Source organism: Saccopteryx bilineata, chromosome 9 (assembly GCF_036850765.1).
Source record: "Saccopteryx bilineata isolate mSacBil1 chromosome 9, mSacBil1_pri_phased_curated, whole genome shotgun sequence".
Classification (NCBI taxonomy): Eukaryota; Metazoa; Chordata; class Mammalia; order Chiroptera; family Emballonuridae; genus Saccopteryx; species Saccopteryx bilineata.
This window is the reverse complement of record NC_089498.1, coordinates 42,547,843-42,658,086: the sequence shown is the minus strand read 5'-3', so window position 1 is coordinate 42,658,086 and position 110,244 is coordinate 42,547,843. Positions and strand designations below refer to the sequence as shown.

General features: G+C 49.3%; 8 protein-coding genes and 1 pseudogene across 21 annotated transcripts; 2 read left to right on the top strand and 7 right to left on the bottom strand.

The window, feature by feature from the left end:
- Window positions 1-3,547: 3,547 nt before the first annotated feature.
- On the bottom strand, window positions 3,548-10,964 carry PROSER3 (proline and serine rich 3). 6 transcript variants are annotated; one of them, XM_066243585.1, is made up of 11 exons: window positions 10,825-10,964; window positions 10,415-10,617; window positions 9,459-9,586; window positions 9,248-9,357; window positions 8,537-8,619; window positions 8,300-8,439; window positions 5,065-5,240; window positions 4,318-4,957; window positions 4,060-4,209; window positions 3,892-3,973; window positions 3,548-3,735 (listed from the first exon to the last, which is right to left on the bottom strand). In XM_066243585.1, the coding sequence occupies exons 1-11, from the start codon at window positions 10,825-10,827 to the stop codon at window positions 3,594-3,596; spliced, it is 1,857 nt and encodes a 618-aa protein (XP_066099682.1). In that variant the 5' UTR covers window positions 10,828-10,964; the 3' UTR covers window positions 3,548-3,593. The 6 variants fall into 6 exon arrangements, with proteins under 6 accessions (XP_066099682.1, XP_066099679.1, XP_066099680.1 ...); XM_066243582.1 differs by having other exon boundaries at window positions 4,060-4,957; XM_066243583.1 differs by having other exon boundaries at window positions 4,060-4,957; window positions 9,248-9,354.
- Window positions 10,965-14,018: 3,054 nt separating this feature from the next.
- On the top strand, window positions 14,019-17,007 carry HSPB6 (heat shock protein family B (small) member 6). Its single transcript, XM_066243590.1, has 3 exons — window positions 14,019-14,300; window positions 15,264-15,386; window positions 15,523-17,007. The coding sequence occupies exons 1-3, from the start codon at window positions 14,103-14,105 to the stop codon at window positions 15,688-15,690; spliced, it is 489 nt and encodes a 162-aa protein (XP_066099687.1). The 5' UTR covers window positions 14,019-14,102; the 3' UTR covers window positions 15,691-17,007.
- Window positions 17,008-17,056: 49 nt separating this feature from the next.
- Window positions 17,057-24,858, bottom strand: LIN37 (lin-37 DREAM MuvB core complex component). Its single transcript, XM_066243589.1, has 9 exons — window positions 24,784-24,858; window positions 19,433-19,508; window positions 19,189-19,239; window positions 18,842-18,871; window positions 18,678-18,763; window positions 18,426-18,592; window positions 17,439-17,579; window positions 17,275-17,348; window positions 17,057-17,190 (listed from the first exon to the last, which is right to left on the bottom strand). The coding sequence occupies exons 1-9, from the start codon at window positions 24,815-24,817 to the stop codon at window positions 17,109-17,111; spliced, it is 741 nt and encodes a 246-aa protein (XP_066099686.1). The 5' UTR covers window positions 24,818-24,858; the 3' UTR covers window positions 17,057-17,108.
- A 1,582-nt stretch (window positions 24,859-26,440) lies between these two features.
- On the bottom strand, window positions 26,441-27,916 carry PSENEN (presenilin enhancer, gamma-secretase subunit). Of its 2 annotated transcripts, none has more exons than XM_066242549.1 (4): window positions 27,761-27,916; window positions 27,475-27,626; window positions 26,904-27,008; window positions 26,441-26,715 (listed from the first exon to the last, which is right to left on the bottom strand). In XM_066242549.1, exons 1-4 carry the CDS (start codon window positions 27,880-27,882, stop codon window positions 26,576-26,578), a joined length of 519 nt encoding a protein of 172 aa, XP_066098646.1. In that variant the 5' UTR covers window positions 27,883-27,916; the 3' UTR covers window positions 26,441-26,575. The 2 variants fall into 2 exon arrangements, with proteins under 2 accessions (XP_066098646.1, XP_066098647.1); XM_066242550.1 differs by having other exon boundaries at window positions 27,475-27,566; window positions 27,761-27,870.
- Window positions 27,910-33,046, top strand: IGFLR1 (IGF like family receptor 1). 5 transcript variants are annotated; one of them, XM_066242545.1, is made up of 9 exons: window positions 27,910-28,046; window positions 28,226-28,353; window positions 28,664-28,732; window positions 28,814-28,860; window positions 28,931-29,028; window positions 29,446-29,540; window positions 31,127-31,338; window positions 31,795-31,967; window positions 32,241-33,046. In XM_066242545.1, exons 6-9 carry the CDS (start codon window positions 29,449-29,451, stop codon window positions 32,997-32,999), a joined length of 1,236 nt encoding a protein of 411 aa, XP_066098642.1. In that variant the 5' UTR covers window positions 27,910-28,046; window positions 28,226-28,353; window positions 28,664-28,732; window positions 28,814-28,860; window positions 28,931-29,028; window positions 29,446-29,448; the 3' UTR covers window positions 33,000-33,046. The 5 variants fall into 5 exon arrangements, with proteins under 5 accessions (XP_066098642.1, XP_066098644.1, XP_066098640.1 ...); XM_066242547.1 differs by having other exon boundaries at window positions 28,226-28,732; window positions 32,241-32,535; window positions 32,653-33,046; XM_066242543.1 differs by having other exon boundaries at window positions 28,226-28,732.
- Window positions 33,047-33,191: 145 nt separating this feature from the next.
- KMT2B (lysine methyltransferase 2B) lies at window positions 33,192-54,009 on the bottom strand. 2 transcript variants are annotated; one of them, XM_066242538.1, is made up of 37 exons: window positions 53,620-54,009; window positions 52,473-52,545; window positions 50,254-52,229; window positions 49,934-50,047; window positions 49,690-49,840; window positions 48,734-49,013; window positions 48,517-48,572; window positions 47,993-48,271; window positions 47,584-47,678; window positions 47,210-47,308; window positions 46,957-47,070; window positions 46,668-46,814; window positions 46,473-46,568; window positions 45,954-46,071; window positions 45,297-45,410; window positions 44,948-45,132; window positions 44,783-44,872; window positions 44,589-44,693; window positions 44,382-44,455; window positions 43,682-43,797; window positions 43,493-43,584; window positions 43,276-43,413; window positions 41,983-42,141; window positions 41,635-41,755; window positions 41,480-41,558; window positions 41,220-41,380; window positions 39,935-40,162; window positions 38,559-39,852; window positions 38,385-38,474; window positions 38,198-38,307; window positions 35,427-35,564; window positions 35,267-35,341; window positions 34,987-35,164; window positions 34,563-34,670; window positions 34,364-34,447; window positions 34,118-34,247; window positions 33,192-34,026 (listed from the first exon to the last, which is right to left on the bottom strand). In XM_066242538.1, the coding sequence occupies exons 1-37, from the start codon at window positions 53,977-53,979 to the stop codon at window positions 33,751-33,753; spliced, it is 8,103 nt and encodes a 2,700-aa protein (XP_066098635.1). In that variant the 5' UTR covers window positions 53,980-54,009; the 3' UTR covers window positions 33,192-33,750. The 2 variants fall into 2 exon arrangements, with proteins under 2 accessions (XP_066098635.1, XP_066098636.1); XM_066242539.1 differs by having other exon boundaries at window positions 39,935-40,132.
- Window positions 54,010-54,381: 372 nt separating this feature from the next.
- On the bottom strand, window positions 54,382-59,320 carry ZBTB32 (zinc finger and BTB domain containing 32). Of its 3 annotated transcripts, none has more exons than XM_066242542.1 (5): window positions 56,469-59,320; window positions 56,143-56,279; window positions 55,966-56,034; window positions 55,681-55,845; window positions 54,382-55,527 (listed from the first exon to the last, which is right to left on the bottom strand). In XM_066242542.1, the coding sequence occupies exons 1-5, from the start codon at window positions 57,350-57,352 to the stop codon at window positions 55,274-55,276; spliced, it is 1,509 nt and encodes a 502-aa protein (XP_066098639.1). In that variant the 5' UTR covers window positions 57,353-59,320; the 3' UTR covers window positions 54,382-55,273. The 3 variants fall into 3 exon arrangements, with proteins under 3 accessions (XP_066098639.1, XP_066098638.1, XP_066098637.1); XM_066242541.1 differs by having other exon boundaries at window positions 55,966-56,279; window positions 56,469-57,451; window positions 58,507-58,533; XM_066242540.1 differs by having other exon boundaries at window positions 55,966-56,279.
- A 29,455-nt stretch (window positions 59,321-88,775) lies between these two features.
- On the bottom strand, window positions 88,776-90,145 carry LOC136313497 (proteasome assembly chaperone 4-like; annotated as a pseudogene).
- A 5,898-nt stretch (window positions 90,146-96,043) lies between these two features.
- On the bottom strand, window positions 96,044-104,678 carry UPK1A (uroplakin 1A). Its single transcript, XM_066242899.1, has 8 exons — window positions 104,541-104,678; window positions 104,155-104,243; window positions 102,460-102,660; window positions 98,943-99,017; window positions 98,702-98,809; window positions 97,534-97,713; window positions 96,593-96,676; window positions 96,044-96,509 (listed from the first exon to the last, which is right to left on the bottom strand). The coding sequence occupies exons 2-8, from the start codon at window positions 104,233-104,235 to the stop codon at window positions 96,465-96,467; spliced, it is 774 nt and encodes a 257-aa protein (XP_066098996.1). The 5' UTR covers window positions 104,236-104,243; window positions 104,541-104,678; the 3' UTR covers window positions 96,044-96,464.
- Window positions 104,679-110,244: the final 5,566 nt, after the last annotated feature.

Here is a 110,244-nt window from a genome sequence, read left to right as displayed (position 1 = left end):
TCAGACAGACTCCCGCATGCGCCCGACCGGATCCACCTGGCACGCCCACCAGGGGCGACGCTCTGCCCACCACGGGGCGATGCTCTGCCCCTCCGGGGCGTTGCTCTGTCGCGACCAGAGCCACTCTAGCGCCTGGGGCAGAGGCCGAGGAGCCATCCCCAGCGCCCGGGCCAACTTTGCTCCAATGGAGCCCTGGCTGCAGGAGGGCAAGAGAGAGACAGAGAGGAAGGAGAGGGGGAGGGGTGGAGAAGCAGATGGGCGCTTCTCCTGTGTGTCCTGGCCGGGAATCGAACCCAGGACTTCTGCATGCCAGGCTGACGCTCTACCACTGAGCCAACCGGCCAGGGCTTTCCTTGCTTTCTCTACTGCTTATTACAGGGCGGCTACAGCCTTGATTCCCCTTTTCCTAAAAATAAGTTTAGGCCACAATGCCAGAACATGGCCACACCTCCCATAAAGCCAATCCAAAACGTTCCTGACGCCTACTGAGCCAGAAAACACTAACAACGCCCTTTTCAGGAGGACTGTTACATTGGTTGTCCTCAACAAGACTCTCATCCCAGAAGGTATATCTTTGATGCACCCACTCATTTATTCACAAACCTGATCATTTAATTTGTGGACATATCAGTATCCAAAAGGGGAAAATATACCCTGCCCACATGGAACTCAAAAGCTAGTAGGAGGCCTGACCCATGGTGGCACAGTGGATAAAGCGTCAACCTGGAAACACTGAGATTGCCGGTTCAAAACCCTGGCTTGCCTGGTCAAGGCACATATGGGAGTTGCTTCCTGCTCCTTCCCCTTCTCTCTCTCTCTCTCTCTCTCTCTCTCTCCCCCCTCCTCTCTAAAATAAATAAATAAATAAAATTAAAAAAAAAAGAAAAAGCTAGTGGGAGAGCCCGACCAGTGGGGGAGCAGTGGATAGAGCGTGGACACCCGGAATGTGAACGCCCAGGTCCCTGCTCTGAAACCCCCAGGTCGTTGGCTTAAGTGCGGGATCATTGACATGATCCCAAGGTCTCTCTGGTTTGAGCCTAAAGGTCGCTGGCTGGAGCAAAGAGTCACTGGCTTGGCTTGCTCTTATGAGAAGCAATCAATTCAATTAACAACTAAAGTGAAGCAACCAGGACTTGATACTTTTCATCTCTCCCCTCCCCCTCTCTCTCCCTTCCGGTCTTCCTCTCCCTCAAAACAAAACAAAAACCAAAAAAAAAACCCAGTTGGGCCCGGCCTGTGGTGGCTCAGTTGATAAAGCGTTGACCTGGAACGCTGAAGTCACCAGTTCGAAACCCTAGGCTTGCCTGGTCAGGACACAGATGGGAGTTGATGCTTCCTGCTCCTCTCCCTTTCTCTCTGTCTCTCTCTCTCTAAAACTAAATAAATAAAAGAAATTGAAAAATAAGAGAAAAACTAGTGGGATAAAATAGTGAACAATATAAATATCTAAAAATATAGAATATGAGGTGATAAGGTGTTTTTTTTAGATTTATGTATTCATTTTAGAGTTACTTGTGTCAGCTTAAATGTAATTTCCTCAGGAATCCTTGTAAACCTCACTCAGCCTCCAACTAGATCAGGTTCTGCTGCTATAAACATCTTTTATTTCTTCTTATATCTAAACTTCTACTTCCACCCTGGCTGGGTAGATCAGTTGATTAGAGCACCATTTTGATATGTCAAGGTTGTGGGTTCAACCTCTGGTGAGGGCACCCATGAGAAATCAATTTAAACTCTTATTTCCTTCTTGTTGGTTTAATTTAAATGTGCAGTTTGTTCAAAAAGGCTGGAAATATACTTCCCATATCTGTGACATACAGAAGCGCCTTTTTATAGAAATCTATTCCATCTTTCCTTTTTAAATATCAAAATAATCCTGATTATATACTTTTCAACATTATGAAAATTTCTAACATACAGCTGAGTTGGACAATTCACAATGAACACCCATATATCCACCACTTCGATCTTACCATTAACATTTTACTATATTTGCTTTATCTCACATCCACTTGTAACTCTCTTCATCCATTAATCTAATTTTTGGATCTATCTCAAAATAAACCGCAAACTTGGTATGCTGTCCTCTAAATAATTCAGCATGCATTTTATTTATTTATTTATTTATTTATTTATTTATTCATTTTAGAGAAGAGAGGGAGAGACAGAAAGAGAGAGAGAGGGAGAGAGAAAGAGGAGAGACAGAGAGAGAGAAGGGGGGGGAGGAGCTGGAAGCATCAACTCCCATATGTGCCTTGACCAGGCAAGCCCAGGGTTTCGAACTGGCAACCTCAGCATTTCCAGGTCGACGCTTTATCCACTGCGCCACCACAGGTCAGGCCTCAGCATGCATTTTAACTAGAGTTCAATATTTATTCTTTTTTAGGTAAACTTTATATACAACAAAATTCACAAATTAACTGAATTTTGACAAATGTACACATCAGTCTAACACAAATCTCTACCCAGTGTGACTAGACTTTTTATATGGCAGCCTAGAGAGAGGAGATGGAGAACCGAATGGAGATTGTATCATCTTTTCTCATTTAAAGCAGTTATCACTTCCTCCATTTTATATGGAGGCAGTCACAAAGTTTTACCTAGCTTCACGAAGAAACCTAGATTCCACTTTATGATAGGAAATGTTTCAAAGAACTTCCCGACAAAACAATAGGTTTTTAAATGTCCAGAGAGGTGGTGATGGCCTAGACTGGGGTGAGGGTCGTGGAAGGGGGAGGAGGGGTTAAATTCTGGATCGATTTTAAAGGTAGAGATGACACCACTTGCTGGTCAACTGACTGTGAGTGTGAGGAAAAGAGAAGAGTCAGGGATGACTATGGGGCTTTTGGACCAAGAATGAAGGATGAAGCAGAGGAAAGCTTGGGAGGAGCAGGTTTAGAGGGAAGATTGGAAGCTCAGTCTAAGGCCTGTGCAGTTTGAGACATCTTTGGCCTCTGAGTGAGGTTGGTGAGCAGGTAGGTAGCAGGATATAGGAGTCTGAGGTTTAGCGGACAGGTCTAAGCCAAAGATAGAAATTTGGGGACTATCAGAATAGAGATAGGATTTACAGCCATGAGGCTACAACAGCACCTGAGAGTGAGTATAGATATAGAGAAGTCACGCCATAGCCCTGGGACACACCAAAGTGACAGGTTGGTGATGCAAAATGCAGGGGAAGGAAATGCTTCAAGGAGCTAGAGATCAATGCACCAAATGCTGGGGCTGCCTCAAGCAGGATGTGGTCTGAGAACTAATCACTGTCTAACAGTGTGATACCCGACCACACTAGCTTCATGCCAAGGGCAGTCCCTTCTGTCTCATCTGAGACAGAAGCATCCACTCCTGAGTTAGGAAGAGTCCCAGTCTTGCCTATAACACCTTCCCTGCCTTGACTTCAAAGAGGATGAACCCAGAAGAGATTCCGTATCGCAGGTCAGGAACTGGGGGTAGGGTAGGAAAGGCCGGAGGGGGAAGTGAAGGGGAGCCATTTCCCTAAATTAGCATGACTCTTGGCCTTTCCAGAACTCTTTTTCTCAGAGACAACCAGTAACCCGAGAAAAACATTTTATTGGGAAAAACAGGATTTGTACAATTCAAAGTCTTCTGGTCTCAGGTGAGGCTCCTTCCCTCCTCAGCCATATCCTTGGGGACCTGGGGGACGACCTGGCTGGTGGAGACCAAGATCCCGGATCTTCAGTGTGGCCCAGCAGAAGGGATAATTGGGCATCCACTTTCCTGGAAAAAAAACAGGTGGTAGAGGCTGAGGTATATGCTCAGGATTGGGGTCTGGGGAAGTAGATGCCTCTAGGAAAGGGATTCAAGAAGGTGGGCACTCGTGGGGGTCTCAGAAGATTCACAGGCCCGGTGTTATAAATGCTGGAGATAAGTCACCTTTTCTGCCGTAGCAGCTCTGCTCTCTGAGCCCTTAGCACCTTCAGTACAGGGTCCTCTTGGAACTCACTACTGTCAGAGTCTGAGGGAAAAGGAGCACATTCCAGGGGGCTGGACTCGGCGTGCTGGACCACCATCTGGATCCCAGCAGCCACTGCATCAGCTCACCTTCAGCATCCTGTAGGAGTCCAGCAGCCTGGGAGAGCAAGTCCTCTGGGGGGGCCTGGTCAGCAGCGGGAGAGGACCTGACCACGGCCTCTAGAGACCCCTCCGTGAACAGAGTGGGCCGGACCTTGATGCTCGCGGAAGCCTCCTCAGCTGGAGGGGGCAGGGCACTGGGTTGAGGATGCCTGACTTCCTTACAAAACTCCGACCCAGCTGCAGGGGGCGTAACCTTGGCATTCAGATACTTAGCCTTAGACTGACCTGGTGGGGTCTCGGCCTGTGGAAACCGTGAATCGGATGAAGAGGGCATGACTTCTGAGCAAGGGGGCGAAACCTTGGTGTGGGGGTATTTGGACTTTATTTTTGTAGATTCAGCCATGGGAGGTGGCAGGCTCTTGAGGCAGGGGGGCGTGTTCTCCAAGCTGTCCGGGAAGAGCCGAGCATTCACTACCTGGCCCAGAGGACCTCGGAGCTGCGGGCCAGGCCCCTGGTCAGCCACAGAGACTCGCCCAGCAGGCTCTGGGCGTGGGGCTCTACCGCTCTGAAGTTTCCGGTCCTGCTTCTTGGGCTGGGGGGGGCTGCATAGTGTAGGGGTGGGCGGGCCCTGGGGCGGGTTAGGAGGCGCAGAAGTAGAGGCCCAGGGTTGCGAGGGCCTTTCCCCGACAGGCACCCAGGGACCAGCACCTGTTTGTGGGGTCCAGAAAAACCCATGGGGGCTGGGGCCCCAAAAGATGTGTGGAGAGAACACTGGAGGATTAGGAGGCCTCTCCACAAAGAAAGCTTCCCGGGGACCAGGCCCAGCCACATTGCCCCAAATTGAAATACAATTAGGCTGTGTTCTCAGGGAACCACGGGTCTCTGCAGGGGCAGGCGAGGTCTGCAGACAGTCGGGTACAGGGACCTAAGACGGAGATAAAGGGTAGTGTCCTCAGCCCCACTCAGGCTTCCCCTTCCTCCAACTTCCCTAAGGATCCCCCTCGGCCCCTCAGGCGCCTCCTCCCATCTCACCGGAGTGGTGAGGGCAGAGTTCTCCGGCATCACCCAGGTTCCGTCACCCTGACCTCCTTGAGCCTGTTCAAGTTTCCGCCGCTGCCGCCACTGGTACAGAATGTCATCCTCTGGCCGTAGGGGTGTCTGGGAGGAGACCAGGGCTGGAGCAGGGATGGGGGGTGGTGCTGGAATTGCTGTGGAGTAGGGGGAAGAAGGTTAAGACAGGAGAGGCTGGGGGGATGAGCAACCAACCCTACAGCCTGTGCACAACCTGACTATACAGAAGATTATTCAGGCAGGTTCTCCACATAATGTCCCAACTCCTCTCCGGAAGGGGGGAAGTGGGGGCGGGAAGGGGCAGAGTCAGAGAAAAGGACTCATGGATTTCTCAACCTGTCATCATTCAATTCTTCCTTCATTAACAAATGTTTATTGAGCACTTACTATGAGCCCAGCACTGTTCTGGCTCAATATAACAGTGACTCAGGGCAGGGCCATGGTGTCCTCAGTCCATGGTGGCAAAAGGACATCATTCCCACCACCCAGAGCATTATTTCAACAGTGCTGATCAGTAGGGCTACCACTATCTCTCAGAAGCCCTTCCATCTGATGCTGCACAGAAGGGGGTGGGTATCATCTCAGATCACTTTCTCCTCCCCTTCCCTCTATATCTTCCAAACAGATATGTGGAGAGAATCCTGTGACGCTACTTCCAAACCCGGCCACTTCCCTCCACTCTGCTCAGGAGGCTCACCCAAGCCACACTACCAACATCTCTCACTGGGTATCAATTACAGACAGGGGAGTTTGTTAACACGCAAAGATCATGTACCCTCCCTGCTTAGAACACTCCCATGGCTCCCCAGTACTAAGATAATGAACAAATGCCTCCCCAAATCTACATGGCCCAATGTAATCTGAACCCTGCCGATCTCTCCCTCCTCCCACTACTCTCAGCTCTGGCTCTTGCCTTTCTAGTTTATTGTCTGTACCATGCTCCCTTCCACCTCAAGTCCTCTGTACATGCAAGAAGACTCTTGTTCCCACCTTCATCATTCAGGTCTCCACTGAGATAGCATCTCTTCTGGGAAGGCCTTCTCTGATTTCCCAGCATCCCAATCCTCTCCTGCATTGCCCTCATTTCTGCTTACATTTCACATGTTTGTAGGGTTATGTAGCTACTCTCTGAGCTATACTCACTATGCTGTGAGGACCTCAAGATGGAGACTATGTAGGCCCTGGCCGGTTGGCTCAGTGGTAGAGTGTTAGCCCCACATGTGGATGTCCCAGGTTCGATTCCTGGTCAGGGCACACAGGAGAAGCATCTATTTGCTTTTCTTATTTATTTATTTAAATTTTTTTTTTTTGGTATTTTTCGGAAGTTGGAAACGGGGAGGTAGTCAGACAGACTCCTGCATGCGCCCGACCGGGATCCACCTGGCATGCCCACCAGGGGTTGATGTTCCGCCCATCTGGGGCGTTGCTCTGTTGCGACCAGAGCCATTCTAGCACCCGAGGCAGAAGCCACAGAGCCATCCTCAGCGCCCGGGTCATCCTTGCTCCAATGGAGCCTTGGCTGCGGGAGGGGAAGAGAGAGACAGAGAGGAAGGAGAGGGGGAGGGATGGAGAAGCAGATGGGCGCTTCTCCTGTGTGCCCTGGCCGGGAATCGAACCCAGGATTCCTGCACGCCAGGCCGACGCTCCACCACTGAGCCAACCAGCCAGGGCTGTCCATTTGCTTTTCCACCCTTCCCCCTCTTCTCCTTTCTCTCTCTCTCTCTCTCTCTCTCTCTCTCTCTCTTCCCGTCCCACAGCCAAGGCTCCATTGGAGCAAAGTTGGCCCGGGTGCTGAGGATGGCTCCATGGCCTCCACCTCAGGCGCTGGAATGGCTCTGGTTGCTACAGAACATCGCCCCCTAGTGGGCTTTCCGGGTGGATCCCGGTCAGGTGCATGCAGGAGTTTGTCTCTGCCTCCCTGCTTCTCACTTCAGAAAAATAAAAAAAATAAAAAAAAAGACTATGTATGGCTGGTTCGCTGTGGAATCTCTAATCCTGCTTACAGGGCTTCATACACAGTAGTAATTTAATGTTTGTTAGATGAATGAATAAATGTAATCTGCAAAAAAAACTCATGAAGTAAGTACTAGTTTTATCCTCATTTTACAGATAAGAAAATAAGGCTCAGAAAGGAAAAGTGAATAAAAGGTGAAGCTTAGACAGAGGGAAGAATCAGGCAGGTGCGTGCTTGAGCAGGATCACACAACATGCACAAATACCTCTCTGTTTACTTGTGGTTGCTTGTCCCCACCCATGGGAGTATCATTAGATATACAGAGCACCTGTCCTATGCTCCACATCCCAGGACCTGGGCACAGAATGAAAGTAACAGCAATGACGGCAGTAATAGTAACTCAGGTCCTTAATCTCATCTTTGAAATCTTCAGGACAGAAAGTTGAGAGTTCAACAGTTTGCATGTTTTAGCAAAGTTGAATGGCGTGTCCAGTGTAGACAGGGGTCTGGTGCAGTACACCAGACTTAAACACATTGGGATTTGGTTGAATAATATCCAGTTGCCAAAGGCAAAAATTTCATATGATTCAATGTAATATATCCATGGCAAAGAGTATGGAATCACCCTAAATGAGAGAGATACTATAAATATCTTCCATATTGTTGAGGCCAGACTTCCCTGTCAAATCAGATATGGTGCCAAATTTGCAAAAAGTCCTCTGATTCTGGAACTTTGTGGTCAGCGAGGCAGATAGGATACAGAGAGAGAACCTGTCATACTACTGATAGCTATTACACCGCTCACAAAAATTAGGGGATCAGGGAACGTGCAGATACTCCAGTACTTTCAGCCTTTTGTACAGTGCATTTTCACCAATAAAATAAAAGTTGGTTTTGATCTCATTTGCATAATCGAACAACTTTCTTTGACTTGTCGTTTGCTTTTCTGATGTTCTTATTTAATAAAAAAATCAAATGCTTCTTTTTTTATTGCTTCATATTCATTTTGAACTACCCCCTAATTTTTGTGAGCAGTATATTAACAGAGAGATGCTAAGTACTCTATATATTCACCAACTCACTTAATCTTCACAACACCCATAGCAGAGGAGTAAAATTATTATCTGTGTTTTAAAGTTGGGGAAAAAAGGAAGGCCCAGAGAGGCCCAAGGTCACATAGCTTGTTAGTGGCAGAGCTGGGATTCTCACCGACTGCCTTTAATCTTTGCTCTCAGAACTCACCATTTGCCTTGGGGTCCGAGCCCTTGCTAGAGTCAGGGGTAAGGGTCGTGGAGGAGGGAGGAAGGCCATCAGAGCTGATGGGGAATGAGGAATCGCTGGCATCGCTGGGGTGGTGGGAGGAGGAGGAGATGGAGGCCTTGCTGTCAGAAGAAGACAGAAGTGAGGCAACAGGGGTCTCAGAGGCAGTGAGCCAGACCTGGAGCTGGACTGGGGACGGTGATGAAATGGGGGAAGTACCTGTGTCTCAACAGCCTGGCAGCTCTGCTTTGCAGGCTCAGCACCTCCAGATCCAGCAGGGATGAGTTCCAGGTATTGAAGCTCTGTGAGGTGAAATGGTCAGAGGCCAGCCCCCACCCCAAATGCTGCTCACAAAAGGACCCCAGATAGAGGGCCTGGAGTACACATTTGTACTCCACCTGATACTCTCACATGCTGGCTTAGAATCTGCTCCTCCTCCTCCTCCTCCTCAGGGAAGAGTGACTTAGTTTTCCTTTGTGGGTCCACACTCAATGCAGCCAGTGTTGGAGAAGGGTTGACCCTACCTTTCTGACCAGTTCTGGCTAATCACTACATTCTGTCCCCTCGTTCCTAGTGATTGTGAAGGAATAAGCCCTGGGGCTTTGGATGAAGCTATTAGAAAAACCTCTTCTTTCCTGTGGATTAACTAAGTTAGAAGTCTAGCTTCTAGCTGGAGCCATCCTACCTGCTTTGAGGTGAAAGCTTGCCTGAGACTGAGTCCCAAAAGACAGTCAAGTTCTTCCCAATAGTGTTCAAACACCTGGATCCAGCTCTGCCTAAAAGTATCAACTTTTGTTGGATATTTTTAATTGCATTAGCAAACAAATGCTCCTTTTTTTTTAAGCTTCCCTGAATTGAGGATTGGCTCTAATTCTAGCCCAGGACTCGTGCTGTCAGTACAGGTACATAAGAGAAGGATGGGGATGTCACCTGCTTTATTTCCTGAAGGGGGGCCACAGCCTTAGCCCGTGATGCACTGGCCACCTTGGTTAGAGTTGGGACTGCTGTGTTGAGTCTTCCTTCTGGTTTACTGGCTCCTGCTGAGAAGGCCCAATTGATTTTGGAGGGCCAGGAGTGGCTGCTGAGAGCATTGAACAATGAAGGTTTGGGGCCAGGAGTGGAAGGGACTAAAAGCAGGTACCTGTTTCAGGCTGACTGCTAGGGTCTGCAGAGTCACGCTGCAGCCACCAGAAGTCAACTGGGGATGGGCCCGAGAGCTGGCGTTCCTCTCTGCTTGTAGGCTGAGCCTGGCGGAATCGGTTTATGAACCTGTGGGCATCAGGGAAAAGGAGGTAGATGAGGTAAGGAGAGCCAAATAATAACAACAATAATAATCACAATAACCAATGTTTATTGAGCACCACGGCAGCACCTGGTTGTTGTCCCTCAATATCCATTCTCTTTTCCTATAGAGTAATGCAATATTATGTAAGACTAGTGTGAGGCTCATAGCCACTCTTCTATAGATACATTTACGGTGCCCTTGTAACTCTATGGCCATGTAACTAGGTTCTTGACTAACAGGGTATAAAGAGATGTGCTTCTGAAAAATGGATGTTGTTGGGAGCCATTATGGTCCATGAAAAAAAAGGGCAACAGCCGAGGGATAGGAGGACAACAAGATAGAAGGAAACTGTCTCTGACACCTCAACTAGGGGTTGCCACATCAACCCTGGTTGCTTCTGCCTGGACTGTTAGATGAGAGAGAAATAAATGTTATCTTGTTTAAGCCACAATTAATTTGGGACTCTTTGTTACAGCATTTGAACTTGCGTCCTATAAATCCAAGTGCTCACTATGTGACAGGCATATTTACAAAAGCTTTACGGGCAGTAAGTAACTCACCGAAAACTTAAATAGCCCTAGGGGATATGCTATTCATACCCCCAATTTACAGACAAAGAAACGGAGGCCAAGATCATACAGAGTAAGTGACATACCTGGGATTTGAACCCAGGCAACCTAGCTCCAGAGTTCTTAACACACATGAAGTGTGGTCCTGAAAGTGCTCCATAAACAGCATTGGCCATGGTAATTAATATGGGGTGCCTGCCCCAACCCCCAATCTTTCTTGCCCTTAGAACTGATGGTACTTACTTGGCCACCACTGATTCACCACTGTCAGTCAGGGTGGGTGATGGGGAGGCATCCAACTGTTCCTCAGTGGTGCTGGGTGGGGAAAGGGTCCCTGAGCTAGATGGCCAAGACTTCTCAAACAGCTCAGGGGAATTGAGACCCATGGTCAGAGCCTTGGGAGTTTCTGGGATCCTGGATCTCTGGGACCTGGATGGGCTCAGGGTCTAAGATAATGGAGATGGGGGAAAAAAAGTGAGGCCTGGGAACATCCCTGTAGAATAACAAAGACACACAAGGAGCCTTAGTTTAGAGGGGAGGAAAACATCTCACAATACTAATAACTCAGAATAAATGAAGTTGTGATGGTGGTAAAGGCAGGGCATGGAGAGCGGAGAGGGACCATCTCTTAATCTCTCACCCGCATCTCTTACCATAGGTCTTCCTTCCCTCTAGTCGTCACTCCCTTGCTCATTCTCAGTTGGGGTATCCTCACCCTGGGTGCCAGGTCTGGCTTCAGGATGGCCAGTAGTAGCTTTGACCCAGAGGGGCATCCTCAAAGACGCTGCCTTGGGTGGAGAAACCTGGCATGCTGCAAAGGGAGAGAGGTTGGTAAGCAGAGCATGGCCACTGCAGCCTGGAGCATGACAGTGGGTGCATGATGGTGGGAGAACAGAAGAGGAGGGCATAACAGACTACAATACTCATGGATTCCTGTTAGAGATAGACTATAATTCCCATGAAGTCCCACTGTATATTCCAGATAATGATAGTGGAGGCACAATTTCCACCAGCCCTTGCAGCTCTCTCAAAAGAGAAGAACCAGGGGCCCTGGCCGGGTAGCTAAGTTGGTTAGAGCATCATCCTGATAAGCCAGAATGGCAGGTTTATTGTTGTTGTTGTTGTTTTTCAAAAAATTTTAAAGACTTTATGTATTCATTTTTTTAGAGGAGGAGAGGGAGGGGGGGGGAGGAGCAGGAAGCATCAACTCCCATATACGCCTTGACCAGGCAAGTCTGGGGTTTGGAACCAGCAACCTCAGTGTTCCAGGTGGACATTTTATCCACTGTGCCGCCACAGGTCAAGTCAGAATGACAGGTTTGATCCCTAGCAGCACACACATTTCAAAATCAACCAATGAATCCATAAATAGGTGGACCAACAAATTGATGACTGTCTCTCTCCTTTCCTTTCTCTCTAAAATCAATCAATCAATCAATAAATAAATAAAATTATTTTTGGCCCTGGCTGGTTGGCTCAGTGGATAAAGTGTCTGCCTACTGTGCAGACATCCCGGGTTAAATCCCTGGTCAGAGCACACATGATAGGCGACCATCTGCTTCTCTCTCCCTCCCTCTCCACCTTTTCTCTCTCTTTCTCTCTCTCAGCCAGTGGCTTGCTTGGTTGGTCGCAGTGTCAGCCTCCTGCGCTGAGGATAGCTCGGTTCATTCGAGCATCGGCCCTAGACGATGTTGCCGGGTGCATCCCAGTTGGAGAGGCATGCGGGAGTCTATCGTCCCTCCTCTCACTTTAAAAAGAAAAAGGAAAAATAAAAAAGAGAAGAACCCAGGAACTGCTAAATGTTGGTTTTAACACTGGATCAAGCCTAGGTAGTCTCTTTAAAAAGTACGCATGCGTGGTCCTCACCATAGGCCAAAAGAATTATAATTATCTAGAACAGGGAGCTAGGCATCTGTATCCTTTTTGCAGAGTCCCAGGGGATTTTGAAATGGAGCTCCGGTTAAGAACCACGGTTAAAATCCAATCACCGTACATTTCCCATAAGTCCGTGGGACATTAAGGAGAAAAGGGTAGATGGACTACAACCCCCATCAGTCACTGGGGTATGCTAAGGCAAAAAGATAAAAAAAACACCACCATTAGAAGTCTGGAGGCAATTTCAAAATTATGAACTTAATTCTCAAGATGTCTCTGCACACTTTTAGAATAAAAAGAAGAAGAAGAAGCCCTTGAGGCCACTCTTCTGTTAAGACGCTATGGGACCTCCGAGATGGTGAAGTCCAAAGCTGGAGCAGCCAAAGGCTGTGGAACAGCTTGGGAGTTGTAGTTCCTTGCGGTTGAGACGGAGTCACATATGACCCCAGCAACCCAGACCCTAGGCCGCTTTGCTCTCGCCGTTGGCCTTTCCCAGGCCTCCCGTAATCCTCGGAAGAGGGATCGGCCTCACCTGTGGTTCATCCCGCAGCTACCTCAGCTTTTCTGCCTGCTCCTCTTCTTCACGGATAGAGACGGCGCTCCACTCTGCCACAGTGCTCGCGAGGTAAGATAAGATAGCAGGCTCCAAGGCAACCAATGATAGGAAAATTAAACTGATTTGAAAGTGACCGAAGGGGGACGGGGGGGGGGGGGGGTTGTCTCTCACAACTGGCTGTAACGTCGGCCTGAGAGAGCGTGTTTGATTGGAGAACCATAGCGTGCAGTAGTAATTGGCAAGTCTGTTCACCAATGGAAAGAATGTAAATTCTCCCTCCCGGGAGCTCGTCGTCACCTTTCCCTTCCCTCTTCCCTCTCTTCTCCGCCCCACAGGCCTGTAGCTCCTAAACTCGAAAGTTCATCTGGAGACTTGCAACCAGAGGAACAGTGGGCAGCGGTATCTCTTTCCGAGCTAACCCCCTGAATCTGTCTCTAAGGCAGGTTCTCTGACTTCCCAGTGAACCAAAGTAGCCCCTGCCTAGGCTATTCTGTTGCTTCTCTGTTCTAGGCCCTAACGTGTTTCACTGTCCCCAGCTTTAATAAACTAAACTGAAAAAAAAGAAAAGAAAGTAAAACTGGGCCTGACGTTAGGAAGGGGTTCTATAGTACATTCTCTTCCCTGCAGACTTGTCTTCCAGTCACGCCCCCTCTTGCTGCGGAAATGTAGTCCAGACTCCATTCCAACAACCGTTTTTCCAGTTGGAGGGGCAATCAGGGAAACTATCCCCTCTCTAACGGACGTCCCTTCATCAGTGGACCTCCAGGCCGGTCCTGTTTCTGTCTGGTCTCCTAACTACTTCCGTCCCGTTGCAGGAGCAGCTGGTTGTGCCAAGTGCCAGGCCTGGGCTCCGGGCCAGGTGGCAGGATCAAAACGAGCTATTTCGGGCCAGGCCCGGGGCCCCCAGTGGCCCACCCTGGACTGTTTCTCCCACTTACCCTGGCCGCTGCACAGCTGGCAGACCCCACTACCCTGCGCATCCAAGGCTGAGTCAGAGGAACAGAATTAGTCCCGGCTTGCGAAGGGGCTGGGCTGAGATGGGAATAGGGTCTGGTCTGTGTCCTCCTGACAGTTTGGCTGGTCCACTGCATTCCCTGTACCAAGGATTCTGCTCTTAAGCCTACCATCTGCGTCATCTCCAGAGCTGCTTGCGGGGCGGGAATGGAATAAAAAATGACTGAGAACTCTTCGCTTCTCAAGGCCTGGGTTCCAAATGCCGCGCGATACTTCCCACTCTCTCAAGGCTCCGCCTCTTCAGTCTTAGTTTCCCCTTCGGGAAACTGGAGAATCTTGATACCTCTCTGGCATCCAGCAAGAGCTTAATAAATGGCCAAGTCATTGTTGGCTTTCTAAATAAGGCTCTGTTAGTGGCCGGGTCTGGCCGCGGTCCGAGTGTCCCCGGGCGGCCTGCCGAGGGGCGGACACAGGGCGTACTATAAAGCAGCTGAGGTGCACGCAGGGGCACTGCGGAGCCTAGGACCGCGGCAGAGGAGGAGCAGAATGGAGATCCCGGTGCCTGTACAGCCGTCTTGGCTGCGCCGCGCCTCGGCCCCTTTGCCTGGGCTTTCGGCGCCCGGGCGTCTCTTCGACCAGCGATTCGGCGAGGGGTTGCTGGAGGCCGAGCTCGCTACGCTCTGCCCCGCTGCGCTAGCGCCCTACTATCTGCGTGCACCCAGCGTGGCGCTGCCTACTGCCCAGGTGCCAGGCCTGGGGAGGGGTTGTAACCCGACCACTTCCAAGGCTCGGGGTTCCATTCACCCTGAGGAGGGTGAGGGAATGTCCTCTTGACTTTGAGCGGGGTTAAGAGCCCGTCCACTTAGAGGGGCTTCTGGAGTTCCCCGAGTATGGAATCTCAGAGGTTGGATTACTGAACAGGTCAGAGGTCCCCATTGATCTGAGGGTCTCAGTTCTAAGGGAACTAATAGGGTGAGGTGGTCATTTTGAGGTGGGGTGGGGATCTTGGTAACTTTGAAGGAGGCTGGTTGACCCAGGGAATCTGGGGGTAAAAATAGAAGCCCAAGACATTCTGAAGGACATGGGGGCTCCCAGTGACCCCTACAGGGAAGGGATGTCTTGTTATTCTTGGGGAAGGGAGTATGAAGACTGTATGGGGTGACCCTGTGTATTATGGAGAGGCAGAGAGGAGGGAGGATTCTTGACTTGAGAAAAGGGGAGCCTGGCCACTCTGAAAAGTGGGGGAGGAATACTAGTAACTGCCGAGGGGGCAAGTGGTCCCATGACTCCAGTGGGAGGTCAGAACCAGGGCTCTGTGGAGACAGGAGAAGAGGCATCTTGCTGACCGAAGGTGTGGGAGCTGTGTGTGGTAGTAAGGGCCTTGGGGCTCTACAAGGAAAGAAGCTGGGCACTAAGTGTCCAGGAAGACACATTGACTTTGGGGGTCGTTGACACTGGGGGAGGGGGAGGGCCTCACTCTGTGAGGGCAGAGATCCCTGACTTGGCAGGGGAAGGGGACCTCATCACTCTGGGTGAGAGGATACAACTAGTTATTTGGTATGAAGATGTCATCAGTGGCTATAAGTAGGAAGGAGGACTCCCAGTTTCAGAGGCCAGGGACAGCTGCCACAATAGAACCAATGGGGGAGAGAGGCCTTGCTGGGTCCTGGGAGCATCGACCCAAGATAACAGTCGGGTTGTGCGTAGGTGCGGACTGACCCTGGGCATTTCTCGGTGCTGCTGGATGTGAAGCACTTCTCGCCTGAGGAAATTGCCGTCAAGGTGGTTGGTGAACATGTGGAAGTGCACGCTCGCCATGAGGAGCGCCCAGTGAGCTCTCTGGTGGAGAAAGGAGGGGAGGGAAGACGTTGGGAGCAGAGCCAGAACCCGGGGCAGGATCCTCTGGCCTAAGGGAGGGGGGCAGCGATAGGGAAGGGTGGGGCTGCTCAAGTCTCTCTCCTTCCAGGATGACCACGGATTCGTGGCTCGTGAGTTCCACCGCCGCTACCGTCTGCCGCCTGGGGTGGACCCTGCCGCCGTGACGTCAGCTTTGTCCCCTGAGGGCGTCCTGTCGATTCAGGCTGCACCCGTACAGGTGCAGGCCCTACAGTCGCCTGCAGCTGCTGCCAAGTAGGGGTCTGAGCACGCCTGAATGCTGAAATTCGCCTCAGGCCCCCTATTTTAAAGCCGACCTGACTCCACACCCAGCCAGATAGCCCAAGCGCTCTAGGACCGCCCGCACCGGCCCCCACCCAATCTAGGATCCAGTCCAGACCCTTCCAACCTAGACCTTCCATTGACACTCCTGCTCTCACACCCCATCCAGTTTTCAAACCCTCAACAGCTCCCTAGCTTCCAGACCCTACAAGCACAACCTCTTAGCCTATGATCTCCATCCCCACTAATCCTACTTGGCAATATAAACCTACTCAAAACTCCCTATTTCCTTCTGACTCTTCTATTAAAACATCTCCACTCTGACTCCAGATTATGGTACAGACAGCCCTGTCCCCATCATAGGCCGGTCAAGAATACCTCCCCCAACCCCCGTTGTCCCAGACTCTGCACAGACTTCTCAAATCAGGCCATCCAGGCCTGGTCTTCCCCTCATTCCACCTGGACACTCACTCCCCACCACCAACCGCCTCCACAACCCATCTATCTTCTGACCTGAAACCTCAGCCACCCACCTTCACTCTTGAACCCCTTTTCTGGAACCTCACCTTCAGACACCTGTTCTAGGCCAACCAGGACCCTCAACCTTGAAATGTCCAGATACCCTACTCATCTCCCAGCCTCTGCACAATGTCCTAACCCCTATTTTCTTTTTTTTTCCTTTTTTTTTTTTTTTTTTTTTGTATTTTTATGAAGTTGGAAAAGGGGAGGCAGTCAGACAGACTCCCGCATGCGCCCGACCGGGATCCACCCGGCACGCCCACCAGGGGGCAATGCTCTGCCCATCTGCGGCGTCGCTCTGCTGCAAACAGGGCCACTCTAGCGCCTGAGGCAGAGGCCACGGAGCCATCCTCAGCGCCCGGGCCAACTTTGCTCCAATGGAGCCTTGGCTGCAGGAGGGGAAGAGAGAGACAGAGAGGAAGGAGAGGGGGAAGGGTGGAGAAGCTGATGGGCGCTTCTCCTGAGTGCCCTGGCTGGGAATCAAACCCGGGACTCCTGCATGCCAGGCCGATGCTCTACCACTGAGCCAACCGGCCAGGGTGCCTAACCCCTATTTTCAACTTTACCCAAGACTGCCCAGTCACTTTGTCTTGACCTCCCAATTTCTAATCACAAGCAATCTGTCTTCCAGATCCCCCCCTTTATCCTCCAAGACCCAACACAGTAGCCACTTTCTTTGATTCCCCACAATCTCTCTCCGTCCTTGAATTCCCTGCTGCCTCATCCCCTCACTCCTACCTAGGCCCACTCCCCCAATAAATGTGCTAGAGCTGTGCCAACTGCTTTATGTCTGGGCTGAGGAAGGATGGGCTGGAGCAATCAGAGACCAGTGTGAAGAGGGGAATGTTTATTGGGGCGAGTGAGGGCAGGGGAACATCACTGTCGCTCATACATCTCCCGTAGGATCTTCATGCTTTCTGAGTAACGGAGCTGGTTCCGATGAGATGCCTCCTTCCACCTGCAGTGGGGGTGGGGCAACAGAGGGAGGACTCAGCAGTTGGGGCAGAGGCCACAGAAGGGCAAGCAGGTTGGGAATGCTCACCTCTGGCGGATGCGTTTCCAGCGCTGCATGTTGCGGTAGATGAGTGTGGAGGGTAAAGGCTCAGGCTCAGAGGGCTGTGGACAGAGGCCAGGCTGAGTGGCCGTGCCCAAGCCCCACAACATGTGCATATGTCCCATAGCCCCAAGCTAGCCGTGCAGACCCACCTCATCAGCAGTGGTACCCTGAGTCTCAGGCTGCAGTGGGGATGGAATTCGGGGTCTGCAGGCATCTCCAGGTGGCCCAGGGGCTGTGGGAGGAGGCAGCTTATACACATCACGACTCTTGCTGTTGGTGACTTCTGAACCCTGAGGACACAAGAGCCATACCAAGAGAGTCGGAGAAGAGGGCCAGGGGTACACATTTTACTCCCCCTGCCTTTCCCAGTGACAATAAACATGATGGTCTCACCAGGGACCTGTACTTAGGAGTTGTGTCTAAAGGATGGGGACCTTACCCAGTTTGGGGTTTAGGTCTGTCTGTTCTGGGGATCTCTGTCTTTTCTTTTTCTTTTTTTTTAAATTATTTATTTATTTATTTTATTTATTCATTTTAGAGAGAAGAGAGGGAGGGGGAGAGAGAGAGGAGAGAGAGACAGGGGGGAGGAGCTGGAAGCATCAACTCCCATATGTGCCTTGACCAGGCAAGCCCAGGGTTTTGAACCGGCGACCTCAGCATTTCCAGGTCGACGCTTTATCCACTGCGCCACCACAGGTCAGGCGATCTCTGTCTTTTCTTGTCCATCCCAGGGACCCACATCCACCCCTGCCCAAAAAGTCCAGAATGTCCCATCTATGCCTACCTAGCCCAGGGGGTCCCCATCTGCTTCCTTAGATTCGGTGGCTATATCTGTTTACATTAAGGACCCTTCTTCAGCCCCCCAACTCTGATCCTGATCTTGGAGGACACAAATATCTGCCCAGGGGAACCCTGTCTCCCCTTTCTCCCAAACCAGGCAGCCATGTCTGTCTTCTTTAGAGAGCTCAATGCCCCAAGCCTAAGGGCTGATATCTGTGTGCCTCACTGGATCAGGAGACATTTAAGGGACACAGAAACTCTGCTTGTCTATCCCACTAGCTTGGGGGGAGGGTACTTTGTGACCACCTACCCACTCCCACCCTGGCTGTGGGGCAGGGGCCCACCCCTCATCCTACCTCCTCATCCTCAGGCAGTGGGCGCAGTGGTGAGCTGGGTGAGCACTCGCGCTCCCGCACGGTAGGACTGTTGCGCATCCAGGCCCGGCAGATTGGGTACAGCGGTGTGTTCTCATTGAATTGAGCCAAGTCCACACTCCGGTCAAATAGCTTAATCACATATGTGTCTAGGGTGGTGGGAGCAGGAGATATGTGAACATGCTCACGTGGCTCCCTAACGGTGACCGTCCTCTAGGGCCAACACCTACTCACTGGATCGTTGTGGTCCTCCTTCGGCCAGCCCATCATCCATCTCCCTCCTCTTTTTCCTCCGCTGGTGGGGAAAACGGGCGGATGGCCTGTGTGAGTTGGAAGAACATCAGGACAGGGCTGGGGACCTACCTCTCAACACCTGGCTGGGATCCCTGCCACCTTACCGTTTGCCATTGGCCGCAATGGAGCAATCCCTGTGGGGAGAGACAGGGAGTAAGCAGGTAGACCCTTGAACAAATGCCTGCTCAAACCTCTCCAGAGAACACTAGGGATACTGAAATCAAGCCTGAGATGCTCACATGGACCCCACTAACCCCTTAGGCCTTGGGTACCACCCACACCCCAGGGGCTCTGGTTGCCAACTATGAGGAGACCTCAGCTTCTGCTGCCCCAGGGTCTTTGTACACATACAATGGTTAGGACAGTGGTGGAGTAAGCATGGGGCAGGGCTTGGATAGGTGAAATCCTTCACCACAAACCCTCAGACACTGATCCTATCAACAAAACTTACTTGCTGTGGGTGTCTGAGGGGGTCTTCCTGGCTTCTTCATCCAGATGCTCCCTGGTAGCAGAAGAGAACTGTGGGCTCAGGGACCCAAGGGCCCGGAGGGGGAAGGCAATGAATGGCTTCTTCATTGCTCCCCTTCCTCCCTAAGCCAGGTTCTGGGGTCCCACCCAGATCCACCCAGGACCAGAGAGCCCAACCTTCCAGGGTCCCCAACACCCTCTGACCCTATGCTGGCCCAGGTCCCAACCTGTCCATGTGACTCTTCTCCAGCAGACACTGCAGAACAGCATCCAGCTGGTTCCGGGCCTTGGCCATCTCCAGCTCTGGGGACGAGAGTACCAAGCAGGAGTCAGCTCCCACGCCCAAAGCAAGTGGACAGCCCACCGGGTGGGGGAAGGGCAGGCATAACCAACCCTCAGCCAGGCCCGGCTGTGCTGAGAGGGTGGCAGTGGGCATACTACTGAAGCAATGAGCAAGAGCTCTGGGTTCCAGGGCTGTCCCATTTAAGGCAAATCACCTTACCTCTGAGCCCACTTCCTCATTTTGAAAATGAGTCTCTAAATGACACCTGTCTGCTAGGACTGTTCTGAGGTTTAAATAAACCTATGTTATATATAAATCTCTTAGCAGAATGCAAACGTAACATGTAGAGAGTGCTTATTGTGTGCCAAGCATTGTTCCAAGCATATCATACAAATTAACCCATTGAATTTTATTCCCATTTTACAGATCATGAAACTAAGGCAAGATGTTAGGTAGTTGCCCAAAGTCACACAGCTAAAAAATTGCAGGGCTAAGGATTTGCTGCAGGCCATCTAGCTCCACAGCTGAAGTTATAAGGCAGGGACTCAAACTGGGTGCAGAATCTAGTCCCCAGATATGCTTTGTTTGGCAGAGACAGTGGTGTTATTTTAAATCTGAACCAGCTGACAATATTTAGTTGGGAGATTTCATCCAATACACATTTTGGCCCTGGCTGGTTGGCTAAGTGGATAGAGTGTCTGCCTGGCATAAGGACGTCGTGGCTTCCATTCCCAGTCAGAGCACATAGGAGAAGCAACCCTCTGCTTCTCTCCACCTTCCTCTCCCCCTTCTCTCCATCTTCCCCTTCCGCAGCCAGTGGCTTGATTGGTTTGAGCATTAGCCCTGAGCCCAAGGTTGGCTCGTTGGTCCCAGTGGCAGCCTCAGGCATTAAAAATAGCTGTTGATTCGAGCATCAGCCCTAAACAGCGGTTGCCGGGTGGATCACAGTTGGGTTGCATGCAGGAGTCTGTCTCACTGTCTCTTCCTCTCACTTTTATTTTATTTTATATATATATATATATTTTTTTTTTTTGTATTTTTTTTTTCTGAAGCTGGAAACGGGGAGAGACAGACAGACTCCCACCTGCGCCTGACCGGGATCCACCCAGCACGCCCACCAGGGGTGATGCTCTGCCCACCAGGGGGCGACGCTCTGCCCCTCCGGGGCGTTGCTCTGCTGCGACCAGAGCCACTCTAGCGCCTGGGGCAGAGGCCAAGGAGCCATCCCCAGCGCCGGGGCCATCTTTGCTCCAATGGAGCCTTGGCTGCAGGAGGGGAAGAGAGAGACAGAGAGGAAGGAGGAGGGGGGTGGAGAAGCAAATGGGCGCTTCTCCTATGTGCCCTGGCCGGGAATCGAACCCGGGTCCCCCCCATGCCAGGCCGACGCTCTACTGCTGAGCCAACCAGCCAGGGCCTTTATTTTATATTTTTGAGAGAGGTAGGGAGAGAGAGACAGGAACATCGATCTGCTCCTGTGTGTACCCTGACTGGGGAATTGAACTGGCAACCTCTGTGCTCCAGGAGGACACTCCAACCAACCGAGCTATCCGGCCAGGGCTCTTCCTCTCACTTTTAAAAAATAAGAAAGTCTCCCACCAATCCTTCACAGGAAATGAGATCTGGGTCCACCTTCCTGCATGTCACAGGCCCTGCCTGACCCTGTCAGCCTCTGTTTGCTTCCCTTCATCACCGAATTTAAGGAAGTAATGCTGTTACAAATATTCTCCTCTCACCCTGTGAGGTGTTTGTTCTCCTCTTCCAACCTGAAGGTGGTCTGGCCCAGTGCTCAGAGTTTGGAAGGACACTAGGGGATATGCTTTGGCCAGCCCTGGGATTTCCTGAGGAGACCAGGTGATGCAGGGATTCCTGACATCACTCAGGAGAGGTGGTAGGGGTGTGGTCGAGGGCTGCTGAGATTCTAGCAATAAGCCTTGGACAGGAGCCAAGGTATGGGTCATGCCCACATCTCTTTCCCTAACCCCCTCCTCTCCTGAATCTCAGATCTTGGGATTCCACAGACTCTAGGATACCTCCTCCTTAAAGTCGCCCAGGCTCCTTCTGCCTACTGGCCTCAATGTTTCTCTAAACTTAGCCTCTTTTCTGGGCCCCCATCTCAAGGGTAGTCCTGCTGTCCCCTAGTCCCTCCCTGAGCCTCAACGTGGACACCTCTTTCCTTCCTCCGTCATAACCGACCAACCCCTGTCTACTTGGCCTCCTGAGTTTCTCTCTCTCCAATCCCAACCCTATCTTGCCCTCTCTGGTTCTTTTCCTTCCTTCCCCTGGGCTCCCAAACTCAGTCTCCCCTTTTAATCCACACTCCACAAGGTTGCCAGGGAAATCTTTCTTTTTTGTGTGTGTGACAGAGACAGAGAGAGAGGGATAGACAGGGACAAACAGACAGGAACGGAGAGAGATGAGAAGCATCAATTCTTCGTTGCATCACCTTAGTTGTTCATTGATTGCTTTCTCACATGTACCCTGACCAGAAGGCCACAGCAGACTGAGTGACCCCTTACTCAAGCCAGTGACCTTGGGCTTAAGGCAGCGACCTCAGGGTTTTGAACCTGGGTCCTCCACATCCCAGTCTGACACTCTATCTTAGGGGTCCCCAAACTTTTTACGCAGAAGGCCATTTCACTGTCCGTAAGACCGTTGGAGGGCCAGACTATAAAAAAACACTATAAACAAATCCCTATGCACACTGCATATATCTTATTTTAAAGTAAAAAAAACAAAATGGGAACAAATACAATATTTAAAATAAAGAACAGCCTGACCTGTGGTGGCGCAGTAGATAAAGCGTCAACCTGGAAACGCTGAGGTCGCTGGTTCAAAACCCTGGGCTTGCCTGGTCAAGGCGCATATGAGAGTTGATGCTTCCAGCTCCTCCCCCCTTCTCTCTCTCTCTCTCTCTCCCCTCTCTATAATGAATAAATAAAATCTTAAAAAAATAAATAAACAAAGAACAAGTAAATTTAAATCAACAAACTGACCAGTATTTCAATGGGAACTATGGGCCTGCTTTTGGGTAATGAGATGGTCAGTGTGCTCCTCTCACTGACCACCAATGAAAGAGGTGCCCCTTCTGGAAGTGCGGCGGGGCCAGATAAATGGCCTCAGGGGGCCGTATGCGGCCTGCGGGCCGTAGTTTGGGGACCCCTGCTCTATCTACTGAACCACCGCCTGGTCAGGCACCAGGAAAATCTCTAAAACCAACCCTGACCCTTATCTTTCCTTAGAACTCTCCATGACTCTGAAATGTCCCCAGGACAGAGCCTGAGCTCTTTAGCTTGGTGTTCACAGGCCTCCATGATCATATGTACTCCTTCTTGCTCCATCACTGTGGTTAGGCCCTTAACACTTTTTCCACTCACAATTTTTTTCCCCAGCATTTGAGGGGCATCTTTATTAACTCACTCCTCAGTTCAAAACCCTCCCTTGGCTCCCCATTTTCCTCATAGCAAAAGCCAAAGTTCTAACCTGGGCCCACAAAATCTGTTCCTTTCTCCTTCCTTCTTTGTCCCTATCTCTTCAAACTCTCTACCTCACTCACTCTGTTCCAGCCACATTGGATTCTGTGCTGGTCTTTGAACAGGCAAACAGGACTTCCACCTCAAGGCTTTTTCTTTTCTTTTTTTTTTTTTTTTTTCATTTTTCCGAAGCTGGAAACAGGGAGGCAGTCAGACAGACTCCCGCATGCGCCCGACCGGGATCCACCCAGCACGCCCACCAGGGGGCGATGCTCTGCCCATCCAAGGCGTCGCTCTGTTGTGACCAGAGCCATTCTAGCGCCTGAGGCAGAGGCCACAGAGCCATCCCCAGCGCCCGGGCCATCTCTGCTCCAATGGAGCCTCGCTGCGGGAGGGGAAGAGAGAAACATAGAGGAAGGAGAGGGGGAGGGGTGGAGAAGCAAATGGGCACCTCTCCTGTGTGCCCTGGCCGGGAATCGAACCTACGACTCCTGCACGCCAGGCCGACGCTCTACCGCTGAGCCAACCGGCCAGGGCCTCAGGGCTTTTTCAAAACTATTTTTGTCTGATTCACTGTTCCCTCATATATTCTCATGGCTTTCTCCCTCACCTTACTTCACCTGACCAGGGTGGATAGAGCACCAGACTGGGACGCGGAGGATCCAGGTTTAAAGCCCCGAGGTTGCTGGCTTGAGCATGCTCTCATCTGGCTTGAGTGCCGATTCACCAGCTTTAGCGTGGGGTGGCTGGCTAGAGCGTGGAATCCTGGACATGACCCCAAGGTCACTGGTTTGAGCCCAAAGGTCCCTGGCTTGAAGCCTACAGTTGCTGGCTTGGGGCCAAGGTCACTGGCTTGAGCAAGGGTTCACTTCTATGCTGGAGCCCCCAGGTCAAAGCACATATGAGAAAGCAATCAATGAACATGCAATCAACAGACAACTAAGATGCCACAATGAAGAATTGATGCTTCTCATCTCTCTCCCTTCCAGTCTATTTGTCCCTCTCTCTGTCTGTCAAAACAAAAACAAAAACAAAAAGAAACTTGGCCCTAGCTGGTTAGCTCAGCGGTAGAGCATTGGCCCAGGGCGTGAAAATCCTGGGTTGGATTTCCTATGGGGGCCCACAGGAGAAGCAACCATCTGCTTCTCCACCTCTCCCTCTTCCCCTTCTCTTTCTCTCTCTCTCTCTCTTTCTTCCCCCCTCCCCCTCCTGCAACCATGGCTCAAACTGTTGGAGCAAATAGGCCCCCAGGCGCTGAGGATGGCTCTATGGCCTCGCCTCAGGCACTAAAATAGCTCCTGCAAGCAATGGAGTAATGCCCCAGAGGGGCAGAGCATCGCTCCATAGAGGGCTTGCGGCGTGGATCCCGATCGGGGTGGATCCCGATCGGGGTGCATGCAGAAGTCTGTCTCTCTGCCTCCCCACCTCCCATATATATAAATAGATAAATACATACATATATAAGTAGGTAGATAGATAAATACAAACTTTCCTGTACTTCAGGCACTCAGGACAATGCTTGATTCATGACCACTGCTGGAAATGGAAAAACTGCGACACAGCCAAGAAAAAAAGTCTTTTTCAGAGTTACACGCTACACGCTCGGGTTCCCTACGTCTTAACCGCATCATACTGCCTGAGACACCACCATTCAATCTCAGTGTATGTAGGTGGCAGGAATCGCACCATGCCTGATATACCGATAGTCAGAAGGGCTGCAGGGAGAAGTCGCGCGGTCTGTCTTTTCGTGTAATATTGCCTATCGAGATTTCCATACCCTGATCAGTGCCCTGCTCCCAGACAGGCCCGACCTCGGAGTCCTCACCTGATTTCTCCACTTTCACCTTCACCGGGAACATGGCTTGGTTCTGGGGTCTGGCAAACTGGTCAGAAGACCCAAAAGAGCCTAGGGTCACAAGATAAGGCTGTAGGCAGACGGGAAGTAGTCAAAGATAAGTTTCATTAAGTGAGAGTACTTCCGTCCTGAACAGCCTCGGGCCGCGATCGCTGCGGCAGCAACCACTAGCTCTCCTTTGGTGGCCACCCCGGCAGTCCCTTATTTCCATTAGTCAATGCAACAGTCGATTTCGTACCTTGACCAATTGACAGCTACCGCCCTCGGCTCCCAGTCCCAAATCCCACCTTTTTGGGGGACCCGTTTCCGGAAACAAACCAACGACATCCCGGAACGCTTTCTGGGAAATGTAGTTCTAGTTCCCGAAACTCAGCCGGAGTAACAGCGCTTGCGCGTGAGGCACGGTGGGAGATATAACATCAAGTCATCGCAAGGCTTTTTGGAACTTTTAGTGTTAGTAGCTTTACCATCTACTGTATTTTGGAATTAACAGGACTTATTTAACCGTGGGAAGCCCTCCTGCCCTTAATTGGAAGATAAGTCTGTTGGTAAGCTTCGTTCCCTCTGAGCACTCTCTAGGTGCCAGCTACCCATTAATCTCTTTTTAAGCACAACCTCATTCACTTAGCAATTATTCATTAGTGTGCGAGTCACTCTTCTAGGCACTGGGGACAAGCAGTGTAGAAAACAATAAAAATCTTTGCCTTAATAGAGTTTACATTTCAGAGAGGATGGGAGATAAACAAGTAAAACATTTAAAATGAATTGTAGTAGGGGAAAGAATATAGTCTGAATACCAGGATGGGGGGATTGAAATTTTAAATAGGACGGTAAAGGAAGCTTTTTCTTTTACAGCAGGCATCTCCTTTAGAAAGTGGGATAATTGCCTGACCAGGTGGTGGCACAGTGGATAGAGCGTCGGACTGGGATGCAGAGGACCCAGGTTCGAGACTCCGTGGTCACCAGCTTGAGCGCGGGCTCATCTGGTTTGAGCAAAAGCTCACCAGCTTGAACCCAAGGTCACTGGCTCCAGCAAGGGGTTGCTCAGTCTGCTGAAGGCCCGCGGTCAAGGCACATATGAGAAAGCAATCAATGAACAACTAAGGTGTTGCAATGCACAATGAAAAACTAATGATTGATGCTTCTCATCTCTCTCCGTTCATATCTGTCCCTGTCTGACTCACTCTCTGTCTCTGTAAAAAAAAAAAAGAAAATGGGATAATTCCATTTACCACACATACTTTGATCCAGATAAATTCTAGGAAGTAGCATTGTGGTCTACAATTCAGATGAGAATATTGAGGCCAAATGGGAAAGGAATGTTTTTTTCCTTCTTTGATCCTGTCCCCTCGAAAAGTAATGTTTTCAAACTCATATACTACTACTAGTACAAGATAGCATCCCCTAGTAATTGAAGCATTATTCCTTTCTTGGTTTCACATCTGTAAAATAGGTTTCTAGAACAGGACAGTTCCTATTTCAGAGGGTTATGAATAGTATTCAGTGAAAAAACACACATAGTGTGAGAAGTACTAAGCCTAGACAAAGGAAGCATTCAGTGAATGTTTCTAAATATTAATAATCCTTTTATGTTTCAATGTCCAAAAGATCCCAGGAAGTCAACATAGAGAATTAGGAACATTTATTGGGCGGTGTCAACAGAGAATACAGGAGATGGGAACAAGTATTAGGGGCCTGAGAGTGGGCTCAGAGTAGAGGAGCCCATCCAGAATGATCAGGTCTCAGGACTGTGCAAAAGTTCTCAGGGGGTACCCAGGGGTATGGTGAAGGAGAGGTAGTCCCCAAGGGCGCCCCAACGGGGCCGGTAGATCTGGAAGATGGTGATCCAAGTGGTGAGTATAATCACCCAAAAGAGGAAGCCCACAGCTGAGCGCCACACATCTGTAAAAGGGAACAGGAGTGGGGAAGGTTGGTTTCCATCTGCTGTCTGGCCACCACTAGATCAGCTCTCTCTTCTCTTCCAGAGAGCCCTAGAATACCGGAACTTCCATCCTTCCCTCCCACCAAAGCTCTGCGTTTCCTCTTCCCCCAATCCCCATAGCCTTCTTTCAACTGTGCCCTGGACTCACAGCCTTTGATTTGGCTCTGCTCTGTGAATGCCGGGGCAAGGAAGGCCTCTCTGAAGAACCAAAAGATGTTAACCAACCAGAGAAAAGGCAGGAAAGCAAAACCACCTAAAGAAAAAAACAAAAACCAAACTAGTACATATGACAATGAGCATCCTTTCGAAAACCCACCTAAAGAAATTATTTGGAAGGTCCTATCCCACACCCAAGTTCAAACTGAGATGTCTATTATTAGATTCAGTTATCGGGGATCCTGGGATCCAGGAATCTGATTCCTCAGCCATCTCTTTCTCAGGGCTCTATTATTAGATTCAGTTATCGGGGATCCTGGGATCCAGGAATCTGATTCCTCAGCCATCTCTTTCTCAGGGCTCAGGAGTCCAGCGCCCAACTCCTCTCTCTCGGGACCAAGAAGTTGAGGCCAGCCTCCTCCTTTCTCAGGACACAGGCCCTTCCCTGAGACCCAGGAGTCTGCACTCCAAGCCACTTCATCCCTTAGATTCAAAAATCCAGGCCCCCAGACCCTATTCCCGTCCCCTCTCTTTTCCTAGGATCCTAGGAAACGGGCCCTTACCCAGGTAGTACTTCCGGCACAGGTTCAACTTCTCCTCGTTGGACACCCGCTCCAAGTTCATAGTTGCGCTAGGGCCGGGTCGTCCCGAGGGTCTGAAGGGCAAGACCCAAGCCTTAACACTGTGAGCTACAGGATCGCGAAAATCCACGCCCCTTTCACGACAAAACAGAGACAAATTGAAGGGTGGAATTGCTGAAAGAAGGGCACCCCCGACCCCACCAGCAAGCTGAAGGGGTTGAGACACTCTTTAGGTTTTCTGGAAGGCGTAAAACAACCCCCATCTCACCAGTGGAGTTTACTTCCTCGGGTTTGGACGCGTTCGCCACTTTGAGCTACTGACGTTTGCGTGTGCTGCCGCAAGCATCTCTGGAATATGTAGTCTTCTTTGGTAGGCAGGGTTGAACGCATGCGCTTTGAGGGAACTGTCGGTTTTGTGGGGAGAACGTAGGGCTCCAAAAAGCAAGCGCAGTAGGGAGATTCTGCGCCCGTGCTAAGCATCCGAAGGCAGCGAAGAACTACACTTCCCATGCTCTTAAGTAACGGAAGTGACTTAAGCGCAGACAGAGTTGGAGGTAAAAATGGTTGCATATTTAGCTTCGATATTTGGGACTGAGGACAAGTGAGAACGGAGGCAGGCAATGGTCTAACAGGGGGCCGGGAATGTTCCCTGGGTTGCTGGGCTGGGACGGTGTTTCCGGGTAATCTGGCCTCCCCAACCCTTGATTCACCTATGTCTTTGCATCTCTTCCAGGGTTAACTGCTCTTTATACTTTAACATCTGAGCCTGTCGGCATGGGGACTGGCACTCTGGCTTCACAACAAGCCGACTTTCAGCCACGGGAGATGTGGGAAGGAGCCTAGAGAGTTTAACATCACGAGGTCCCGCCTTTTCCGGATTTCTTAGGCCCACCCTGCCGCCCTGCTATTTTCCTGTCAGACCTCTTCAAGTTCCTCCCCCAACCTTCAGGCCCTCCTCCTAGGGACTTGGCCGCGCCCCTGTACATACAGATTACACCCCTGGGTTCTCTCTCACTTCTCTGTTCTCCTTCTTCTGGTCTTTTTAGAGACATTTATTGCGGACGTACTCAAGATGCTTAGGCTTCTTCTCTGCTCCAGGGTCCCACCCCAATCTCTTTGCATGTAGCAGTGCCCTCTGTGCTCACGTCCTGCCCCTCTTAATTCTATCCAGACCGTAGTATACTGCTCAACAGATACTAGAATCCACAGAACAGCGCCCAAACCGCAGACGGATCGCACTGTGAGTGAGGCGCTGGTCTTGGGGCAGGGCGGACAGCCCTCCACAGGCCATACCCCGATTTCACACTGCCCCCTCCTCCAGGTCACGTGAGTGACGTGGCGATGCAAGAACACTATAACTTATTGGAGGTAAGCATTGGCAGGGGTGGGTCGAGTTTCTTGTGGGCCAGGAGCTCAGCTGAACATCTGGTCTCCGCAGGAGGTGTTTACAGAACTGCAGGAGAAGTATGTGGAAATTGAAGAGAGGAGTGGTGCGACAACTTGGGGGACCACCTCCTGGGCAACGTCTATGTCAAGGTGCCTGTTTTCCTCTTATTAGAGCCCAGAGGTGGAAGCATTTCAATGCCTAAAGGCCACTACTGAAGCCTCATTGCTTGAGGTCCATCACTAATCAGTACAGTCCCAGAGCTGCTAACAAATCCCCTGAGGATTTCTGAATTTGACTGCTGACCCTGACTGACGTTACCCTCAGTTTTGGTGTGAAGAGAATGTTGATCAAGGAGTAGCTGAATTCAGTTACTGCTGGTTCACTGGGCAGGCTGTGCATGCTGAGGTGTCTCCTGTCACCAACTTCCAGGAGTCCTGCTGTCAGCAGTGTGAGATGGGGGATGGCAGTACAGGATGGGCACCTGGAATCCCAGACTCCTGTGTGTGTCTTGGTGGGGCTGGCAATGATAATCTTCTCCTCCATCCATCCATCTGTCCTTAACCCAGAGAATGTACGCATGGCGGCTTCTGCAACTTCATGCACCTGAGACCCAGCTTCTGGAACTTCGGCGGCAGCTTGATGGTTGGGAACCTAGGTGCAGGTACATTGTGACCAACCTGTCAAGACTTATCTAAGAATACCCTAAAGATCTTGTACCCTGAGATGAATCTGATCCTGTGCCCCCCGGTAACAATGTCTCAAGCTTTTGGTATCCAAAGACTAGCACTGAACCCCATTCCAAAACTAGCACCTAAGTCCTAACCCCTAAACCCAAGACCAGCTTGGATCTCCAATCCTGAGATCAGCCCCTGAGCACCTATCCAGAGATTATCCCCAGTTACTCTAGTTACTTTATCATCTGCTCTGCCCCACTCCTGTCCCCAGATCAGATCATCCCCGAGGTCTCATACCCACCACTGTCCTTAAGAAAGGAACCGACCACAGTCCCCAGACCACAGTCCCCAGACCACTGGCATGGCCAATTCTGAGATCTTGGCCCTTTTGCCATACACCTGTGACAGGCAAAGATGTTCCTGGCCTGGAGCCCTCCTCAAAGTTTCCTTAACACCACAGGGCCATCTTCCCCAGCCTTTGGGATCTACTGCCCCGCCCCTAATAAAGTTCTGTACAGTATTGAGGGTTTAGAGCTTGAGCCTAGCTGTGGGCTGGAGTTTCCTTCCACCCCCACATCTGAAGAAAAGGGAAGTAGGTGGGGCTTTAGCCACAACTGCATTGAGGAGCTTAAAACATCAGGTGGAAAATCAGAGGACTCAAGGCCCAACGCCCTAAATACCACCAAGTGGGATTGGTGGGGTAGGGGCGCCTTTGTGCTGGTAACTTTAGCACATCCATCCGAGGCTTTTCAAGGGGAAGACACCTGGTTGTAGCAGCAGGTTGGATGATTCCCAGCCCAGAGGAGATTGGATTTAGAAGCTAAGGTAAGGTCACTTAGAGTTGAGTGGGAGTCTCCAGTGGATGAGGGCTGGGTCCTTTATCCTAGATTTCCTGAGATGGGAGTCGGTAACACTTAGCATTTAAGCTTACTATATGTCAGGTACTGTCATTAGAGCTTTACTTCTAGTAAAGGTTTTAATTCACCACAGTAACCCTTTGAGACGGGTGGTATTAGCCTACTATATGGATGGAACATGGCAGAGGTGGGCTATGAATCCATGTAGTCTGGCTTAGTCTGGCTTTAGAGTCCTTGCTCTAGCAATCTTGAGGCCTTATGGCAGGGATCGGGAAACTTTTTGGTTGCGAGAGCCATGAATGCCACATATTTTAAAATGTAATTCCGTGAGAGCCATACAACAACCCGTGTACCATACGCATTATCCAACAAAATTTGGTGTTGTCCCGGAGGACAGCTGTGATTGGCTCCAGACACCCGCAACCATGAACGTGAGCAGTAGGAAATGAATGGATTGTAATACATGAGAATGTTTTATATTTTTAACATTATTTTTTTTATTAAAGATTTGTCTGGGAGCCAGATGCAGCCATCAAAAGAGCCACATCTGACTCGCAAGCCATAGGTTCCCGACCCCTGCCTTATGGCTTCTGATAATGGGCCAGGAATTGACCTAGGGGCAGGGGGTAGATTCCGGGTTTCCCTAGGGGCCTAGAGGTCCTATGCCCCCATATCCACTGCTTCCTTATCCCTTGTTTTCTGGGTAAATGGCAAAGGCGCTGTGGCAGGAAGTCCTGTGGTCTCGGGCACCCAGATTGCGGACTCCGCCGGATGGGGCCCCAACGCCTCCTCTTGTCTGCTGCGCTGCTTCTGGCTCAGACAGTGCTGGAGGAAGCCTCCCAGCACTGCAGCCGCCTGGAGTACTGGAACCCCGACAACCTGTGCTGTGGAAGCTGCCTGCAGCGCTTTGGGCCGCCTCCGTGCCCTGGTGAGGAGTGCGGTCTGGGCCTATTTGAATGCGTTTATTCGGGTGGACGGGGCTGGGTGGGATGTGGTAGGGACCCGGCGAAGGAGCGAGGTTTGGGGTGCTCGCTTCAGAGTAGGGTCGGTGAGCCTTAAGCAGGTAAGGTAGGTATAGGGGCTGAGCTTGTGAAAAAGGGTGAGGGCCAATCCTAAGGGTTGTGGACCGCAGCTTGTGGCGTGTTAGAGGCGGGGTCCCAGCGTTTGAGGAAGGGGAATGATGCAGAGTGGGCGCAGCTTGGAGTGAAAGCAGGAAGGGCATGAAGGGGTCCTGTGGGGAGGTTTCCAGGGCTGGTGTGGGGAGAGGAGAATGGAGGGGTGGGTACAGTGCGAGGGGTGAGACCTGCTGGGATAGGACAAAGGGGAGAAAAACCTTGCAGAGGCCGGGCATGGAAGCCACAAATGAGACCATGTCTTCCACTAGGCTACGAGTTTTCAGAAAACTGTGGGCTCAATGACTTGGGTGATTATGTGACGTACCCCTTCAAAAAGTGTCCTCGTGGGCAGTGCAACCCCGACAGCGAGGAGCTATGCAGCTCCTGTGGCGGCAGAGCCAGGTCCCCCACTCCTGCAGGAACCCCGCCGCGCTGCAGAGAGGTACTGGTCGGGCTCCAGTCAGCTAGGGCAAGGGTGCAGCCTGCTGGGGGTGTGGCAGCGTTTGGAAGGCGTGGTTTGGGGTAGGGTGGGCGGGGGCTGGATCAAAGGAGGTTGAGTAGCCCCACTGAGAAGTATAGGGGTGGGGACACAGTCGGGGGCTGAATCAGGCGGACATGTGGCCCAGTGGAGGGAGGGCTTATAAGGATGGGATATTCGGGCTGAGGGGGCAGGACGGGTTGTACCTCCTGCTTTACTCCAACCCCTTATTCACAGAAACCGGTCCCTACCAAGGAGCCCTGTACCGTAAAACCTGAAACACCCAGCGTCCTAAACTCCCTGGAGTCCAGCTTACCGGCGATTTCTAACGCATCGCGGACATCTGAGTACACCAGCCCTTGGCAGGCCTTACTGACTTTTGCTCCGCCCGTGGTGCTGGTTCTGCTGGTGACCGCAGCAGCCATCCTCCTGCTCACCCTGCAAAGGCACAGCAGAGCCATCCTCCACCCCTATCCTGACTTAGCTTGTGATTACAACACCTCTAGAGGTTCTCTGGAGGCATCAGAGGCAGGTGACTCAGGTTTCTCTGCTTCCATCCCTAAGCAGGAGATTAGTCCTGGACATGCCGAGTGGGGGAAGATGGACTGGAAGCCCACTCTTTCTCCCCCTCTCCCCTCCTATCTCCCAGAGCTGCCAAATCTGGCATCACAACCCCTGTCTCGCCTCCTGGATGAGCTGGAGGTGCTGGAGGAGCTGATTGTGCTGCTGGACCCTGAGCCTGGGCCAGGTGGGGCATTGGCCTGTGGTACCACTCGACACCTGGCTGCAAGATACGGACTGCCTGCTGCCTGGTCCACCTTTGCCTACTCACTGCGACCCAGTCGCTCACCTCTACGTGCCCTGATTGAGATGGTGGTGGCAAGGGAGCCCTCTGCTTCTCTGGGCCAGCTTGGCACACACCTGGCCCAGCTAGGGAGGGCAGATGCACTGCAGGTGCTGTCCAAGCTTGGCTCCTCTGGGGCTTGCTTGACTTAGTACTCAAAGTTTCCCTTGAAATAAATGCCTACTGATTCCTGGACTCATTCAGGAGCCCTCCTTAATGAGTCTCAGTTGGGCCAAGACCCAACAGACATCCTCATTACCTCCTCCCCCGAAGAAAAGGGCAGTCTATCATACACATAAGATCAGATGTGGGAGAGCAGGCCTCAGGTGCCTCTGGGCAACCAGGGTCCCCTCTTGAGAAATATTCCTGCTACCTCTAGAATTCATCCACAGGGACCAGCTGGATTCTAACTTAAAATACATAGAACATTTGTTGCTCTGAAACCCTGGCAGACCCCATAATTTACTTCTAATTCTGAACAAGGGCCTCTAATCTACCTGTTGAAGCTGATGGGCTTCCTTGGCTTAGAATGGGTGTGGGGCACAGAGAAATGGGAGCTCCTACTTGCTCCCAGCACCATACAAACTGGAAGACCACTTCTCCAAACATTGACAGACTTTATTGTGGGGGGGGGTTCCCACCTGGGATCCCACCCTCTTAAATAAAAAAGTGCATAGAAAAGAAGGGATTTAGAAACCTTTGTACAATATCTACATTTTGGGCCCCCAGGCCAGGAAGTGGGTAATTGCTGGGTGGGCAGGAGGGATGGGGGCAGGGCCCTTACCTCCTGCATGCCCACATCCACCCTGAACTTGAGAGTGGTGGTGAGATGCTCTGGGAGGGACCAGGGAGCCTCCACACCGGGGGCAAGATGGCAGCAGGGGGGTATGGGCGGCCATAGCTTCAGTTAAGGAACCGACGGCAGCGCTTGGCGCCACAGTTACAGGGCAGCTTGTTGCTGGCATCCTCAATGGGGAACTTGTAGTCATAGGTGAGCTCCTCACCACGCAGGATGCGGCGCAGGGCAAAAATGACAATGTGCTTCTGGCCCTCCACATGGATGACTCGAGAGAAGCAGTTGGGCTCACATGAATGGTTGATGAAGCGGGCGGCATTGCCATGCATTGTGGCATCCACCACGTCAAAGTCATCCATGCGGAACATGTAGCACCCAATACCCTACGGGGACAAAGTGGGGGCAGTCAGGTGCTCTGTTCCCATGGGTAGGCCCTGCTTCACCCACCTCATTCCATGAATTGGCAGAGCTCACCTTCCCATCATAGAACTTCTCCCGCTTGTCAGTCAGCACAGAACGAATGACAATACCAGAGTACTCAATGACCATCTCCCCCGCATCGATGTTTCGCTTACAGAACAGACCCCGCCCATGGATGGCAGATCTGCAAGGTAGGATGGGCAAGGGGAGCTCAGGGGACAGGGGGACAGAATCAAAGCAGCCCCACACCAGGGCACCTGTCAGCCACCCAAGGGGCATCCTCCCCCCAACCCCACTAACCTATAGACGCCCACAGCCTCTTTGGACGTCTTCTTGAGGTGGCGAAAGCGCATGGCCATGGGCAGTTCCAGGCTGGTGGCACGTCTGGTGGAGGACAGCAGTGTCACACAGGCTGGTACCCAGGAATGACCTCTCTTGCCCCTGGTCACCTCTTCAGGACCCTTCGAGACCACCCAGCACCCTGGCCTGCCCACCATACCTGGTTGACCTGAGCTGCACCTCATCCTCTTCCTCATCACAGGTGGCTCCCTCAGGGAGCACCCTGTGCTGGGAGGCCAGGAAGTTGAACATATCAAAGGTGCACTTCCTACAGGTAGAAGGGAAGAAGGGAGAGAGGTTCACACCCATTCCTTCAAGACGCTACACCCCCCACCCCCACCCCTGCCCCATTCTTGGCCTGGGCGTCCACTGGCAGAGTAGGAGGAATAGCATTACTATTAAAGACACAGCAAAAAGAGGGCAAATAAGGTTCATTCCTCTGATATGAACTCTAGAAATAACTCCTGGAATAGCCTAGTGTCCTCCCCTGGGCCTCAGTTTCCAATCTTTACAGACTTAATTCTTACTCTTGAGACTGTCCACAGGGTTCCCCTGAACCAGGTATCACACCCCAGACCTCTCACCGAAGATAGACCTCTGCGCGGGCTGCCCCGTGGGGATTCAGGGGTGGCTCCTCCTGGCCCTCTCCCTGCTGGTGGTAGCGGAACTTATAGTGCTGGCAGCGCTGGGCCCCAGGCAGCTGCTCTGCCAGGAAGATGACAGCATCATGGTGGATGCCCAGGAGCCTTGCCCCACTCATTCCTGAGGAGAGTCACAGGTGAGAACACACAGTCAGGTCAGAGGCTCACCCTGCCCTCGGGAAGTCATCCCAGCTCCCAGCGTCCCTGTGGACTCCCCACTTACCACTAAAAGAGAGATGCCTGAGCCGGGCATGCCCTCGGGCCTCTTGCACCTTCTCAATCAGAGTTCTCCATGCCCCTGAGGAGAGGGCAGGGCCAGAGCAGAGTCAGCATGGTATTTTATGGGACATCTTCCCTCCCTGTCACCAGTACTTCTGACTCACCCTCCAAGCTCTCTGCCTCCACGCTGAACCCATCCTCACTGCTGATCTCAAAGCGCAGGTGAGGGCCAGCCCGTTTCGGAGCCTGGTTCTCTTTATCCTCGGGAGATGGAGGCTCTTCCTCAGAGCTTGAAGCCTCACCTGGTCCCCAGGGGCAAGTTAGAGTAGGTAAGGATCATCCCTCCTGGAGTCAAAGCCTCCCGGTTCCCTGCTGCCCTTCCTCCTCCCCTGGGCACAAGCAGACTCCGGATCTGAAGGCCTCCCCCTGCTCTAAATGTCTAGTGAACCCTCCACCAAACACTTTTTTTCTAAAGGGTCTGCGGTCCCTTTTCTGCAGGACTTGGCTAGATAAGCAGGTCCGTGGAGGCTGGGAATGTTTTAGCCTTGCAGTACACACTATGGCTTACTCAAACCCAATCTACCATAAATGCCAGCCCTCATTCTCCTGTCTCACATAAAATTAAAAACACTGGAAAATTATGTTTTGCACATGTATATTTTTTATATGCAACACATTCCTGTAAATATTAAAAACATTATATAGAATTATACTCACAGAATCTGTACATTATGAGCTATTTAAGGGACTTAGGGACTTCTTGGGCTAAAGATTTTTTTTTTTTTTTTTTTTTTTTAGATTTTATTTTATTTTAGCGAGATGAGAGAGGGAGAAGGGGCAGGGAGGTGTGGGAAGCATCAACTTGTAGTAGTTGCTTCTCATATGTTTAAGCCCAGGGTTTTGAACTGGCGACCTCAGCATTACAGGTCGATGCTTTAGGCACTGTACCACCACAGGTCAGGCTAAAGATCTTAAAGATAGAGCAGAAAGGACTTACTGATGTAGGAGATGCAGATGTGAGATAAAGGGGGTGTGTGGTCAAGGAAAGCTCTAAGGATTGGGGCCTGAACTACAGAAGGATAAAACCTCCACTTACAGACACAGTGAGGGTAGGGAAAAAGCAAGTTTGGGGTAAAGGTCAAGAGCTCAGTTTGGAACATGTTGAGCCTGAGATTCCTCTTAGAAAAACCTCCCTGGCAGCAACTCGCTGGAGATGGCGAGCAGGTACCAGGATAAAGAACTGGGGCTAGCAACTTGGGGACTATCAGAATTAGAAATGGGATTTAGGGTCATGAAATCAGATGAAAGCACCCTGGACATGCCAAAGTTGACAGGTTGGGACAATGAGGAGGCACAACCAGAGACTCAAGGAGAGGGGTGGAGTTCTGGAAGCCAGGAAAGAAAGTGCTTCAAAGGAGGAGGGATCAGCACACCAAATGCTGCTGGCTGAAGCAGGATGGGAACTGAGGACTGACCCCAGTGTCTGGGTAGAGTAGAGGTAACATTAAGTTTGAGTGGAGCACACTTTAGGTGAGGCAGGACTCATTACTGCTCTTTCTCCCCACTTCTCTGAGTCAACCTGCCCTCATGTCCTTCCAGCTCTAAGCAAGACTCTGAACCTGACTTTTGCTGTGTGACCCCTATCATCTCTAGGCCTCAGTGCCCCTACTAGGCCCACCCGCCAACTTCTACCTCTTCTTAGCCCTCTCCCATCCTCACCTCCATTCTGTTCCCTGAACACAACTCTCCCATTGCCTTCGTTCTCACAGTGCTCACTCTAAGCTGTAGTGCACTCGCTAATGACCATGTCTTTCCTCTACCACAATGTGGTATGCTCTCTAAGGGCAGTCAGGGACCAGTCTGCTGTCATATCCTCATGTTCTCTCTGACCCCATAAGCAGTCTTTCAGTTAACCAGCCTCAGTCTACCCCACTTCCATGCTCAGCAGCTGCACTCTACATAATGAGAAAATCCACCTATGAGAAAAGACTGGGGATACTAGAAATTCCAAACCTCAAGCTGCTAGAATAACAGTTTTTTTGGCTGCAGTCCTCTCTCTGCCCTCCCTGCAGAGTACTTACTTACCTTCCAGCTTCAGGGACTGTCAGCCACATGATTCCAAGTGCCCTCATGCTGTATAATGATGTCTCTGCAAGTACAACTAACCTCACCTTTCTTCCGTCTCAGGTGTCTCCTAGTCAAACCAACCCCCATGCTTCCTCTCACCTCCTTTGCCCTCATCCTTGGCTTTGCTGTCTTCATCCTCACACCAAATCCTTCTAAGCTGCTGGACTACCTCCTCCTCCCCGACTCATAGCTGAGCTTTTTGGCAAAGTGCCTGGATGTTGTTTTGGCTTCCTCATCAACCACTGTCTTTGATTTTGACTTTGACAGAACATTCTCCCCACCCTGTGCCACCAGCCCACATGGTACACACCAATCCTAGACGCTAAGTGCCTAGGACCCTTTGTGGCAGTTTGGACTGCTGACTACTTCCTTTCCTGGGCCTTTGGGCACCACTCTACTCTGACCTCCTTCCTTTAGTTCCTGTCTATCCTCTGGGTCCTGGGTGGGATCCATCCTCTCTGGATAATCCCCAGAACTTCATCTTTGGTTTTGCTAGGAACCTAACCCTCTGATCCTGGCAGACTAGGCTCTAAAGTTCTCCCTGGGGCTCTTCAGCATGCTGCTCACGGCACTTTCAGAGGACCTCTCACATCAAGCTGAAACCTCTATTTGTTTCTGTCACAGGCCAGAAGCTCACCAAGGGCATTTCTATAACTCTAACTCTCAACCTCAGGCCTGTTCTCAAATGGGTGTTAACACTCAACAGGTGTTTTCTTCTGATGCATACCACTTCTGCACTGCATCTGTCCATCACTCAGCAGAGCACTCACAGGGAAGAAGGCAGTGAGGGAAAAAGGCTGGTCCCTACCTGAGTAGTGTTGCCACTGGGATTCAAGCAGCAAGTCAGGGGGACCATCAGAAGCCGGGGGAGGACCACCTTCTGGAAGTGGCAGCAGAGGGGACTGATCCTGGAGGGGCCTGTGAGGAGAGACCTGTCAGAAGAAGGAAGGGACAGAGATCCCAGAGCTTCCAGGTAAAAGATACTGGTCACTCACCTCAGGTTTTCCTCCCCAGTGGGCTCCCCAGTATCATCCAGGTTAAGAACTCCACGCACTGTGGGGGTTTTCATCCTTACTCGGCTGAACCTGGTGGTGGTGGGGAACCACAAGCCTGAGCTGCCTTCTCCTGCCCAACTCCCTTGCCCGATTCCACAGCCTCTGCATACTCACCCACTGCCACTAAGCCCTGGACCCTGGGGGGGATCCTCCAAAGCCTCTCCATCTTCCTCTAGCCGGGGAGTCTTGCTTGGGGGAGGTGCTGGTGGAGAACGGCCAGAGAAGGTGGACACCCTTTTGACACGGATGGCCTGGCGGGGAGGACTGGAGGGCCCACTGCTTAACACCAGCGTCAATGGAGGAGGGGGTGGAGGCGGGGCAGGTCGGACCACCCCCACCACTGGCAGCACCCCCAGCAGGGGTCCTGGGGGGAGAGTCCAGGAAGTGGGGGCTGTGGGGGGGATGGGAGGGGAAAGAGGCAGCTGCTTCACTGGGGGAGAGACAGGTTCACCCTCCCCAGCCATTTTCACAAACACTTGCCCCAGCTTGTTGACAAGGATGATTTTGGATGTGGCAGGTTTAGGAGGCTCAGGAGCAGGGCCTAGGCTCAATACTCGAACCCCTGGAGCCCCAGGAAGCCAGGCAAAGGTCCGAGTAGGATCAGCTGCATTAGGAGGCAAGCCCTGCAGGGGCTGGCTGCCATTGGCCAGGGGAGGCGCTGGGGGGAGTGGCTCCTCTCTGGGCCCAGTACCTCCCTCCCCAGGCCCCGCTAAGTTCTTCAACACAAAATCCACAATTTCTGAAGGCAAGTCCTCAGGAGGTCGGGCCCTGTCCCCTGCAGTCCCGATGACCCCAGCCCGGCCTGCTCCTGGCCCTGAAGGAGGAGGCCCTTGGCCCCGAGGCTGCTGGACTGCCTCCGCCTCGCTGTCTGTGCCATCATCCACTCCATCCAGCTGTTCAATGCGAGGGGTGCCAGGGAGAGTGCCAGAAGCCAAGGGAGGGCCAGACACCACAGTCACAGGGAAGTGGATGTAGTGGGGGACAGGACTGGCCTCCTCCTCTGAGCTGTCCCCTAGGCCCCCGTGGCTGCTGCCCACTGCTCCTGCAGCCACAATCTCTTCCTGAAAGGGCTCAGTCCCCAGCAGGCTGGCCGCAAAGTCCAGGTCGGCAGCACTCAGTCCTGATACCACCTCCATGTCCTCAAAGTCGGGGCCCAGGTCTTCAGGGGGTGGTGGAGATGGGGCAGGGCCAGGGGGAGCCAGCTCCCCTGAGGTAGGTGTAAGGGCTTTAACAAATGAGGTAGGAGGGGGCACCCTGAGCTGAGGAGAGGTTCTGATAGGGGGAGAGGTCCGCCGTGATGGTGGTGGCCTGGGGGTCAGGGGGCTGGGACGACGGGAGCGTCTGGGGGGAGCTGGGAAATCCGGGTCTCCCACCGTAGGGATGTGGTGGGTCAGAGAAGATGGACTTCCTGTGGGAGGAAGGGTCACTGTCAGCCAGGTGCTCCTACCTCACCTCCCCCATCCCTCCCCTGAATACTCCCAGGTACATACCAGGGGAGGGGAGGGGTCCAAAGGAGACACCCCCCAAGGGCCTCCGGGATGGTGAGTAGTTGGGCACTTTGATTCGAGCCCCTGAAAAGGAGCGGGGAGCGAGAGGAGGGGCGCTGCTTGGATCTGGCCGAAGAGTAGGGTCCAGGTTCTGAATAGGTGAATGGTGCTCAGGAGCTCCAGGGGTAAGGGCATCTGTATCTGGTGGGGGATTGACATGATCTGGGGAGTCTAAAGAGGCAAGAAAACGGCATCAGGGGTGGCGGGGCTCTTTATCAAAGCCCTTCCTCACATGCTCGTCCTTCTTTTCAGCCAACTGCATCTTCTCCACCTTTTGCCCTGACCCAGTCACAATGAACACTGGTTCCAAGTCATCACCCAGGCCCCTAATCCCTACATGGCTTCTGCAAAACCTCCATACACACCTGAGTAGGGTCTCTTTGTGACACTTCCTCAGTGATCCTGTGCCACCTCCCCAATTTGAGACTGCCTACTGCTCTGATTCAGGCCCTATATGCCATGAGGGATACTGCCCTCTCCCCGACATGGCCAGTCCAACCACTTTCCTACCTGTTCTGTGCAACCCTGCCACATCAAACACATCCGGCCCCATCCTGGCACTTTTGGCTTCCCATTACCTGGCTCCACCTAACCTGTGCAAGCTGATCTCCGCCTCCTCCCAACATTCCTTTGTTTCCATCCAGGACAGCTGCACCCTCCTCCCCTCTCCACTTCAAGTCAGACTCTCACCTGGAACACACTCCTTACCTGCACACACAATCCCATCTCTTGCTCCTCCCATCCAGCCCCCCATGGCCTCTCCCTTTACCAATCTCCAAGCCCATTCTTTGCTCTGGGCCATCCAGTCCTCAGCTACATCCCTCAGTGCCAATGTGGCTGTGAAGGTGCCAGATAGGGAATTGAACTGATCAGGTTAGAATCCTGGCTCCACCACGATGGAACTGTGGAGAGTGACTACTCTTTTGAGTTGTAACACAGCGGGGTTTGTATCTTCCTCAGAGAGGGGTGGGAGGCATTACATAAACATGGAGCCCTGAGGCTTCCCTTTGCACAGAAATTGTCACCACCTCCCTTACCCCAAAGCAGCACCATGGTGCTGTCCCTCACTTTCTGGGAAATGTTGAGCTTAGTCCCTGGCATATAATGCACAGCCATTATGTTATGTCTTTGCCGTTATAATGAAAAAAAGAAGAGCAGGCACCCCAGTTTGTTTAGGAGACAGGAGAATAAAGACGGAGAGGGTGGTATTCAGAAATAAGGGCTTTACCAGCGGAAGGGGCGGGGCTGTGCACAATGGTCTGGTTTTCCTCTGCTGCTTCCAGGTGAACTGGCTCTTCCCTCGGCCCCCATGGCCGATACTCAAGAATTCGGCACCGATACCAGCAGCGTCGTCGAGCATCCACCGTGCTCCAGTACAGACGGGAGCACCTGTCAGATGGGCATGTGGGACAGAGGGTCAGGACAACGTGGGAACTGAGATCTAGTCCTGGGGTCCTGAACCCTACCAATTCCCCACAGTCTGCTCACTGGTAGCCAATGGGGAAGAGCCGTCCTTCGCAGTCCGAGAGATCAGACAGAGTACCCAAGGAATCAATCCGGATGGAGCCTACAGAAAAGAGGAGCAGTCAGGAGGGCGGGGCCAGGCAGGGTCAGGAGAGCATGGTAGAGCGCAAGCGGCTTACCGATGAGCACATTGATGGCATCAGGTTCAAGCCCTGTCAAGAACTTTCGTTTGAAGTTGATGCCCTCAAAGTCCACATAGACTCGGCGAAGAACATCAAAACCATCAGGGGTGACGATCTCCTATTAAGTGGGTGGCAAATGGGGTTGCTCTATTAGTGGGGTGTGAGAGGGATACAAGGGATCGCTCTGTAGGCAGGGACTGGACAGTGGGGGCTCGGCTGAAGGACTCATGGAGAACAAGGAGACCCTGGGAAGCATTAGGGGCCAGGCCTGTGGGGCTGCGGGGGTCCGAGTGGAAGGGGTGAGGACAGCAGTGAGGAGCTATCGACCCCACAGTAACGGCCCACCTTGCCATCCAGCAGATCTGTGTGTTTCTGACAGAACACTTTCTTGTCATCCTGGAAGATGCAGTAGCTGGCCCGGGCACACATGAAGTGGAAGTTGCTGAGGCAGGAGGAAAGGCAGCAGCCCACCGTGGCTCCAGGCTTTAGGCAGAGCTCACAGCGCTGCGGGTGGAAGGGACTGCTGAGGGGAGAAGCCAGTGACCGGGGCCGGGGCCTGACGTTTAGCATCACCATCCCTGAGATTCTGCTGGGGCTCCTGTCTAGCTTGGCACTTCACAAAGCAAGGGCCCTCACCAAACCTAACCTCTCACCTAGCTGTATCTGGGGCAAGTTCACAGCAAAACTATTTCATATTTTTTTAAAGCAGAGCGTTGCAGCAGAAAAGAAAAACAAGAACAGCTGATACTTGCTGAGTGGTATTTACAAAGTTTCTCACTATCCTATTGTAGAACCTGTATTATTTCATATAACCCCCTGCAGTAGGCACCTCTGTTGTCCCACTTCCCGACAGCGAGCTTGAGATTTCTACAGGTCCCACACTGGTAAGGGGAAATCCTAACCCAGGCAACACTTCACCTTGTGGGGATAGAATAAGGGGTAAATGCCATACTGTATGGAAAGCATCCAGCACGGAACCAAATCAAAAGGTCTTCTAGGCCCTGGCCGGTTGGCTCAGCGGTAGAGCGTCGGCCTGGCGTGCGGGGGACCCGGGTTCGATTCCCGGCCAGGGCACATAGGAGAAGCGCCCATTTACTTCTCCACCCCCCCTCCTTCCTCTCTGTCTCTCTCTTCCCCTCCCGCAGCCGGGGCTCCATTGGAGCAGGGATGGCCCGGGCGCTGGGGATGGCTCCTTGGCCTCTGCCCCAGGTGCTGGAGTGGCTCTGTGGCTCTGGTCGCGGCGGAGCGACGCCCCAGAGGGGCGGAGCATCGCCCCCTGGTGGGCAGAGCTTCGCCCCTGGTGGGCGTGCTGGGTGGATCCCGGTTGGGTGCATGCGGGAGTCTGTCTGACTGTCTCTCCCCGTTTCCAGCTTCAAAAAAAAATAAAAATAAAAATAAAAATAAAAAATAAATAAAAAAAAAAGGTCTAACCTTTAGTCTCCAAGGCCAGATAGCACAAAAAAGGGAAAAAGCCACTACCTCTCCCGCATCAGAGACCTGGGACAACCAAAAAAGGTACCTAGGGCTAAAAGTGCAAGGACAGACTGTGGTGGAGACTGTGAAACAAGAGCTGTCTCCACTGAAGGAGTCCCAGCCGAGAGCCCAAGGGCTGCCACCTCTCCAGGCCTGTGCCCTCACCATCTGCCTCCCTCGAGCCACAGCAGCGTGCACGTTCTTGAGGGAGCCGTCGTTCTCCTCAAATACTTCAGCTGACCAAATGGCGCAGTTAACGTGTGTCCACTCATTCTGCCCGATGTACAGGAGCCGCCCCGCCTCCTGGAGGCAGAGGAGTGACATGAGGAGAGGCCCCAGGGACCAGGGCCCACAGCTTGGGGTTTCACACAGTTGCCCTGACCTTAGAGTCTGCATCCCCATATTTGAGGCAGAGTGCACACTGACGAGGGTCCTCCAGGTGCGAGAAAGCTACTGGATCCTTACCCTGGAAAGCTGAAAGGAGGTGTGAGAAGGGAAGTGTAAGAATCAGGACCCAGAGCCTGGCCCACCAACTCAGGGGCTCTAGTTTCCAGCTCCCACTTCCCAGTACCTGCTGAGGGGTCCCCTGAAGACTGCCCTGATTCTGGGGTCTCTGGTTCCTGTTGCCTCCACTGAGCGTAAACATGGTCCAAGGATGGGGGCAATACAGCATTGGGAAGGACTCCGCTGTGGATAGGCAGGGTCAGCATCTGATACAACTAACAAGGATGGCTGGACTGGGGCCCACTCACAATCTCAGCCTAAACATGCCATGACACCCTCTGTCCTATATCTGTGTGGCATTTCCGTCTCCCAAATAAGCCAGGCCCCATTATGACCCCTCTGGCACATAAAATGCTTGCTGTTCCTCGTGCCTGGAATACTGTGTCCTCCACATCTCAGCTCGGATGTCATCACTTCTAAGAAGTCTTAGGCCTTAGGCTCCTTTGGTAGGCATTGCCCCTGGGCTTCCCCCATCACCACTCTGACCATCTGGATCACCAGTGCCTGCCTAACCCCCCAAACATAGCTCACTCACTGCTGTCTCCAACACAGCCTTGCACAAATTAGAAACAAAGTGAGAACTAATTTCAGTTTGAATCTCTGCTAGTCTACAACCACTGGACACTGTCACCTTCATTCCACCACCCTCCAGATTCTAACTCAGCTCCTTATCTATTCTCAGGCCAATGTGACCCTGGATTCCCATGAAGTACCCTGGCCTTTGCCCGCACTCCCTGGTTCCCCTCCTGTTACCCAGCCTTGCTCACTTTGGCAGCCGGGTACTCCGTCGCCAGTACTTGGGGTCGTGGGCGTCAAACCAGCCGAATGTAGACTCTAATAGCTGGGGAGTGGGTAACAAAATGAGAAGAACTGGCTTCCCCAGAAAAGTTGGCAGGAAGAGTGCGAAGGACCCACTCTCTCCTATCCACTACCTCTGAAGCCACCCTATCAGCCTCTCTCCCCAAAGAGCTCACCTTCAGTAAGAGCCCCTTCGTCTGGCCTCCAGCCCGGTGCTCCAAGATCTCTCCTTCTTCCGAGTGCCTCATCAGGATGCCCACTACATCCTCCATGAAGCTGTGCTGTAAGGGGGCTTGTCAGGATCCAAGCCCTGACCCAACCCAGCCCTCTCCTCCTGGTATCCACCTATTTCTCTCAGTATCCCACTCACCACAGACTTGTAGTGGCCTTCCTCAAAGCGCTGACTTATAGCTTGCAGATCACAGGGCCCTGGGTGCAGCTGCTTTCCATCTTGACCACACTGTAATGAGAGGAAGTCAGCAAGGCTGGTGCTGGGCCTGGCCCCACCCCGTCCTGCCGCCCAAGCCCTCCAGACCTGGGTGCACAGCAGCAGTGGGACCGCCACTTTGGAGCTCAACAGACCCTGGAGCACCTGTCGCAAGCCCCCCTGCAAGGCCCCACTCAGGGCCTCTCGCCAGCGAGGGTGCGTGGCCCCAGCACATGGTCCACAGGTGTACAACACGGAGTCTGGCAGCCCCGAAAGGATCTCATAGTCTTCATCTAGAATAGCCAGGGTGAGAAAGAAGAAAATGGTTTGGGGCTCTTAGCAGCCCACAGGTCTCCAAAGACCTTTAGCCTACTTGTCCTCTGAAGGCCTGTGGTGGGGGACAAGACAGGGATCCCCACAGGACTGAGGTCACACTCCTGGTACTTTATCCACTCACCTGAGAGCCCCTCACACTTGGCGTGCACCCAGTGGTCACACTGTGCACACTGCATCATCTTGCTCTCATAGTCATTGTCTTCATAGCAGCGTGTACATATTGGGCAGTAGTTTCCTGAAGAAAGAGGGAAGAGGGCAAGTCAGAGGGGCTGGGGCCACTACCTGCCTCTCAGAGTTTGTCATGGGAGTGGTAGCACTATCTTGACTGCTGTGTGGGCTGCCTCCATAATGCTACCTGTTGGGTCTCTACCATTCTCAAAATGCTGGCTGAGGATAAGGCCTCTTTTCTAACTCTGCAGAAAACTCCCATGCTTCACAAGGAATAGGGGCCTTGTTAAGCACAATGCCTGAATAAATGAAGTAAGGCCAGGTTTTCCGAGTGCTCAGTGGAGACTGAGGCTCCATGAAGCATCTGAGGGATCACCACAAGGGTAGAGTTCCAGGCTCTCTGCTTCCATTGCTCTCAGGGAGACTGTGTGCCCATTTTATGTACTGGATGGGCTCCTATGGAAGAGTACCCTAAACAGAAGGGAGGAGTCCATGGCTAAAAGAGGGTGGAAAGCCACTAGAAAAGAGCATCTGTTCTAACTGCCTGTGGAGGAGCCTGGCCCACTCCCCAGTGGACCCCCAGGGCCCAGGGCCCCTGCCGAGTCCCCACCTTTCTCATAGAGCTGGGTGCACCTGGGGCAGAGGCTGTAATCTCCAGACCACTCGACGTCCCAGTTCTTGCCTGGAGTCGCCCCACAGCTTTTACAGCGCACACAGGCTGAGCAGATCTGGGGGGGCAGGGCGGCGTTAGGGGTAGAGCCAGACACCAAGCTAGAGCAGTGCGAGGGGAGGACAGGCAAAGAGGAGTGGACGGTAGGCAGGAGATAAAGAAGGAAGGTAAGAGAAGGAGAACAGGAGAGGAATGAAATGGGGAGACTGGTGACAGGGAAACTGGGAAGAGCAGAGGTTAGACTAGAGCGGGGGATTCCGAGCCTGGACTATGGAATTCCTGAAATCATGACATGCAAATTCTTGTCTATGTGAAATTCCTGAAGAAATGTTACATCAAACTCTCAAAAGAACCTCTGACCTCCTCCTGCTAATGAGAGCCCTAGCCTAGAGCAAGGCTGGGGGTGGTGGCAGCATTCAACAGAACTTCAAAGCAAGGGGTATGGGCTTCATCTCTCACCCAGTGGCGCTTTTTGCGTGTGGCCCTGGTTGGGTAGCTGGGCCCCAGGCAGGCTGGATGGTAAGCATGGCGGCAGCGCTCACACTCCAGGAGGTGCTGTTGGACATTGGTGAAAGACAGCAATGGCAGGATCTACTGGTGGTATCCCCTTCTCCTCCATTCCTCCACCCACCCTCATGGCTCCAGTGCTCCAACCTTGGATCCCCGGCCTTTGCGCCCACAAACATGGCAAAACTTGCAGCGGCGGCAGCACCAGGTGTCATGATGTTGGGGCAAGGGCCGCTCAGATTCCTCCAGGCAGAATGGGTGGAAAGGGTCACAGCAGACTTGGCAGAACACCAGCTGCAGGTGGGAGAGTGAATGATGGGCACAGGGTATGGTCAGGAGGCCAGGGCACGAGACCCTGCTGAGAGAATCTCAAAGTCAGACAGTAAGGGCTAATGGAGACTGGAGGGGGGGCTGTGGAAAAAGGCGGGAATACAACCTCATGCAGGCCTTTGCTGGCACACAGCAAGCACACCATAGGTGGCCCCCCCGGCACGGAGGTGAGTACACTCAGGCCTCCCATCAGCCACACGTTCTCTAGGTCACAATCCTCCTGAGGGAAGAAAGGACATGAGATCCGAGAGCAGTCAAGATTGTAAGTCAGATCCACCCATCTTAAAGCCCTGGCTTCTTAGACACAGTAAGTTTCTTCCAACTATGGTCCCCGCCTTCTCCCCACCTCAATGCCATACCTTAAAATCCACACGGACCCGGTGCACACCATCAGGGGACTTCTGTTTTCCAGTCCAGCCATTGGGAAAAGAAGCAAAGGGGCCCGGGGCCAAAGCATCCTAGGGAGGGATGGTGGTGGTCAGAATGCTGCTCACCCCATCTCTGCAGGCCTCTCTCCTTGCCGCCCTTCCCCCAGCCTGCCTAACTCTGTCTTTTGCCCAGAACCTTTACTTTCCAGACGAACAGGCCTGCTTCATTCCTCAGGGGCTATTTTCCAGTTTGGATACACCAGAGCACTCAGGTGAACCCATTACCCTGACTTGCCGGGAGCTCTGGGGGGCGGGAGCCATGCCTGTCACAGGGCTCAGGGTTCCTGGAACGGGGCCGTGCTGACCTTGTCCAGGCGCCTTCGCGCCTTGAGCTGCAACACAGGCTGCAGGGTGGGTTTGCGGGGCCGGCTCTGCTCCTCAGGTTCTGGCACTGGTAGCTCTATGCGGGACACATAAGTGGTGAGGTTCCTCCTCTTCCCTGCCCTACTGCCCCTCTTTTACAAACCCCAAATGTCACCTGGACCCCAATGCCTTCTTTAACCAACCACAGTCTGCTAGAATGACCCTTAGTTAGGCCTTGCTCACTAAGCTGTTAAATACCTACACATCAGTTCCGCCCTCTACCTATGACTACGCATCTTTCTCTGTACTCGACTACTTTCTCTATCACATCAACAGGACTCTGGGGTCAGAGTCCCATCCCTTCCACATAAAGACATAGGACTGACAGAGGAAGCAACAAGCAGTTCGCACCATTCTCTCGGGGGGTCCGACGCCGGGGAGCAGGGGGACCCCCGGGATCTGAGTCATCCGAGTCCTCGAAGATATCATAGGAGGGTCTCTGTTTGACGCAGCGCCGGGCTGACTTGCGCTGCAGTAGGAGGGAGTCCTGCTCCTCGGGCCCTGGGGGGGCCACCACCTCCTCCCGGGGCCCCCCTGCTCCCGCCCCCCGGCGTGGGCCTGGAGGACCAGGGGAGGCCTCAGGAGATTCATCGGAATCCCAGGGCAACAGCGTCTTCACTATCGTCCGGCCTGTGGGAACAGGGGACTTAGTAGGATATGAGCTGAGCCAGGGACATGGGACATTTGGATGGAGAAAAGCCAGAAAGAAGTGGGGCAGAAGAGAACAAGCACAGGAGAGATACAAAAGCATGTGATGGAAAAAAGACAAAGGAGGTGGACTGCAAAAATAAGGGAAAGAGAGCAAAGAAAACATGGTTTCCTCCATACCACAAGTCAAATTACGGTTGTGTAAAGAAATGTTCCTCAAAACTTACCTTTTTTAGCCAGCCGCTCCATCTTCCGAGCCTCTATCTTGTCGCACTTCCGGTATCTGGGGAGGGGAGCAGCACGTCACCAGGGTAGGGGACTGGTGGTCTGGGGGAAGAGAGGAAGCTCTCCACAAGGATGCCAACTCCACTGCTATGGTGGGGCAGGGAGCCTTGGTAACAGACAACCATGAGTGGGAACAGAGACTGAACCCCAGCTACTCACACACAGCACTGCTTCTTGGTGTTAGGGCCCCCAAACTTGGGCTTGTCCAGGCAGTTGACACAGGAGCCACAGTCCTGCACACGCAGGCAGCCCCGACAGTGTCCACACCGTGCCATCCGCATCTTCTTGCCGTGATGGGAGGGCAGTGAGCGCCGGGGTGTATGGGCCAGGGGCCCTCCAGACCCTGCAGGCTCTGAGTCTCCCCCAGGTCCTGCAGAATCCACCTTTCCCTGTTGTGACCGTGATGGGACACTCTCAGTCTCAGATGCAGATGATGTATCTAGTGTAATGGAGAGCAGGGGATGGAACTATAAATCCACCAAGCCTTCTAACTCATCTCTCTGCTTCTTCTAGACCTCAACAATTGCCCTTCTGGGCCCTGGCCGGCTGGCTCAGTGGTAGAGTGTTGGCCCAACGTATGGAAGTCCCGGGTTCGATTCTGGCCAGGGCACACAGGAAGTGCCCATCTGCTTCTCTACCCTTCCTCCTCTCCTTTCTATCTCTCTCTTCCCCTCTTGCAGACAAGGCTCCATTGGAGCAAAGTTGGCCTGGGCACTGAGGACAGCTCCATGGCCTCCACCTCAGGCACTAGAATGGCTCCTGTTGCAACAGAGTAATGCCCCAGATGGGCAGAGTATCGCCCCCTGGTGGGCATGCCGGGTGGATCCCGGTCAGGCGCATGCGGAAGTCTGTCTGTTTCCCCGCTTCTCACTTCAGAAAAATACAAAAAAAAAAAAAGTTAAAAACAATTGGCCTTCTGGCCTTTGCTTTCACACAGTGCTCAGTATCCACATGCCCCCAAACCTGCTTTGTCTAAGGCCTAGCACGTGCTCCAACCCCCTTGCCACTAGCCTAAGCACCCAACTTGGCTCCCACTCTTCTAGGCTCCTGGTACATTCGTTCACTTCCAGATTTGACACAGCTGGGAAATTTCCCCACAAGACACCTGCCCCTACCCTCTGTGGCAAGGTCCTGCCGATCTCGGAGAGGAAGAGCACTGAGGCGGGGAACATCTTCAGGCACCATGGCCCTGGCCTGACCGAGGGCCACAGCAGCATGACGGCAGACATGTTTGATGCGGGGGCCTTGCACAGGGGACTCAGGGCCCTGAGGGAGGAGAGACCAGAAATACATGTGCAGAATTGCTACTTGAGCTCCTGCAACCAGGCTCTTTTAGAGGGCCCACCACCCACTCCATACCGATGGTCTCTCTCTCTTAGTTTCCACTGATTCATCTTCAGACCTGACAGAACCTCTATCCGAGATCTGCTTCACAGCCCCCATGACCTCCTCCATCTGTCCTCCAGGGCTTGGCTGGTGGGGTAATAATAAGCAAGGTCAGAGGCTAGAAAGTGAGAAAAGATGGGGCCAGGGAAGGCATACAGGAAGCTGGGGGGAAAGGGGATGGACTGGATCTGAGGGTTCTCTGCTATGTTAGAGGGAGGCAGGTGGTTAAGGGATTGCAGGGAATCAAGGCTGGATGACTGGGTACAGGGGCCTGGTCAAAGTACCACACTTACCGGCATCAAAGACGCCACTTTCTGCTGCTGCTGCTGCTGGTCAATCTTGAATAGCTGCACCTTGGCTCTCTTGAGGAGGCTGAACATTTTCTCTTCTACACCAGACAAGGAACCCAGGCCAGTAATCCGGGGCTTTTCCAGTGGTGGTGGCTGTGGCTGCAGTGGTGATAGTGCCTGGGGCAGCAGTTGGGTTTGCAAAGCCTGTACGGGCTGCTGTAGCTGAGCCTGAGCCTGAGCCTGAGGCTGCTGCCCATTGCTCAGAGCTGGAGCCCCAGGTGGGGGCGCCTCAGCCTTAACAGTGGTAACCACAGGCGCAAATCGAGGCAAGCTGAGATGGTTGGTGCGGCCCACCGCCCGTAGTTCAGGCTCAGCTGGAGATTCATCAGCGGGAGGAGGCTCTGGCTCAGGGGCTTCAGGGGCCCCAAGAGGAGGAGTAGTAAGCACCGATTCATAGATCTTCAAGTGGGCTTCACTTGGGGTAAACTGAGGGGCCCGAAGGAGCAGGGGCCTCCGAGATGGAGTGACAGGGGCAGGCAGTGGGGGTGGCGCTGGTGGAGGAGCAGGAGGAGGAGGGGGGAGTTCCCGGGTCAGTGAGGTCCAGCGAAATGTGGGTTCCCTTAGGATGGACCGCCTCTTTTCAGGGAGTGGGACTGGGACAGATAGGGGAGTTGGGGCACATGGTGGAGAGGGAACTGGTGCTGGTTCCTGGGGGGCGAGTGGGCAGACAGCAACAGGAGGCCGCAGAGTAGGTGAGACCTCCACCTTTGCAGGTTTGGGGGGGTCTTCATCCATAAATCGCCGGGGTGTCTTGATGACACGGGAGGACCGGGCACTCACCACAGGCATAATAAACTGCCGGATATTCTTCAGGAAGGTGGTGCTTTTGGGGGCTACCGTGGGGCTGTCTTCCAGAGGGCCTCCTGGGGTGGTGCTAGGGGTTGGAGTGGTAGGAGAGGCGCCCTCTGGCCCTGCCCGAGCAGCTTCCCGCTCTGCCCGTTGGCTGGGAGTCAGGGGAGGCCGGCCCCTCTTCCTGGAGCATGTAGCTGGGACCGCGGGAGGTGATTCTTCCTGCTCCTCTGGGGCAGGAGGTGGTGGAGATGGTGGAGGTGGTGGGGTCACTGAGGGTGGCGGAGGGCTAAGTGGAGACCGGGGAGATGTTGAGGGAGATGGAAGAGGTGGGGGAGGTGGAGGAGCTGGAGGAGTCAGGGGTGGTAAGGATAACTTTGCCTCTTCCTTTTCATCAGCTACCATCTCTTCCTCAGCTACAGCTCTCTCTTCCTTCTCTTCCCCTTCCTCCTTGTCTTTCTCCTCTTTCTCCTCCTTTCCCTCCACTTCCAACTTCTGCTCCTTGCTCCAGCCAGGGCCCTCTCCCTGTCCAGATTCAACTCTTCCTTGGGGGGCATCCTGCCAGCTCTCTTCATGTTGATCTTGACCCTGACCTGATTCATGTCCCAAGGACAATCGTCCCATCTTCACTCTTTTGGCCTTTGAAACAAACTTGATCATGAGGGGGAGTCCGCCTCGGCCTCGGCCCCTGCCTCCACGGCCTCCTCGCCCAGACTGTCCTCCACGCTTGGGGGTCCCAGGTCCTGGGCCAGGCCCCTCCTTGCATTTCCAGCTGCCAGTCCGGTGTTTTACTGGAACCACAGGAGGTGGGGGCTCAGGTTTGGGGATTGTCACAGCTGCTTCTGCCACCATTACTGCTTGTTGCTTCTTCCTGCAGGGGCCTGCTGGCCGTCCTGGGGGCCGTCCCCGTGACCGTCGGGGGGTGGAGGGTTCACATGCTCGGCTCCGGGGGGCTGGGGGTGCCTGGGCCCGCTGGAGAAGTTTAGTCAGTGCTTGCACCATTCGTTCTGTGCCTTCCTCACCCCGTTTCCGGGCAGGAGTCTTTGAGGGGGTAGGAGTCACATCTGCTAGGCGAGGAGGTGGAAGAGGGGTCGTCTTATGCTTGCGGCCCCGACCGCGGGGGGCTCGACCTAAAAGGAGAATAGGTGTGGGGAGATGGGTCAAGCTAGCCCTGCAAACTGAGGAAGGTGCTCCAGGAGAGCCAGGACTAAGTCTTACTTGTCTGTTCCCCCACAGCCCAGCCTAGCTTGGGCTTTGACACAGAACACACTTGGTAACTGATGGAGACTCTAGTTGAACAGGGAAAAGCTGACACAAAGAGCAAGAATAACATTCCTGTAAAGCTACAGAGGTAGAGTTTCCCCATCACTCACCTCGCTGGGACCGGAGCGCAGAGCGCAGGGAACTGGGGGCCACATCTTCATCTGAATGAAAACCCTGAAACTCCTAATTTAGGGGACCAGGGGTGGAGGGGAGAAACAGCAGTCAGTGCCAAAGCCCTCACTCTACCTGAGACTCAGGTATAGAGAAATATCCCCAGCTTCCCCCTTTATGGACCCTTGCCTATTTACAAAAGAACTAAGAAAACTAGAAGGTGAGGAGAATAGAAAGCGGAGTCTCTCCTCAGGGATGAGACACGGGGTACTTTGAACCCTCCCTCCTGTGCCAGACCACACCAGCACAGCCATCAATGGTTTGCTGGCCCAGAAGGAAACAAGTGTTTTCTTGGGCCAGGCCGTGGCCACTTCCCTGATTCTCTTACACTCCCAACTCAGAAAAAAGTGGGACCGCTGTTACAATCTCTTGGGCTGTAGTTTCTTCCAGAATGAAGATGGGAATAAGGCCACCCAAGCGTGGTGTGTGTGTACCAAATGGTTTATCATATTAAGATCCCTACACCTTCCTGCCTTTTCTGAAAGGCTGGGTAAATCCTGAGCTGAACTCAGACCTGCTGGAGTGCCCAGTCTCAGCCTTCATTCCATTTCTTTTCAACCTGTACCCCTAAGGGGAAGCCCCTCCACCATTCTATCCTCTCTCCACTTTAGGTCCGAGAGGAAATGGGTTACTGGTGAAACCGGGGCTATGTCAGAGGTTATGAGCATGGGCGAGGCAGCTTACAGGTAAGAGCCCAGGGAGCCCAAGCCTGGCTCCACTACAGCCAGGCTGCTGCTGTCAGCCACCACTGGTTGGTCATACATCGCCCACTGCTTCCTCGCCCAAACCTCAACAGTCCTAGCTTTGCCAGCTACCACGAAGAATCAGCTCAGGACACTTCAGTGTGACCCGTCACGGGCCCAACTGCCCAGCTGCAGCTCCGGCTTCTCTATTCACTTGTAAAGGCCGCTTCCACCGACAGCTCCGTGCAGCCTGCCTCCTCCCATGCCTATGTCCAGGGCCTTTTCGTTCTGCAGGGGCCCTGAGGACCCCACTTCCCCATGTCACTCCTGGGGGCCACCCAGACCCCTGGAAGCCCCTGGCCTCCGCCCCGCCTGGAGCTGGGGACGCCTCCGACCGCCTCACCTCATCGTCGGATTCCCCGTCACTGCTCTCCTCCTCCGGCACGCAGCCCCGGCTCGGGCCCCAGCCCCGGCCCCGACCCCTGCCCCGCTGAACGCGCGGGCCGGCCCATAAACGGCGGAGCCGGCGCAGGCCCCGGCGGAGCCCCAGCAAACGGAGAAGGGCCGTGTCCTCCCCGGGCTCGGCACCGCCCGGCCCCGCCGCGCCGCCGCCGCCGCGCCGCAGAGCTACCCGCACTCTCTCGGCCCCGCTGCCCCGTCCGCCGCGGCCCCCTCCCCCGCCGGAGCCCCGCGGGCGGCCTGGGAAGCGGCCTCGCGCGGAGGCAGGCCCCGGGCAACTGCCGCCGCCCGCCGCCGCCGCCATCTTGGCACCGTGAGAGGGGCCGGGGAGGCAGGGGGAGGGGAGGCCCGAGAGCAAGACGGGGGGAGGGGAGGGGGGGAGTGGTGCGGCAGCAGCTCACGACAACAACCCGCGCCGCCGCGGGTCTGGCGGGAGCCGGGGGCTGGGCCGGCCACGCGCGGGGCACCACGGGAGCGGGAGTCCGAGGCTGGGCGGCAGTAACCTTATGCCGCGTCTGAAGAGCATAGACCCCGCGTCGCGGCCCATCAGGGGTGAGGCGCGGGGGCTTCAGGGAAATGTAGTCCGGGAGTCTCGCTCCTTCCGCCGGGAGCCAGGGCCGCGAGAGCTGGGACTGTGGAGTCCCCACCCGACCCAGAAAGCTAGCTTGCTTCGGGGCCGCCGGGTGGTGTGACTTTTGCCCCAGACTCCTCCCATCGTTCTTGTCGAGGCCAGCGGCGTGAACTACCACTCCCAGAATGCAGAGTCCTTCTTACCCTGGGAACCCCGAAGACCCTGGGAAATGAAGTTCGCGACTGCAGGCGGCTTGGGCTAGGGACGGGGCGGCGGTCGAGGTTTAGTCTCAGTTCGAGGTACCTGTCCGCCGTTCATACAGCGTGGAGGAAAGATGCCGCGGAAGCCGCGGCCCTAGCCCTCAGGGAGAGGAGGCGGGTGGTCGAAAGCAGAGCGGAGCACGCGTTCCCCTCGAACCCTGGGCCGGGGGTCCCCAGACATAGATTCCACGCGTCTTTGCTTGCTGTGGAAGGGGCAATAACTTGTGTTCTCAGAGCCTCCCCCGTCCCCGGGTTTGCTGTTAAGTCAGCCTGAACACCGAGCCTTCCCGGCCCGTTGCGTCTGGCGAGGACAGGGAGATGGAGGAAGTGGCCGCCGCGCCAAACAGCGGACACACGCCACTAGGGGCCGCTACAGGACCAGGGGCAAGGCTGCGTGCACCCCCACGCCCGCGCACAGGCCAGTCTGGACTCGGCGTTCTTATCCTGAGAGGAAGGCAGAAAGCGCTTTATTTTGGTGCTGAAATCAACGGTCCTGGCACAGTTAACCTTCGCTTGTGAAAACTTTACTGCCCTCACCCCACACGGGATTGCTGTCCCGCGTCATCTTCTGCAGCCCGCGGTCATCTGGAAAAGGGCTCTTGGCGCCCTTTCTGCAATGCTTCTGAGAGCCGAATTTGCTAGACAGACGAAGCGGCGGTGCTGGCTCAGATGCCTAGCCAGCCCGCCGGCCAGTCTTGAATTCTTTCACTCTTTGGCTGAAGCCGAAGAAGCTACTTACATCCCTTCAGGTGGAGGAAGAAGGGAGCCTACATGGAGTTCGAGGCTCGGGATGGCCTCGAGGAAGAGGAATAGAGGAAGGTGGAGCGAATGGTCCATCCGGGCGGGAGCTGGCTGGGCGAGTGGCCGCGCATGTGTGCCTGCATGGAAGCCAGGCTGGGGCAGCCGGCCCCGCACAGAGGGCAGCGGTAGGGAGAGGCTCCGTGTGTTCGCAGGTGCTTGGTCATGGCCGAGAAGTCCCGGGAGCGCTGTGGGCAGAGGCCACAGGAGAAGGGCTTCTCTCCTAGGGCAGGTGGAGGAGAAGGCCGATGAAGGAAAGAAGGGAGCAAAGGCTGGCCTAGGGGTAGATGGGGCAACTGGGCAAGGGAGTTGTATGGGACTTTGGGCTGACCGGTGCTTGGAGAGAATCAGACAATTTACACCGGGCAGGGCATACCTGTATGAACTCGGTAGTGTGTCTCCATTTGATGCTTAAGCGAAAACCTCTTTCCACAGACGGAACAAGAATAGGGCCTGGACCGAGCAGGAGGGGGTGGGGGAGGGTGTTGGCCAGATCGGTGGCCTGCTTTGCCTACTTGACTGAGACAGGTTGCAAGTGCATCTGTGGGGACAAAGAAAGCAGAGGGCAGAGCTGGGAATCCTAGAGCCCAGTCACTGGAACACCCAGGCAAGATATCATTTTGCCACAGTGAGACTGAAGCAAAAACCTCACTCTACTCACCTGTGTGCCTGTGATCACAATCTTCTATCTCCCCAGGGCTGAGCTTGGCATGGCCCTGGGGGAGGGAACCTAGAGGGAGCAGAGTGAAGTAGGGGCTCCGCTCAGGCTGGACTCCTGCAGCCCCAGCCCCAGCAGAGGCCACATTACAGTATTCATGCAGGACAGCGAAGGGCTTACCTGAGGTAGGGCTAGAGAAGGCCAACTGGTTCTGGCTCCGGGCCTCTTTGTGGAGGTTCAGGGACAGTGGGATCCTGGGGTTGGGGTAGTGAAGAGTAACAGACTTGGCAAAACCTGGGATTCTGACTGATTCCATCCTGGAGAGGAAGGTGTCATGAATTCCCAGGGGCTGGGCTTTTGCTTCCCCGATAGTGGGAGCTTCTTGTCCTATCTCCAGCTCAGGACATGTACAATAGAGATAAAAGATGTGGTGCCCTCCCACACATCACCACTGCCTCACCTGAGCCACTCCCTCCCAGCCAGGTTTCCATTAGGCCCTCACTCACCTCTGGTCCTGAGGCCAGACCTCTTGCCAGGCTGCAGTGATGGGGGTGCTATGGGAGAATGGAGTGCCATATCTGGGCGGCAACAGCAGGAAGCTCCACAGGGCAGGCTGGCCCTCCCTCAACCGAGGGACCTCAGCCCACCAGGGACTAGAGGTGATGCTGGTTTGGAGGGAACCTGGTAGTGGAAGGGGGCCAGGCAACTCCCCCAGACTTTCCTCATACCCCCCTAGACTCTCCCTCACCCACGTGATCACTTCTTGCTTCCCATCTACTCTCCCCTGGCCAACAGGGGATTGGTTGATATTCTCCTCTGATCTCATCTGCTCACCCTGACCCTCCTGCATTGCCTCTGCTATCTCAGGGCTCTCTCTTGGTGGCCTGTGCTCATGCACCATCTCCTGTTCTCTCCTACCAACTCTAATAAACTTATCTGGTCTCTGTTCCCCAAGGACCCCCATTCCTTCCTCAGAATCCCTTGCGGGTTTCTCTGGCTCCTCCTGATGTTCTTTCAGCCCTAGACTCATCTCTACTCTAGCCCTGTCTCTTCTAGCCTTCCTGCATGCCTCTTCCAGAGATTGTACCCCCAAGGCCCTGGCCGCCTCCTCAAGGAGCCCCAGTTCCCCAGGTTGCAGCTCAACACTCTCCCCATAAACAAAGTACAGAAGTTGTGCAAAAGTTGAAGGGCTGATTCCTTTCATGAGAGTCCAATGGCCCCTGCGGCCCAGCTGCTGGCTCACACCTGCCAGCACCAGGCTGTGGGCAGGGAACTCCTGGCTCCCCACGGTGATCATGGTATCACATAGTGCAGGCCGGAGCCTGGCTGCTAGCCGCACCAGCCGATCAGAGCCATAGGGGCTAGGCAGTCTTGTTGGGGATGGGGGCATTTTGCCTTTCCTGGGTTCCAATCTCAGAAGTTGTGAGACAAAGGCCACAGTGTTAGGTCCATAGTGGAAAGGAGAGGAAGAAACAGCATATTCTTAAGCCTGTGGAGGTGAGGGGAGAAAGAGTGAGTTGCTGCTCTCTGTTGAATGGAGCAAATAAACTAACCCAAGAAAGAATCTGAGCTTATCCAGAACCGTAATGGGCCAGGAGTGGGGTGGGGTGGGGTGGCAAGAGAATGAAAACTAGATCAAAGTCAGGACTTAAAGAGCAAGAACCAGGTAGTTAACAACTATTATCAAGTAGTGGTTTACAACTGGTATAAGATGGATTCTGCCAGTTAGTAACCTCTGACTTAAAGGATTGCAGACCCTGATACTTCTGCTTGTTTGAGCACGGAAAGACCTCTGAGCAGGCCATGCTCTCTTCATTTGAGACAGATCACAAGACCCAGTCAGCTCTGGCAAGTAGGGATGGAGCAAAATACAACTTCATAGGAGAGTTTAGAGAGCTAATGTGTCTCCACACAAGTCCATGTGGAACTGAGGGGCCTGAGAGGCAGAAAAGTCAGCAAAACAGGTCATAGCTGCAGAAGGGCAGGCTACAAGGCATCAATATATCATCTTGAGGCTAAAACTTCTAGAACACATCCTCAGAGAAGGAACTGGAAGAGACCAAAAATGCCGGTCCAGTGAGTTAAAACAGCAGGTGCAGAAGCCACAGGAGAGATGGCTCTTTACCCAAGGATGGAGAAAGGTTTTGGAGAAGACTTTGAACCTCTGAGGAAATGAGAGAAAAAGAAAAGAAATGAGAACTGTAGAGGGAGAGGCTATTTCTTTTCAAAGTTAAGATAAGGAGATGGTTTAATTTTATTTTTCATAAGCCAAAAGTGAAGAATAGGTCAGAACCCAACAAGGCAGAATTTATCACACATCAAACTGCCACACTGGCTTTTAAGAAAGGAGCTGGGAACCCAGATACAAAGACAGTCCCAGTGTTTCAGTACCCAGCAAGCATATTTCTAGATGTGGTAAGGACCTTGTGGAAGGGAGGATTATTACTTGGTCACTTCAGGAGAGGGCTACAGGTTGGCAGGAAGTGGACAGAAAGAGAAGTATAATGGGAAGAAAGTCTCAGCTGGGGAGAAGAAACCACTCACCAGTAGCAGCTTCCTCCTGAACACCGCATGTTCTGAACTGCTGTTTGGGCTCCTGGCCCCCACCCCCCATAACCCCGCCCCTGGCCTCACGTCTTCCATTGGGTGTCCCAAGTATCAGTCTGCCACAGTGCCCCAACAGGGAGTGGTTTTATGCCCCTGGCTTTGCTTCACTCCTCCAGGAGCAACCACCCCTTCTACTTCCAGGATCCAAGCATTCTGCCTCCTAGTCTCCCATCTCCTTATTTAAGTTGTGGACTTCTAGAGTTAAAGAAGTGTATCTGAAGCAACAAGAACTTTGAACTAATCAGACCTGCATTTGAGTCTCATCTCTGCCCTTTACTAATTGAGTCACTTTGGGCAAGTCATCTCTCTGAGCCTCCATTACCTCATCCATGAGACAGGGAGAACCTCTGTTTATCTCATTTTGGGGATGGGGGTGAGATGAAATGATGAATGTGAAAGCGGTGGTTCAGTACACAGCATCATTCAAATAGTATTAATTCCGCCTGACCAGGCGGTGGCGCAGTGGATAGAGCGTCGGACTGGGATGCAGAGGACCCGGGTTCGAGACCCCGAGGTCGCCAGCTTGAGTGCAGGCTCATCTGGTTTGAGGAAAGCCCACCAGCTTGAACCCAAGGTCGCTGGCTCCAGCAAGGGGTTACTCGGTCTGCTGAAGGCCCGCGGTCAAGGCACATATGAGAAAGCAATCAATGAACAACTAAGGTGTTGCAACGCACAACAAAAAACTAATGATTGATGCTTCTCATCTCTCTCCGTTCCTGTCTGTCTGTCCCTGTCTATCCCTCTCTCTGACTCACTCTCTGTCTCTGTAAAAAATAAATAAATAAATAAATAAATAAAAATAGTATTAATTCCATTTCTTAGAGGTGTCAGTAATGCTCTAGCACAGTGGTCCCCAACCCCGGGGCCGCAGACCAGTACCGGTCTGTGGGCCATTTGGTACCAATCCGCAGAGAAAGAATAAATAACTTACATTATTTCCGTTTTATTTATATTTAAGTCTGAACGATGCTTTATTTTTAAAAAAATTACCAGATTCCCTCTGTTACATCCATCTAAGACTCACTCTTGACGCTTGTCTCGGTCACATGATACATTTATCTGTCCCACCCTAAAGGCCGGTCCGTGAAAATATTTTCTGACATTAAACCAGTGGCCCAAAAAAGGTTGGGGACCGCTGCTCTAGCATATGGAAGCTGTTTCTACTGTCTCAAAAGTAAAAAGGACAGCCTGACCAGGAGGTGGTGCAGTGGATAGAGCGCCGGACTGGGATGCGGAGGTCCCAGGTTCGAGACCCCGAGGTCGCCAGCTTGAGCGTGGGCTCATCTGGTTTGAGCAAAGCTCACCAGCTTGGACCCAAGGTCGCTGGCTCAAGCAAGGGGTTACTCGGTCTGCTGAAGGCCCGCGGTCAAGGCATGTATGAGAAAGCAATCAATGAACAACCAAGGTGTCGCCACGAAAAACTGATGACTGATGCTTCTCATCTCTCGGTTCCTGTCTGTCTATCCCTCTCTCTGACTCTGTCTCTGTAAAAAAAACAAAACAAAACAAAAAAACAGTAAAAAGGACAAATATCTGGATTCCAAGAAGAGAGTGAAGAGTGAAGCAGAGCCAAAAGCCTGCCTGACTTGATGCTAGGAAGCCTTGACTACTTTGTGGAAATGACCACTGTCAACTGGGCCACCACTGGGGACTGAGTGTGTGAGTGACTCAGATCTTCCCCTCAAGCTTTGAAGGGGGCAACCCCAGAAAGGGTCTGTGGTGGTCTTTGAAGAGGAAAACTCCTTTTCTTGGGTTGATGACAAATGACATTTCTTTGAATTTCAAGACTCAGGGTTTCTTTCACTTCCTGCCTAAAGGGTCAAGGTTCTTGGAGATTTCCCCTCTTTTCACACTTTAGCATTTGTTAACCTGGGGAAAAGATGAGGTCTGAGAAACTCAAACTTCTTTTTCTTTTCTTTTTTTTTTTTTTGACAGAGACAGAGAGGGATAGACGGACAGACACGATGGGAGAGAGATGAAAAGCATTAATTCTTCATTGCATCACCTTAGTTGTTCACTGATTGCTTTCTCATATGTGCCTTGACGGGGCGGGGGACTGCTACAACTGAGTGAGTGACCCCTTGCTCAAGCCAGTGACCTCTGGGCTCAAGCCAGTGACCTTGGGCTTAAAGCCTGCGACCTTTAGACTCAAGCTAGCAACCATGGGGTCATGTCTATGACCCCACGCTCAAGCCAGTGACCCTGTGTTCAAGCTAGTGAGCCCGTGCTCAAGCCGGATGAGCCCACACTCAAGCCGGCAACCTTGGGGTTTTGAACCTGGGTCCTCTGTGTCCCAGTCTGATGCTCTATATACTGTGCCACTACCTGGTGAGGCTCTTTTCTTATTTCTTTTCATTTTTTTGAGAGGAGGGGAAAGAGACTCCTGCACGCGCCCCGACCAGGATCTACCTGCAACCCCTGTCTGGGGTTGATGCTGGAATCAACTGAGACCGACACTGAAAACAGTAGAGCCACTGGCTACAAGAGGGGGAGAGAGAGAGAAGGTGGAGAGGGAGAGGAAGAGAAGCAGATGGTTGCTGTAAAGCCAGTAGCCGCAGCCGCCACCATCAGAGCTGCCTGGCCCGTGCAGGTTCATTCACATTTGATTCGGACAGATTGTAATGAAACAACGGAGCCAAGAACTGGTGGGCCATTTTCCTTTATTCTAGACTCGTACTGGCCAATGAGTAAAAACAAACACATGGGCACCAAAACCCATTCTTTCTGCTTTTTTCCTAGAATCAAAGGCCCCACCAGCCTTATTCACCTCTGTTCCCCATCTCCTCTCTGCACAAACTGGCTTCTCCTTCAGCTTCTCGCCATCTTGGCTACCTCCCTCATCTGCAACTACATGGCCTCTCTGTCCTGCAACGTGGTCTCCTCCTTCTCCCAAATGGCCTCCTAGCTCCTCCTTTTAAAACTTTTCCTGGGGACAACCCCTCCTCCAGCACATATTAGCATAACCAAGCCCCTTCTCAAGCAGAAAGGTAGTTAGTATCACCTGGGCAATGGCCATTCATGTGGGCAGTGCCATCTTTAACAAAGTGAGCATAAAAATGACAGTTTACAAACTTATTTGCCCAATAGTCACCTATCATGTGTACCCTGACCAGGGATCAAACCTGGCATGCTGGGCCAACACTCTATCTACTGAGCCAACTGGCCAGTGCCTCTTTTTCTGTTTATTACTTTTCCATTATCCCTCATCTTGTGGCAAATTTTCATTTATGCAACAAGTGATAAATCACATATATGTACCTGGCATATCTTACATGCCCAATAAAGAACTGGAAGATAAGCAAGTCAAGCGCTGGTAGGCTTCTCTGGTAACAAGACGGTCTGGTTCTCCCCAGGTTCTCCCTTAGATCCTGCAGACTCAAACTGCATGTCTCTAAACACCTGTTCCTCCCTTTTGCTCCAGGACCTCAAAATGTTCAGACCAGCCTTCTACTTTTCTCTCTCCAGACCTACCAGGCCTTCCCCTTACCTCTCATTCTAGCTTGAGTGCAAGCAGATGTTAACCCTTTCTAGATCAGACAGGGTGTGCCAATGGGTGGGGCTCTTGGAGGGGCAATAATAAGGTGGGGAGAGGGGAAGATGAGTCAGAGTGAAAGGGAAAATGCAAATGGGCAAGCGGCATTCATTTGCCGCTCAGAATGTTAAATGTTTTCCATTTCTGAGCTTTCTAACTCCTCACATCACCACACCCAGGGACTCATTAAACACCCATATAATAAACACTTGGCCTGGACACATAAAAGCACCGCTCCCTGACTCTTATGTATAAGAGGGAAATACCTTCCAACACAGAAACACACAATTTCTGAAGGTATGGAATAAGTGGGGAAAGTCATGAGGGAAAAACCACAAGTGTAGAAGGAAAGGTACAGGGTTCTGGAAGATTACATCACCACTCAGTGGAATGTGGCCCCCCTCACCTCGCAGCCTTACATCGTGTCTGTGACTCAGCACCCTCACGGGTGGTTGGCCCATTGATGATTAAAAAGGTAGTTGACAGGGAGTGTCAACAGGCCTTCAGAAAGTCTAAAAGGGAGCAGAAGGGGCAAGGGAACTCCCCATTAGTGAACAAAAGCCCCCAAGAATGGGCAACCCTTATCTTGCCTCCCACTTGATGTCTGTTCCATCTAAGGATGTCCCTTTGGAGACCACCTCCCTCCTTCTTGGTACTGTATCTTTAGAGTGCTCCATATCTCAGCCCTTAGGCTGGTGACACCCTAGGGCCCTTCTCTGTCTCTACATTTTTTACTGCATAGCCCAAGCCATCTTGCATTGAGTGAGCAGTGACAGCAGAAGCAATTAGCACTTTGACTTGAAAGGACAGGGACACTGTTCTTTTTATTTTTTATTTTTTTTATTTTTTAGAGACAGAGAGAGTCAGAGAGAGGGACAGACAGACAGGAATGGAGAGATGAGAAGCATCAATCATTAGTTTTTCTTTGCGCACTGCGACACCTTAGTTGTTCATTGACTGCCCTCCCACATGTGCCTTGACCGCGGGCCTTCAGCAGACCGAGTAAATCCTCGCTTGAGCCAGGGACCTTCTCGCTTGAGCCAGGGACCTTGGGTCCAAGCCGGTGAGCCTTTTGCTCAAACCAGATGAGCCCAAGCTCAAGCTGGCGACCTCAGGGTCTCGAACCTGGGCCCTCGGCATCCCAGTCCAAGGCTCCATCCACTGTGCCACCGCCCGGTCAGGCTGTTCTTTTTATTTTTTAAAGGTCTCCCCTCCCCAGTCTCAGAAACCTTGTCTACCTTCCACTTCCCAGGCTGACTCAATAGGAATCACCTGCAGTTGTCTCTCTGGGAACCACAGGTTATGGGGATGCAAGCCTCAACCCTAGGAGAGGATAGAGTGGTTAGGTAAGACATAATTAGAAGAGAAGTATGTGGGAACAGGAGGTATGATTTTTGCCTCTCAGTTCTTTATATTACTCCTATTACTACGTAAAGTTTGAAATCTGATATTTTTTATTCTTACTGATAAGCTTGACCAAGAGCCCCTTCAGATACAACCCAGTTTGATATAATAAAAAGTCAATACAGCAATACAAGTATTATATTTAAATACTATAATTAAAATTAAGTCATCAGTCTGACCAGGCGGTGGCGCAGTGGATAGAGTGTTGGACTGGGACTCAGAGGACCCAGGTTCGAAACCCTGAGGTCGCTGGCTTGAGTGTGGGATCGCTGACTTGAAGTCCAAGGTCGCTGGCTTGAGCCCAAGGTCGCTGGCTTGAGCAAGGGGTCACTCACTCTGCTGTAGCTCCCCGAGTCAAAGCACATTATGAGAAAGCAATCAATGAACAACTAAGGTGCCCCAACAAAGACTTGATGCTTCTCATCTCTCTCCCTTCCTGTCTGTCTGTCCCTAACTGTCCCTCTCTCTGTCTCTGTCACACACACACACACACACACACACACACACACACACACACATGAATTAAATAATCAAAATAGGCCAATTAGAGGAATGGTTATTTTAAATATTCTCCCTTTATCTCACTTATTTTAAATATTGAGTAACTGCAAAGCCAAAATAAACAAGATTCTATTTAGAAAAATTCTATGAACAGGGACACATTTATTTACCCAAATTAAGGTGGTTAACACCCCCCCTACACACACACACACACACACACACACACACACACAATTTTATATAGATTAAGACCAAATCTTTTCTTTTTTTTTTTTGGTCTTTTTCTGAAGCTGGAAACAGGGAGGCAGTCAGACAGACTCCCACATGCGCCCGACCGGGATCCACCCGGTACACCCACCAGGGGGCAATGCTCTGCCCCTCCGGGGCATCGCTCTGTTGCGACCAGAGCCACTCTAGCGCCTGGGGCAGAGGCCAAGGAGCCATCCCCAGCGCCCGGGCCATCTTTTGCTCCAATGGAGCTTCGGCTGCGGGAGAGGAAGAGAGAGACAGAGAGGTAGGAGAGGAGGAGGGGTGGAGAAGCAGATGGGCACCTCTCCTGTATGCCCTGGCCGGGAATCGAACCCGGGACTTCAGCACGCCAGGCCGACGCTCTACCACTGAGCCAACCAGCCAGGGCCGATTAAGACCAAATCTTAATATGAATTTTCAAATGCCCAATCTTTCTAGTTCAAGACATCCAACACATACCAGAGAAGAGACACCACAGAGTGAATTCATTTCTTTCTTCCCTTTCTGTCAATGTTCTACATAACCTAAAAATGAGATATAGTCATAGCCAGGTGAGCTAAATCTAGGTCATAGAGCAGGGGTCCCCAAACTACAGCCACAGGCCACATCCGGCCCCCTGAGGCCACTTATCTGGCCCCCACTGCACTTCCAGAAGGGGCACCTCTTTCATTGGTGGTCAGTGAGAGGAGCACAGGATGCATCCGCTGCATCCTGTATGTGGCGGCGTCACTCACATACAGTACTACTTCCAGTGACGCGGGACGCACACGTCACAGCTCCGGAAGCACGTCATATCACTTGTTACGGCTAGCAGTGACAAATATGGAACTGGACATTGACCATCTCATTAGCCAAAAGCAGGCCCATAGTTCCCATTGAAATACTGGTCAGTTTGTTGGTTTAAAATTACTTGTTCTTTATTTTAAATATTGTATTTGTTCCCGTTTTGTTTTTTTACTTTAAAATAAGATATATACAATGTACATAGGGATTTATTTGTTCATAGTTTTTTTTATAGTCCGGCCCTCCCAACAGTCTGAGGGACAGTGAACTGGCCCCCTGTGTAAAAAGTTTGGGGACCCCTATCATAGAGACTCTATCATAGCACACCTTTTGTGGGTTAAGTGGAAAAAGAACTAGACTAGAAGTAAAAAAAAAAAAATTTCCCAAAAAACCTAGGTTCCACTGCATCCTCACAGTGAGGGGCCTTTGTCTAACTCTTCCAGACCCTCAACTTCCTCACAGGGTCTGTTTCCAAGACCAGTACTTAATACCAGTATTGCCTTAAACCTAGGCAAAGGGCCCCACTCTGACATCCTCTGGTTGTGTACCTCCCCATTGGCTGAGGAGTCCAAGAGCATCTAGGAAGTACCCACCTGGAACTGGTGCTCAGCCTTTACTCCCCAATTCTAGACCATGCTCTAGGAACTCAGAATCCCGGACCTCCTAGCCCAAATGCCCCACTTCCAGGGCCTACATGGGCCTCAACCCCAGGTGCATATTCATTAGAGTGCTCTGTGGGACTGATGAAACCTTAGGCCCTGACTGTGTATGAAGAGCAGGTAGATAGACTAAGCGTGGACATGAAAGCTAGTGTGTGAGATACCTTGAAATATGTGCCAACAGCAGTTGTGGGAAGAAAAAAGGGAATCTCTATTTCTAGCCATGCCTAGGCTCTTACATAAATAACATGGGAGTCTACTTTATTCCAATAGTCCTTAACCTCTTAGGAAGTCACCATGCCTTTGAAAATGTAAGCCATGGAATCAACTCTTTACATCAGAAAATTGTAGACTCGCCTGACCGGGCAGTGTGGCGCAGTGGATAGAGTGTTGAACTGGGATGCGGAGAACCCAGGTTTGAGACCCTGAGGTCGCCAGTTTGAGCACGGGCTCATCTGGTTTGAGCAAAGCTCACCAGCTTGGACCCAAGGTTGCTGGCTTGAGCAAGGGGTTACTCGGTCTGCTGTGGCCCCACGGTCAAGGCAAATATGAGAAAGCAATCAATGAACAATTAAGGTGTCGCGACGAAAAACTGATGATTGATGCTTCTCATCTCTCTTTGTTCCTGCCTGTCTGTCCCTATCTGTCCCTCTGACTCTGTAAAAAAAAATAAAATTGTAGACTCATACCATTTTGCACATGAATTATAAGCAATTTTGTGTGTGTGTGTGTGAGAGAGAGAGAGAGAGAGAGAGACAGAGTCAGAGAGAGGGACAGTCAGGAAGGGAGAGAGATGAGAAACATCAATTCTTTGTTGCAGCTCCTTAGTTGTTCATTGATTGCTTTCTCATACGTGCCTTGACCGTGGGGCTACAGCAAAGTGAGTGACCCCTTGCTCGAGCCAGCGACCTTGTGCTCAAGCTGGTGAGCCTTGCTCAAAGCCAGGGGTAGTCAACCTTTTTATACCTACTGCCCACTTTTGTATCTCTCTGTTAGTAGTAAAATTTTCTAACTGCCCACTGGTTCCACAGTAATGGTGATTTATAAAGTAGGGAAGTAACTTTACTTTATAAAATTTATAAAGCAGAGTTACAGCAAGTTAAAGCATATAATAATAATTACTTACCAAGTACTTTATGTCAGATTTTCGCTAAGTTTGGCAGAATAAATCTTTATAAAACAACTTACTATAGTTAAATCTATATTTTTATTTATACTTTGGTTGCTCCGCTACCGCCCACCATGAAAGCTGGAACGCCCACTAGTGGGCGGTAGGGACCAGGTTGACTACCACTGCTCAAAGCAGATGAGCCCGCACTCAAGCTGGTGACCTCGGGGTCTCAAACCTGGGTCCTCCACATCCCAGTCCAACGCTCTGTCCACTGCGCCACCGCCTGGTCAGGCTGAATTATAAGCAATTTGAAGAATTATCTGAAGCCCATTCTTGGACAAGTCAAATACTCCTTGCTTATCCTTGTGACTGCTTTTGTCTCCTCTCCTCCCAAATCCAACAGGCATACAGTTTTTCTTATGATTTCCAAAAATTCACAGACCCTTGAAATCCACTCATAGACCACTACTCCCCTGCATCCCTCACCCTTGCTTTAAGAACTCCAGGTGTACATGAAAGCACTCTGAAAACTTGAAATACCATGTAACACTGGAAAAGCGTAGTGAAATTAGATATCAATAACCTGCCCCTTCAGTATAAAAAATCCTCAGCAAAGACAACCTGGGTAATTTCCTAAAGAGCAGGATATTTTACACACCTCTTCCTGTGCACCAATACAATATCTATCTTTCCCGTGTACCTGCCCCATGCTTCTAGCCTGATAACCTTCTCGGAGTAACCAGAAAAGGTTTGGAGGAGAGGTGCGGGACAGGGACTGAAATGCCCCAGACTGAAATGACCCAATCTGGGTTTTGTCTAGAGCCCCCACAAAGCGATGATACTTCATGGAGTATAAACCACTTGGCTGGGGTTTGGAGACTGCTCCCTCCCCAGAACCTCCAGAAGACCATGGGCCTAACCTCTTACCCACATTGTCCACCTGGACCCAATACTGGAAAATCTGCCAAGAACATCTCAACCCAGAATCCAGAGATCCTCAAAAACCTGCAGCCACATGTTCCAGCCCAGCCTTGATGCAGTGTCCCTTAACTTCCCGTTGGGCTTTGACCTCACCAGTGCTCACACTCAGCCCAGGCTGGATCCAAAGACCCCAGAAACCTCTCAAGCTCACACTAGTTTCATCTCTTGGCTAGTGACTCCCAATAACCTATGGAAAGTCACAGGCCTCTCTTTCCAGTCACCAGATCCAGACTCAGTCCAGAGACCCCAAACTCTCACAGTTCAAAGGCCATACCTCATGGTCAGTGATGCCACACAGGGTTCCAGGGACCTCCAACTACTCCACAGCACACTTCCAAATCAGGCTGGCACTGGGAACCAGGGCATGTTGGCCTGGCCTCAGGTACCCAGGAGGCCTCATTTCCAGCCTCTCCAAGGCAGAGGGAGTTCCCAGCGCCTAAAGCCCTCAGCCCTCATTTACTGACCCTCGTGGCGACCACTCAATCCTCCATACCTCAGCTTTGCCTGGGCCAGGCCTAAGCCGGAAGAAAAGTAAGAAAAACCATGGCACTCATCATTTCAGACCTTGTTCTTCTCCCCACTCAGCTTTACATACACTCAGGACAGCGCAAGCCCGAGTGACCGTTAGGAACTGGGGTCGTCGCTATTGCCAGGAACCGGAGTCTGGGCGCGTGCTCTCAGCGCCTGGATCCCGAGGCGGATGCTGATTGGCTGCAGCTCTGGCTGCACCTTCTTTTCAGGCTCCGCCTAGTGAGCATGCTCAGCAGCCCCGGAGGCACCTAGGGCAGCTCTATTATCTCAAGCCTGTCTCTCGCCCTGGAGCAGGCTCTCTCCTGTGGAGCAGTAGGGCCTTGAGTCTGATTGGTCTGCCGACTGAAGTTTGAGGTCTCTAAGGCTGAGATCTCAACTTCCAGCCTGCCCTTAATGCTGATTGGCTGCGGAATTTGTCCAGCCTGGCACCTGAACCTCCGTCACCTGAAAAGCCTTGGAAGCTTCCTTTGCAAGAGTTCAGAGATACCACCGCTTTCTTGCTTCTTCTGTCTTGCCACTCTCTGTAGCTCTCATTGCAAACCTTTTCATCTTTCTCTCAACTCTTGTTTTTGATGTTTATTTATTGATGAGAGAGAGAGAGAGTATGTAAGACCGGGAAGCTTCTCTGTATGCCTTGACCGGGCAAACCCGGGATTTTGAACTGGCACCCTCAGCATTCCAGGTCAACGTTTTACCCACTGCGCCACCCACCACCCAATGTCAGGCTCTTTCTCTCAACTCTTTACAGTCTGTGGAGAAGTGTGTGATTGGCTGGATGGCTCTCAAGAACCAGCCATATTTCAGGTGCCTGTGTAGCTCCTCTCTCCCAGCTGCTGCCCTCCTCCACCACTGACTGGTTACAGAACGTATCTGCTTCACCCGGAAGTATACAGGGACAGGGAAGACACAAGATGGGGCAGTGCCTTGACCCGTAAGTGCCCCAGGTCTAGATACTCGCATTTCAAATACTCACTGACACCTCGACTGTTGGTTGAGCCAGGATTACCTGTGTACTTCATATCAGTGATGGGATTCAAATAATTTAACAACTGGTTCTCTGCCCTAATGACTGTTTTAAGTATAAAAAAAGATATACTGAAAGGTAGTTTATTATTTCATGCACTTACTACTTAAATAAGAATAACTAAAGAAGTACACAAAACTAGGTTATAGGAGTTTTAAAATATTAATGAAAAAATATTAAATACCTGACAAAAAAACCCAATAAAATGTTATTTAAGATATTTCCATGAAGTAAGGAATGTAAATTTGTGATTTCCACATTGCCGAGGGGCCCATCTTAGAGAGAACCCTGATTACAAGTGCCATTTTAACAGCCGATTGGCGGAACTCAACAACAAAAAATTAGGTGCTAACCGGCTGAATCCCACCATCGCTTTGTATACCAGCCCCACCACCACCACACCTAGAGAAAATGGCCCATTGCGCTGTCCTGCCATTAACTGACCCCGGCATAGAACTCAACCAGTGGGCTTTCATCAGGGCTTTGGTGCCGACAGACTGCAAGCTGCACCACGCGGGTCTGGGAAGGATACTACCTTCCTTCTCCTACCAGCCCCTCGGCTGTTGCACCTCTGATTGGCTGGCCCCACTCTCAGCAGCTTAGCCTTGAATTCGCGCTCGGACACATTCAATGAGGTGCAAGGGCGCTTTGGAGGCAGGCATTGCTCAACCGCTTCCGCGTCTGATTGGTCCTGAGACTTACTTATTGGCTTTTAATTGATTAGCGGGTAGGGAGGCGGGAGCCCCAGCCCAATAGTTTCAGGCGGTTAGGATTCTGTCCCCGGGCTTCGGCTTAGATTCTGATCCCCATGGAATGGTTCCTGGAGCCTCCTTCCCTGCCACTAGCCGGGAAGCTGAGGGTGATAGGAGGGGGTGTTGGCGCACGAGAAGCATGAAAGAGCACGAGGAAGCGCCTAGCACAGTAGATCGAGCTGAAACAGGAGGGAGACCGATTAAGTAGAGTGTCCGATCCACGGGCGCAAACCCCTCAATAAGTAGGGGAAAGACAGCGTTGTAGCAGTCGTAACAGCAGCTTCCTCTTGCTGAACCCTTTCCGTGTACCTGCTTTCTACGTCATCTCTGACTTCTAAATAACCCTGTGAGGGAGCCGATTGCTATACCGGGTTAACTTCTGAATCAGAGGCAAAGTGGGCAATTGCTGGGATTGTCTCACAGCAAGTATGGGCATTGCTGGGATTCTGACCTTGTTCTGGTTGAGAGTCCTGCATTCAAAGTACACTGTGATTAAGTAAAGTTGATCTTGTAGATGTGAGATGGGGACTGATGTGGTCACATTGTCCCGGGTTTACCTCATCTTTATACTTGATCTTAGCCAAAAAACTGAGAAGAAATACTTCATCCATAAATGGGGAGGGGGGGTGTGTTGTTTTGTTTTTGTTTTTGATTTTTGTTTGGAATTGAATCTGATCCAGAAGTCTCCAGCACTCAGTGCATATTAGGCAAATGTATTTGTATTCTACAGTTGGGCAAATGTATTTGTATTCTGTAAAAAGATATTTTTAAAAATCAGTCTCATAATATCTTTGCCACTTATTCTCCATTTACACCAAACCAGGCCAGTTTTAAATACTTCACATGCTTCATTTTATTGAATCCTCATAATAAGCTCTATCACATACTTACTGTTATTTTTCTCACTTCACAAATAAGCAAATTGAGTCGGAGAGAAGAAATTGATTTCATCAGAAGTGATTGCCTGATCTGGAATTTGAATTAGGCCCATTGCAGTTGTAATCTGACTTCAGAGCCTAAGCTAACCATTGGTAACACTGCCTTCGATCCTAACAGCTACAGTGTCTACAGTGTGGGCACACATCATCCTGGAGAATCCTCAGCCACCCCAAGAAGAGGAATGATGACAAAACCCATTGGAAAAGACAACCAAGGTACAGGGAGGTGCAGACACTCAGCTCATACAACTGGTCCTTGGCAAAACAAGGAGTAAAATGATAGATACAGAGCTGGAATTCAGATCTAGGTGTATCAGACTCAAGAGATCATTTCCTGAACCATACTGTATCCAGGAAGTACTTGTTTGGTAGATCCAGGATTGAATCAGGTGAAAAGTCCTCTCATCCAGCCAGCCTTATCTGCAAATGATGAGTTCAATTAGTCCCAACTTTGGCCTTAAAGGTGGTTGGGAATGTATTTTACAGTCTTAGGACCATTGAGAAACCCTACTCATAACTGCTACTATATATTGAACACTTCTTATGGACCAGGCAAGATAGAAAGCATTTACATCATCTATGCAGCATCTCACTGAATCCTATACTCTAGGACACGTGTCATTATTGTCCCATTTTACAGGTGAGGAAACTGAGACCCAGGGAGGGATGTAACATTTCTTTGTTTGCAGAGCTAATGAATGGTACAAACTGGGTGGGAACCCAAAGAGCCTTACTCTAGAGCCCTGAAATCCGGCTACCCAGTATGTGCATACATGAGAAGATGAAGTGAGGGACCCTGGACTCTGGCAAGGTGGAATAGGAAGGGTTGTTGGCTTAATTCTGGGGGTTGGATTGCAAGATTAGAAGAGTCAAATGTCTGAGGGGGGTAGAGAAATAATTAGCTTATTCAGCAACCAACCCATGCCAGACCCTATGTTAAATAAGTTTTAAAACATCGAAAAGAAGAGACTTGTGATTAAGAAGCTGGACACTAGATCCAAACTGCCTAGATTCATTTCCTGGCCCTGCTACTTACTAGTTGTGAGACCTTTGGCAAGTTACCTCTTTTGGCATCAATTTTCTCATCTGTAAAGTGGGAATAATGATAGTAAACACCAGTCAGGACTGTTAAGAGGATTAAATAAATTAATAAAATTAAGTTAACTAAATAAATTAATGGAACAGTAGCATCTCTATTCCCCAGAGCCTGAAAACTGAGTTGCTTCCTCACAGCCACCAGTACTTGCTTTGACTCTGGTATAGACTGAAAATTAAGGCCAGATACTTGTCATGGGAAAGTTTAGGGGAAGTATGCTCCCAGAAGAGGTAGTAAGTGCAAAGGCCCTGAGATGAGTGAACTTAATAAGTGTGAGGTACAACAAGAAGTCAAACTGGAGCTGGGCAGATGACTAAGGCTCAGGAGTTAAGCTCAACTACACAAGTGTTCATAACAAACACAAAAATAACCCTGTATTTTTTAGAACATAGAGGGCTTTCCCCAAGCTGGGCAAGTCCAGGGTTGATCCAGGGTTGATCTCTGGATAAACCCAAGGCCATAATTATAAAGCTTAGACTGCAGGTTCTTCTTGTTCCCCATCCAGGGCTCATGTGTAAGGGTCAGCAGACTTGCATTCACTCGTATGCCATCTGTATGAGCCCTGAAGACTAGCCTCTTTGAAATCATTAAGTTCAAAGATTTAACCTTTTAGAAATGAATTATACTTCCAGAATGAAATGGAAAATATAGCCTCTGAAACCCAGAAGGGGCACTTAAACCAAGGGAAGAGGAGAGAGAACTGTGAGAGAAGACTTCCCAAAAAAGGTGGTGATGCCTGAGTATATATTTTTGGAGTACTTACTATGTGGTAGACATCGTGCTTAGTACAAAGTCTATAATGGCAAGCAAGAAGAGACTACATTTAGTCTACTAAGGCTGCTATAACAAAATATCATGCTGGAACTCCAAGATCTAAGTGCTGGCAGGGTTGGTTTCTCTTGAGGCCTCTCTCCTTAGCGTGCAGATGGTGCCTTCTCACTGTGTCCTCACATGGTCTTTCCTTGTGCATGCACACTCCTGGTGTCTCTTCTTTTTCTGGTAAGGTGCCATAGACTGAATGTCTACCCCCCAGCCCCAAATTCATATGTTAAAATCCTAAGGCTCAGGCCCTGGCCGGTTGGCTCAGCGGTAGAGCATCAGCCTGACGTGCAGGGGACCTGGGTTCGATTCCTGGCCAGGGCACATAGGAGAAGCGCCCATTTGCTTCTCCACCCCCCTTCTTCCTCTCTGTCTCTCTCTTCCCCTCCCGCAGCCAAGGATCCATTGGAGCAAAGATGGCCCTGGTGCTGGGGATGGCTCCTTGGCCTCTGCCCCAGGCGCTAGAGTGGCTCTGGTCGCGGCAGAGCGACGCCCCAGAGGGGCAGAGCATCGCCCCCTGGTGGGCAGAGCGTCGCCCCTGGTGGGCGTGCCGGGTGGATCCCGGTCGGGCGCATGCGGGAGTCTGTCTGACTGTCTCTCCCCGTTTCCAGCTTCAGAAAAATACAAAAAAAAAAAAAAAGAAGAAGTCCCAGAGTCCTGGCTGGGTAGCTCAGTTGGTTGGAGTGTTGTCCTGATGTGCCAAAGTTGCGGGTTTGATCCTTGGTTGGAGCGCATGTGGGAGTCAGCCAATGAATACATGGATGGATGAGACAACAAATCAATGTTTCTCACTTTCTAAAAAAATCAATTTTAAAAAGTTAAAAAAGAAAGAAAGAAAGGAAGCCCTAAAAAACTCCCTTGCCCCTTATACCATGTGATGTTACAATGAAAAGATAGCCATCTATGAACCAGAAAGTGGGCCCTTACCAGATCCTAAATCTACTAGAACCTTGATCTTGGACTTCTCAGTCTCCACAACTGTATGCACTAAATTTCTGTTGTTTATAAGCTATGCAGTCTGTGGTGTTCTATTCAAGTACTCCAAATGGACCACGACATAAGGACAGAAGTCAAATTGGATTAGGGCCCTACCCTTATGACTTCCTTCAACTTTGATTTTCTTCTTAAAGGTCCTATCTCCAGCCTGACCAGGCGGTGGCGCAGTAGATAGAGCGTTGGACTGGGATGCGGAAGGATCCAGGTTCAGGACCCCAAGGTCGCCAGCTTGAGCTCAGGCTCATCTGGTTTGAGCAAAAAGCTTACCGGCTTGGACCCAAGGTCGCTGGCTCCAGCAAAGGGTTACTCGGTCTGCTGAAGGCCCACGGTCAAGGCACATATGAGAAAGCAATCAATGAACAACTAAGAAGTCGCAACACGCAACGAGAAACTAATGATTGATGCTTCTCATCTCTCTCATCTGTCTGTCCCTGTCTATCTCTGCCTCTGTAATAAAAAAAAAAAAAAGGCCCTATCTCCAGGGGGCGATGCTCTGCCCAACTGGGGTGTCGCTCTGTTGCAACCAGAGCCATTCTAGCGCCTGAGGCAGAGACCATAGAGCCATCCTCAGTGCCCGGGCCAACTTTTGCTCCAATGGAGCCTTGGCTGCAGGAGGGGAAGAGAGAGACAGAGAGGAAGGAGAGGGGGAGGGGTGGAGAAGCAGATGGGCGCTTCTCCTGTGTGCCCTGGCCGGGAATCAAACCCGGGACTCCTGCATGCCAGGCTGACGCTCTACCACTGAGCCAACCGGCCAGGGCCACATGATAGATACCTTAAGGAAGTTAAATAAGCCCTGCCCGGTTGGCTCAGTGGTAGAGCGTTGGCCCAGCATGTGGATGTCCCTGGTTCCATTCCCAGTCAGGGCACACAGAGAAGTGCCCATATGCTTCTCCACCCTTCCCCCGCCCCAGCCTCTCTCTCTCTCTCTCTCTCTCTCTCTCTTCACCTCCCCTCCTACAGTCATGGCTCAATTAGAGCAAGTTGACCCCAGGCACTGAGGACAGCTCCATGGCATCCGCCTCAGGCACTAAAAAATGGCTCTGGTTGCAAAACTCTGATCTGGCCAGGGCTTTTAAGGATGGCTGCTGGAGAAAGTAATGCTTACACTGAGATCTGAAGGATGAATACTCACTAATTAGACTGGGATTTCGAGAGTCTTCCAGGCAGTAGAAAAATAGGTTAGAGCCTGACCTGTGGTGGCGCAGTGGATCAAGCATCGACCTGGAACGCTGAGGTTGCCGGTTCAAAACCCTGGGCTTGCCCGGTCAAGGCACGTGTTAGAGTTGATGCTTCCTGTTCCTTCCCCCCTTCTTTTTCTCTCTTTTTCTCTCTCTCTTCTCTAAAATGAATAAATAAATAATTTAAAGAAAAATAGGTTCCAGAGCTCTGGGGCAGGAAGAAGCTACGTTGTTGGAGCAGAGAGAGCAAAACAAGGGGAAGCGGGAGAGAGTGAGGCTGTGGGTGGTTGGCAGGATGTGGCCTAGTAGGCGTACTCAGGATTGTTGGCATTCTCCTAAGAGCCAGGCAAAGTCACAGAAGGAAGTGTTTATTTTTTACAGAGATGGTTTAATGAACCTATGTACCTATCACCCAGTTGCTACAGTTACCAACATTCTACCCTTATTTCATTAATATTTCCTTAATTTACAGAAATTATTTATCTTCTTGAACATTCTAATAATGAAAGCTATTAGGACAAAAATTTCTTTTCCTTTTTTTTAAGCAAGACAGAGAGACAGAGACAGGAAGGGAGAGAGATGAAAAGCATCAACTCATAGTTGTGTCACTTTAGTTGTTCATTGATTGCTTCTCATACGTGCCTTAACCCAGGGGCTTCAGCCAGTGATCTTGGGTTTCAAGCCAGCAACCATGGGATCATGTCAATGATCCCACAGTCAAGCCAGCAGCCCTGCACTCAAGCTGGTGAGCCTACATTCAAGCCTGGTGAGCCCATGCTCAAACCGGCAACCTCGGGTTTCAAAACTGAGTCCTCGGTGTCCCAGGTGATGCTCTATCCACTGCACCACCACTGGTCAGGCAGGACAAAAATTTCTTGAGAAGGGGAAACATAATAAATAGACTTGACTTTATTATTTGGCAGTGGTATGATCAATAGATAAAATGCTTGGACTTGCGGCCCTGGCCTGTTGGCTCAGCGGTAGAGCATCAGCCTGGCGTGTAGATGTCATGGGTTCAGTTCCCGGCCAGGGCACACAGGAGAAGCGCCTATCTGCATCTCCACCCTTCCCTCTCTCCTTTCTCTCTGTCTCTCTCTTCCCCTCCTGCAGCCAAGGCTTCATTGGAGCAGGGTTGGCCCGGGCACTGAGGATGGCTCCATGGCCTTCGCCTCAGGCGCTAGAATGGCTCCGGCCACAACGGAGCAACACCCCAGATGGGCAGAGAATCACTCCCAGTGGGCATGCTGGGTGGATCCCGGTCAGGTGCATGGGGGAGTCTGTCTCTCTGCCTCCCTGCTTTTAACTTCGGGGAAAAAAAAAACACAACACAAAACAAAACAAAATAAAACACTTGGACTTACAATTTGAACCTTCTATCCAACCTTGCTATAATTGCTTATTAGTTCCAGAAGTTTTTTTTCTTTTTATTGATTCTTTTGGATTATTCACATAATCATGTCACCTATGAGCAAAGAGAGTTTTATTTCTTCCTTCTCTATCTGTATATCTGTTACTTCCTTTTTTCCTCTTATTGCATTAGCTAAAACTTCCAATATGGTGTTGAAAAAGAGTGATGAGATGGGACATCCTTGGAAATTTGATCTTAAGTGACTTTTTTGTATAATAAGAAGAACTTGAACACTCATTCATAATTAAAAGGGAACTCTCTTTAATTAGGTGTCCAACAGTATGAAGTAGAACTGCAAAGAGACCATTTTCGTAACCTTTTACTTTTCTATTTTATTTCTTTCCATTCTGGTGCCCTTGGTATCTGAGAAGGCAGCTAAGAGGCATCTAAATGATTCTTCATATCTTTAATGTCTCCCACTTGGGTTTTAATTTTTTTTTTTAACAAAGAATCAGAGAGAGGGATAGACAGGGACAGACAGACAGAAACAGAGAGATGAGAAGCATCAGTCATTACTTTTTCGTTGTGCGTGCGACACCTTAGTTGTTCATTGATTGCCTTCTCATATATGCCTTGACTGCGGGCCTTCAGCAGACCGAGTAACCCCTTGCTTGAGCCAGCGACCTTGGGTCCAAGCTGGTGAGCCTTGCTCAAACCAGATGAGGAGCCCGCGCTCAAGCTGGCGACCTCGGGGTCTCGAACCTGGGTCCTTCCACATCCCAGTCCGACGCTCTATCCACTGCGCCACCGCCTGGTCAACCCACTTGAGTTTTGAAACATCAATTTAGTTAAAGCATTGTCTCCTTAATCTTATGTAATATATGAAGTTTGGGAAAAGAAACTCATTCATAGGATAGCTTTTTGGTTACTGAAGGAATGGCCAAAGGTCAAGGCTGCTATTAGTATCAAATGTTTCCCATCTGGCTTTGTCTTGATAGCAGAGGCCACTTGAGGAGATCACAACTGTGGGACCTTCTCAAATAGAGGCATTTGACTACTTTGTTAGGGACTGCTGGCATTTTTTTTTTATCATCCTGGGTTCCATGGTTTTGGTGGGGTTTTTTTTGTATTTTTCTGAAGTAAGAAGCGGGGAGGCAGACACAGACTCCCGTATGCACCTGACCAAGATCCACCTGGCAAGCCCACTAGGGGGTTGATGCTCTGCCCATCTGGGCATTGCTCCATTTCAACTGGAGCCATTCTAGTGCCTGAGGCGGAGGCCAGAGAGTCATTCTCAGCGCCGGGACCAACTTTGCTCCAATGGAGCCTTGGTTGCAGGAGGGAAAGAGAGAGGTAGAGAGAAAGGAGAGGAGGCCTGACCATGTGGTGGCACAGTGGATAGAGCATCAGACTGCAATGTGGAGGGCCCAGGTTCAAAACCCCAAGGTCGCCAGCTTGAGCACAGGCTCATCTGATTTGAGCAAGGCTCACCAGCTTGAGCCCAAGGTCGCTGGCTGAGCAAAGGGTCACTCCAACTGCTGTAGTCCCCCCCCACACTCGTTAAGGCACATATGAGAAAGCAGTCAATGAACAACTAAAGTGCCGAAATGAAGAGTTGATGCTTCTCATCTCTCTCCCTTCCTGTCTGTCTGTCCCTATCTATCCCTCTCTCTGTCTCTGTCAAAAAAAAAAAAAAAAGGGGGGAGGAGGAAGAATGGAGAAGCAGGTGGGCGCTTCTCCTGTGTGCCCTGACCAGGAATCGAACCGCAATATCTACACGTCAGGCCGACGCTCTATCACTAAGCCAACTGGCCAGGGCCTCAGGGTTCCATGTTTGGTAGATTGCTTGTTAAAATGGCCTCCATAATTCTCACATTTTCACACCTCACACACTAATCCTGGCCCTAACCATTAACTTGTTTTGACCAGTTGGACAGTAGCAAATGTGATAAAAGCAGAGACTTAAAAATTGCTTGTACACTTTGGGACTTGTCCTCTCTTGCGGCTGTTGGGAACCATGTGAATAAGCTTAGGCTGCCTGCTGTAGATATATGGTCCAGTCAGAGCCATCAGCCCAGCCACCTACACCAATTGCCAGCCAGCCACGCATGTGAGGGAGACCACCCTAGACCAACCAGCTCCCAGTCACCTTTCTAGCTGACTGTAGCTACATGAGTGAGCCCAAGTAAAACTAACAGAAGACCCCCCCCTGGCTCAGCTCAGCCCAGATGGTCCCTCAAAATCACTATTTTAAGTCACTGTGTTTGGATAGTGGTTAACAAACGCAATTAAGATACCCTAGACCAGAATAGTTCCTAGACAACAAATATCACTCTGGGTATTCATCTTGAAAGTTGAAAAATTCCTTCGGTTTCCAGACTTGTTTCCTTAATTTTCTGAATGAATTTTTATGAGATGAACTTTAATACCAGGCATCTTCTTCTTTTTAAATCATTTTCCTAGCAAGACTGGAAATGGCTCTTCAAAAAGAACATTGTCTTTGTTTTACATCTTTCTATTTCCATTTTCAAAACATCTGATAAAGGTAGTCTCGGAGATGATGTCAGAGTAATGGCGGAGTAGGAAGCGATACCGATAAATCTCCCCCAAACCTCAACAAGATCTTCAACCAGAAACAGAAAAACCTATCCTTGGAGACTCCAGATGTTTCGCAATACACCCAAAGGTATGATTGAGCGAAAAATTGGCTAAATATATAACCAAACCCCGAAGGAAATAGGGAGTAAGAAATGCTCCGCCTTCCTCACTAACCTAAACAGGGCGATTTTCACTGGAAACTGAGAATATAGAAACTAAGGTGGGCAAAGGGGGTGAATAGATCCAGGCTGCGGCACAAACGGCTGAACCAGGCTGTGGCACGGAGATCCAAGCCAAGGAAAAACTGTTCCTGTGACAACCTGGGCAATACAGCTAACACTCGCGCCAAACCCAGACAAAGAAAGACAAGCGGGGCAGCCATTTTACCTGATCCCCTGGTAGGCGCATAGTGGGCGAGAGATTCCTTCCAAAGACCCCGGAGGGTGCGCCCGTGTTACTCCACAGAGAGGCAGAGTCAGAGGCCTTTGTGTGGGCCGAAAGCCTCCGGGCTGCCCCAGCACCTGGGGAGAGCCACACATGGGGAGGAAGCGAGAGCTAATTCCAACACTGGAACTTTTCAGTGCGGGCGGGAGGTTTCACTCAGAGGGCGAGACTCCGACCTCACATCCTGGTCTGCGCGCACGGAGAGTGGGAAGGAGACTCCTCCCAGCACCTCCGGAGTGGGAGCCCGTGTTGTCCCACGGAGGGGCAGAGTCGGGGGCCTTTGTGTGGGCCGAGGGCGGAGTCACGGGCTGCCCCAGCGCCTTGAAAGAGCGGCACACAGGGACGAGCGAGAGCCAATTCCAACATTAGAACTTTTCAGTGTGGGCGGGGGGTTTCACTCAGAGGGCGAGACTTCCTGTCTAACATCCTGGTCTGCGCACGCAGACCCACCCGTGTTACTGGACAGAGTGACAGAGCCAGAGGTCTTTGAGTAGGCGAAAGCCCTGGCTGATTATGCTAGCAGCTCTGACTGACTGAGCCTTACCCAGAGCCCTGTGCTGAGTGGAAATAAGAGTGGAGAGTTGCCCGCTCTTTGAGCCTCTTACTATCCAGGCAGAGGCAGCAGCAACCCCATAGCTGGATTCTCAGGCTGCTGGTTGAGGAAGGAAAGACTAGGAGAGAGGCTCCTGGAACACGGACTCTCTCACTGTCGGAGCCTATAAACGCTAATGAGCCTCGACTGCCAACGAGACTGAAGCACAATACATGACATCGCCATAGAGACTTATCAACTGCAAACCTCTACCTGAGCGTGCCAAAGGGGCAGAACCCGGGGTACAGAGTCGCCGACCAGGAAGAGGGAGAGAAAAGAAAAAGCAAAAAGATAACCTCTCAAAATCAGAATAATCCGCAGACTTTATAACCTATCCCATTTTATTATATTTGTTCGTTTGTTTCTCTTATCTTCATCCTTGATTTTTTTTTCTTTTTTCTTTTTTTTTTCCTCCTCCAATTTGGTCGTTTAACTCCCTACCAGTCTTACTCTCTCCTCTCCTTGAACTACACTACCCATAAGTGTTACATCTCCCATTATCTTTTCTTTCCTCTTCCTTTCTCTCTATGAGGGTTGCACTCCAAAAACCTTAACTCTCTCTCTCTCTCTCTCTCCTCTTTTTTCTTTTTTCTTCTTTTAGTGGTTCCCTCTTTTTTTTTCTCTCTCTCTCTCTTCTTTTCTCCCTCTATATTAGTTTCTTCCTTTTTTCTTTACGTCTCCTCTCATTCAAACCTCAATAACAAACAAATTATTTTATCTGGGACTCAAACTTATGTTTGTGGCATTTTGGGGGGTTTTTACTTCACCTTTTTAACTCACTAGCAGTGCTCCCATCCCTGGCTCTCCATTTTATCAAGCTCTTGTTCCACTAAATACAATAGTAATTTTTTAATTTGTCCCCCCATTTTCCTGTTTCCTTCTTACTCCTCTCATCATAACTCATAGTCAACCAACACCTAAACGCAAATCATTTTATTCTTGATCCAAATTTTTTCATTATTTGCTTTTTGTGGGTCCATACCCCCCCTTTTTATTTTTTTTCCTTGCCCCTTTATTACTTTTCCCCAATTCAGGCCCTCCATTACAGGCATTGTTTGTTCTATTAAATACAATATAATTCACAGTTCACCACAAGATTTTCTCAAGAAAGAGGGGAGAGGAGAGGAGAGAAAAAAAGGAGGGGGGGAATAATTTCCTTTTTTTAAATTTTTATTTTATTTTATTTTTCTTTATTTCATTATTAATTTTTTTTTAAAAAAACAACTTTTTTCAATTTTTTTAACTTTTTATTTTTTATTAAATCTCATTAATACTATCAACAAAACCACCCTCAGATGCCATTAAGGAAGAGAAAATCGAATATCATGGATACAAAAGAAAGAGAGGTAACACAGATAGAAGAGGAAAAATCATAGCTATGGAGAAAAAATTTAATATATTGGAAGCCTTGGAGTTAAATGACAGAGAATTCAAGATAGAAATCCTAAAAATACTCAGAGATATACAAGAAAACACAGAAAGGCAATTTAGGGAGCTCAGAAAACAACTCAATGAACACAAAAAATATATGTCCAAGGAAATTGAAACTATAAAAACAAATCAAACAGAGATAAAAAACTCAATTCACGAGCTGAAAAACGAGGTAACAAGCTTGGCTAATAGAACAGGCCAGATAGAAGAGAGGATTAGTGAAATAGAAGACAAGCAACTTGAGGCACAACAGAGAGAAGAAGAAAGAGACTCAAAAATTAAAAGAAATGAGATAGCCCTACAAGAATTATCTGACTCCATCAGAAAGAATAACATAAGAATAATAGGTATATCAGAGGGAGAAGAGAGAGAAAATGGAATGGACAACATACTCAAACAAATAATAGATGAGAACTTCCCAAGCCTGTCGAAAGAACTAAAGCCTCAAATTTACGAAGCAAACAGAACTCCGAGTTTTCTTAACCCCAACAAACATACTCCAAGGCACATCATAATGAAATTGACACAAACCAACAGCAAGGAAAAAATTCTCAAGGCAGCCAGGGAAAAGAAGAATACAACATATAAAGGAAGGCCCATTAGATTATCATCAGATTTCTCAGCAGAAACTCTACAAGCTAGAAGAGAGTGGACCCCAATATTTAAAGTCCTGAAAGAGAGAAACTTTCAGCCATGAATACTATACCCATCAAAGCTATCCTTCAAATATGAAGGAGAAATAAAAACATTAACAGATACAGAAAAGATAAGGGAATTTATCATCAGAAAACCCCCACTTCAGGAATTACTAAAGGGGGTTCTCCAATCAGATACAAAGAACAAAAAAAATAAAGCCACAAGTAAAAGCTCCAAGAACACAATAAAACCAAATTTAAACTGTGACAACAACAAAAAGAAAGGGGGGAGAGGATGGAGATTAACAGTAGCAAAGGACGATGGAGTGCAAAAGTACTCACAAAATAGTGCGCTACAATGAACAGGGTAGGAACCCTTTTCATTACCTAAAGGTAACCACCATTGAAAAAACCACCACAGAAGCACATGAGATAAAAAAGATAGCAACAGTGGAAAGATGTATGGAATACAACCAAATAAAAACAAAAGATAAAAAAATGAAAGAGAAGGATCAAACAAGACACAAAACTAACAGAAAGCAAGATATAAAATGGCAATAGGGAACTCACAAGTGTCAATAATTACACTAAATGTAAACGGATTAAACTCACCAATAAAAAGACAAGAGTAGCAGAATGGATTAAAAAAGAAAATCCAACTGTATGCTGCCTACAGGAAACTCATCTAAGTAACAAGGATAAAAACAAACTCAAAGCGAAAGGCTGAAAAACAATACTCCAAGCAAATAACATCCAAAAAAAAGCAGGTGTAGCAATACTCATATCTGATAATGCTGACTACAAGACAACAAAAGTACTCAGAGACAAAAATGGCCATTTCATAATGGCTAAGGGGACACTGAATCAAGAAGACATAACAATTCTTAATATATATGCTCCAAACCAAGGAGCACCAAAATATATAAGACAGCTACTTATTGACCTTAAAACAAAAACTGACAAAAATACAATCATACTTGGAGACCTCAATACACCACTGACGGCTCTAGATCAGTCATCCAAACAGAGAATCAACAAAGATATAGTGGCCTTAAACAAAACACTAGAGCACCTGGATATGATAGACATCTACAGGACATTTCATCCCAAAGTGACTGAGTATACATTTTTCTCCAGTGTACATGGATCATTCTCAAGAATTGACCATATGTTGGGCCACAAAAACAACATCAGCAAATTCAGAAAAATCGAAGTTGTACCAAGCATATTTTCTGATCATAAAGCCTTGAAACTAGAATTCAACTGCAAAAAGGAGGAAAAAAATCCCACAAAAATGTGGAAACTAAACAACATACTTTTAAAAAATGAATGGGTCAAAGAAGAAATAAGTGCAGAGATCAAAAGATATATACAGACTAATGAAAATGACAATACGACATATCAGAATCTATGGGATGCAGCAAAAGCAGTGATAAGAGGGAAGTTCATATCACTTCAGGCATATATGAACAAACAAGAGAGAGCCCAAGTGAACCACTTAACTTCCCACCTTAAGGAACTAGAAAAAGAAGAACAAAGAAAACCCAAAACCAGCCGAAGAAAGGAGATAATAAAAATCAGAGCAGAAATAAATGAAATAGAGAACAGTAAAACTATAGAAAAAATTAATAGAACAAAGAGCTGGTTCTTTGAAAAGATCAATAAAATTGACAAACCCTTGGCAAGACTTACCAAGGAAAAAAGAGAAAGAATTCATATAAACAAAATCCAAAATGAAAGAGGAGAAATCACCACAGACACCGTAGATATACAAAGAATTATTGTAGAATACTATGAAAAACTTTATGCCACTAAATTCAACAATCTAGAAGAAATGGATAAATTCCTAGAACAATACAACCTTCCTAGACTGAGTCAAGAAGAAGCAGAAAGCCTAAACAGACCTATTAGTAGAGAAGAAATAGAAAAAACCATTAAAAACCTCCCCCAAAATAAAAGTCCAGGACCTGACGGCTATACCAGCGAATTTTATCAAACATTCAAAGAAGACTTGGTTCCTATTCTACTGAAAGTCTTCCAAAAAATTGAAGAAGAAGCAATACTTCCAAGCACATTTTATGAGGCCAACATAACCCTCATACCAAAACCAGGCAAGGATGGCACAAAAAAAGAAAACTACAGACCAATATCTCTAATGAATACAGATGCTAAAATACTAAACAAATACTAGCAAATCGAATACAACAACATATTAAAAAAATAATACATCACGATCAAGTGGGATTCATCCCAGAATCTCAAGGATGGTTCAACATACGTAAAACGGTTAACGTAATACACCATATCAACAAAACAAAGAACAAGAACCACATGATCTTATCAATAGACACAGAAAAGGCTTTTGATAAAATACAACACAATTTTATGTTTAAGACTCTCAACAAAATGGGTATAGAAGGAAAATATCTCAACATGATAAAAGCCATATATGATAAACCATCAGCTAACATCATATTAAATGGCACTAAACTGAAGGCTTTCCCCCTTAAATCAGGAACAAGACAGGGTTGTCCACTCTCTCCACTCTTATTTAATGTGGTACTAGAGGTTCTAGCCAGAGCAATCAGACAAGACAAAGAAATAAAAGGCATCCATATCGGAAAAGAAGAAGTAAAGGTATCACTTTTTGCAGATGATATGATCCTATACATCGAAAACCCCAAAGAATCCACAAAAAGACTACTAGAAACAATAAGCCAATACAGTAAGGTCGCAGGATACAAAATTAACATACAGAAGTCAATAGCCTTTCTATATGCCAACAATGAAACAATTGAGAATGAACTCAAAAGAATAATCCCCTTCACAATTGCAACAAAAAAAATAAAATACTTAGGAATAAACATAACAAAGAATGTAAAGGACTTATATAATGAAAACTATAAACCATTGTTAAGAGAAATTGAGAAAGATATAATGAGATGGAAGAATATTCCTTGTTCTTGGTTAGGAAGAATAAATATAATCAAGATGGCTATATTACCCAAAGCAATATACAAATTTAATGCAATTCCCATCAAAATTCCAATGACATTTTTTAAAGAAATAGAGCAAAAAATCATCAGATTTATATGGAACTATAAAAAACCCCGAATAGCCAAAGCAATCCTAAAGAAAAAGAATGAAGCTGGGGGCATTACAATACCTGACTTCAAACTCTATTATAGGGCCACGACAATCGAAACAGCATGGTATTGGCAGAAAAATAGACACTCAGACCAATGGAACAGAATAGAAAGTCCAGAAATAAAACCACATATATATAGTCAAATAATTTTTAATAAAGGGGCCAAGAACATACAATGGAGAAAAGAAAGCCTCTTCAATAAATGGTGCTGGGAAAACTGGAAAGCCACATGCAAAAGAATGAAACTGGACTACAGTTTGTCCCCCTGTACTAAAATTAACTCAAAATGGATCAAAGATCTAAACATAAGACCTGAAACAATAAAGTACATAGAAGAAGACATAGGTACTAAACTCATGGACCTGGGTTTTAAAGAGCATTTTATGAATTTGACTCCAATGGCAAGAGAAGTGAAGGCAAAAATTAATGAATGGGACTACATCAGACTAAGAAGTTTTTGCTCAGCAAGAGAAACTGATAACAAAATAAACAGAAAGCCAACTAAATGGGAAATGATATTTTCAAACAACAGCTCAGATAAGGACCTAATATCCAAAATATACAAAGAACTCATAAAACTCAACAACAAACAAACAAACAATCCAATAAAAAAATGGGAAGAGGACATGAACAGACACTTCTCCCAGGAGGAAGTACAAAGGGCCAACAGATATATGAAAAGATGCTCATCTTCTTTAGTTATTAGAGAAATGCAAATCAAAACTGCAATGAGATACCACCTCACACCTGTTAGATTAGCTATTATTAACAAGACAGGTAATAGCAAATGTTGGAGAGGCTGTGGAGAAAAAGGAACCCTCATACACTGTTGGTGGGAATGTAAAGTAGTACAACCATTATGGCAGAAAGTATGGTGGTTCCTCAAAAAAACTGAAAATAGAACTACCTTATGACCCAGCAATCCCTCTACTGGGTATATACCCCCAAAACTCAGAAACACTGATACGTAAAGACACATGCAGCCCCATGTTCATTGCAGCATTGTTCACAGTGGCCGGGACATGGAAACAAGCAAAAAGCCCGTCAATAGACAACTGGATAAAGAAGATGTGGCACATATACACTATGGAATACTACTCAGCCATAAGAAATGATGACATCGGATCATTTACAGCAAAATGGTGGGATCTTGATAACATTATACGAAGTGAAATAAGTAAATCAGAAAAAAAACAGGAACTGCATTATTCCATACGTAGGTGGGACATAAAAGTGAAACTAAGAGACATTGATAAGAGTGTGGTGGTTACGGGGGGAGGGGGGAAAGGGAGAGGGAAAGGGGGAGGGGCACAAAGAAAACTAGATAGAAGGTGACAGAGGACAATCTGACTTTGGGTGATGGGTATGCAACATAATTGAAAGACAAGATAACCTGGACTTGTTGATCTTTGAATATATGTAACCTGATTTATTGATGTCACCCCATTAAAAAAATAAAATTATAATTAAAAAAAAAAAAGGTTTATGACATTAAAAAGATACAAAAAAAAAAAAAAAAGGTAGTCTCTAGCTGAACTCAAGAAGGTGCTGAAGGTGGAGGGCTACAATGTGGAGAGAGTAACAGCCACCTACTGGTCACAGCCCAGGAGGAAGAACAAAGCGTTGGCATCTGGAGAGAAACCCCTAACTCCCACAACGTCCTAGCGCCCTCTACTGACAAGGCTTAATCTTGGGTCAGCTGATAAATGTTGGAATTAGAGACAATAAATTGATAACTGGCACAGGTGAGTGATGGGGACCCCTGATGTTAATAAAAATGGCAGTAGTGGCATGACTAACATTAAATTCTCAGTGCTTTCTGTGTCGTTTATTGTCAGGGGGAAGGTTGATGAGGAGAGAGGATAGTGGTCCTTTCTGCCCCCAGGGTCTGTTTACCTAAATACTACTATGACTGATTTAATTTGATGTACACAGTAGGGTGTGTTCTAAGGTTAAAAATATTTGATGGCAATTGTTGCTGTGTTTTGAATATTTTATTTCTGAAACACTCAACCAATTTATGAAGTGCTGAGTGACGGTGATTCAACTTGTTTGCTAAATGAATATTTGTTTAAAGCTGTATAGTTTCAGTGTTTATGTATACAAAGAGTGTAAATACTTTCAAATCATTGATTAAAAATGCTTTATGTTATTTGGCTAGAAATTGCTGTATTTAATAAATGTGAATTTTTTAAAAATAAGGAGTTTTGCTTCCCCCCCCCCAAATAATAAAACCCAACCTTCTCTGAGTAACTAATTCCTCCCTGCTTCCAGGTTGGACCATTGGATAAGGTTGACTCCATCCCAAGACAGGCACATGTCCCAGGAGTGTTCAATCAGGGCTCTTTCCAACACACACACACACACACACACACACACACACACACACACACACACACTGTGATGGGACAGCACAGCATCAAACTAAGACAATGGAAAACAATCCAGAGGAGCTGTACGCCATTGCTAGAAGCTCACATCCAGTCAGGATGAAGGTGTAGTGATGGAAATCCCTGCCTCCCTTCCCCACCAGTTTTTTTTAATTATTTTATTTTTTTCCTTAGCACTTACTATTCTCAAACATATCTATTTCCCTTATTTCTTTATCTCCCTCTCCAGAAAGTTAAGTTTTATGAAGAAAGAGAATGAGATCTTTTTTTTTAATATAAGGAAGGCATTTCTTTTTTAATATTTTATTTATTGATTTTATGGGCTTGAGAAGTATTGACTCATAGTTGCTTCACTTTAGTTATTGATTGCTTGTCTTATGTGCCTTGACTGGGCAAGCCCAGGGTTTCAAACCGGTGACCTCAACATTCCAGGTCACGATGCTTTACACAGTGTGCCACCACAGGCCAAGAGAGAGATTTTGATTTATTCCCTGCTGGATCCGCAGAACCTAGAACAATGCCCAATGCACATGGTAGGCAAGCAATAAATATTAGAATGCACAAATGAGTTGATGGTATTCACAATTTTACTGGGAAGATATTTCCAAGTTCACCACCTAGGAGAGGGGCAGAAGCAACCTGTCACAAGAAAGCTTCCTGTGCCCTCTGGAATATGGTTATCAGTGACGTTGTCTGCATACGATAGGTTCTTATTGGATCTGGAAAGTTGGTTCTTACATTACAGCCCTTTAACCCCTAAGACTTATATCACTATTTTGGAAAAACCTTACATTACAATGTAATCTTTTCCTTGTAAGGAAGGCTAACCCACTCTGGACTCTTGGTTCTCACCCATAACTCAGAATCAGCAAGAATCTGGTTCCCTGCTGTCTGCTCTGTCTCTGACCCAGGACACTCACAGTTCAGTGGTTCTGAGGGGACCCGAGTCAAAAAACCCATTTCCCTACAATATGTTACATCATTTTTTAAACAGTAAAATTCAACTTATTCATTAAAATACATATATACTGTACATAAGCTATCTATCTTCACTTCTGCCACTCAGCTAAAACTTTTCAGGAAAAGCTTCCGTTTCTTCCTTATCCTGTTTTCTACCAGTAATGTAAAATTACTGTCTGTATTTTGTAGGGTTTAAACAAATTATTGATTTAAGAGAGAGAGAGAGAGAGAGAGAGAGAGAGAGAGAGAGGGCTTTCTGTGACATTTATTGTCAGGGTGAGGTTTTGTCTGCTTCGTTCATTGCTGTGTCTTCCACACTCAGCAGTGCCTCACACAGAGAAAGCTGTTGTGAGTGAGGAACATAGCAGAGTTGTTAGAAGTTAACTCTTTTTTTTTTAAACTTTGTATTTATTCATTTTAGAGAGGAGAGGGAGAGACAGAGATAGAGAGAGAGAAGGGAGGGAGGAGCTGGAAGCATCAACTCCCATATGTGCCTTGAGCAGGCAAGCCCAGGGTTTCGAACCGGCCACCTCAGCATTTCCAGGTAGACGCTTCATCCACTGTGCCACCACAGGTCAGGCAAGAGTTAATTCTTTTTTTTTTTTTTTTTTTTTTTTTTTTTTTAATTTTTTATTCATTTTAGAAAGGAGAGAGAAAGAGAAGGGGGAGGAGCAGGAAGCATCAACTCCCATATGTGCCTTGACCAGGCAAGCCCAGGGTTTTGAACCGGTGACCTCAGCATTTCCAGGTCGACGCTTTATCCACTGCGCCACCACAGGTCAGGCAAGAGTTAATTCTTTATATCTTAGAGCCAGACTTGACGGGTTTGGACCCCAGCTTTCACAGGCAATCCCTGTGTGATCCTCGGAAAGTTACTCAACCTCTCTGAGCTTCCAGGATCCCCTTCCACTAAGTGAGGATGACAGTTGTGCCTATCTCATGGGAGGTGAGGATTGTAGGAATTAATCATTTCAAAGTACTAAGAACTGGTACAAAGTAAACACCATATACGTGTTATTTGTAATATTATCAAATGAAGGAAAACAGATGCAACTCAATAGAGAGGCATCAACTCGTTGTTCCACTTAGTTGTACTCATTGATTGAGTCTTGTAAGTGCCTTGACTGGAGATCGAACCGTGGCCTCAGTGTGTCTGGACAATGCTTTTTCCACTGAGCCACCACCCCTCTAGGGTTGCGTTTTGTAGTGGTTATAGCTGACAAACACCTGCTTCTGGTCTTCTTGGCTAAGCGCTGGGCAAGGCCTATGCAGATCCTATGGGAAGTGTCTCCAAGGAGGGAGGTGGATATAGGGATAAAGTGGTATTGGCTGCACATGGCCACGTAGAGGTTGTGCAGGTGCGGCGTGGCCGTCTGCCACATTACGTGGAAGTGGACCAGCTAGCTGCTCCCTCAGTCTTGCGCTGAAGTTGTGCAGGAAGAAGTCCTAGCCCGCAGCAACCCACGGCCCCTCCATGCAGCCCTGACGTCTCCGGTCCACCTGCACGGCGACCATCCCAGCCGCTGTCACCGCACGGGTCCAAGTAGGCGAGCACTGAGTGACCCTAAACCATTTTGGTTAACACTGTTAAAAATACTTTTGATAAAATCAGTGAGTGGCCATTTGGTGACCTGAACATTCTGTGAGTTAGTTTCTAGTGGATTGCTGTTTCCTAACTTTCACTCCATTCCTCAGTCCTATGTAATTTCTAATTGCAATACAAAGTGAAGGCATTTCAATTGGAAATATCATCAGATAAAAAATGTCAAATAATGACATGGGGTACTCTGAAAAAAATTATGATGCAAATGTGGGTGTAAATTATGTTTAAAATATTTATCAATTGTCAAACTAGATAATCATGCCTGAATTAAAAAGAATTAATCATCATAATAAGACAATTTATAAGAAAGAATGTATCCTGTGCATATACAAACTTTTTTTCCTTCTCTTTAGAGATCTACAACTATAGAAACATGCAGTCAGTTTGGTTTTCTTTTCTTCTTTTATTAAGTGAGAGGTGGGGAGCAGAGAGACAGGCTCCCGCATGCGTCCCTACCAGGTCTACCTGCAAGCCCCTATGGGGGCAGTGCTCTGCCCAGCTGGGGCATTGCTCCACTGCTTGCCACCGAGTTACTTTGGCACCTGAGACAGGCCATCATGCCTTCCTCAGCTCCCAGGGCCACCTTGCTTGAATGAGCCATGGATGCGGGATGAGGAGGGGGAAAGGGAGAAAGAGAAAGAAGAGTGGAGGGGTGGAGAAGCAGATGGTTGTTTCTCCTGTGTGCCCTGACTGGGAATGGAACCCAGGACTTCCGCACACCAGGCCGACACTCTACCACTGAGCCAACCGGCCAGGGCCCAGTTTGTTTTCCTTTCTTTTTTTTTTTAAATTTTATTTATTGATTTTACAGAGAGAGGAAGGGAGAGAACAAGAAGTATCAAGTCATAGTTGCTTCACTTTAGTTGTTCATTGATTGCTTGTTGTATGTGCCTTAACCGGGCAAGCCCAAGGTTTTGAACCAGCAACCTCAGCATTCCAAGTCAATGCTCTATCCACTGCACCACCACAGGTCAGGCCCAGTTTGTTTTTCAAATAAACTTTTTATCTTGGAAGAATGATGCAAAGACAGCACAAAATATTCTTGTATACACTTCTCCCAGTTTTCCTTAATGTTGGCATACTACATAAACCAAGAAACTAACATTGTCACAATACCATTAATTAAACTCCAGATTTTATTCAGTTTGTACTAGTTTTTTACTAAAGTTTTTTTTTCTTTTACAGGATCCAATATAAGATTGCATTTAGCATACATTTTGTTTTTTCCTTTGCATTTTTCACAGTGAACAATCAGTCTTGAAAATGGTTTCATATCAGAAAATATAAGTGTAGTACTTTTAAACTTAGCTGCATAGCACTCCATGGTGTGAAAAATGAATTATATAACTAGTTCTTTCTGATGTGGTTTAGGATGTTTCTTAGTTACTGCTTTTTAGTTACTCCTGTACACAGGTCTTTGTACAAACTTGTGTGTATGCGGGATAGATTCTTAGAGGTGGAATCAGTTGAGTCAAAGGGATGTAAATTTCACATTTTAGTGGATAAGCCAATTAGCCCTTATGGAAGGTACAGTGGATGTAGTCAGAAGTGTGTTCCTGCTTAATTGCTATATAACATTGTAATTTATTCTTTCCATCCTATGATCTCAGATGGAGAAAGAAAGATTGTTTCAGTGGGGCAGGAGAGAGAGATAAGCCTGAGGAGATAGCAAAGAGACGGCCATAAGCACCCTTTAGGACCTGGCTGAGGAGCTGAACTTTGTGGTGAGGGCATTGGGGAGCCATGGAGGGTTAGAGGATGGATTGAGCATAGATATGGTCAGTAGGAACAGCCATTGAATGCCTCTCTTGGGTATCCTGACCCTCATGTCTTTGTTCCCCTCTCACCCACAAGCGTGAACCTTTGAGTGGAGGGACCAGGGCAGACAAATCTGTCCTGCTGGCTGAGGCGTGTCTTGTACAGGTCACACTGCTGCCAGTCTGGCTGAGCCACAGTCTGCAGGTATATGGCCAGATAGAGCCAGAGAGAACAGTAACAGACATGGGACTGATTCCTGAGCTCTTCGAACGCTTGGACTATATACTATGAGGTAGGGACTGTTGGAAGCCCCATTTCACAGAGGGGCACATTGTAGCTCAGAATGTGTGAGGCTGGTGAGAACGCCTCTTTGCTTCTCTCAGAGAATCCTGGTCACAGACAAGGTCATTGTGAACTTGTTCATGAGGACATACCCGAATTTATTTATTTTTTAAAATAAAAGAAATATTGTATTCATTGCAATAATAATACATTATAATATGATAAATGCATAATAAAACATTTGTAATATTTTATATTGTAATTATGCTTATATGCCTATTAATTTTTTTAAATTTTAATTTATTGTGTTTACATAGATTCTAGTGTCCCCCCGAATGGATCCCCCCTCCCCCGTATTCCCCACATCATCCCCCTTTCCCCCCTCCTCACAACACCCTCCCCCTTTCCCTCCAGGATTTGCTTTTCTGCTCTCCAAAACGCTGTGTTAGTACATACCTGAATTTAAAACTAAGTAGACTAGGCAGAAATTCCCCCCTTCCTTTGACACATTTACAAGACAGCTTAATATGTGCCCAGGGATAGGGAAGAAGTTTCACTCCAGGGCCTGCTGAATAGCCAGTTAGGCCAGTTAACCTGGAGGGATTCGTGTGTTAAAATATGGTGCCTATCACACCTTAGTGTTGTTTCGTTCAGGCCTCAAAAGTAAAGCTGTATATTGTTTGTTTGTATTTTTCCGAAGCTAGAAACGAGGAGAGACAGTCAGACAGACTCCCGCATGCGCTCGACGGGGATCCAACCGGCACGCCCACCAGGGGGCGACGCTCTGCCCACCAGGGGGCGATGCTCTGCCCCTCTGGGGCGTCGCTCTGCTGCGACCAGAGCCACTCTAGCACCTGGGGCAGAGGCCAAGGAACCATCCCCAGTGCCTGGGCCATCTTTGCTCCAATGGAGCCTGGGCTGCGGGAGGGGAAGAGAGAGACAGAGAGGAAGGAGAGGGGGAGGGGTGGAGAAGCAGATGGGCGCCTCTCCTGTGTGCCCTGGCCGGGAATCGAACCCGGGACTTCTGCACGCCAGGCCGACGCTCTACCACTGAGCCAACCGGCCAGGGCCCTATTGTTTGGTATTTTAGAAGCCCCCTTGTCTTTGTTTTAAAAAGTAATAGTTGATCTTTACAAACATATTTTCAACTGTTATAAAGATATATATGATGTGACCCTGGCCAGTTGGCTCAGTGGTAGAGCGTCAGCCTGGCGTGCAGGAGTCCCGGGTTCGATTCCCCGCCAGGGCACACAGGAGAGGCGCCCATCTGCTTCTCCACCCCTCCCCCTCTCCTTCCTCTCTGTCTCTCTCTTCCCCTCCCGCAGCCAGGGCTCCATTGTAGCAAAGTTGGTCCGGGCGCTGGGGATGGCTCAATGGCCTCTGCCTCAGGTGCTAGAATGGCTCTGGTTGCAACAGAGCAACGCCCCAGATGGGCAGAGCATCGCCTCCTAGTGGGCATGCTGGGTGGATCCCGGTCGGGCGCATGCGGGAGTCTTACTGCCTCCCCATTTCCAACTTCAGAAAAATACAAAAAAAAAAAAAAAAGATATATGTGATGTGAAATTTTCTTCTCCTTTAAGCCCTCCATTCTACTTCTTGAAGGAGCCCTGCATGAAAAATATGTATACATAATTTTTATAAAAATGAAAGCATTTATGCATCTTGTTCTGCTACTTGCCTTGTTTACTTATAACAGATCATGATGACTTATGATACATCTGTACTCTGAAATACATTGCAATAGTAAAAAAAAGAGGTAAATTCATATACACTGATTAGGAAAGATGACTATAAGTGACAAAAGCAAGTTGCAAAGCAATACTAAAAGCATGATTCTATTAAATGTGTGTGTGTTTCTATAAGTACTTATAGATTTGTCAATATCAAGTCTTGAAAAGTCAAAAAGGAAATGTATTATGTGAATAGAGTTATCTAGGTGGGGTCTGGGTCAGATTTGAAGTGGAGGGAGTTCACTATAGAGCAGCGGTTCTCAACCTGTGGGTCGCGACCCCCGCGGGGGTCGAACGACCAAAACACAGGGGTCACCTAAAGCCCCCGCTGGGGTCGCAATCCACAGGTTGAGAACCGCTGCTATAGAGTACAACATGGGATGCTTGCATTTCTAAATTTTTATAAACTTTTAAGTGAAATGGTAACAAGTAATTTTTTGCATTAAAAAATATTTTCCCTGTTCTGTGTGTGTGTGTGTGTGTGTGTGTGTGTGACACAGAGAGAGACAGAGACAGAGAGAGGGACAGATAGAGACAGACACACAGAAAGGGAGAGAGATGAGAAGCATCAATTCTTTGTTGCGGCTCCTTAACTGTTCATTGACTGCTTTTCATATGTGCCTTGACTGGGGGGCTGCAGCAGTCAAGGTTGCTCAAGCCAGCGACCTTGGGCTCATGCCAGTAACCATGAGGTCATGTCCATGATCCCACACTCAAACCAGCAACCCCGCACTCAAGCTGGTGAAACCGCACTCAAGCTAGATAAGCCTGTGTTCAAGCTGGTGACCTCGGGGTCTCGAACCTGGGTCCTCTGCATCCCAGTCTGATGTTCTATCCACTGCACCACTGCTTGGTCAAGGTCTCTACTCTTTTAAACATTATTTATACCTTGACTCCAACCCTGCATATGTATCTACAGGAATAAAAGTACTTATGTGATTTACAAGTTTTTCTACTTCATATTTTTTGGAAACTTTCTGTGTTGAAGCATTATTTTTTGCTACTATGTGGTTTTCTAAAGTAAAGATATAGCATAGCTAATTTAGCCAATCCCCTACTGATGTTCATTTAAGTTACTATAATGAACATCCTTATGTATGCTTTCTGATTATTTATACCATTATGACATCTTTTTATGTCAACTCACATCGACTTATCTTTTTTTAACAATCACAGAGAATTCCGGTCCAAGGATATAATGTGTTCTACAACCCATTCCCTGCTGATGGTTATTAAGTTGTTTCCAGCAGTTTTTCAACCCTAGCAGACTTCTTTGACCATTACAGATTTTTTTAAAGCTGCTGTCTAAACTTAGCATTTGCAGACCATCAGCAGACCTGAGGAGTAAAGAGGGCCCCGAGAAACTTCATCTGATGGGAAGGAAGCCACGCTCTCCAGGCAGGGTCTAATTGCTGTAAAATGGCTTTGATGGGCTTGCTTCAGAGAGAACAAAAGAGCAATGATGAGGTTCTTAAAAGTTTTTGTCTGTCATGCACCCCTTAGAGAACTTGCTGGAAGGTTTAGTCCCTAGTAGAAGTATGCCTATCACCTGTACTGGCCTATCAACCCTGTACTCTGGTACTCTTTTGATAAACAAGCCCCTTCCCACCACCACCTCTGGACGCATCCTTAGTCCAGGTGCTCTCCCTCCCCTAACCGGAGTGGGGCCTAAGCCCTAAACCAACACAGATTTAATCCTTGGCCTTGGCTGTTGGGACAGAGGCCCTTTCTTGCCACTGTGTTGCTTAGCTATAAAGATGTATGTCTGGTGTTGCAGAGAAATTCTGCCTTAGAATGCAGCAGGTTTCCTGGAAACCTAGCCTGAACTCCTGGATCCATCTCTATTGATGCAGTTACATGGACCAATAAGTTCCATTTTATATTTCAGTTGGTGCCTGTTGGATTTCTGCTACTGCCATTGGAAGAGTTCTTGTTCATTCGCGTTTGTTCCGGAAGAAAACAAATTAACTCATTCAAACAACATTTATTGAATATCTATGCTCAGCTCAGTGCTGGATGATGCTGGGGACAATAAATGACCATGACAGAAATTGTCTGTCCCCTCATAGCAATCAAACAATCACAAACCACTCAGTAATAATGGCAACATCCACCATGAAGGAGAGGCATCTGTGAATGGGGTGGTGAGATCTAAGGACAGGACTTTAAGTTGACACAGACAGATGGGTCAGGAATCAACGCAACGAAATGAGATCCATGCATACATGCCCAGGGGTGTCAGGGCATTCCCAATTTCCAGAGGGCTCAAAAGCCTTGGAAAAGATTTTGGGATTAGAAGGAGGGAAGGGTGAAGGAGATGGAAAGGGGAGAGGTGAGGCGGTGGGCCGAGTGTCAGCTGGAGGAAGCAGGAGCAGGTGCAGGAGGAGGCCGAGGTGTGAATAAGGCTGTCCCTCCTTGTTCCTCACAATGTGGTGTAGAAATACATGGCTATGAGCATCACAGGGAGCTGGAGGAGGAGGCAGTTGGGTTAGGGACACTCCCAGCCCCATACCCACATTCCACCCAACTGGTAGGCTCCCCGCCTCTCACCGTCCACATCAGGATGGCAAACCCAAACCACGAGATGCCCCATGTGTAGCTGTCGATGGCATGGCCAATGTGTTCGAAGCAGCCCTGGGCAGGGAGAGAACGGTGGGTTGAGAAAATTCCCAGGGAAGCTGGCTGCTGAAAGCAAGAGTCATTGTACTCCCTTGGAAAAGTCCCTTCCTTGTGCTATCTGGCCAGGGCTGTAAAGTGGTGATCTTGACCGCACTGCCTTCCGAAAGCAGTTGTGAAGGTTCCATGAAGATGCATGTAAGCATTTTTCAGACACAGGGCTGGAGACAGGGCTGGAAACACGGCTGTCCTATTCTGAGGGTGGTGATGGTTTGCACATGTGATCTAAGATGCCGCTGAATGATCCCAACAGCCTCAGCAGCCAGAGGTCCACTGGGACACGCTCGTCTAGTCTAACCTCCTTTGATTCTTTCTCTGCCTCTACACTCCCCTTGCAGTAATTAAAACACCTGGTTGGGCCTGAGTGCCTGAAATCAAACCCCAGCTCCATCCCTCACTAGAGAGTGACCTCTTGGTTTTATCATCTGTAAAATGGGATCATTATCATCTGTACCTCATTAGGCTGTGGTGAGAAATAAAATAAAAACTTAAAGCACTTAGGAGGATGCCTGATACAAAGTAAAAGCTCAATGACTATGGGTTGTTACTGGTGTTGTGTTATTGCTATTATTGTTGTTGCTCAGCTGCCCAGACAAACTGAGAAAAGTTGCAGGTGTCAGGTCTAAATCAGACCCTGTGTGCATCCGCTGACTTTCAGAAGCAGGGAGAGACAGATGGGGGGAGAGTTGAGAGAAGGGAGAGATAGAGAAAGCCAGAGAGGGGAGAAGGAAATAATCGATAGTGGGAGGGAGGAAGAGATAGAAGAATCAGAGGGCCAGACAGACCACAGGTGCAGCGGGAAAGAGGGGATATACCTTGGTGAACAGGTAGTCCACGTGGCCTAGGCGGCAGCCTTCTTCATTGAAGGGAATGAAGTTGCCAGTCCGCTGACAGCACAGTGGGGGCCAGGGAAACACCACCTCCGGGGTGGCCGTTCGGAAGGCTGATGTGAAGTTCACCCAGTCCATGGGACCAGATGTGCCACAGCACTCTTGCTGGAGAGAAAGGCAGAGGGAGTTAGGCTCCAGCTCAGAGCAGACAGCCACTTGTCCAAGGTTAGACAGTAAGAAAGGGCAAGGTTGTCTGGTGCCACTGCTGGGCCCAACTCCCTCATGTCCTGGGCCTCAAACAGAAGGGCAATATGTGTGTGTGTGAGAAAGGACCAGAAGACACCTGTTCCAGGACCAAGGTGTTGATGGAAGTTTGGATCAAAACCCACACTTGTGATTTATTTTAAAATTCTTTTGAATTTGCTGTCAACAAAACCTGAGCTAAATGACACTAAAAGGCAGATTTCTGGCTTTCCTTAGTCCTTGTGGGTGTTTAAATCGTGGCCCCTGAAAGATGAAAACATAAGCTCTTTCAAACATGGGTTCCCGTCCTGGCTAGCTGTATGACTTGAGCCATATTGGGACCTTGGTTTCCCTTGAATCCTCACTACTCTCCTCTGCGCTGCCACGTCGTGTGGGGTTTAGATAAAAATGTGGTTTCTGGATCCTGGCATCCTGGATTTGAATCCTTCTCGTTCTGTGACCTACCAGTTGTGTGGCTTCATGCAAACCTCTAAATCTCTTGCCTTTGTTTCCTCAGTGCCAAAAAGGTGATCTCCCTTATAGAGCAGTCATGAGGATTAAATAGGCTTTCAAGGTGCTTTGGACAGTGCTAAAAAGAAGCTAGTGCTCATTAATGTTTACCATTGTTGTTAATACAATATATATTGTGATTAAGAGTAGGGGTTCTAGATTTAGGCTGCCAGGTTTGGATCTCAGCTCAACCACTCACTCTGGGCAAGTGACTTTCCCTTTTTTGGGTCTGTTTACTCATCTGGAAAATGACAATGACCAGAGCCTCTCTCATAAGAACCACATAGTGGACATTATATACCAGTGGGCATAGTGGGAGCCCTATCTACCTCTGTGGTCAGAGCCCCAGGTCCTCCAGACCTACCTGCACAAAGATGGACAAGGGTCCATCTTTGCTCACCTCAATCATGATGCGATCCCAGAGGCGAGTCAGTTCTTGGCCCTGGTCTGTGTCTGCACTGTAGAACGTCAGCATCTGCTTGGTGATCAGGGATGGGTTGGACACCATCTGTGGAGGGCCAGGAAAAATAGAGTCCAGTGAGAATGGGTAGGGAGAGAAGTCAACCTCCACCCTCAGCCCAACATCCTCACCACACTCCCCCCGGAAGTCATGCCCCTCCCCTGGCCTCTGCCTAGCTCACATAGTCTCGGTGGGTGTAGGACGTGATGCAGGAGGCACACTCAAAAATGTAGACGATGAGCATGAGCACCAGGTACTGGGGAGAGACAGAGGGAGAGATGAATGAGCAGTCTAGTCATGGTAAACCCTGTGAAATCACACCCCCTCAAGGGATGGATTGGTGGATAGAAATGCAATTTTATTTATTTATATTTTTTATTAATTATTATTATTATTATTTTAAAGAGAGAGCGAGAGAGTCAGAGAGAGGGATAGACAGACAGGAAGGGAGAGAGATGAGAAGCATCAGTTTTTCGTTGTGACACCTTAGTTGTTCATTGATTGCTTTCTCATATATGCCTTGACCGCGGGCCTTCAGCAGACCGAGTAACCCCTTGCTCAAGCCAGCGACCTTGGGTCCAAGCTGGTGAGCTTTGCTCAAACCAGATGAACCTGCGCTCAAGCTGGCGACCTTGGGGTCTTGAACCTGGGTCCTCTACATCCCAGTTCGACACTCTATCCACTGCACCACTGCCTGGTCAGGCTATTTTTTATTAATTTTTAGAGAGAGAGAGAAAAAGAGAGAGAAAGAGAGAGAAGCATCAATTTGTTATTCCACTTATTTATGCATCCATTAGGTGATTCTTTATGTGTCCTGACTTGGGATAGACCCTGCAACCTTGGTGTATGGAGATGATGTTCTAACCAACTGAGTTAACCAGATAGGGTGTTGACAATTTTAAAAAAATGTATAGGCCAATGTAAATGGTACATCTGCCGGATTGGTATTTGCTTTATCAAGTGTTTCACCTTCTCTGTATGTTTGAAATTTTATATAATAAAATGTTAGGAGAAAATGAAATGAAAATATGTGCAAAGTATTTCTTTAAGTTAATGACATGCTTGGATACAGTAAAATAAATACTTACTCTAGAAAGGAAAAAAAAAAAGACATGTTTGAGACAACTAGAGACATTGAACACAGACTGAGAAGATAGATATGAAGGAACTTGGGTGAATTTTGCAGGTGTACCAGCAGCATGATTGTGCAAGAAGAGAAAGATCTCTTACTGGTGTTTAATAAAAATTATTTTTCTCTTCTCACCCTTTCCCCTTACCCTTAAAGCACCAGGGTGTGGGGTGTGGATTTGCCAGCTCCATAGCTGAGAGATGAGATGATGTGGTATAACGTGCCCAACTGCTTTAAAACAATGTCCTTATCACTCAGAGAAACATGCACTCAGCTAGTTATTGGTAAATAACTTGAAAAATGTGGGCAGGCAGAGAATGGAGTAGAGACAAAGTTGGCCAGTCCAGGGTTGATCGTGTTGAAACTAGGTGATAGGTACTTGGGGTTCATCAGGCCATTCTCTCTAGTCTAGGTTTGAAATTTCCCATAAAACTTTTAAAATAAACTTCTATGTCTTAGTTAATGACAAACTAATGGACACAAACTTGTTCTTACTGTTTGGGTAAACTTTTACTGCTTTGTTTAAATTGCTATGCCAGAGAATTAAATGCGGGAAAGAGATTTTAAAAAAAGAAGGAAAACAGGAAAGAAAAGAAAAACAGCCCTTCCATGGCTCCATCTATGGTAAAGCCAGGAAGGCACACCTGATAGGCTCACCTTCCCGTCTTCCCCTGTCCTCCATGCTCACCACCACTGTGCTCTACCCCACCCCCATCTGCCCTCACTCCATCTATGGTAAAGCCAGGAAGGCACACCTGATAGGCTCACCTTCCCTTCTTCCCCTTGTCCTCCATGCTCACCATCACTGTGCTCTACCCACCCCCACCTACCCTCACTCCATCTATGGTAAAGCCAGGAAGGCACACCTGATAGGCTCACCTTCCCCTCTTCCCTTGTCCTCCATGCTCACCACCACTGTGCTCTACCCCACCCCCACCTACCCTCACTCCATCTATGGTAAAGCCAGGAGGGCACACCTGATAGGCTCACCTTCCCTTCTTCCCCTTGTCCTCCATGCTCACCATCACTGTGCTCTACCCACCCCCACCTACCCTCACTCCATCTATGGTAAAGCCAGGAGGGCACACCTGATAGGCTCACCTTCCCTTCTTCCCCTTGTCCTCCATGCTCACCATCACTGTGCTCTACCCCACCCCCACCTACCCTCACTCCATCTATGGTAAAGCCAGGAAGGCACACCTGATAGGCTCACCTTCCCCTCTTCCCTTGTCCTCCATGCTCACCACCACTGTGCTCTACCCCACCCCCACCTACCCTCACTCCATCTATGGTAAAGCCAGGAAGGCACACCTGATAGGCTCACCTTCCCCTCTTCCCTTGTCCTCCATGCTCACCACCACTGTGCTCTACCCCACCCCCATCTGCCCTCACCCGTTTCCTCTCTCACCCTCACCCCCACTGATTCCAGCCACGCGGGCCTGCGGGCCTCCTCTGGCCTCAGAGCTTTTGCTCTTGCTGTTTCCTCCGCCTGGAGTGTTCTTCCTGCAGATACACACACAGGCTCACTCCTCATCTCCCCCAGGCCTTCGATCTCTCTGGCTGTGAGGCCCCCCTTCCTCCTGCCCCAGTTCCAGCTCACACTTCCCTAGTCACTGTCCTCTCCCTCAGAGCATCCTCCCCTCGGGCAAGGGCTGTATGCTTTGCTCACTAGATAGCCCCAGGCCCTAGTATAAGGGTTAGCATATAGTTCTTGCTCAATAAGCATTTGTTGATTGACTAAGTAGGTGCTCCTGGAATTTAAAGGGCCCTCAACTGTAGAGGAAGCCCAGTGTTGGCTCTGTGTCATTGGGGCCAGGATTGGAACCCCTGTTTTCCCTATCATCTGGGCTTTGGCCTCTTTGAACCTCAGTTTCTTCATCTAGTAAATGGGTAAAGAAGCAGTCACTTCATAGGGCTTCTGGAAGGATTGAAGGAACTCATTTCCTAAACTTAGCCTAGCATCGGGCACATGAGAGGTCCTTGGGAGGTGTGGATAGAGCAATTGCTGTTCCTGGCAGAGAGCGAGAGCACAGGCTCAAGTGCTGAGCTCAGGTTTAAGTCCTGGGCTGTCACTCATTTGCTGGGTAACCCTGAATAAGTGACTTCACTTCTCCAAGCCTCGATTTCAACTGACAAGTGGGCTTAAGATGATGATGATGATGATGATGATGGTATCTCATCGTGGGTTGTGAGGAATAAATGAATTAATCCACATAAAGCATTTAAAAAGTAGTAAGTACTCATTAAATGGTAACAACAGTGCTCATGAGCACAGACTTTAGAGACCAGCTAGCTAGGTTCAAATCCCAGTCCTGCTACCCAAGAGCTGTCCTTCTGCACAGAGAGCCTTCTTTTCTCCATCCCCTGTGCCCCAGTTTCCTTCTGAAATGAAGGTGGCAGCCAAGCCCAGGTTATTGGATTATGGGAAGGTGAAATAAAATAGTTGCCATGAGGCCTGGGTGGTTGTCATGCTGAACACACTAGTGGCTGCAGCGGCGATTGTTATTACGACTGTGTGAGGATGATCTCTGTGCCTGCCTGCCCCCGTGCCCTCCTCCTGGGGCCTCACCGTGAGGATCATGGACCGCCGGTGGCAGAGCGCTGCGCCCACACCAAAGCTGGCCACCACGAAGAAGGAGAAGCCACAGAAGATAGCAATCCAGGCACCGGCGAAGACATCGTCCTTGCCCGAGATGCCCATCAGTGGATATACACGGTACTGGTCAGCTGTCACCCACACCGTCTCAGCAAACAGGGCCAGTCCTGACAGCTAGACAGGGCAGTCGGTTAGAAAGATCTGCTCAGGGGCAGCAGCCCCAGCTGCACGAGTCTCTGTCAGCAAGTTCCTTCCTCATTCTGAGCCTCCACTGCCTACTCAGTAAAGTGCTCATGCAGTAAGTGTGGCAAAGACGTTGACTTGTCATGAGCAGGAATGAGGCTAGATAGGACAGGAGGGAAGGAAGGCCCCAGTTAGAACCCCCTTACCCTACAAACACACACACACACTGCTAGTTGCATCAAGAATAAAAGGAGATTCCACATGCAAAGTGTATAGTGCATGACTGGCACAGAGGAGATAGATGCTCAGTCAACCTGCCCTCCCTTACTAGTGTTATCCCCTAAAGAGGGGAATCTGGCCATCACCAGAGCAATTGCAAATGCATCAATGCTTTGGTCCAGCAATTCCACTGCAGAAAGCAACCCTGCCCATGCAGGAAAATCACAAACCCACAAGGTGATGCCCGGCAGCACTGTGGGTAGAGGGACCAGGATGCCACACAGGGGAGTGCTATGACAAAGGACAGAGAGGCTCTCCTGAGGACTCCAGTGGAGTGCCCCACAGGCTACGTGAGCAGGAGGAAATGGGAGGCACAAGAAGGGATACGGAATGAGCCACATTTGGGGCAAGAAATGGTAGAAAATAGAAATATATGCTATCACTCGCATTTGCTGCAGGTTGGAAAAACTAAGCATCTGGTTACCTGTGGGATGAGGAATGGGGAACAAGAGAGAGAAAACTTTTTGGTGAATTCCTTTGGTGAATCAAACTAACACTCCTGGTGTACTTACTGTGTACCAGGCATGGGGCCTCATAACTGGTTTCTGTGTGATAATCATTATCATTACCAGTTATAGTAGAACTACATTGTTGTTATGGCTAATACAAAGAGGCCATGTGTGCCAATCTAAGCACTTTAATCCAATAACTCATTTTATCCTCTTAGTAATATTATTTTATCTCCACCTTACACATGAGAAAATTGAAGCTAAGAGAGGTGACCCCAGTCCCCCAACAGAAAGTGGCAGAGCTTGGATTTGAACCCAGGCTGTCTGCCCCAGAGCCATGGACAGGTATCACTTTTTTTTTAAAGTTAAATATTAAGTAAAAGACATTGTTATTATTATCATGGGCCTCCTATGTGCCTAGCAGGCACTTTATGTCCATAATTATGCTAATGTTGATAGCTAGCGTTTGTTAATCACTTTTTCTGAGCTAAGAGTCATACATGGATTCATCCACACAAATATCCTCATAATGAGGACATAACCTATAGATGGAGAAACAGGCACAGAGAAGTAAAGTCACTGGCTCAAGGTCACACAGCTGGGGAGAAGCAGAGCTGAAATTGGAATCCAGGCTGCTCTCACTTGAGAGCTGCAGCACTGGCCCACTGGGGAGTCCTGGGCCACTACACCCCAGGCTCAGGGTCACCCCCTTCTCCCCATCCGCCCCCTCAGCTCCCAGCCCCGGGGGATGTCTCACCAGAATGATGATGTTGCCCACAACTAGCAGCCCCACCACAATCGGAGACCCCTTCTCCGCCTCTGCTGCTGCAGAAGCCATGGTCCTGCCTGGAACACATTAGCAAGGATGAGGCCAGGCAAAGCCAGGAGGGAAGGAAGAACCCAGATAGATCCACTGCCTCCACTCCACACCCCAGCTGCCAGGGGCTGCTACTGGCTCTCTGCTGGGCCCAGGCTGGTACTGAATGTGCCCAGCTTCCCACAGCCCCAGTGGTGGGCCATTTTATAGGAGAGGACAGTGAGGCCCAGGCAGGGCAGTCACCGGCCAGAGCCCAGCACTGGCCATCCTTGAGTCACACCACCCGTTACCTCTGCCCATTCAGACCCCCAGGACCCTCTCCTTACCTTCTCTGCCTGAAGCTTCTCTGGCCAGCCCCTCCCACAGTGGCTCTCTATATATGCTCAGGCCCCCTCCTTGGGCCAGTCTCCCAGGAAGGGAGGAGGGTGTCTGGAGAGAGGGACAAGAGGTCAAGCAGGAGGCCGAGCAGCATGAGAGAACAGCTTGATGTGCCCCACCCCCAAGTGATTTATAGACCTGAAATTCCAGATTGTGCTAGTTTCTGGCCACACAGGCAGGGGGATGTGCCCCTGGGAAGACTTCCCTGGTGGTGGAGAGAGCTGGGGTGGGGAGAGGAAGTATATCACCTGATGTCTCTCCTTCAGACAGGGGCCATCCTGGGAGCAGGAGAGAGCCAAGTCGGACCTGTGTGTGAATCCTGAATCTCAGAACTGCCCCTCTGCTGGTGGTTCCACCTCTCCAAGGATGGAAGCCCAGAGGGAGGCCCAGGTGGGGACCCTGGCAGGTCAGGACAGGGCTAGACCAAGGCAGGGAGGTGGGAAGGAGATGAGGGGGCAGGTGAGTTCAGAAGGCTCATTGTAGACTGATGTGTGAGGGGGGTTCGAATGAGTGTACAAGGCAGAAGAGAAGTGTGCTAGAAAAAGAGAGGGGGCACACTGAATGGGCTTGATGGGACAAAAGTCCCCCTACCACCACCACCACCACCACCGTAAAGTAGGTACAAAGCAGGGTAACAGTGAGGAGCCAAAGGGTGGAAATGTCTTCAGGCTGCAGAATCAAAGACATTGAGGTTCAAATCCCAGTTCTGTTTCCTCTGTGCACACCTGGTGTGTGCATTTGCCCATCTGCCAAATGGGTTTCTTTCTTTTCTTTCCAAAATGATTGTCAGTCACACAACTGGAGGGCTTAGATTAGGAGTAAAGTCAAGGTGGGCATTTGAAATATGTATGTTTTATTTTATTTTTTAAGATTTTATTTATTGATATTAGAGAGGAGAGAGAGAGAGAGAGAGAGACAGCAGGCTGGGGAAGGAGCAGGAAGCATTAACTTGTAGTAATTGCCTCTTGTATGTGCCTTCACCCACAAGTCCGGGTTTCAAACTGTCGACCTCAGCATTCCAGCTAGTTCGACGTTTTATCCACTGCGCCACCACAAACAGGCTGCCAAATGGGTTTTAAGCAACAGACCACTTTCCTGGGTAGAGGTGGGAACTGACTGCAGAGATGTGCTCCAAAGATGACTTTCTGGTGTATACGTGGTTGAGCCTCACCAGTGCTCCTGAGAGGCCCAAGTTCTTTCCGATGGTGCTCCCTAGTGTCAGGAGGCTGGTTCTGCAGGTGAAAGCGGTGGCTTGAGGCCCCCAGACCTTGTTTTGAACTTCTCAGTTCCGAGGGACAGGACACTTACTGTGTTCTCTCTCTGGTCTGCAGCTCCCCGGGGTGTGTGTGCAATGGGAAAACACATAGAACTTAAAATTCTATTTTCAAGCTTGGTAGTAAAACACACGAAATGTTTTCTAATTAAAATGGATAATTAGGTTTTTAGTCAATCCACTTTACATTTAAAATAGGTTTTCTCTGTTGATTTACATTTATATTAAGAACTAATGCCTGACCTGTGGTGGTGCAGTGGATAAAGCGTGGACCTGGAACGCTGAGGTCGCCTGTTCAAAACCCTAGGCTTGCCTGGTCAAGGCACATGTGGGAGTTGATGCTTCCTGCTCCTCCCTCCCCCTTCTCTCTCTCTCTCTCTCTCTCTCTTCTCTAAAAAATTAATAAAGGAAAAATTAAAAAAAAGAAAAGAACTAATAAGAAGCTTGACCAAGTGGTGGTGCAGTGGATAGAGTGTCAAACTGGGATGCAGAGGACCCAGGTTCCAAACCCCAAGATCACTGGCTTGAGAGTGGGCTCATAGACATGACCCCATGGTCACTGGCTTGAGCAAGGGGTCATTCACTCTGCTGTAGCCCCACCCTCACTCTGGTCAAGGCACATATGTAAAAGCAATCAATGAACAACTAAGGTGCTGCCTGACCTGTGGTGGCGCAGTGGATAAAGCATTGACCTGGAATGCTGAGGTTGCCGGTTCAATACCCTGCACTTGCCTGGTGTAAGGCACATATGGGAGTTGAAGCTTCCTGCTCCTCCTCTCTCTCTCTCTCTCTCTCTCACTCTCTCTCTCCTCTCAAAATGAATAAATTAAAATAAATAAATAAAAATTTAAAAAAACCAACTAAGGTGCTGCAATGAAGAATTAACGCTTACTCTCTCCCTCCCTTTCTGTCTGTTCCTATCTGTCCCTCTCTCTGTCTCTCTTGCAAAAAAAAAACTAATTAGGTTTATATAATAATGTGCATGACCTATCAAGTATATCTTAAAAAAATAACTTGTCAAATAATAAAACCAGGATAATAACTGGAATATTTTCAAATAGTTTTTGTTATAGTTAGAAGTTACCTAAAATGGATAGTAAAGGCAAAAGGTGTCATCAATGGGATATTAATATGTGTAGCACTCGCTGGGTAAAACAGACACTGGAGACGTTTGGAGAGTTTAAGACAAATCTTTATGGCCAAAAGAAATAGAGAACAAAACAAAGGAAAATAAAACCTGCGCAGGGGTGGACTCAAGTGGTAGTAACAAGAGCCACACCGAGCGCCTACAGTCTAGGGGTTTTTATAGCATAGCAAGCAAGCAGTTCATACAGAAGCGGATTTGGCGTTTAGCAATTGGCTTCTCCAAATTAAATTTTTAGTCATGTGCCTTAGTAACCAGTCATACGGTTGAAAGCCCCCAGCTGGAAATGTCCCTATCTATCCCCTAGGATGTGGTCACATTAACTATCTTAGGAGTTTTTACGACTTCCTTATCTCAAGGACTCATCAGTTCCTAGTCATCCTGGGAGTCTAACGACTTCCCTATCTCTAGGACTCATTTGTCTTATTCATCCTGGGAGTCTGGTCTCATCTAGGGAGTCTGGTCTCATCTATTCCGGGAATGTGCTGTACTTACTGGACCAGTTTCTTTTAAGTTATTTTCTCAAGCCTATTAATGTATTTTATAGCTTTTATTCGAATGTCACAATATGTCATCAGTCATAAAACAGATCCATTTTTTCCTGACCTGTGGTGGTGCAGTCGATAAAGTGTTGACCTGTAATGCTGAGGTTGCTAGTTCAAAACCCTGGGCTTGCCCGTCCAAGGCACATATGAGAAGCAGACTCCCACTCTCTCTCTCTCTCTCTCTCTCTCTGTCCTCTCTCTAAAATCAATAAATAAAATCTTTAATAAAAACAGGATCCGCTTTGTTCTGAAGCATAAAGCCAATGTAGGGTAGTTTGATGTCAAACTTGAATTTTCACTATTCTTTCTTACTATTATATAAGCCTGTCTTTTCTTTTTTTTTAAGTCTGTCTTCAAACAATACATTTTAAAAAAAGATTTTATGGAGGGTGGGGATGAGAAGTAGTTGCTTCATTCTAGCTGTGCTTTGTTTGTTGTAGGTGCCTTGACCAGGCTTTGTTTGTTGTAGGTGCCTTGACCAGGCAAGCCATAATTTCCAACTGTCGGCCTCAGATCAGTACTCTATCCACTGCACCATCACAGGCCAGGCTCAAATGCTGCGGTCCAGGGAGACTCTTAATTGTCCAGGTCCTGAGTGAGAACCATGTGGGAATGAAGAAATAAGCTTAGAGAAAAGAAGTATGGGATCAGGAAGTCTCTACAAGCTGACAGCATGCAAGAGCAAAGCAAATCCCTGGTTTGCTTTATTATAGAGTGCAGAGCTGTATGCAAAATAAGGAAGTCTCTGAAACAAAGTCACATCACATATCTGAGGCATAAACAGGAATCCTCCCAAGGTATAAACAGGAATTCTCTTAAGGCATAAACAGGAATCCCCCCACCATGCATAACATTTCAACCAACAGTTTAAAGGGCGAGAGGAAGGGCATGTAAATTGCCTCTAGCAACTTAATGGAGCAGGTGAGGTGGGGGGATGGGCAGCAAGGACTTGGTCAGCTTACTGCCAGTCCCCCACACCTCTGTCCCCCACAAATCTAAACTGCAAGGACTTTGTTAGCTTGTAGTCTCCCACACTCAAAGAACACATTTTGAAGTGCTAATTACTTCCTATAAGGCAGTGGTTCTCAAACTTTTTGAAGTTGGGGCACATTTAAAATCCTACAAATAATTGTAGGCACACTATATACAAATTTCTGAGAAATATGTTATAATAATTAAGTCAAATATTAAAGAAAAAATATATAAAGTCCAAGCATGCTTTTATGGTAACTAAACAAAATAAATACGACAAAATTAAATTTATTCTGACATTTAAAAACTTTTTTTTTTTTTACTGAGACAGAGAGAGTCAGAGAGAGGGACAGACAGGGACAGAGAGAGATGAGAGGCATCAATCAGTTTTTTGTTGTGACACTTTAGTTGTTCATTGATTGCTTTCTTATATGTGCCTTGACCATGGGGCTACAGCAAACCGAGTAACCCCTTGTTCAAGCCAGTGACCTTGAATCCAAGCTGGTGAGCTTTTGCTCAAGCCAGATAAGCCCGCGCTCAAGCTGGCGACCTCGGGGTCTCGAACCTGGGTCCTCCGCATCTCAGTCCGATGCTCTATCCACTGCGCAACCGCCTGGTCAGGCTAAAAACAGTGATTTTTTTTTCTTTTTCTTTTTTTCAGAGACAGAGAGACGGATAGATAGGGACAGACAGACAGGAATGAAGAGAGATGAGAAGCATCAATTATCAGTTTTTCATTGCGACACCTTAGTTGTTCATTGATTGCTTTCTCATATGTGCCTTGACCGCGGGCCTTCAGTCGAGCCAGCGACCTTGGGTCCAAGCTGGTGAACTTTCTGCTCAAACCAGATGAGCCCATGCTCAAGCTGGCGACCTCGGGGTCTCGAACCTGGGTCCTCCGCTTCCCAGTCCAATGCTCTATCCACTGCACCACCACCTGGTCTAAAAAACATTTTTATGTTACATTTTTTGAATTATGCTTTTTAGAATTCGTAAAAAAGAAAGGTTAAAAAATTAAAAAATGGGCCCTGGCTGGTTGGCTCAGTGGTAGAGCGTCGGCCTGGCGTGCAGGAGTCCCGGGTTCGATTCCCAGCCAGAGCACACAGGAGAAGCGCCCATCTGTTTCTCCACCCCTCCCCCTCTCCTTCCTCTCTGTCTCTCTCTTCCCTTCCTGCAGCTAAGGCTCCATTGGAGCAAAGTTGGCCCGGGCGCTGAGGATGGCTTCATGGCCTCTGCCTCAGGTGTTAGAATGGCTCTGGTTGCAACAGATCAACGCCCCAGATGGGCAGAGCATCGCCCCCTGGTGGGCATGCCAGGTGGATCCCGGTCAGGCGCATGCAGGAGTCTATCTGACTGCCTCCCCATTTCCAACTTCAGAAAAATACAAAAAGGAAAAAAAAATTTAAAAATGAAAGAAAGTTATCTTTTTATATATATAGATACATTCTTAGTAGGATTTAGTAAATTTGGCAGGTTCGTGCATGAATGTGTTATTTTATCATTCTTGTGTTTATGAGAAATATGAGCCTGATGTGTCCTAGTGATTTCTTCAATGTTTGGGCATATATTTGAAAGGCAAACTCTCATTTCCTCGTCAATACATTGAAGAATTCCTCTCTTTTTACTCTTAATTGTGTTGAAGGTAGAAAATCCTAATTCACATAAATAGGATGTTGAAAATTGTAAAATGTTCAAAGCTTTTTTAGATATTCCACATA

Coding starts and splice junctions, on each gene's coding strand:
- LIN37 (XM_066243589.1), bottom strand. CDS start 24,817: ATGTTCCCGGTGAAGGTGAAAGTGGAGAAATCAG. Junction 18,872..19,188: donor CCCTCAGACACCCACAGCAA/GTAAGTTTTGTT, acceptor CTCTCCCCACAG/GGATTGCTCCATTGCGGCCA. Junction 18,764..18,841: donor ATTGCGGCCAATGGCAAACG/GTAAGGTGGCAG, acceptor CAACTCACACAG/GCCATCCGCCCGTTTTCCCC.
- ZBTB32 (XM_066242540.1), bottom strand. CDS start 57,352: ATGCCCCCATCCCCAACAAGACTGCCTAGCCCCTATGGCTCTGATCGG. Junction 56,280..56,468: donor GTCTGGCCTCAGGACCAGAG/GTGAGTGAGGGC, acceptor CTTCCTCTCCAG/GATGGAATCAGTCAGAATCC. Junction 55,846..55,965: donor TTGTGATCACAGGCACACAG/GTGAGTAGAGTG, acceptor TTGTCCCCACAG/ATGCACTTGCAACCTGTCTC.
- PSENEN (XM_066242549.1), bottom strand. CDS start 27,882: ATGCGTTCAACCCTGCCTACCAAAGAAGACTACATATTCCAGAGATGC. Junction 27,627..27,760: donor CGAGGAAGTAAACTCCACTG/GTGAGATGGGGG, acceptor TTGTCGTGAAAG/GGGCGTGGATTTTCGCGATC. Junction 27,009..27,474: donor GTGCCGGAAGTACTACCTGG/GTAAGGGCCCGT, acceptor TTTTTTCTTTAG/GTGGTTTTGCTTTCCTGCCT.
- UPK1A (XM_066242899.1), bottom strand. CDS start 104,235: ATGGCTTCTGCAGCAGCAGAGGCGGAGAAGGGGTCTCCGATTGTGGTG. Junction 99,018..102,459: donor GGCGGTCCATGATCCTCACG/GTGAGGCCCCAG, acceptor GTCTCTCCCCAG/TACCTGGTGCTCATGCTCAT. Junction 98,810..98,942: donor CCTACACCCACCGAGACTAT/GTGAGCTAGGCA, acceptor GGCCCTCCACAG/ATGGTGTCCAACCCATCCCT.
- KMT2B (XM_066242538.1), bottom strand. CDS start 53,979: ATGGCGGCGGCGGCGGGCGGCGGCAGTTGCCCGGGGCCTGCCTCCGCG. Junction 45,411..45,953: donor CACCCAGCTCTATGAGAAAG/GTGGGGACTCGG, acceptor CTCTTTCTTCAG/GAAACTACTGCCCAATATGT. Junction 44,694..44,782: donor AAGGCCACTACAAGTCTGTG/GTGAGTGGGATA, acceptor GCCCCCTTACAG/CACAGCTTCATGGAGGATGT.
- HSPB6 (XM_066243590.1), top strand. CDS start 14,103: ATGGAGATCCCGGTGCCTGTACAGCCGTCTTGGCTGCGCCGCGCCTCG. Junction 14,301..15,263: donor TGGCGCTGCCTACTGCCCAG/GTGCCAGGCCTG, acceptor GGTTGTGCGTAG/GTGCGGACTGACCCTGGGCA. Junction 15,387..15,522: donor CTCGCCATGAGGAGCGCCCA/GTGAGCTCTCTG, acceptor CTCTCCTTCCAG/GATGACCACGGATTCGTGGC.
- PROSER3 (XM_066243582.1), bottom strand. Junction 9,358..9,458: donor TAGCAGTCAGCCTGAAACAG/GTACCTGCTTTT, acceptor GGGCCTTCTCAG/CAGGAGCCAGTAAACCAGAA. Junction 3,974..4,059: donor ACTCCTACAGGATGCTGAAG/GTGAGCTGATGC, acceptor CTTTTCCCTCAG/ACTCTGACAGTAGTGAGTTC.
- IGFLR1 (XM_066242545.1), top strand. CDS start 29,449: ATGTACGCATGGCGGCTTCTGCAACTTCATGCACCTGAGACCCAGCTT. Junction 29,541..31,126: donor GGTTGGGAACCTAGGTGCAG/GTACATTGTGAC, acceptor TAAATGGCAAAG/GCGCTGTGGCAGGAAGTCCT. Junction 31,968..32,240: donor CCCCGCCGCGCTGCAGAGAG/GTACTGGTCGGG, acceptor CCTTATTCACAG/AAACCGGTCCCTACCAAGGA.